General features: G+C 42.8%; 4 protein-coding genes and 1 long non-coding RNA gene across 8 annotated transcripts; 2 read left to right on the forward strand and 3 right to left on the reverse strand.

Annotated features, from left to right (window-relative positions):
• The first annotated feature begins 18,368 nt into the window (after positions 1 to 18,368).
• On the forward strand, positions 18,369 to 62,271 carry CRYBG3 (crystallin beta-gamma domain containing 3). The gene is made up of 19 exons (XM_034060060.1): positions 18,369 to 19,557; positions 20,437 to 20,484; positions 20,674 to 20,789; positions 21,828 to 21,975; positions 28,726 to 28,865; positions 30,141 to 30,255; positions 31,234 to 31,269; positions 32,354 to 32,487; positions 34,587 to 34,710; positions 40,099 to 40,241; positions 41,040 to 41,166; positions 42,133 to 42,165; positions 46,285 to 46,394; positions 46,911 to 47,037; positions 53,752 to 53,891; positions 56,571 to 56,694; positions 58,622 to 58,780; positions 59,387 to 59,546; positions 60,490 to 62,271. Exons 1-19 carry the CDS (start codon positions 18,739 to 18,741, stop codon positions 60,576 to 60,578), a joined length of 2,892 nt encoding a protein of 963 aa, XP_033915951.1. The 5' UTR covers positions 18,369 to 18,738; the 3' UTR covers positions 60,579 to 62,271.
• A 975-nt stretch (positions 62,272 to 63,246) lies between these two features.
• Positions 63,247 to 84,398, reverse strand: RIOX2 (ribosomal oxygenase 2). 4 transcript variants are annotated; one of them, XM_034060064.1, is made up of 10 exons: positions 84,016 to 84,397; positions 81,935 to 82,370; positions 79,497 to 79,616; positions 77,694 to 77,822; positions 74,688 to 74,791; positions 73,125 to 73,227; positions 72,312 to 72,474; positions 71,719 to 71,807; positions 64,627 to 64,737; positions 63,247 to 63,496 (listed from the first exon to the last, which is right to left on the reverse strand). In XM_034060064.1, the coding sequence occupies exons 2-10, from the start codon at positions 82,364 to 82,366 to the stop codon at positions 63,335 to 63,337; spliced, it is 1,413 nt and encodes a 470-aa protein (XP_033915955.1). In that variant the 5' UTR covers positions 82,367 to 82,370; positions 84,016 to 84,397; the 3' UTR covers positions 63,247 to 63,334. The 4 variants fall into 4 exon arrangements, with proteins under 4 accessions (XP_033915955.1, XP_033915954.1, XP_033915953.1 ...); XM_034060063.1 differs by having other exon boundaries at positions 63,247 to 63,493; positions 72,312 to 72,477; XM_034060062.1 differs by having other exon boundaries at positions 72,312 to 72,477; positions 84,016 to 84,396.
• Positions 83,969 to 96,230, reverse strand: LOC117435866 (uncharacterized). Its single transcript, XM_034059925.1, has 5 exons — positions 96,098 to 96,230; positions 95,240 to 95,473; positions 90,637 to 90,787; positions 86,383 to 86,438; positions 83,969 to 84,240 (listed from the first exon to the last, which is right to left on the reverse strand). Exons 1-5 carry the CDS (start codon positions 96,153 to 96,155, stop codon positions 83,969 to 83,971), a joined length of 771 nt encoding a protein of 256 aa, XP_033915816.1. The 5' UTR covers positions 96,156 to 96,230.
• A 3,133-nt stretch (positions 96,231 to 99,363) lies between these two features.
• LOC115945789 (uncharacterized) lies at positions 99,364 to 103,797 on the reverse strand. Its single transcript, XR_004549417.1, has 5 exons — positions 103,619 to 103,797; positions 103,279 to 103,382; positions 102,454 to 102,630; positions 101,057 to 101,137; positions 99,364 to 99,671 (listed from the first exon to the last, which is right to left on the reverse strand). It is a non-coding gene; the product is annotated as an uncharacterized lncRNA (long non-coding RNA).
• Positions 103,798 to 105,480: 1,683 nt separating this feature from the next.
• On the forward strand, positions 105,481 to 106,492 carry LOC101880629 (olfactory receptor 10AC1-like). The gene is given in 2 exon segments (XM_013127939.2): positions 105,481 to 105,993; positions 105,995 to 106,492. Coding segments are annotated over 2 exon segments (1,011 nt in total).
• The last annotated feature ends 402 nt before the right edge of the window (positions 106,493 to 106,894 follow it).

Raw genomic sequence — 106,894 nt, forward strand, 5'->3', positions numbered from 1 at the left:
CATAGATTGGTTTGGGTTAGAAAGGACCTGAATATCATCCAGTTCCAACCCCCATGCCATGGGCAGAGACAGCACATGCTAAACCATGTCACCCAAGACTCCGTCCAGCCTGGCCTTGAACACTGCCAGGGATGGAGCATTTATCACTTATTTGGGCAACCTGTTCTAGCATGTCACCACCATCACAGGGAGGAACTTCTTCCTTGTATCTAACTAGAACTTCCCCAGTTTAAGTTTGAACCCATCACCCCTTGTCCTATCACTACAGTCCCTGATGAAGAGTCCCTCCCCAGCATCCCTGTAGGCCCTCTTCAGATATTGGAAGCTGCTATGAGGTCTCCATGTAGCTTCTCTTCTCCAGGCTGAACAGCCCCAGCTTTCTCAGCCTGTCTTTGGGAGGTGCTTCAGCCCCTGATCATCCTTGTGACCTCCTCTGGACTTGCTCCAACAGCTCCGTGTCCTTATGTTGAGGACGTGAGGAGTGTACACAGTGCTGCAAGTGCTGCAACCCTTGTTTCTGTTTTGCATTTCCTTATGCAAAGTACTTAGTTCCTATGACATAAAGTTAATAGTTCAAAAGATTCATCCCAGGTTTGCATGTTACTTGCATAGTTTGCCTAATTCTGAAAATACCAGCTGGCACTGTGGTGCATCTGTGAGCTGCACTGTTGTCTTCATTTCTGGAGTGGGTTTGGGTAGAGGTGAGTTGTAAATCCTTGAATACTACAGGGATGCTTACATCCCTTTGCTGACCTATCCACTAGTGATTAGTGCAGTATGGGGGAAGCAGGTGGTATTAAAGAAAGGCTAGTGTTTGACTTGGCCTGCTTTAGAAAGCTTACTTAAAAGTTTAACATGGTTAAGTGTCTTGTTCATGTGAAGAAACCAGGTTGTATGGATTTCTTAAGGACCAAATAGTGCCATTCATTCAATTTCTACTCTCACATAAACAATTCCATTTTCAACACATACATCTGATCACTTCAGAAATTGTACCTGCCAGTTATGTTAAAAAGGTGAAAAAGTTATTTCTTGAAGATTAAAGAGCAATGCTCCAGCATCACTAAGTGTAACTTGCAAGGTTTTAAGAAATTGCTGTTCCCAAGGAATTATACTCTGTTCATTAAAACACTTCATCATTAACATGGTCCTGGATGGATTATTAACAAATGAAGTTGAAATAGGATTAATGACCTAATGAATATAGTAGCATTCTGCTGAGCTGAAATGGGTAAGTGTTACCCAGTTCAAACCAATTGCTCTTACCCAAAGATACTGCTAGAATTTGGACAGGACTTTTTGTTCATGTTCTCCTCCTGAGCAGAACAGATTTTATTTGAGAAAAGAAGGGGTAACTTTATTCTGCTTTAATAAACTGGGTTGAAACAGGGATTGAAATTACAGAGATTTTACTGGAGAGATAAAACAGGCAGCAATATGGCACCCACCAAAAAGGATGAGGATCAGGGGGAAGGTATTTCCCAGAACATCTTAGTCCAGGGAAAGAGCATTTGCAAATTGTGAAGCTGAAAACGTGGTTAAATGTGGTGTTTGTGAAGCCTACCAGTGAAGTTGCATCATCTTTAGGGGCAGATGGTGTTGCCAGAAGTTGGATGGGCTTAGGCAGTGGTTCTTGGATCTGTAAGAGCAGCTGAAGAGAATCAGGGGTGTAAATTGGTGAGGATCAGAGCTTGTGTTGTCTCTTGGGGTAGATGCTCAGCTGAATTGTGGGAAGAAATGATCAGATGATTTAAATGAGGTGAAGCCCTGCCCTAATTATTTGCAGTTAGCCTGTAGAGCTGATGGGTAGTTCAGAAGGTTCTGGGTGCAGGGGTAGTGGGGTAGGGCTTTGGCTGTATGGAAACTGCAGTTTGAGCACGGTAGTCTATGGACCTGTGTGAGACTACAAATACATTTGGAAATGAAGCTGTGCAGTTAATTGTCTATGGAGTTGAAGAAAATCTGGCTAAAGAGTGCAACATAACAGGTGAGGATCAGTCTTTGATGCACGAATTAAGTTTGGTTTATCCAAATTCTGTCCTTGATTCCCTTTGGTTTTTCTCAAGTGCAGGTTACCTTGTGTTTGAGGCTATGGTATGTTTGTGTTTTGCTGTTGTGTTCTTGCATGTATTTGCAAGCTGAAAACTGTTCATCTCACAAGCACATACAGATTTGTTTGTGAAACTGCATTTTGAGCAGATTAGAGTCTGAAGTGTGAAAATTTGTTCCTTCTCCCTCAATTTTCCTGCCAGTTGAAGCAATTGTTCTCCATCTGTCCTTCTGTGTTTTACTTCACAGCAGCTGCTTTGTGAATCTTCTAGCCTATGTCATCCTCTTGGCTTTTTGTAGAATAAGGACCTTTTTAGAACAAAAAGAGAGTACAGGGCTTTGTTCTGAAAATGAACCTTTAAAACAACAGATCTGAAAGAAATACAATGCATAGGAGAAAGTTAAAATTAGGGAATTTGGGAATGTGGGAAAATAACAGGGAACATCATCTTTACGTGCTGCTTGTATTTATCTTAGGTTCGTCAAAATGAAGAGAAGAACCATTCCACTGAAGAACTTAGCAAGTCTGAAATCCAGGAGGAGCTGAAAAAGGCTAATAGCCTTCCCAGTTTGATTCCTGGAATCAAAACAGCAGATAAAGAGAAGCAACCCAGAGAAGGTTTCTTTCATTTTCTTGGGAGCTTATTTAATATTGCCACAAGATCTTCTTTGGTAGAATCTAAACCCTCTGCCTTGCAAGATGAACCCAACAGGTGTGAAAAGGATTTACAGAGCACGAATACCCTTCTGGAGGACATACAGGCAAAGAGCCTGAAAATTGAAGAGCCTATCTGTTCCACAGCTACAATAAAAGAGGATGCTGTAAATAAAGATGGTGCTGTCTTAAATAATACTGGGAAAGATGGCTCACAGGATCTGCCAGGAGCCTGGAAACGATCTGCAGATGGACGAAAGTAAGTTTCCTAATCTTAAATATGTTGATGTTTGTTGTGCATGTGTGTGTGCACAGAGCTACCTTGACTAAGTTCTGCTGGCTATATAATGAATGGCTGTCATTTGTAATCATGGTTGGATTGTCCCTAGCTCAGCTTTGTGCAAAGCTCTAGTAGCAGCTACCTTAAATAAATGAGGAAAAGTAGACTGTATATATTATAACTTTAAAGACTGTTTTCTAGAAGTCTCCTGAGTACGGATAGATACCCTCTCTTAACTGACAGATCTACACTGTAAAGTTAGGAGTACATTTGGTATGGTAGCTCTACTTAAAAAAACCCAAAACAAACCAACTATAAAGAGCTTATTTCCATCCACATTGTGTGCTGAATAAAGATTTGAGTGTTTGTCCTTTTTATATCTAACGAGTTCAGTGGTTTTACTTCTACAAATGAGGTTTCCTCATTTCTAAACCATCTTTCCTGGTTTATTTGACTTGGTGATTTTTGTTTGTGTTTTGCTTCCCCCTTTTCTTTGGGGTTTCCCTGTAATGTAAAAAAGGTTCTATAAAATACTCCATTAGCTTAAATGTGGAAGATCCTTAACATTCCTGTAATATTTCCAAATAAGTTTAAAAGAAAAGAAAATGGTGCCAAAGGCACCAGTGTGTGTTTGAGAGTAGAAAAGCAAAAACATTGGCTGTGGTCCACACCATGTATTAAAAAAGTCTTTCTGACTGTGCCATAAACATAGGTAGTAGTATTTAAAAAACCATTTGTAGCTGTTATGTTGAGTATTTGACTATATGTGGGCTGTATGTTGAGTATTTGACTGTATATGCTGAATTCCAGTACAACATAGGTTTGGAGTTGGGTGTTTATGTACACTTATGATACCTGTCCAGTTTTTGGTAGGTGTGTAGATTATGGACTTGTTCACAAGCAGTGAATCTGTAAGTAGTGTTTACTCAGATTGTGATACTACACAGGATATTTTAAATTTAAGCCAAAAGTAATGATTTGGGGTAACTGTTAAGTCTATTGCAGGATGAGAGGATATACTGAGAAGAAATACCTCTTTTTCTCTTTAACTTCTAAAGCTAATTCAGGTTGTGCTCGGTATATTTATCTGTGGTATGTGGAGTGTTTAATCTCCATGTAGGAGGTCAGAGATTCCAAAACTAGCTGCGTAATGAATTTCATTTCCATGTTGGGGATGTCTGCAGTGCTGTGTCGTTGTTTATTGTTCAGTACACTAACAATTTGAGGCATTTTGTTGTTCACCTTTATATTATAAATGTAATGGGTGATCAGGATATGGATAGGGGTTGTGATACCTCTGTAGGTAAGACTGTTTCCACCACCAAAATACAGTACTGTTTGTAACTGATAATAGTAATGATTGTGTTCTCGTGATACTCTGGTTTGGTCTGTGATGTGTTGTTGCTTAGTTCTTATTGCAGGTTCTTATCATAGCAGCACACATCTGACAGAAGCTGTTTCCAAAGTGCATGCAGCAGCCCAGCACCACCACTTCACTGACTAATACAGAAGAGTATTCGGTAGCATACTCTGGAAATTGGCGTTTTCCTGCCTCAGAGACCTTAATCAAAAAAGACAGTAGACATGAATTGATCTTCTTCCCTTTTTACCCCATTCCATGTAGTTTCTTATGCCTTGTATCTCAGCATTATTTCCGCTGTACTTTCTTCGATGCTTGCTCCTTTTCTCACTCTTGCCAGCCACAGTTACTGATTGCATTATTCAGTTTGCAGTTGTAGTTTGTTCTCTATGCAGTTTCTTTTATTTCCTTACACTCTTTCCCAACAAAGTCAATCCTTTTATATCCTGTGCTCCTCTAACTTATGTAGAATTTCTCCTGTATTCAGACAAATATGAATCTTGGAGATTCAACTGAAGGCCCAGTATGTGATGAACTCAACATGGCAGTTGGATCCCCCAGTAAGTGGTTTGGTGGTAGTGATGGTCAACCCCTAAGAAATCAGGCTTTCTTCTTTTGGTTTTTATCTTCAGTCCCCTAGCTGATGCAATAAGGAGCTGGTGCACATTTTGCTTCCAGGTAGAAATCTCTGACTGCTGAAGGCTTTTCAAAGTGTATGCATAAGCTTTGTCTGACTTTCCCATTTTATACATACTTGCAGGCCTGTGGATAGGAGCTGTGGAAGTGCCAGAATGTTTGGGGATGTTTTTGCTGCTCTGTTCATTTGATATTGCTGCATTTGAGATCTTGACCAGGAAACTGATAAGGTGCTAGATAAACTGCACAGCTTAGAGGATCATACGGTCTCAGTCTTCATTTGCATCTTGTGAATTCTTTTTTAGAACGGTGTGCATTAATAAGTTTGGCTTACAGACTTTGGAAGGTGTGAGTGTTAACTTATATAACCTTGCTTGGTTAAAGCATTTTTGAGTTATTTTAGGGTTTTTTTTCAGAGTTACAGGTGGCATTTTCATATTGACTGTATTTTGACATTGTCCTATATTGTTAGATGACCTATATGAATCAGTGTAGATTTGTCTCAGTACAGATGACCTGTCCTATGGTCTGGCAAGCATTATAAAAATCCATGTTGGAGGTAAGGAGAAGTTGGTCTAGATACAGAAAAGAGGTTTTCAAGGGAAAATTCCTACTTTAAGAAAATCTGTGGGGTTTTCATTGTAGCTGTTGTGAAATTGGCCAAGCAGTAAACCAGTCATTTTCCTTTTAGGCTCATGGTCAAAAGTACAGTGTACATACTTCCCTGTCTGACTGAGGATACAAGCAAGTTAATCTCAGTGTAACTTTCATGTATGTTTTTCTCTGACTACACAATGCAAACTGTATTTCTGAAGCAGTCAGTAAAGAGAATAAAATGACAGTGCAGAAGCAGAGATTGTGCTGTTGGCCTTTCTAAATGTTTGAATAGAGGGTAACTTTTTGCCTGTTACGGAAATGATTATGCCATGTTCTTCTCTTTTCATGTTTCTTTCTTTCAATGGTTAAAGGATGTAGAGCAATTTTCTATCTTCAGTACTAGTGAGCTTCTTTACTAATTATTAACCAACTGGTATTCATTTAGAATAGTTAAACTGTAAAAGTACCCCGATTGCTTATGGTTGGCTAGGTGGTTTTGTAGGAAGGACTAAGAAGTAGTTGGAAGTGGGTGCTAAAGCCACACAAATCATTGGGGAGTGGAGTGTGCAAGCTGTAAAACAAAGGAACAGGAAGGTCCATGGATACCATGAAGGGAAGGGGTGATGTGAATATGGTCTTTCGCTAATCTCCTAAGGATTGGGTCCCAAAAGATAGAAGAGACATGCTAGTGATCTGTGTAAATTCAGAGGTACTATTGTTTTTACTTATTGTTATGTTAAACTACAATTTTAGCATTTAATGTAAAAGCAAATGGAAGCTGAGTTCTTTACAAATCCTTAAGACAACTGCATTATTAATCCTACAACTGTTGCCTTTGTCATGAAGAACATTTAAATTAATTGGTTCATTTAAACTACTGTCAAATATTCAATCGGAGGTTATCTGTGGTTAGGGAGGAGGTTGCAGCAGTAAGTGAAAAGTTGTTAGATGGCATAAGCTAACCCAAAACCAAACAACTTTCAGAGCTATAATACATAACAACTGGTCTCAGATGCCTCTACCCAGACAGCTTCATTAATCTCACATCCTTAAAGCAAAACTTTGCAAAATACAGGGAAATCAGACTGCTCTGACCTGTAGGCTGAGGTTAATTTTGCCCTCAGTGGGAGGTTTGGCACTTGCTAAAGGCTCAAGTTTCCAGGCCTTGAGCCAAAGTAAGTGGAATTCATGTTTGTAAGGGACAAAATGTGGAGGTCACATTATTGCTCCATCACCCTGGCTGGTTGGCTCAGAGGTGATTGTACCTTAAGGGCTTCTGCTCCTTAAATGCAGGCAGTGGAAAGTGGTAAAGAAAGAGCACAGAGGACAGAACCATGATAAATTTGGCTAAGTCTCTAGACAACAACTACTGTGGATATAATAATTGCAGCACTGAAGATGGCTGAGAGTTGGGTTGGCTAAGTCTTTGAGTTACTACATCCATTAGTCTTCCATTTGTTTGGGATGGTTGAAGATTTCCTTGCTCCTGGGAAGTGAAGCAAGCAATTGGGCTTGTGGTGTTCTATAAAGGTTAATGATGAAGAGATGAGGTTGGTAAGATACAAGATACCGTTTTGAAGTAATGCTTCAAAAGCTGGAAGTGGGAAAGAAGAATATGGAGTAAGGTATGTACTAAGCACAGAAAAATCTCTAGGGTAAGATGGCAATTTCTGAGTGTAACAGGCTGCTGCGCAGAGGGTTAACTGTAGAAATTAGAAGTTCATGTTTAGTTTTAGCCTTTGCATTGCTCCTTAATGATGTTAAAAGCCTGACTTCTCCCTTCTGTTCCGAGCCTTGTGGACTTGGAAGTGGGAGAGAACTCCCAACCCCACAACTGCAAGGGTTTTCTAACTGTAGGTAGAAGAGGTGAGGGGGTGATTTCAAAAACAAATGCTCCAAACAGAATGCTTTTACTCTGCACCCTCCCAGGAGCCAAGTCATAGAATCATAGAATCATTGTCCTCATAATAGTTAAATGAGATTATTGCAAAATGTTTAATTCAGGAAATTAAACAGAAAGCCTTGAGGAGAGACCAGTTTCTGACCATTTAAAGTTCTCCTCTGTTCCACGTTGTTGTTTTTTGTGAGGGGTTGTTTTGTTCTGACTTACTTCAAGTGTAGTAAGCCTGTTGCTATACCTATAATTGCATGGTCTTTCCCATCTTAGTACTGTCAAAAAACCTTACCCTTTATTTTGCTCTGCTGTAAATATGTCTAATAAAACCCTTCAGGTCTACATAATTCTGGTTAACATTTCTGTTTTGGAGGTTGTCATTCACCCTCGTGTTACTGGTCAGATGCAGGCTTGTGATACAGAAGCTATTTACCCCTCTAGTTTGTCTGATGGATTGTGTGTTGCGGTTTTGATTCAGTCAGTAGCAGCAGCATTCATCTTTCCCTACAGATGCCTTTGGCAGACAGTCAAGAGTAAATGAGTGGAAAATAAATCACTTAATTCCAAGCAATGGTCTCACCAGGTAATTCCTGAGGAATAATGCAGAAGTGTGGGGAAGCTGCTGCTTTTGTTGAATTCACATCTGTCTTGTGGTCAGAGCTATGTCCTCCTCTGTAATTGCCTTCCCAGATCCTATTTTACTTAGAGAACCTGAACATTTAAAACCATAAGTGTACACACAGCACAGCAGTGTCCATCCATCCATCTGTTGGGTGATGACAGTAAGAGGAAAACGAGCACTGTGTTGATTACTTCTGTTGTACTAATATAGCATAAAGATTCACATTGTGCAGGCAAATATACATGGTTATATAGTAATAAAAAGCCCATCACAAATAGGGGAGACAGCTGCTTCCCTCTGTAGTAACAGGTTGCCTTGGTTGTGGCTCTGGAGAACACCAGGACAGCTGTGGATGCCAGGGAGTTGTGCCTGTATGTGCCCTGCATGCCTTTTTGGACCTAGACTGGTTAGTTTTGGTCATAATTCCCTGATGCAGTTTGCCATGCAGACATGTGAAGCAGCACAAGGAGAAGTGGGAGGCAGAGCTATGTATCTTGGGTTGGGGAAAATGGTATAGTGGGAGGCATAGTAATTCATCTTCCGATAGCTTTCTGCTTCCTGCATTCAGAAACAGACCATGGATGTGCAGTGTTGTTCAGTTCGTGGTGCTCAGACTGACAGGGAGTCATTGCTGAGTGTGACCTGCTGCCACTTCAGAGAGGTATGAACTATGTGGATGGCTCTACCCTTCTAGGCCAGCCTGTTACGACCCAAAATGGATTTAGAAGGCTGTCCTTGGGACAGCATCAGGATCATCTTGGCCCTTATTGTCTTGGTGAGCTGTGGAGGAAGGCCTCCAGCAGTGATTGCAGGGTTATTACCCAAACTCTCATGGAAGGATTTAGTGTTAGGTCACTAAAGAAGAGGGTTTTGTTCTTAAATATTTCCTTCCAGGCACATCTCTATGCATATCTTAATTTGAGCAAGCTACCCTTTAACACTACTCACAGACATTCAGATTTAGGTGACAGCCCAAGCATATGTGGTTCAACTGAAAGATGCTGTGCTGAGGTTTTAGTGACCCGTTCCAACAGTGGGTTGGGTGAATTACAGGGCTCTGCTGTAGGAGAAATGCAGGTCTAAGCCTGCCTGCCAGAGGAGGATGCCTGCCCAGAGCTGGGACGTGGGCCAAAGGAAAGGTTCTTGTTGGCACCGAAGCAAGGATTTCTGTTTCTGAAGGATGAAAGGTTCAAGTTTAAGTAATTCATAACAGATGCATGATGGAAAATGAAGCTAAACTAATTAAGCTGAAAATTAATTTACAGGATGGTTTTTCCCCACTGAGCTTTTTATAAAAAGGTTGTTAAACTGCGCACTGTATTCAATTAATAGTGATTGTTTCTTGGAAACAGCATTTTCCAGTGTGATCTTGAAAGAAAGGAGCTACCTGTAATGTAGTTGTTCAGGTGTCCTAGGCCTTTAAATTGTCAATAAGGGCTTAATCCTCATCCTTCATGAGGATCATCTCATCCTTCATCATCACTGTTGTTCGGGTGGCAAGTAGTGCCAGAGAGAGGGTCTGAAGCTTCCTTTAGAGGGATTTCCTAGCTTTAATTCTTCATTACATATGAGAAGTCAAGAGTAGTGGTTTAGTCCCTTGAGAAGGCTACAGGGAAACCTTACTGCTGGCCTCAGTCCTCTTATGGAGGCCTTAGAGGAGAGGGAGGCAGACTCCTCTGAGAGATGTGCAGTTGGGACAAAAGACTGCAGGAATATGGGATATTGGGAAATGTGTTTTTGCCATGAGGGTGGTCAAACCCTATGGCATGTGCACAGGGCTCCTGTCCCAAAGGCCCATCCTCAGAGTTGCTTGGAAGTGGTAGGATGAGACCCTAAGCACTCCAAACTGGTTGGCATGGTTTGGAACAAGAGTTGAATTGAAAAGTGTGACGATATCCCATGGTCCTTTCCAGCCTGTATTACAGCTCCCTGCCCAAAGACATGGCCAGCTTTCACAAGGCAACATTGTGCCATCCAGCCTGTGAATGTGATTTGGGATAGGACCTGAATATCTGAGTGTGAACAGAGGGGAAGGGAGAGCTGAACTACATGGGGTGCAGGGGAGCAAAGTAGATGTGCAGGATACTTCCCATAGCTATGGGGCAGAAAGGTTGACTGCTGCTGGGCACTGGGGAAGATGACAATGAAGCACCAAGTCCTTAGTGCAGGTCATGATCTTGCAGGTGTTTTAGGTCTGCCTTGGTCTGTGCATTGTTCCTTGAGATTCAAAGAGTAGCATTGCTTTCCCAGACTTGGAAGATAATCAAGAAGTATTACCATGAAGGACAAAAGGAAGGAAAAGCATTCCTTCCAAGGATACAGAGACTACATTTGCTTTTATTAAAATTGTCATTGACTCTTAATTGTGTGTATGGAACATTAGCTTTGAAATTTCCTGCAGAATCAACTGTGTGCAAATCACTTTGTTCAACCAAACTTTTTGACCTTTTGAAATACACATTTTAAAGTCCCAGGACACAAAATGTTTCAGACCTCAGATTTAAATCACAACAGTATCCCCCCTCTGGCTAAAAAAAAATCATCATTTTCTTTCATCTGAGTTGTATATGGCAAGTTTTCGGTTTGGTTTTCATGAAGATCTAATGTGTGTAGAAACCAGCTGGCTAAGTTGGATTCCATCAGAAGGTTTTTTGCAGTGGCTTTAAGACGGTTATTTCCAGACAAAGGACCTTAAATAATTCAGGAAAGCTGCCAGTTAAATATGCAGTAAGAAGAAAGCTAAGTGGAAAAAATGAAAACAAACAATAGCATGATTTTGTAATAGTCAGGGAGGGATAGACTGGAACCAGAAGAGCCAGACCTATTTAGATCAGTGGTTTTCCTGTAGCCTGCAGATCTGTCTTCTCTGGGAGATGCTTCTGAGGAGTCAGCAAGGGGAGATTAGGGATGGTCACACATGTGCTTGATAAAGCAGAACACCGTTAGGCTAGGGAGAAAACCCCTGGGAAAGTGAGGAATGAGGGGAAAATGGCTATTGCATGTCCTTGGGCACTGCTAAGCCTGAGCTAGGGAGGTTGGACCTAAGCAGTGATGCTGATTCTAGGGGCTTTCTAGCATGGGTGCCATGCTGCGCAAATGGCTTGGGTGTCTGAGATGCTGTACCCATGTAGTGCTGTACCCTGCTGTATTGTCTTCATCCTTTTGAAAATAGGTCTAGAGATGTCTGCTTTCCATGTTATTGTATGGTACAAAATGGTACCGAGATTGGAGGGGTCACCATCTTGATGACATACACTTGAAAAAGATGCTTACAGTGTCTTTATGGATACACTGAAATAAGTCATTCAAGGTGTAGTAGGTTTCCTCCTGCTTCAGGGCTTCAAAACCAACAAGGTTGTTTTATAATGGTTGTTATGTGTCTATTATTAACTAATGCCACTTTTTGGACAAGTTAATAAAGATGTCTGCCATATGACATGTCAGAAGATGCTCACCTCTTCTTGAGTTATCCCCTCTTGAACTTTCTATTTTTCTTTAAAAATAGAAGAAAGCTCTACAAGCACCAACTTTTGACACATTTAATGTAACTCATGTTGACATCCTCTCTTGTTGCTGTCAAACAATCTTTTGTGAAACTGAATTAAGGCTTTATAGGGAATTGAATAGCTTCTTGTGAAGAATGGAAAGAAGGAATCTCCCAGTATTTGAAATATGTGACAGAATACGCAGTGGGTTCTGTGTATAATCAGGCTTTCATCTGTATCCTTGTATGAGTTGATAAAAAAGCTTTACAAAGGGTTTTTTAAGGTAGTTTCTGAACTGACATGTTCATTTGATGATCAGAAATTACTTTAAATGTCTATAAAATAAGTTTTTAGTGACACTTTCAGAAGATTTTGTGACACAGGCTCCTTCTAAATGTATTTCATAAGGCTTGCAGCTGAATTGCTGCTGCATGAGAATGTGGGTTTTCAGTTTTTGCATGTCTTGTGTTCAAATTGAACGTCCATCTCTGCTCTATAAATGCATTAGGACTAAAAGGTCTGTTGGCAAGAAGCAAGTTTTGGTATCAAATCAGTTGCAGTGTCTGTGAAGAAAAGGTTGGTTCCTTTTCAAACTGGCATCTGTTGAGTAATTCTTGGTAGAAGCAAGTCTGCAGGAAAACAGAGCTGTGTGTTAGGAGATCCTGGCAGAGTATGAGGTTCTGCAGCTGTAGAGGTGCTGTAGCCAGTGCAAGTCAGGATTGGGTTTGTGCACAGAGCTCCATAGGGCAGGTTGCTTTGGGTTGTGCTCAGACTTGGTCAGTTTTGAGCATAAGATTCCCTCAGAAGACAGCAAAAAGAATTGGGACAAATGATAAAGGGAGACACACAGGCAAAAAGAAAGTTCTGAGGGTGTTTTACCTAACCATGTGTGATAAATAGTATAATGGTTTGTTGGGATCTGATCAATGTAGATACAGTACCCCATCTTTCTGGCTTCTTCTTGTCATCCCCGTATATGCAGTCTTCTGTAAAGTTAACCTATTCAGTCTATTTCTGAATGCTTTGGATTTGAGAATTGCTGAGTTCATGGTAGAAATTTGAAGGCAAAGTTGGGTATGGGAGAGAAAATGAAGACTTTCCAGGTGTTTTGCTGGCGCACTAGTTCTCATGTTTATAGATAGATTCTGACTTCTTACCTCTGTGTATCAGACAAAATATCAACCATTAAATGAAAAATATGCAGGAAAAGTTAACTGTGTTCAAGTCATTTATTCAATGGTTTTGGTGGAAATGGCTTGGGAGACATGCTGTTGATGCATGACTTTCCTGTTTCCTTTATAACTTAATATACCTTGCTAATATACCCTATATTGAGATTCTGCTGAACCCTTCATCAGAGATTACAATGAATTTAACCTCAATACAAACTTAATTTTCATGTTCTCACAATATCTGAATTCCAATATGCATGTATTATGGCATCATCCTGAATATACCTACCAATGTTAAATATGTGTATAAATGACTTTATGTTTGAATGTTTATGGATATGAATAATTTCCCTTTTAGTTCACTTGTACTCTTTGCATGTCCAAATACTGCACAAAAAGGGAGTTCACTTGTGATTTTATATAATACTAAGCTTCCTCTTCAAAATAACATTGAAGTAAGAATCTGGGCCTCTAAAGCCTTATGCAAAAAGAGATTCTCTTTCAGATTGGAAAATCCATTCTATTTTTATATTCTTCTGTATGTGTTGAGAGAATACATGCTCCAAATCCATACTGATAATATTTGAAGTTACAGCTACTCAATGATACTCATTTAATTTGCTGTTCTGTTTTGCTTAGTTGAGTTTATCTTCTTTTTGTCACTTAAATTATTTATCCTCAAGAGCTGTACTAACTTCTCAATAAATGTGAACCAATAGTAACCTGCAAAGAGCTTTTAAAAATGCCATTAAGATACTTTTTACCTATTGCAGTGCTTTCATATAAGAAATCAGAATCCTACCTAATGTTTCTTTTAAGGAGACCCTTCTGAAAGGGGAAAGGCAGTTTCCCAGACAGGTGAATGGCTGCTTCCAGCCACCAGGTTAGCAGATATAGGGCACAGTGGATTAGAGTTTGAAAGGGTTTATTCTTAGCTTAGGTGGAAGCTGTGGCAGAATGGAGTTGAGGCACAGTCTCAGAGTCTGCTTTCTCCTAAGGTGAGGAATGGAAAAGCTGATAGTCCCATTCATATTTCACTGCCTGATTTACGTAAGAATCCTTTAACTGACAAAGGGGGGAAAGGAGAAGCATTAGAAAGAAAGGTATTTGTGATGTCTTTATTTTTACAAGAGAAGGAAAAAACTGCTCCTCCAGAAAACTGGAAGTGACAGGCTCTGAATTTATCCCTAGTATTATACAGAAAGAGCAGTGAAGGATCAGGATCACAGTTTTTCCATGCTGATTCTTCTTATTTGCTAGGTTTTGCATTCACCTTTTTTGCTGTTAAATTTATGACTAATGAATGTCCTAGATCTAGCAATCCCATGTCACATTTCTTACTTTGGTATTTCTTCCAGCACTGAAACAGTTCTCATTTTGACCTGATCTCCATTCAGTCTCTTTCCTTACCATCTTGTGGTTTAGAAAGCTTCACCTGTTGTATACTTTTATCCACATGTTTTGCTTCTCATCATCCTTTCCATAACAATATATTGAGAGCTTGGGTAAAAATCTTAAGTTTTGATTAAATATTTTAATCAACATTAGTACAGAGGTGTTTTTCCCGAATTTTAAAGAATAGGCCTGCTTTACCTGTTATATACCCTGCTATATACTAGGGTATATAACATCTTCACAAAAGTATGCTTATTTCTGTCACTGCATCACTTGCCTTCTGCTAGACCAGTCAGCATTTGGAAGTTAAGTTGACTTTTTCAGTAAATGGTAGTGTGTATGTATCATTTGTCACACAAACCCCTATTTAAGAAGAGCAGGAAAAGTAGGAAAACAGTGGTGTGCAGAGTTTGTGCTAACCAATGGAGGAAATTTGTACATCATCTACAGTTTGTATTAACCTTTATTATCCCACTGGTTATTTAGTCTTTCTTGTGCTGATAATGATGATTCTTGTTACAGGCAGATACAGCGGAAGCCAGAAGCCCCTGCAGTCACTTATGCAACATATCGAGGTTCTGCAAGGATTAGGCAGCTACTGAAGAATCAGTCAGAAACAGCTGAAAAAGGAGAAGAAAGTATTGAGAACACAGGTGCTTCGGTGGTCAGAGAGAATGGGGAAATCCATACAACTGTGCCTCTGAAATCAGAACACTTAATAAAGAAAATGGAGAAGATGAGGATAAAGGTCATGAAGTTGATGCCGTAGTAAATTCTTCTGCCATTAAAATGGGAAGGAAAAGGTCTGGTAAAGCTCAACACTGCATGGGTAGCAGTAAATATGAAATAACAGCAAATGCCACAACTTCTCATGAGATAGACCTCCGACCTACACCTGCTTTAACTGCAGCAAATGTTAAAAGGACATATTCACTAGACTCATTACTACCAACTAGTAGTAGAAATGGTGAGATCTTAACCAGTTCCACTTCCCAGATTACCAGTTCCCTTAAAACAGGTTCTGCAAATGATTTGTTCAGCAAAGAGGATGGGCTGCTGCGGGATGCAGAAGCTGTGTTTCAGACAGACAAAAATGCCTCTTCTAACTTTGATGAAGAAAATGATTGTAATAAAACAGCTAATAAGGTGGCCACACATGAAGTGCAGGATGGTTGTTTACATTCACCCAAATCAAAAAGTGAGACAGTTAATGAAGAACTGCAGGTGAAGAAGGGAGAATTTTGCTGTAATCATCAAATGGATCTTCACTCAGAGCTACCATTGGATGTCCATAGACTTCATTCCAGTACCCCTACATTTCAGCAGCGAGTGGGTCAGCATACAGGTAGTGCAAATAAAAACAGTGATCCAAGAAGTGATACACAGACAATCGTGGCAGCTGTAGAAGGAGAGCAAAATCCACAGAGCTTTATTGCTACTGTTCCTTTGCCTTTTAGTGAACAAGTACCTACTTTGCTTAGCATGGAGTCCAAAGGAGAAGAATGTGTAGCTGCAGGTAACCTAACTACTTCAGTGTCATCTGTTAAAAATGATGAAGATACTGTCGTGGACAGGGGGACTTGTAATGAAGAGCTGTTAGGGAAATCAGTACTTACACAAAGCGATCACCAGTTAACCCATGTGGAGAATTCTGAGGATACTGCTGCACAGCAGACTTTTTTACCTGGTCTGGAAATTGAGGGTGAGGAATCAGTGAAGGTTTTACCTCAAGTTGCAGTGGGAAACCTTGCCAATGTATCATCATGTGTAAATGGGTGTGAAAGTGTGAAATCTGACTTTGATGATCTGACAGCACCTCTCTCTGTAACTTATGAGCCTTCCTTTGAAACTGGAGCCTGTTGTTCAGCTCCTCTACATCCAAGTTGCAAGCTCAAAAATAGAACTGTAGAGAAAAGAGAAGCTAGTTTGAAAGGTGAGAGAGAGACTCTTCCTTGTTCTGATCTTGAACATGAGAAGAGCAAAGCCTTTGAGCCTACAGAGATGAGCATCTCTGAAAATCCTATTACTGTCCACAACCATGGTCCTGTTTCCCTTGAAAGTGTTCAAGATACTCCTGCAAAACCACTAGCTACGCTCACAGAAGGTAACACAGCAAAGCCTGCACCTTGCTCTTTAATCCCTGTTGACAAGACACATGATTGTACTGCTGCCACTTCTAAAATTGACAAGACTGGTAAGCCTGAGGTTGCTTCTGTTCCTCCTGAGTGTAAAGATTGCATCTTTGAACTCCCCTCTCATATTTCTGAGATGAAGGAGAAAAATCAGGATTCTCATTCTTACTTGAGAAACGGAGGAAGACCTTTGACAAATCATTCTGCTTTTGTCTGTGAAGATGATGTTGATGTAGACATCGTTCCTGAATCTCCACTCATTCCTGAAGATAGGTGTGTTAATTTTACAGGCAGTAGTAAGTTTTAGGCTGTCACCCACAGTACTTGATTCTTCAGCTGACAACCAAGGGAAACTGCCTTCTCCTGCCACTCACTCTGAAAATGGCCAGACTGCTAGATGGTCTGCTGCTTCTCAACAGGACAGCCTGATTTTTCCAGCTGCTAAGCCTAGGAGAATAATTCCAGAGGACAGAATGACCAAGGTGGCACCTTGCTCAGGATACCCAAGAGCTTCGTGCCCAGCTGGTTCCCTGGAACCTGAGCTTAGTCTAGCTACACTTGACAGCTCTGCTGTAGGAGTAGATGTGGGGCATGTTTGCATCCCCAGCCCCACTTCACCTGCTCTGGGATCCAGAGAAGCCTCCAACCTTTCTGCCGTGCAAATGTTGGGCATTGCTCAGGGGAGCAATAACTCTCCCAGTCACAGAACCAGTGATGCTGTAGAGGAGGCCTCCTGCACGCAACAGGCAGACAGAAGTGTCTTGGCAGAGGCAATGCCTTTGAAGTCTTTGGAAACAGCATCTGAGTCAGCCTGTACTGAGAGTGCGTGTGGAAGTGCAGTAGGACAGGTGATACTTGGTTACTGTCCTCCTATCTCAGAAGCCCCTGAAATAGGTGCTGCACCTACAGAGTTGAATGAGCTGTGTTCTGAGGAGGTAGGGGAAGATAATGATGTGAAGGGACAAGAACATGCTAAATTCCAAGATGCTGCTGTTTTGTTTAAAAAAAGCTGAGGAAATAGTGGACTCAGTTTTACACTTGGCTATAGAAGAAATAATAGCAAAAGAGGCCATTGGTGTTGGTCAGCTTTGTGGGAGCAAAGATAGTTTAATAAATATGGATGTTCTACATGATCAGAAAGCTGAAACTGTGCAGCTGAAAGCAGAAGTCCAGTCAACTGTGCAGTCATTAAAGCATTTTAATGAGAGCAGTAGAGAAGGCTCATCTTCAGTTAGAAGAAATGAAACAAATCATCAAGATGCAAAGATGCTGTCTTACACCCATGATAGAACTGACCTGCACAGTGCATTAATGCTAAAAGCAAAAGAAGCAGTTGATGAAGTCATTAACTCAGCCATACAGAAATGGGCATCCAGTCAGCAGCAAGGCAGTGAAAGGCCCTCTGAAAAGGTCGAGCCTCAACCGAAGGCTGAAACACCATCAGTTTTTAACCTGGATATCCATTTACCTACCAAAGCACAGAACCTAACAGAAAAGAAAGAAACCTGGAGTGTAACTGTAAACTGCGAAAAGGCAGATTGCCCAGATCCTCCTTTGCTTCCAAATAATATGGCAAATGGCATAGACTGGCCCCAGAGAGGTGAAAAGATACCAGATAATGTGTTTACATGTCAAGCAAATGGTTTTCTACCCACTGGAAGTTCAGCAAGGCCAGAATCAGATCTTATGACACCAGTAAAAGAGAAAGACAATAGAAAGGAGGGTGAATATGTGGCTGCAGCAGAGATGTGTAGCAAAGCTGGAGCATCAGCAACTAATAGAAAATGTGATGGATCTTTACATTTAATACATAAAGATGCTACTGTGACTGAAGAGATGCTTTTGTCATTGCAGTTAAAGGATTCCTGCAGTAATACAAATATGCCGGTGTGTTCATTGCAGCCAGTTATAAATGATAATTTGTCATCTTTTATGCCTGATGAAGAATGTATCAGCATGCAGAGTGAATCTAAAGACAGAAGCAGTGCTTGGGGGTCTCTGGAAAAAAGGGCAGAGGACAGACTTCCTGAACACTGCAGTAGAGAGACTGCAGAAGTACCTGCACAAGTAAAAGCAACCTTAGAAGATTTAAAGGCAGTGGAGAGTAAAGAGGAACTAGCAGAAGGGGCAAGTGAAATAGCAGAGGTTGATGCTGGGTTAAATACACAGTTCATTGTACCTGAGTTGTCTGTAACTGGAGAGGATGATGAAGAGGAAAACTGCTTCAGCACAGCTGTTGCCCAAAATAATGGGAATCTGCAGCAGGTACAGGTGAAAGATGAAGATATGAAGAGAAATGATCAGCTTCAAGAAAATGGTCTGTATTCTGATGATGTCCTGAAGGAATCCACAGATGTTTTGGCCTTTTCTCCACTAATGGAACAGTGGGAAAAACAGTTCTTTCACTATCATTTATGAAGGTGCTCTTCAAACTGAGAACAAATCTGTCTCAACTGATGACATGCAAACTTGTTTGCTTTCTTCTTCTGATTTGCGTTCAGATAGTATAGGTCATTTAATGTGTGAAAGAGCAAAGAATAAGCATGAGCCAACCTGCCTTTATGGGAAGGATAACAAGCTGAATGAAGCAACAGATAGCCGTAGCTCAGAGTCATTTCTGAGCGTGGAGGCCAAGCGCTATAGAGTATATCCTTTCTCTTTGTCTCCAATATATGAAGACGACAGCTCTCAAGAAGATTTACTTTCCACAGATGTGTCACCAGAAGGCCACCCAAGTGGAATATCTAAAGATAACACTGACCACGCTTCTGTGCTTTCTCTTCTCCAGTCAGTTTCTGAGCGCTTACAGTTTACTTCTCAGTTCAGTAAAGAGGAGGAGGAAGAGGAAGGAGTGGAGGAGGAGGATGAGGATGAATCATCATATGAAGAAAATACGCTTAATGTTGAGAGAGAAGAAAACTGTTTTTCCGGTCAGTGGAAGGGAAATTTAAAACCAACCCTTCAATCAAATGACCAAAATGGGTCTTTGTTTTCTGAACAATCACTTTCTCTTTCAAAAGAGCTTGACTCTAAAGAGCAGCCAGAACCGTTTCCAGATGCAGCTCCCCCCAGTCAAACACCTTGTAAGCCAGTTCCACAGAAAGCTAGTGCTGCTCTAGAGCATCCTCCTCCAAGTGTGTACTACCAGTACTTGAAATCTGCCAGCAGTTGCCCCTCTGAGAAGGGAACCAGGTTTGGAAGCCTTCTCCAGGATATGTTTCTGCCAAAGATTCATTGGTCTCAAGACAACACCATGCCAAAACTGGGAGAGTTGTCAGCGGTAAGATGTTGTGTCACCTACTATTAATAATCAAAGCGATTAGCCCCGATTCCAAATTACTCTCTCCCTGTTCTGCTTACTCCCTTTTTAAGGTTAATTCTTTTATCATAAACAAAAGTAATTAAGCTGTTTAAGATCAGAGGTTGTTTTGGGTTTATATGCATAAGAGCAAGTCTGTATATTAGAAAAACACATCTTTGTCCATGTTAAGGACATTTCAGCTTGAAGAAGATGGAATTTTGCATCAAAAGTGTTATTTTATTCCACTTCTGAGATTAGTAGAGCTCTATTGTCCAAAAAAAACAAACATCTGCTTACTGGGCTAATAAATACGATTTATTGTGGTCTTCTACAATTGTAGCTCGATTAACACGTAAGAAATGTAGCTGCTTCCAAAGATGAGCATTTTTATTTAGATAGTTATTTATAGCTTATATAAAGCAATGGCAAATGAGGGTATGGGAACAGTTCTTTCAATATTTAGAAACTGAAAATGACACATAGACAAATTGTGTAACTGAAGAAAATCTTTCCATGATGTTGAGAATATTTCAGCCTATGTTAGAGGTCTCTTTTGGTTTTGCCACTGTTAAGATACATAGTTTATTGTTTGCTGAGAAATGGTAATGCGTTTCCAGAAGTTATAACTTTTACAATAGTTCTTCCTTTCTAGCACTTACACTTTCTGCTTATTGTTTGATTGTTTTACATCAACTCTAGATGACAGTGAAACAAGTCTCTGTTTCTGCTCTGATGTTTTTGCAACTGTTTCTACAGATGCATATGTTTATAGAAATAGTGAACTCAGAATAATCTGTCTATGCTTCGTGCTACTGTTGTAGATGTTAATAGTTGTTTTCCATGTCCTTTTAATTTCAGAACCTCATTGACAGGGCAAGTCTCAAATATAATCCAAGACCAGGAAAGGTAAGTAAGCAGAATTTGTGTCACATAGATCAATATGATACATGCAGTCATTTGTCATATGTTTCCTAGTTGTTAATGATGCATATACTTGGGCAAAAAGTTGAATAGGTTTTGTTCCATGCAGAAAATAACTGTCTACACTGCATGTTGCAATGGAACCTTATTTGTATGCATTGTATTTTGTTTCAGATTATTATTTATGATATTTATGGTGACAAAAGTAAACAAGAAGTTCATTCTGATGTGCTAGATGCCACGTCCTGGATCTTTCCCATTGGAGCATTACTGAGGATAATTAGAGGATGGTAAGAAATCCAGGTCATATTTAAATAGTTTCTGAAAGACTGTGTATGTTTCTCTTGTACTTGCATTTATTTATGACACACATCTGATCTGCAAGAGTGTCTTTTTCTTTCTTTGTAATTAGACTGATACCAGTGAAAAAAAGCTGAAACAAGGCTTCAAATGCTGCAGTACAAAAAAAAAGTAAATTGTTTCTCCTGGGAACTAGCTTCAAACAGAGAGTTGCTAATAGAACCACAAGTAAGTTTAGACTTCCTGCCTGAAGTGCTAAGACAGTACAGCCATAAGCATCGCAAGAAGCATGTGTATGCCAAAGAAAATGTTTCTTTTACAGTTCAGTTCCATTACACAGTAGCTGTTGCAAAAGAACCATAAAGTGAACAATCTCAGCTGCTGTTTGTAATGTGGTGTTTAGAGGAATGTGGATGTGGAAGGATATATAAGTACCTTTAAGGTAGATTTTGCAAGTGTGTCTTGGTTTGCTTTGGGAAGCTGGGCCTGGGACCATGTCAGTTGTATTGGAATTTAAATGGTGAGGCTTACAGTGAATGTTTCTGATAATAAGCCATAGTAACAATGCATGTCACATTGATACAGTTTTGAAGCAGCCTTGTTTGGCTTTGCATACATTTATTTCATGTCCTAAGAAATACTGAATGCCATGATTGTATGTAAATGTTTTATGCCTTGCATAGTATCTGCCTGAACAGGGCATGTTTTGATGTGTCAATTAATGTATTTGTTCTGGTAAAACAAGGCTTTCTATTTACATTGTGGTTTAGCTTTTTTTCTTATGCAGTTGATGTTTTAAGTTGGGTTAGGCTATGTCCTGGAGGAGAACTATGTGTTTTACGTTGAAAGCGCGGAAGTACAAGCCCCATATTTATCTGAATTGAATGTGACTACTGAGGTATAGGATAAGAAAGGTGGGATAGTTGGCTTGATAAGAAGAGCTCATTACTGAACAGCACAAAGCATGTGCTGTATAAGAACAGTCTTACCTAACTGCAACAACTCAGTTCATGATATCATTGTTACAGTTGGATTTTTTATGAGAAACCAAAGTTCCAGGGTCGGAAGTGTGTACTAGAAGAAGGAGAGGTTGTGCTGGATCACCTTTGGGATCTCCCAGGCGTGAAACATCATCGAAGAAACCTCACAATTGGTTCAGTGAAGCACGTAACAAAGGTATAGACTTTGTTAATAATGTACTTGCGTATGTAAATACTTTGTTGGCCATGGTGGTATGCTGCTAACAATGGACAATGTGTATATGCTGTGTTTCTGATCTTAATGACATTTGCTATGAATCACTTCTTTCACTTTCAAGATAAATTCTAGGGATTTTGCTATGGTAAGTTTCCCTTTCTTTCTGAAGATAATGAGCATATGGATTATCTTTATTTGCCACCACCTTTACCTGACACAGTAAGTTAAACCCTTTTAGATATTTACCTGTCCAGTTAAATTCATTTAAATTGAATAAATTAATCTTTGTTTTGTTGCTCAGAGAAGTGTTTGGGTCCCGTTTAAGAAGTTAGTAGTTGAGTTTTCAATCCCATTTGTACAGTGTAGCCTCCCAGAATTACTGTCACTCCCTCTACAACCTTGTGCTGTCGGTAGGGTGTCTGTGTGGACAAGTGGTACACCTACAGCATCTGGCTCTGAGTACAGCCAGAAAAGCACTTTGTTGAAAAGATGGGAATCAGATGCCTGAAACTAACTATAATGCATCCATTGTTACTTCGGTGAATGAGGAATATATTTACCAGATCTTGTGATTTAAGAAGACTTAGTGCTCTTGTTTAGCGCAACATTCCAGTTATTCACAGGGTAATGGTCCTTTACTGCAAGTGAATTGTCATTTGTATCACAATGTGAAGAGTTTTTCAGAACAAGTAGGGTTTCTCTGTTCTCTGCTGGTATAGAGGTCATTTTAAAATGGAGATAGTCTTTTTGTCATCAATAGGGGGCATAATGTCAAACAGTTAGAAATGCTTTTTCATTCTCTTATAGACTTAAATAAATACAAAAGAGGGTGACTAAAGGCATCAGTAATGAACATTTATTTGAGCTACACAAATTAAAAGCATTTGACCAGTTGGAATCTGAATATTGATCAATAACATGGAAGGCAGCTAAATACTTAAAGAAATGCCACAATAACATGTGGAACTCTGGTCTGAAGCCAAGGGAAACCGGGTATCAAAGAAAACCCTTGCGTAGAAAAGACACTGGTGAGCTTTGTCATGCTTACTAAAGCCTTTGTAATACAGCTGAGTAGGTTTGAGCATTGTTTATCTTCCAGTATGGGGTTCATTTGTATGGAACACAGATGGAAAGCTTTGTTACAGTGCACTAGTTCAGTAATCAACATTGTTTCTCATGTGACTTAAACCTCTATCGGGTATGGTTTGCTGGGAGGACTTCACTGTAGGCTTTTCCCCTGCCTGCTTGGGTCATACTGGTTGTGTGTCTGTCTGACTTCTGATTCCTCAAGTGGCTTTTTATGGTGCTTGTTTAATGGCTGCTCAGATGCCTTGAATTAGCAGATTTGCAAACTGGCTAAGTATTTGAGAAGAAAATGTCTTGCCAGGAAGAGGAACTCAGATGCTTACTAAAGAAACTGTAGGAGGTACATTTAGTGTTATTTTTACTTTTTACTGGTGGATGCTAGTGAGCTGAGAACCAGTCTGCCAGTAGCTTTATGCTCTGATTTGGCTTCAAGCCTCCACAAAAAGCAGAGATTCCGTTAGCTTTGCGGTTAGCTTGTGGCTTGACTTACTGTGGATACGCATTAGAGGTATGCACGTGTGTTTAATTTGAAGGAATTGGGAGAAGTAGGGGGGGAGATCTCAAAGGAACAGACTGTGCAACTTGTAAAGCGAAGACCTATTTGAAGTAGAGTCTGAACCTCTACTAAGGCAAGTCAGCATGAGCCTAGGCTAGCAAAATCTGCCTGCACACACAGATTCAATGCAGCTCCTGCAGCCTGGTCTGTTTAGCCAAGTCAGTTCTCTGGTCTATTGCAAATACAAATATTAGTCTCATGGAAATGGATGGTTTTATCTACCTGATTCTTGAAGACCAAAAAGAGTGTTTAATATTACTTTCCTGAAAACAAGGGCTGAGAAGAGTTGCTGATGTTTCCATTCTGTAGTAATCTTGTAAACCCCTATTTTGGAAGGTGACAAGAGATCTGAAACAGCAGTTTCTAACTGCTGTCTGCAAGATAGTTAGGCAGGGAATAACTGGATTCCTTGTGGACTCTCCTTAAGCAAAGTTCTTTTGTAATGGCAGTGTTCACAATATTACATAAAGGGTGTGTGTCATTTGTGTGGTTTGCTAGGTGGAAAGTTATTAATTGAAGCAGGGACTACTTTGTTACATGCAATAGGAAGACAGCCAGCAGCTTCAGATTGTATCATTTGCTAGCTGTAATTATAGGGAATAGAGAATTATAAGCCAGTAAGAATTCATTTCCTTAATATTCTTCTCAGCCCTGTGGTGTTTTGTAGTTTGGTTTGGTGGTGATGGGTGGTAGCAAGAGTGGTACAGAGCAGGAGCACTGGGGAGAAAGAATTATGAGTGAGTAAAAAAGGCTGGAGGACCAACAGAGTACGATTTAAAATAAAGAAATGCTGCAGAAGCTGACATATAGGGACAAGCTGTGCATCTGCCATGGTTTAAAACCATGTCCACACAGCTTGTTCACTCACTCCCGCCCTTGTTTCCCCAACTCCCAGAGAGTAAGGAAGGAGAATCCAAAGAATGTAGCCCCCATGGGTTGAGATAAGAACGGTTTAAAAACTAAGGTATAACATAAATCATTACTGCCACTACTACTACAAATACTAATGATTAAAACCAATAACAAGTGAAGAGAATACACCACCTCACCAGCCACCGACCCATAACTCACTCCACTCTGCCCCACCGAGCACTGAGTGATACCTCCTCCATCCCCCCAGAGTCCCAGCCCTTCTGAGTCTCTCCCGGTTACCTCCTGGGTATGACGTGCTATGGTATAGAATACCTCTTTGGCTAGCCTGGGTCACATGTCCTGTCTGTCCTTCCTCCCCTCCTCCCTGGCAGAGCATGAGCTCAGAAAAGGCCTTGGACAAACCAAACATTTGAGCAGTAACTCAAAACACACTTGCTATCAGCAACTGTTCTCAGCCTGAAAGTCAAAACACAGCACTGCACCAGCTACCAAGGAGAAAAAATGATTGCTACTGCTGAACCCAGGACAGTATCAGAAGTAAGATGCATGTCTAGACTGTATTAAAAAGCAATTATGTGGATACCAGAAGTAATTAGGCCAGTTTTTTAATAGACTCTTCTGTCATCATTGTTTTCATATTCAGCTTAAGCAACCATACTGCACTCATTCTTTGTCCGGTTGTTGACATAAAAGGCTACATCATGTAGGTAGCCCATTTTGATCATTTGTCACCACAGCTTTCAGGTCTAAGGAGAAGACCTAACAGTGATGAAATTATCTAGCCCTGCTACTCTGTTAGACCTGTGATCCTAGATCCAGAAGAAGGATAAACAGCCAAGACCACCTTGAGAGGGTTGAAGGCTTTAGGTTTGTTGCTTCTGATGGAACTCTTGGTTGCCCTAGAGGAATGTCATGCCACCAAAGAGTAATATTTCACATTAAGGTCTTGAGGGTCACCTTAACCCTCTTCTGAGGAAGCCTTAACCTTTCTGCTGGTCACCGTGTTACTGTTTTGCAAGTATTTGTTCTCTGTGAGCTAGTACAAATATTCCCCATGCTTTTGTAAGGACCTCTGCTCCCAAAAGACCATGAGGGAAGCAGAGGCACTGCTGATGACTCTGTGGGAGGTAGGAGGAGAGTACCACAGAGTGAAGGAAGACAGAGTGTGGTGCCTGGAGGCTGTGACCTACCTGAGCATCTGCTGGTTTTATATTAGCATTGGAAATGAGCACAGATAGTTAATCTGTTTGCTATGCTTTTTATTCTGTTTTTGCCTGACGTGTCAGCAGGATAATAAATATATGAGTTTTGACTGCATGTGATGGGGGTGGCAGGGCCAGGGCACTTAAAGGGAGAAAACTTGCCAGTTTGGGATATGGCCTAAAACACTGTGGTGATAGTTTTGCATGTGAGTATCTTATGTCAAAATCTTGACGCCTTGCAAATGAAAGGGCTTCAGACTGAAGGATCTCGTTCTCAGCCTGAACGCTATCATATTTGTGTGGTTGTCATTTGGTTTCTGAAGATGGTGGCTTTATTAGGAGAGCTAAAGAAGCCTCTGAAAGTAATGATGCCTATTAAATATGTTCAGACAAATAGGAACATGCTAGGGCAAATATTTACCAAGCTAAAGCTCACATACTTAAATTATATAAATTAATGGCATAGTACTTGAGTGTACATCTGCAGATGCATAGTGTTCACATCATAGAGAAATCCTAAATTTTACCTTTTTGTGCAGTCTGTGAATTAACATATGTAAATTTAACTCAGTATTTAAGTCAAAATATATATTTGTGACTTTATATTTTCTAAGCACATTTTTTTTAATGTGCTTCTTGCTGAAACATGTTATTACCTTTAAAAATATACATTTTAATAGCTTTTGATGACAGCCTCAGCTTACTGTGTAGCACTTCATGAAAAGATATTGTGGTCTTAATCTAGTGCACGTAAAAATACCATAAAATGAGTCTTCTTTTTCATGACTGTCAAAATCTGGCTTGAGAGAGATGTTGGTAAACAGGAGAGATCTTAACATGAGTGCCTGTGCTTTACCTACCCTTTGGAGAACTTACACATTCCTCATCTCTTGAGGTGGAGCCTACGTCGTAAGCTTCCAAGTCAAGAGAGCAGACTTGAAAAGGAGAACACAGACTGGCTTTTCTGCAGACTTCAAATAAGGGGGGAAAACCCAACCCACAAACCAACCAAAACAAAAGAAATAAATCCAACCTGCTACTGAAGTAAAATTAAACATACTCTGTCTCATATTCTGTCTGAGCCCACAGGCAAAGATGCTTTATTTTGCTGCTTGTCTAGGCTTGTAGGTACTTTGCTTCAGAATTTATCTGAAACTATTGGAGTCTAGAGTCATAACTTGTGGAATTCTTATAGGTGCAACTTCTAGTTTTCTGTATCAGGCTTTATCATTGGATTGATGGGTTTCAGCCGTATTACATATCAGGTGTTATTAGAAAGAACCCACAAACTTTATGTCTTTGTAGCTTCTTAAATCACAGTTAATATGTGAAAACTATGAAAAGATTTTCTGTTTTAAACTGGTCTAGCATTATACTTAGAATTGAGGAATGTTGTTCCTTAGCACTTTGCATAAAATAACATTGTACTAGAAAGTCTTTTTTTCCTAGTTTTTCTGGGTTTGCTCATCTGAATCTGGTATTGCAGTTTTTGTTCTAAAAACAAATGATGTGCATTGTTTGCAAGGTACAATACAGGGGAAACACAATTGTGCGTAAGGGAGGGTTGCCAAAACAGTATACTGTGTTACTTCAGGTCTCATGGAAAGTGAAGTAATATCCTGAAGTCCATCTATTATAATTGCCATATTTATTACTGGCAGTTAAATAATTACTGAAAGAAACTTTGCTGACCAAAGAGGTGTATTTCTAGGTGGGATGTTACTCCATCATTTGAAAGCTCCACCCAATGCCTATGTGAAGAAGGAGAGCATGAAGGTGGTGTCATGAGATGAGGTGCTCTAACTGTAAGAGCTTTTGTGCCTTGTTATCTGGTTTCTATGCAAGCTCTTGTGTTCTGCCCTTCAGGGTCTGGAAGAAGCCTCAGGCCATGTAGGATCTCAATCATGGACCATGCCTGGGTCCTCAACAAATTCAGTAACCATGTGTTTCTCTGAGTGTACCCTCAGGGACAGCTTCTTGTCCCTCTTCTCTAATGTACACGCAAGGGGCATCTTCCTCAAGACACATTTAGCACCTCTATGTTGTCCAAGCCCTTTGGCCTAATGCAAATGTGCCTGTGTGTTGGAAGAGTAAGGGGAATGGTGCTTTGAAGTTATCACTGAGATCTGAAGGGCTCCAGTTACAGCTGAGTAAACTATAAGCACATGAGCTGCCTTTCACTGTAACAGGAGGGCTTTTCTGTAACACACCACTGAAGCAGAACCGTATAGAAGGTCCTCATTGATTCATGATGTGTTTGAATGAAGTGTTGGTAATGCATTCTATATAAATTTTATTAAATCAGTTTGGTTCAATACAACCCCTGCAAATCATGCATTCAACAAGTTGTTCTCCAACATGGTATCTATCAGTAGAAAACCCTTGCTAAGATAACAGGGGTTTCTCCATAGTAACAGGAAAATTGCTCAAGTGTCTACTTAACAAAACAAACATTTTCTGTTACTGATCTTTTTCTTTCTTTGTCTAAAATCCTGTAGATTTATTTGGCATGACAGAAAATTGGACTCATATGGCTTGAAACCATAGTTGGATGCATACAAAACTTAATTAGCACTGGGGGAGGGAGGTGAGATTGTAGTAGACATTTCTAGGAAGTTTTAGTTATGCATGCACGTGGTACGTGTATTATGGAAGCACTGTCTTTAAAAAGCTTGGTATATTATATGCATGATTCGTTTGTCATTGAATATTGTCATATCCTTTATTTGGAGAGCATTTAAACTGAGCTTTTTGAAGGTAGCCCAGCAGGCATAAATGCACAGTTCTTTGAAAGTTCATGGGAGCTGCAGATTTGCTTCCCTTTGCTTTACTAAAAGTTCAAGTCTTCACTTAAAAGAAGACTAAAACCCATACAATGTGTGAAGCCTGGAGTTAAATTAGAAGGTGAGAAAATGGAAAAAAAAGAAGGAAACATTACTGGTTATTCTCCCATTGCAATGGGGCAGATTCTGTAAGTGTGGATAAGACTTACCCTTTGATTTGTCTCCGCAGGACTGTGGCGTTCCAGAGGTAGAGTTCTGCCTGGCAGCTGGTAGTACAGAGGGACTTCCTATCTGCATACAGGGTGCAGTTGCCAATTTAGAAGACCTGGATGTTGAGAAAAACCCTTATATAAAAGTCAAATCAGGAGTGTGAGTACTGGACGTTTTTAGTAGCATTTTGGCAGCAACATCATGGGATGAAACAGTATTTGGGGGATCTTACTACAAATCAGTTAACATACGCTATATATTCTCAGCAATGTGCTTAAGCATTGTGCTGTGTGGGCTTCTAGGAGTGAAACCAAGTTTTTGGAAGCATTTGTACTCTAGTTGCTGGCAGTTTTCTGTAATTCCATCTTTGAGTGGCTTTATAAATAGAAGAAGCAGCTCGGCTATAATTAGCTTTTAGTTCATTGGCAAATAGATACTGTTTCCCTACTCACTCTAACACTACGGCTGAATACCAGAAAACTAATACTACATCATCCAAGCATTTCTCAAGCTACAGCCATATCCTGACTTTCTGGAGAGGGGTGATGCAGTATGATACAGGCCCCTTGGTAACCCAGCATTTCCTGTATTGAGCAGAATAATCTGTTTCCTGGGTAAATGGCCAACACTTCACAGTTCCTGAAGTTTGGGAGTTCTGTGCCTCTTCTCATAAATGGTTTCAGAATGACATTATCTGTTAGGAGCGTGTCAAGTTTGCTTTTCACACGAGACAAGCCTTCCTTTCCACAGTCTCACAATGCTTGTGAAGCTTGAGGTGGTGAGGGAAATAAAAGCACTCTTAGTTTCAGTAGAACTTAGTGTAACTTAACTGCTTGTGTCTGTGTGTTAAGTTTTAAGAAAATAGTTTTCTATATGGATCAATGCCTTTTCCTCCATTCCTTATGTGGTTGACTTAACCACGTGCCCAACTTTCACATTCAGCTTGCTTTTTGATTTAAAACACTCTGAAGGAATCTCAGCATTTTAAATCATAATGTCAAAATTACAATAGTCTGCTTTCCAAAGCAGGCGTTCTAAATCCTCATATTTAATAACTGAAATAACTAAGTGGAATTGATGTCAGAAACCTTTTAATTCCTAAAGTGACAATCCTAGGTAAAATCTGATGCGTTTCATCTTTAGTACTGACATTGGTTTTATATGCTCACACTGTACCAAACTGGCTTCTTCAAGTAAGTGAACAGATTGGTAATTCTCTTTCATTTATGTTTAGCTTGGAGTGAGGAAAAACAATTTGAGATCTTCTTAGCATTGATGTTGCCAATGTGTTTAAATAGAGCTTTGTTTTGATGTACTGTCAGTATCTAGAACACGTTATCTAGGTCTTATGAGGACAGAAAGGAAAATTATTTTAATAAGATCTTTGTAATTTATCTAATGAGATTAATAAGTCCTTTGTCCTTATTGTTGTAGATGGCTTGCTTACTCAGACTTTAATTACAAGGGAGAGATGAAGGTCTTGGAAGAATGTGATTCACCATCTGAAATCCCTTCAGCAGATGTAAAATCTCTGCGTCCCTTAAAAATGGTGAGGCGTGCATGATTCCTAATAATTTGTGTGCCTTCCTTTTCCTATAGGAGCTCTCCTGAAGGCTTTGACCGAAATACAACTTGGGTTCTAATGTCCTTTCAAGGTTAATCTTTATACATATAACTAACAGTTGTCTCATGCCAAGGTGCATTTGCAGTATTGTTATGGCATGGCAGTCACTACGGGCAGCTGGGCTTCTGCGTCTGCCCAAGTAGAACCATGTAGTCAGAGGGAATGACTGATTAACTAGGTTGTATTCCTGGGAAACTGCTCTTGATGAGTGGAAATCAAATGATACAGAACTGAGAGGGATAATAAAATATGAGAGAGGTGTGGAAGGGTATAATAGTTCTACTGTATACATAACAAGCCTAAAGAAAGAGAGTTTAAAAGCCATGAAGGAGTAAGACTGAACAGCTATCTCTTTAGTCAGTCATAGGAGGTAGGTGTCTTGTTCCTTCACAGAACATCATTCACTAACATTTCCAGAGGAAATCCATTTGTTATACTTGCTCTTTGACCACAGATATGCATATGTCTGCCCATATTTTCTCTCTCTTCTGGTGCTTTTAGTTTCTTAGTATTCTACCATCTTTTCTTAAGAAATTGAAATATATACAACAAAGCTTTATATTTTAATTTAAAAATTTGGCCAATATGAATTAGTTTAAAGTAGTAAATACTTGCTTTAGATTGCTAAGACAGTAAAGGAGTATTTTTAAGTTGCTTTCACCACTGCAGGCTTGTCAATGCACTGATTTGTTTGCAGGACAGGTTTGTAGTGTCCTTGGTCTTTATGAATTATCAGTGCATTTGAACTAGTGTTTCATTCAGGCAACACTGAAAGCAGTGAGTATAATTACAAAGACTTTGTGGTGTGAAAGTACTATAAGTGCTATAAAATACATGTCAAAGTATAATTTCAAGTTTTATATAAATGCATTTATTTCCCCCTTTTCCCTGTCTCTTTTTTAGGGTGGACTAAAGGTACAAATGCCAATGAATGTCAAGGTAAGCACTGAAGATGTTGATAAAATGTGAGCACGCTGGGAATACAAAACCTTTATTTAAGCTGTTTTCTTCTTGTTGGGTGTATGATGTTTGATTTTAAGTATTCAGTGTTTGCTGCTGAAGAAAAAAAACCACTGATGCTGTGTCAAGCCTGCTTTCTTACTAGTGTTTCATGAGTTGCAAAAGTGGCAATAGTCTGATTTTCACAAAATAGAACATGAATTTGCTGAAGAATTGTAAAACTTACACAAAATATGGTGAATTTTCCTGACTTGATACATCAGTCACTAATGGATGGGGATCAGGAGAGTTCTTCCCATTGAACATACCAGCTTTAAAAAAAGGGAGGGGGGAGGACAGGAAGGGACAGGAATAGGACCCTTCCTTCCTATACCCTGTCCCAGTACAAGAGTTGTGAGAGGGATCGTGATCCTTTTGTGATTTGAGCAGCAGAAAGCTAATCCAGAGTTACTGCTCCTTTTCCCTTCTTTTTCTTGGTCTCCACAAGAATACTAACGCTTTAGGTTAGTTTTATGATGCAAATACATGCAAGACAGAGGCATTTTTCTAATAAATATTGCAATAAATATTAATACTGTTAATACCTGGTATGTGTGCTCAGCAGATGAGCAACCTTAAGAAGGTGTTAACTGCAGTCACCGAAACCATTTCAGCAAAGTACAGGGAAAGACCTTTTGTCTGCTTGTGAAGGATTACACTCTGTGTGTCTAGCTGTGACCATGTAGGATTCACTGAAGGCTAATAAACACTGTCCAGGCACAGGATTACAGGATAAATTACAGTTGTATAGCTGCAGAGTACGTTTATGTATGTAGAATTGCATGGATAAGTATCCTTCTGTGGAAATGTCTGCAAATAGCCTGACAGGACTATCTAAATCCAAACAGTGTCTCTTCAGCTTCTAGGGCACTCAAGAATCAGAAGGACTGAGGAATGCAACCCTGAATTTTCTTCCATAGTGATGGATAAGATGTCTTCCACACCCTGTAGCAGTGCACCCATCTAAAGTGCAAATTACTGCTCACAGCATACTCAAGCCATTGTTCAATATTGTGTTTTCTAGATAATAATATATGAGAAAACCCACTTTGGAGGATGGTCCAAAGAGTTTTCAGAAAACATCAGTTCTGTCCCAGCTCTGTTTGGTAATGAAGAGGAATTTAAGGAAATTGGATCAATACGTGTAGTTGGTGGAGTGTAAGTATATTTCACTTTTATATTGACTTACTTTCAAGTGGGAAATCATAACTAAATGCTAAGTGCAAAGTGGTGATTAGAATCACTAGTAAAATATTTCTAAAAGAATATGTTTTTCTTTTGTCTGTTAGCATCCTTGGGTAAAACTGCTTCTCCACAGCCTCAGTATTATGGTATCATGAGGGTTACGGTTCAAAGAGCCACAAAGCCTACAGGTCCAGAGATACTGGGGCTGTAAAATGCCTGCTGAGTATGGCACTGCACCAGCATTGTTTCCTGCACACCTTTCTCATGTGGGACACCCATGGTGCTGGAGAAGTGAGCCTCAGTTCCATGATGCTGTTCAGGTTGGGGGTCAGGGAGCCAGAAAGTTGAAAGGTGCAGAGATGTTGAGGCTGCAAATTTTATGCATAGGGTAGTATGACACTGCACCAGTATTGGGCTTTGGACACCTTTCTCATTGGCCACCTGTAGTGCTGGGGATCTCAGCCTGAGCACCAAGATGCCATTCAGATGGGGTTAGTTCAGAGAGCCACAAAGCCTACAGATATAGATATGGTTTATCTGTCTAAGGGAATATAGGAAGATAAAACTGAATGTGTGAGGTGTGAAGTGAGTGTTTACTACTTGGATGCTGATAAATTAGGCCACTTTGTTCCTTAATGACAGACCTTTAATTTATATTGCTTTATACTTCTGATAGTCTGTACTTAAGCTGCCAAAAGGACCTTGGGTAGGTGTGGTCGCTCTTCAATTTGACATTTTAATGCCTCTGAAGTCTATAAACTGTTTTATTGTCTTAATGGTTTTCCTCTGCCACCTGTTATATGTTATCTGGAATTAAGAATCTACCTTATTTTCCTGCATTGAGGCCTGAGATTGATTCTCTGTTGCCCTACAAGACACTCACAGAAAGGATTGTGCAACACTGTCTGGTCACAAGGTAGACTCAGAGCCAGCTATTGCCAGCTATTCTAGCAAGCTACCAACCCCACACGTTATTCTTTCAGCCTTTCCTGAGACCCAGCAGGATAAGACTCCTTAAAGTGTGCAGGATGCTCACTCCTGCCAAACAGCTTAGCAACAGAATAGTTTTCAGATTCATTTTACTTAGAGGATTTCAGTGTAAAGATTGGATAACATACATCCTTTCAGGCTGCTGTCAGAATCTTGCAAGCACGAAATTCAAACTAAGTTTAACTATGAATGTTCAGATAATCTATTCATAAATACATGATGTATTTGCTATCTGGAAAGCCTCAGATTATTAAAACTCATCCTTCTGTCTGTTGTGGCAGCTTTTATTTTCAATACTGTGGTAACTTAAACAGCTGAATTAATGTAAACCAGATGGTATTAAAAGTAAAGCAATCCCTGCCTGCCAAATTCCAGTGCCAACAGAATTTGTACAGCAGTTCTAATACTTACAAGGGAACTTTCTTGCAAGCATTTCTTTCATTAAAGCACTTTTTCAGAACAGAGTTTTCAAATGTGATGTGGAAATATCTTCTTTTCATTGAGCCTGATCTGTTTGTTCAAAATACTTTAAAAACTTGTGTTCCCTCAGTGCTAAAACATATTCCATACACAATATATTGTATATATTCAGTTCACTTTTCTATTCATATATATATGTTTAGATTAGAATGAGAAACAGTATTAGCACATGACATTTTTTTCTGTTGAAACCATTAATTTTGTTGCCAGCTGCAGCAAGTGTAGAATCTCACCATTTGTTAATACACTGAAGGGATCTGTTTGGTTTTTATCATTCATATTTGGTGGCTTACAGTGTTTTGGTCAGCCTCTGCGTAGCAAATACTGTTACTGGGAACGTGGTTGACCAAGAGGAGGTACGTAAAGGAGCATTGCACATATAAAACTGTTGTAGGAGAAAGAATCACATGGTGGGATTTTGATTCACAAAGAACAGTTCATGGGTGCTGTTGTGATTTCAAACAAGCATTGCTTTGTTTCCTGAGTCTGTGATACCCATTTCAGTGTTCTTAGGATGTTGTCTTCCCCTTTTGTTACAGAAAATCATGTGTGTAGTTGTTTTGCTTTTGGTTATTTCTCTTTTGTTGTGTGCTTTGCTGTAGATGGGTTGCCTATGATAAGGAGCGTTACAAAGGCCATCAGTACTTGCTGGAGGAGGGAAATTACGAAGACAGGCACTCATGGGGGGGAACTGACAACATCCTGTCTTTCCGGTTCCTTCAGGCTGTAAGTACTTCTATGAATTTCACACAAATTGTGCACAGCTCTACACATAAAGAGGATGGTTATTCTTTGTATACGGTATGGCTGTCATGGGTTTAAGTCATTTCATCTTTTGCCCTAGTTCATTCTCATTCTTTTCCTACTTCATGAAATCCAGACTGCACTACATACATTGCAAAGCAGAAGCAGGTTCTAAACAGCCTTTATAAAGTTCATACAAAGAAGATACCATGCAAAATTCCTTGTCTACCTGCCAGACTTTCCAGGTATCTCACTTCTGCCCTTCAAGATACTTGTATCTCTAGAACAGAATTCTCTTAAAAGTCGAATGTACAGAAGTGTACAGTATAGCTCCTTATTTAAAGTAAAAATAGCTTTTCAACACAGCAGCTGTTGCAGGCCTTAGAACAGCATTACTCTGTCTCTGTGATTTTTGTGCCAGGGAATTTTGGCAGCAGAAACAATCATGGTGACAAAATCCCTGCTACTCAAATGTGCTTAGTGGGGACAAAGCTGAAATAATAAAAACTGTATCAAATCCAGTATAGGAAACAAAATTAGATTTGATGAAACAAAGTTAGATACAATGTGAAACATTGGATTAGGACTTTATAATTTCCTTTGATTTGGGTTTTTCTTGTTTGTTTGGGGGGGGGTAGGTTCATTATAATTGAAACTCTGAAAGCTTTAAATACAACTGATATTTATATTCACTCTGAGATTATTCAGTCTTTTACACTGAAATTACTCATCTCCTCATCTGAGCAGATGTGATATACCTGAGCCAGGAATTTTGTGAAGTTTGGATACAGGCGTTTAGAGCAAACTTACTGTCTCAACAGTCATTATTAGAAAGGGCCATGGGGTATTTACTGTGAACCCAGAAAGGCCATGCTTAAATTCACAATTTGCCATTTTTTTTTGTGAAAGGTCCATTTCTAATCAAAATCTATCATGTAACTTTCTGGGAGAAACTGGCAGAAGTTTTCTCTAATTCCTCATTTTAAATGTGCAGAATCCTATTAAACTCTTGAGTAACCTTACTCTTTCTTTCTTTTCAAGCTATACATAGGATACTTGAACAACTTAAATTGATCTTTTTAGATCTTTCTCTTGGTGGAGTACATAATTACAAGCTTAGAATTGTGCACCAGCCTAGTAGGGTGACCTATGCATGCATTTAATTTGTCTTGTGCCTAGAAGAGTCAAGAATCTCAAGTTTTTAACATTTTAAAACCCTGTATCATTCACACTTGTGTATCATCATGTGTCATTGAAATTGGCATATAAATATACATCAATATGTACATATTGATAATAACAGTCTTAAGTAATACTTCTTCTTAAACTGTACCATAACTAAAGATAATGAGCTATTTGCCAATAACATTACTAATGGCACTGGCATTTTGCTGTTCGGCTTGACCATGTCAACCTCTCTGACATGCAGTACATAGGTCAGTGTTCAGGCTTGCCATATGCTGCCTTAGTGGCTTTGTACATGATACTTGAGGTCAGGATATTGAAAATACTTTAGTAACAAACCTGTTTTCAAGAGGGTCTGGCCAGAAATCCAAAACTAGTGCTGTGTGCTTAAGGCCCCTGGGTGCCCAGCTAATCATAGAATCACAGAATGGTCAGGGCTGGAAAGGACCTTTACATGGTCCTGTTCCAACCCCCCTGCCATGGGATTGGATGGCAACCAGAGACCATGTCACCCAAGGCTCCCTCCAGCCTTGCCTGGAACACTGCTAGGGATGTCGTGTACAGTACAAGTGTTACTGTAGTGACAGGACAAGGGGTAATGGGCTCAAACTTAAACAGAGGAAGTTTAGATAGGATATAAGGAAGAAGTTCTTTACTGTGAAGGTGGTAAGGCACTGGAATGGGTTGCCCAGGGAGGTTGTGAATGCTCCATCCCTGGTGGTGCTCAAGACCAGATTGGATGAAGCCTTGGGTGATATGGTTTAGTGTGAGGTGTCCCTGCCCATGGCAGGGGGGTTGGAACTGGATGATCTTAAGGTCCTTTCCAACCCTAACTATTCTATGATTCTATGGAGTATTTACCACTTATTTGGTCAGCCTGTGCCAGCACCTCACCACCCTTCTGTGTTACCTCAAATTCTGTCAGGAGAAATGCAGTAAAGGTTGTGATGGTCTCAGACTCCATAGAGGTATTCCCAGATACCAGATCTTTATTGTTCTTCCCTAGAACTTCTGTTTTAATCAGATGAACTCAAGACTTTCTATAGAAGAGTAAGGATTTGGGGGAATGTAGCCAAGTTGCATTATTCATGGTCAGCTCAGGTAAGGAATAGGGCTAGTTCTTTGGTACTCACTGATGTGGTGTCATATGGAGGCCTATCTAGGCAGGCTTTTTTCTTTCTTTTTCAGGCATGACACTACATGACCTTGATTGTGTTGGCTTTAAGGCCAGCCCAGACCTGAAAACAATTTAACCTGGCTTGCATGGCATGAAGCTGAAAGTAATGAGCCTGTGTACCTGAGTCAGCTCTAAGCAGAGTCAGGTCAAATGTTTCTGTGCTGTGCTCCCAAAGCAGGGAGTGTGGTACAGAAGTATGTAAATGGCTTTGCAGAGAGCCAGGCTGGCTGCGACGTGCCTCATTAGCCTGTGTCAGTACCAGCTCTGTTAATCTGGCTTAGTACTATGCAAAGCTATTCAGATGTTTCTGCACCACCATGTTCAACGTGACAGGTTCCACCAGAGCTTATTAGTGCTAGGAAAGTCCAACCCATGTTTCTGTGCACATACAGTGACTGCAGTTGAGCATGAATGTAATTTCTTGACGAATCAGAAGGGTTAGGCATCACACACAGCAGAGGGGATTGTCGCAAGGCATCCCTTCCCATCTACTGGTGAAGGTGTACACACATGTAGGCATATACTGCAGGAGCTTGCAGTTTTTGTCTGTCTTCAATATTTCTGCTGTGAATCATCTAGGTTGGAAAAAACCTTTAAGGTAATAGAGTCCAACTGTAAACCTAACACTGTCAAGTCCACCACTAAACCATGTCCCTAAGCACCACATCTACACATCTTTTAGATACCTTCAGTGTTGGTGACTCCACCACTTCCCTTGGGCAGCCTGTTCCAATGCTTGATAACCCTTTCAGGGAAGAAATCTTTCCAAATATCCAGTCTAAACCTCCCCTGGCACAACTTGAGGCCATTTCCTCCTGTCCTATTGCTTGTTACTTGGGAGAAGATAAACCCTTTGCTACAACCTCCTCTCAGGCAGTTGTAGAGAGCGATGAGGTTCCCCCTGAGCCTCCTCTTCTCCAGACTAAGAAACTCCAGTTCCCTCAGCTGCATCTCATAAGACTTGTGTTCTAAACCCTTCCACTGGCTTTGTTGCTCTTCTTTGGACACACTCCAGCACCTCAATGCCTTTACTGTCTCTAATGTGGTAATTTGGGGAGTGTTTTGAAAGCAGAGATAGAAAGTACTTGCAGAATTGTTTTCTCCAAAGTACTTCCAACTCTGCTATCTGTGTCTATATTGGACATGCTGGAGTCAAATGCAGGGCTTGTTCCTGATGGCAGACAGCAGTTTGTGTTGTTTTGGGGGACAGTTGTATTTGCTTCTCTTCTGCAGTGTCACATGAGAGAATCTGTGAGGCTGGGGTTTGCCTGTGGCTGTCATGATCAGGGAAAGAGCAACATCTGAGTTTCTTTCAGTGGAGCACAGTAGATTGCCTTTGGAGCTTTCCCACTAATGTTTTCAAGTGTAAAATGAATTGCCTTGCTCTGAAAGTCTATTTTTAAGTTTTTCTCCTATTGCTTATTGTAAGAGAAAATTTAGGGAGAGAATTTGAAACATGTATTAAATGTAATTACAATTGTGGGTTTATTTCAGTATTTTAAGTTTAGTCAAAGAAATTATGTGTAGATTTGATCTAAATGGCTTTTCAGGAATTCATAAAGTCCCTTGCTTTACAACTGAAGAGTAGCTGGTTTTCTTTCTTCCCTACTCCTCCCCTCCTCCTTTTTGTATCTAAAAAGTGGCCTGAAGCTGCAGTGGTTCATGATGATTCTGCTTGAGCTGTCACTGGAATTTCTAGTGTATACATGAAGTAGTTGCAGCTTTTTAAATAAGTGAAAGGAGGAAATGGTCAATGTAGTAGGAAGACCATGTTTAGTAAAGAATTTGTTTTGTCACTCTTTACTGTCCTGTAAGCAATGCAGAGAAGTTGAGTCACATCAAATGTTGATTCTGAAATAGGTTTTCATTATTAATAGTGATTGAATGCTGTACAAAGGCACAGTATCCTCTAAAGAGCTTGTTTGATGAACTGACCAGATTAATCTGGCTGCATGCTTGGCACCCAGTCTAAATTTCTAAGTGTTTTATTATCGTTGTAAGTCTTTGCTTTCTCAGTGTACCCTTCAGTTTCCTGCTCTCTGGTTGGTGTCTAGTGCTACAGCAGCAAGTATTTAGTGTAATAAATCCTATGATGGTGTCCTCATACATTTGTGAATCTGTGTCAGTTTCTTTATTGGCTTAACCCTTTTCTCTTGCTTGCAAGACCTACTTATTTTCAACTTAATACAACATTGCTGAGTATGTCAGAAACACTGACATTGATTTGGGTTCATGCTTTTTGGTCAAAGTTAAAGGACTAAAGTGAATGGATTGCTGTGTTCTGTTCTCCCAAGCAGTGACTGAACTTTGTGCCTAAAATTGCTAAGCAGTTAAAAAGCTGGAGATTGGAAACCCAAATTCAAATAAGCTGGAGCTGTGCAAGTAACCTGATTAAGTAGCTATGCAAGCTGAAAGTACAAAGAGGTGTCGCATGGTTATATAAAAGAGAATGTGACAGTGTCATGTGGGATTTATTTTATAGCTGCAGCGATTAATCATGCAGTGGATGTATCCAGAAACTGCAAATCTCTTGTGCTGGAAAGGTGATCTTTCCCAGTCTTTCCTCTTTATGATTGTTGCCTTATTGCTGGAAAATGATGAGGAAGGAGAGCTTAAAATAATAGACTATAGTCATACTGATGCTTGGAGTTGTCATTTGTGAAGCTGTTGAAGATCAGTGCTAAATCCCCAGCCCTGAGTCTTGTGTTTCTCACAAAGGCATCATTGCACTCTCAGTCATCCTCGTAGAGGAAAGGGTGGTGCTCATGAGCAGTAGGCTCTTCTTCTCTTCAATGGAAACTACTGAAGGCCATATCAGATCACCAGGCTTCCAGCTAGACACTTCAGTGCCAAAATATCCCATAAAGATCCCCACAGGGGACCTAAGTCCCCCCACTGTTTTATAGAATGCTGTCTTTCAGGCAACAGCTCTTTTCCAAAATGTTTTGTGTTATGAAGTGTCAATGAGCTATGACAGCCTGTCTTTTAACTCCTGTTCTGCCTCTTAGGATTTCATAGAGTCCTCAGTGGCACTTTTTCAGTCTGATGATGAAGATGGGAAAGCATTAGATATCGTCAATGAAGAAATCCCTGATTTGGAGCGGGCTGGATTTGGTTCAGAGACGAGGTCAATTCTTGTGAGAAGTGGAGTGTAAGTCTGCTCAAATACATAGGTTGAGCTTTTAAGTATTTTTGTGTACAGTTGTGTTTGGGCTCATAAATATGTTTCACATGATGCAGGTGGTAAACCTCTAGGGGAGAGCAATGTTTCTTTCTGTTTCCTTGGTAAATGGAAGAAAGAAATAATAATCTTAGGTTTTGTCTAACTCTCATGCTAACACCTTTGTTTGGATCCCAGCATTCTTGTTACTATAGGAAGGTTGTGATGTCCCTTCAGTGGTCTCACAGAAATTCACAGGAAGGATAAGCAGAGGAGCTACGAACTCTTTAGCAATGATGGAGTAGGCTATTACAGGCAAGGAAGTGGTATTGTACATGAAGAATGGTATCAAGGGCTAAAACATAAAATACATTATGGGAAAAAGCACTATGGGAATCATGGGTGGAAATTTCAGACTTTACTATTAATGTTAAAAGTGCAGTATTAAGATTGTCATACCTACCCTAATGATGATGGTTACAGGGATCAGCAACTGTTAAGTGGTGTTATAAAAGATTCAAACTCTAGGACAAGTAGCAATAGTGGGTGTCATGGTTTAAGCCCAGCCAGTAACTATGTTTGTCAAAGCAGTGTTTGCAAAGCAAAAGTAGGAAATCAAGTGTGTGTGATAGTTACATGCTTCTCTTTGGGTTTACCCGTGCATTGTCTGTCAGATGGGCTTGCCAAGGAAACTCCAAAGAAAATTGTTCTATGTAACTTGTTAGTAGTTCCATCAAACTATGTGGAAAAATGTGATGTTTTCAGTGTAATTTTTGTCTCATTCTCCAGGTGGGTCGCCTATCAGCAGAAATACTTCTGTGGAGAACAGTATGTGTTGGAGAAAGGAAAATACAAATGTTTCTTTGACTGGGGAGGATCTAGTAAAATCATCATGTCGATTCGACCCATTAAGTTGGTGAGTTACTGGAACTTAAGGGGGAAACTTAAAAGCAATAAGACCTTTGGAGTGTACAGTAATGTTATAATGTGGCCTGTGCTGTTTAATCAGTTTGTCTGTTTACATGGAAACAATTTATATGTGAATGATATACAGCATCTGTTCAGGATGGAGACTGGAACAGACACTCTGGATCTTTCCATCTGCTGAGAAGAATTATCAGGGAAACTTTGTAAGAACTTCCCTTTGTCAGAATTCACTCATGGAAAGAACCATGTGGCCTGAAAGGCTTAATTTGCCTTAAAACATAGTAATTTATAATGTCTTCATATCCACTATCAATGGATATAAAAATACTTGAGAACTTACCTGGCCCACATGTTGCTGTATAGTAGAGGTCTGACTTTTTTTTTCAGTGTTTATGCTAAATTATTTGTGATACATATAGGAAATAAGGACAGGAGGTATTTTTAATCCATTACTAAATCTAAGGTAGTAGAACCCAAATAGAGTAGTGCCAGAACTTCAAAACCATGATGCAAACCATACCCAATTCTCAACAATAAGTACCTAAGAAGTGATACAACTACACTGAAAATAGGGAAGGAACATTTAACCTTATTTTGAAGAGCACATGTTGAAAAAGTTGTCAGTTTTCTGTTGTTTTTTACTCTTTTTTCAATAAATAGACTCGAAAATAAATGCAGAGATATTTACATGGACTCTAATCCACATTATGTGAACTAATCAATGCTGATGCAAGTTCTTTGTGTGAATGGCACTGAACAGTCAGGCAGGTAGTCATGGGTTTACAGGCAGCTGATGGCCAGGACCAGGGAGGAGAACTGTGCTGAGAGCCTGGGAAGTGTTTTGCTCTGTACTTGACTTGGTAACTAACAAATTTCAGGAGCTTGACTTGGTTTCTAGGAAATGAATTGCAATTAATTGAATTTATTTATATGTGTGTGTGTATATTTATTGCAGGAACCACTTGGAATGAACGAGCCTCCGCATTTGGTATGTTGATGCTATATTACAGTCTCTAGTACTAAACTATAGTTAATAATTAAATACAGGTAATCTTGAATGTCTTGCTTCATTACTTCAAATGGTATCTTAGTATAACCATTTTCATACAGCAGACCATTGATGGAGGAAATGGGTAGATGTGTAACAGTTAAGTTTGCTAACGTTCTGCCCTTGCTGTATTCTAAATCATACCCTTTAGTATTATGTGCTCAAAAATACAAGCAGTTCAGTAGGTTTTGAGTGACTCTGGATGGGTCTCTAGCTTTTTATTCTTTCCTTCCTGTTCTTGTTAACTTGCTATCACATGCATTTATCCTTCTCTGTGGCATATTTTCTTTCCATTATTTTGCACTGTATCTGCTTGTCACTGTCTTGTTCATGTATGAAGTGAAGTAGAAAGTATAAACTGCAGAAAATCAAACTGCACTCTTCATACCTGCATATGCATCAACAGGGGAAGTTGTGGGTTTTAGTCTCATTTGCTGGTCGCTCTGCTTCTCGTAGTCTCTCGAGCATGTATAGCTGCTCCTTAAGGAATGAGCACCACTTACTCCATGCTTCCTTTCTCCTCACAGTACCATGTAACCTTAATTGAGCACATCCTGGTTATAATAAATTTGTGATAAATCTCTTTTGTGATAGGTTCTGACAATTTCCCTGCAAGTTGTATGTACTTTGCTGACAACTTACAAAAAGAAAACAGTCTCTATAATTCACTTTTAGTCTCAAGAACAAGTTAGTTGAAGGTTTTACACTTTTGGTCCTTATCTTACAAGGTTAGATTCCAAAAACGAACCTTTGTGATGCCTTTCTATAACAAAAACCTGCTCTAAGTGTTTGTGCTCATCATCAAGTGTGGTCTGGGTCTCCTGCAACATGCTGTCCCAACAGAGCTCTCCTCCATTCCTGCTTTAGTTGTTTGGTTTCTCTTTCCTATCTGGGAGTGTGCTGCTAGCCTGGGTGATGATCTGTAGTTATATTGCTCTCTCTATGACATGCTTTTGATTAAGCAAATTTGAACAACTTCTTTTGAAGAAACAGGACATTTCAGACAAAATAGACTTTAGAGCTCAGTGATTATCTCATAGAAAACTCAAGTGTTTTGCCATCTGAGCACAGTTCTGCTCTTTCTTGCTTGGATAGGTATAATAGCCCTAAGTGCATGGGAAATACATGCATTGTGTTGCTTAGCAGGTGGACCGCACCCCGCTTTCTTCTTCAAGTATTCTACAGTTTTATGATTAACCCAGGACTACAGGAAATGTTTCCTGTCTGAAGACATAATTGGGGTATTATTTTAGTCTTAAACACTTACTTCCTGCCCGACCTATTCATATGGCAGTTTGTGGCCAAATCCAAAGACTTGCAAACACGTTCCCAGTAAGGCCTTGGTAAATGGTATCAAATGAAGTGAGCGACTCAGAGGAGACTGGTGGGACCCAAACAGTTGAAGATGGTTTTCTCTCCATCTTCAAGGATTCTGGTTTTCGAGGATCTTCCAAAAACTGTTATTTGAGTGTTTTAGGCCAGTTGTGCAGACCTTTAATATAAACTCAAACGTTTGAAGTTTCAGTAAATTGTGCTTTACCATCTTAATTTCCAGTAATGCATAAGACACAAAAAAAACCCAAGCCTGGGTGTGTATATGCACAGGCACCTTTAAATAGTGACATGTACTAGATAGTCTTTAGTGTCTTCTAACAGCAGTCTTACCACCATGTGGAAAGGATATTATTCTGTTTTATCACAATCCTGGTTTTCCCAGGGTTCTGCCCCAAAGCTAGAGAAGGAGGAACATCATTCATCTTGCTACAGTTCTTTTAGGAGGGGAGTTATTTTGAGGAAGTTCTAATGGGGAAAGCATTTAATAACACAGGATAAGTAAAGGGCAGTCTTTTGGCTAAATATGAAGAGTTTCCTATTCAATGAAAGTCTCTTCAGGTTGGAACTTCAAATCAGGGTGTGTATGATCTGGCAAATCCTTAAGCATCCGAATGCTTGACCTTTGTATAAGCTACATGCTAGTTATTTTGAAGGATATAGGTGTTCCCACCTTTAATAAAAGTAGTTCTGAGCTAAGGGAGCTGTTGTCACTGTCTGCAAGATTGTCTTTTTGCACTTCACCTTTCAGAAACTGAAAAGCAGCTAAATTCTCTTAAATCTCTTGGTAAGTCCCCGACCTTTTCCTCCTGCCATATAAACAAAGTATGTACCATATAAGAATGCTTGAAATCACCAATTCTATAAAGCCATTCATTTTATGTATTAAAAGTAAAACTTGGTTTTGCCCAGTAAGAACAAAGCCTCTTTCAATAGGAGCTGACTTGTACAGATAATTCAGGAAGCAGGGGTAATTGCTCTGATAAGTTGCATTTGTATTTAACGTGCTGTCCATTGACTTTTTAGGAAGCAAAACCTCATATAGTCATGTAAAATCCAGACAAAGTGGAGGTAGCTGCAGTTTGAGACTAGTTCCCTGGATGTGTTTAGGAAACATGTAAACATGGTGCTTTAGGGACATGGTTTAGGTGTGGACTCGGCATTGTTAGGTTTACAGTTGGAATAGATCTCAAGTGTCTTTTCCAATGTAAATGTTTTTATGATGCAGTGTTTTCACTGAAGGATCAGAACTTCGCCCCAGCTTTTGTTTAAGACCATCATTCATGGTTATACATGCTCTGTATAAAAATGAGTTGCAGAGCTTTTTAGAAGCCTTCCATAGCACATGGCTATGAAGACAGAGGGTATGCATGTGTGCATGTATATACACACACACCTTTATAGAGTTTTTGAGATAACTGGGCAGAAAACACTATGTAATTACAGCTTAAATAGCTGCTTTCTGACACGGCAGTGCAGTTATAGTTACAGAAAACCCAGACTTTATTCATTACATTGTAGCTGATTTGTGCTCTCTAAATGGCAGTTACAGCAAGTGAGGCCAGGTTAAGCCTTTCTTGTTCTTTCTAACAGGAAACATATTTATTTAGTTTAAAAACACAGTCTGAGCTTTTCCATAAAACCATTTGCTGATATTTGTGTTTGGTCTTCTTGCTCTGTACTGGCAAAAGCATTTGATTTCTTTGGCAGGAAGCTAGGCCAATTTGGGGCATGAAGAGGGAAGTAGCTCTTGCAACAGCCATCGTGTTTTTTTCTTCCATTACAGACTATGAGCTGTTCTTTTGATGCAGTTAAATTTGTCATTCTTTTCCAGCCTTTCTTTTAGGCTTTAAAGTGAAGTTCCCTTCAGTTACACAGGGGCAGCCCAAGGGTACAGAATTCTAGGCAACTTTGCTATAGATTGTAGGTTATATCATAAGATTATTGTTTTTCTCCTTTTTTTCCTTTATTCTTTTACTACAATGCTTTCAATCTTGCTGCTGTTTCAGGCTGCATTGATCACATCTTACCAGCAGGATATGCTTCTGTGTGGCTTGAAGCTCTTCACTGCAACATGTAAAAGCATCTTAGCATAACTTCTGAAGTTCATAGTGCATCTAGAAGGCTGCACCCAGTTACCCCAGAAATTCCCCTGCTAGTCTTAAATGAGAAGCTACCTGTGATCACTGCTGTCACAGAAGATGTCAAGGCACTTCGTCAACAGGAGCCCTTTATCTTTTGGCCAACACTTCCCCATCCTTTTCTGAACACTAGATTGTTGAGCTGTAGCAAGAGTTAACTGCACTGCAGTTCAGGGGTACTTTGGATGGAACATAACATCATTCAGTCCTAGACTTCTTTTTCTCTGGGCCCTCTCCTGCTGCAGTTGAACTTATGCTTGATACCAGCTGCCTTAGTATCACTGGGAAGCATCCTGTACTGGGCCCAGGGATCATAAAACACTTTATCTTTCTCAAAATGAAGCAGCTGTAGAAACGTAGAAGATGCCTTTAATAAGAATTCATTCTATTTATTGTATCTTTGTGAATTGAATGGGTACTTCTCATTGTCCCTGCTCATTGCAGGAGGGTTGGACTTAGATGATCCCTTCCAATCCAAACTGTTCTATGATTGATTCTCTAAGAGCACAGCTATCTCTGTTTACATTAATGATAATGCATTTGTTTTCCTTCTAGTCATTGGTTTTGTTTTGTTTTGTTCTTGTAGCTCAAAGCTTTCAGTAATACACATTTCCAAGGAGCATGTATAGATTTCACAGCAGAAGTTTCTGATTTTACATCATTCATACCATGTTCTTTTAAGGTTCTTCGGGGATGGTAAGTCTCGTTTTACATGCCACCATTTTAAGTAATAGGAAAATTGGGGTTTTTTTGACCATTACTAAATTTCAGACAGCTGGAAGTGCATAACACATGCCCATCATATTCCATCATGTATTAGACCCTTTGTCTTGCAGTGCATCTCAGTAACTGTTGTCCTGTCATTGCTTTGGGTAGTGCGCATTTTCCTTTCCCTGTGGGAAGTTTGCACAGTTACTGTAATTCTTGTTTTTCCTCCAGTTAGAATTTATTCCAGCTTTTGGGAACTTGGTGCAGAAGAAGTGTCTGCATTCCACTTGCGCCGCTTGACTCTGGAACTGAGATTTCTGTACCACATGATCTGATTTTCCTCTTGTGGTTGCTTTGTCCCGTAGCCTTTCGAGTCACGTTACCTTTAAGCTTAACAAGAACAAACAGTTTTTTATCCCTTATTTCCTTAGCAAACATTAAGTCTTGAATGAAGCTTCATAAGCAGCTGGGCAGCTAATCTCTTCTGGTATATTATTCTTGCAGTTGGCTCCTGTATTACCAAGGGGAAACCACTGACAATCACTGTGTGCTGGAAGAAGGCCTCTACGTTGACCTCAGTTCCTGTGGCTGCCCGACTGCTACAATCAAATCCCTCAAGCCTATTCAATACGTAAGGACTTTATAGCAGAAAAACAAGTAACCTTTTGGAACTCTTTTCCTAGTCAGATGTCTGAAGCAAGTGCTTGTGCTAAACAAACTCTCGCTCAGGGAACAGAGTGAAGTTTGGTTTCTTGGCTTACATATTTGGGGCTGGGAACAAGCCAGGCTGTATGTATGTGTGTACGTGGTCACTTGTAGGGACATGCTTTTGGGTGGTCTGGCCTCAGAGTTGCTCTGTTTTGTCCAAGTTGCATTGGTTGGCATTTTCCTGACTGGTCTTGTGGCCAGTTGACTCTGGCTGGGTGCCATGTGCCCACCAAAGCCAATCTATATCACTACACTTTCTCAGCTGGACAGGGGAGAGAAAACATACAACAGGCTCATGGACTGTGATAAAGAAAGGGAGAAATCACTCACTGGTTATCATCATTGCATGGTTACAGGGGTGCTGGGGAGGGACTATTGATTAGGGACTGTAGTGATAGGACAAGGAGTAATGGGTTGAAACTTAAACAGCAGAGGTTTAGACTGGATATAAGGAAGAAATTCTTTACTGTGAGGGTGGTGAGGTACTGGAATGGGTTGCCCAGGGAGGTAGTGAATGCTCTGTCCTTGGCAGTGTTCAAGACCAGGTTGAATGAAGCCTTGAGTGCCATGGTTTAGTGTGAGGTGTCTGTGCCCATGGCAGGGGGGTTGGAACTGGATGATCTTAAGGTCCTTTCCAATCCTAACTATTCAATGATTCTATGCTCATGGGCAAAACGGGCTTGACTTGGTGAGAGCTGGTCTTCTCTGTAGTTACGTAGATACAGTGACTTCAGTTGAGCTATAGCTTCCCACCTGCTGAGAGCCTGGTTTTCAGATTGAAGATCTCCTTTTCACATTAGGCTTTTGGACCCTGTTAAATCAGAGGGAAGTTTTGACACGCAGTGATATGTTTCATTCTAATCCCCCAGCCTGTCACCTCACAGGGAAGTTACTATGCAGTTTGGCATAGTAAGAAGCTACTGGCAGCCCTTACCAAAGGCCAAGCCCTGGGAGAAGTGTGTTTGGCTGGCCAAGTGTGGGAAGCTTACACACATCTTCCTGTACTTCGTAAGTGCCTCGCACCTCATAGTTCAGTTCTCTCTTGCCAATAGCTCTTGTATTTTAAAAAAGCAAGATACTAAACAGCATAAAACACTATTGAACCACACCTGTTTCACAAATAGAAATGCCCTCATCGGCTCCTAAGACATTGTGTGTGCTGATAGCCCGGGACAGCACTCAGAGGCGTTGTGTAGTACAGACGTGATGTTAAGCACGCAGCCCTAAGTTTCGTCAGTGGTCAGAAACAGCCACAGTTAATTCTGTGCATTGTCCACAGTGCACTGTTCTTGGAACAGAGCCCTTCTTGTTACAAGATATTTTTGTTAGCTCATTCAAGAGAGCAGCAGACATATTCCCAAGTGGAATTGTTGTACAGCTTTATTGAATTCAGTTATGACATTGGGTTCATTATTGAGTTTTAAATACCAGCCCAAGCTCAGACCCAAGGTGTGTATCTCAATAGCTTATGTGTGAGAGGAAGAATGTTTAACCCTGACACCAAGCCCTGAATGTGCATTGTCTCCTGCTTTCCTTTAAGTGAGATGTATTTACTCTAAGTGTGACTGTTGGAAGGACTCTCACGCTGGGGGGGAGCCATGTATTGCTTCAGTGTGTGAGGTTTCTGCTTCCCAGATGCTGACTTCAAGTAGAGGCCCATGTGTGGCACTGGCAGAGGGGAAACTGCTTTTAGCAGTACAAAGGACTCATAAAGCTTGCTCATTCCCAGCCTTTGAAGGCAGTCCAAGTCTGTTGTCTGGTGTAGGTGTGGTCCAGTTGTATCTTTAAGAAGTAGATTGTTCCAGCCAGTCCTTTGGGATAGGAGAACAAATCTGTTGGAGGAAACAGGGACCTGGGATCTGGGTATTGCCTTCCTAATTTGCCAGATTGTAGTGATAACTAACGATGTGTTACATTGATACTGTACAGCCCAGTGCAGTCCCAGCTCTGGGCCTCTTCAGGATATATGTAAGCATACAGATGATTTGTGTGGGACTAACTCCAGAGTAGCTGTGGAACAGAGCAGTCAGCACAGGCCACTGACACGTGTGGGGTGTGCAGCTTGGCCACACCGAGTTCTGCATCTTACTCTGAATCAAGATGTACTTTCTATTCCAGTAACTAAAAGGAACTTCCAGCTTTTGCTATTGCATGCAGCAGTACCTTCAGTGTAGCTTAATGAGTTTTCATTGCAAATATATACCAGTTCTGAGGGGTTTTTTGGATGTTGTCAGCTGCCACTGGGCTCTGCATTTTGGAATGAGAATCTGGGGATTAAAGGTACATAGTTGTAGTACTCCATGGCATGGGTGTGCTTCTGTTGGCAGAGTTTGGCAGGTTTGTAAGGAGAGTGGGAAAGGTGTTCCCTTATTCCTAGGAACCTCTTTCCTATCTTATCTTATTATCTGAGGTGTGTAATACTTCAGCTAAATCTTTAGGAGGCCTTACCTGTATTTTTTCCCCTGCTGTTCCATTTCACTCAGAAATGGACTGTTTTTTGCTTCTGGGAGTGTTCAGGAAAAGCTTCAGGTTAATCAGAGGATACAAAGAGGAAACAAAGTGTATTTGTATCTAGATAATGAGAAAATCATGTACTTTGTTGTTGGTATTCTGGGAGGGAAAAGTGTTGTAATATCCATGTATTAATCAAGATTGCATATTGAATAGCATTGTGTTACAAGGCACTTTCCCTTCTGAAAGGGGAATGCTTCTGAAAAAACCAATGAGTCTTTTTCATGTACAATTTTGTGTGGAGAATGTGCTAAAAAGTGTCACAGGAATGTCTGTCTTTATGTGAACAGGTAGTGACACACTTTGGAAGCCCACTTAACATTACTTCCCCCTACATGTGTATTAGTAGTGGTAGGAGGAGCACTGGAATGAATGTAAGCTGCTTCTTACTGTTAATAGCAGTGCTGCAGGCAGGCAAAAGCAGAGCACAGGTTAAGAGTTGCTGCATTTGCTACAGAGGTGCAGGTTTCCTTGCCTGCATTATCAAGGACTTAACATCTGTTTGGCCATGGAAGGGAAAGTGTGGCCCCTCACCTGGTGGCAAGAGAGCAGGTAAAGGCAGCTGCACCTCTCAGAGGGCCATGGTTGCTTATGGGGGCTGTTGTCCGGTGTTTGTTGCTTGAAGAGGTTAATCTTTTGGGATAGAAACCCTTACAGGATGTTCTTTCAATGGGCAGTTCAGCTCTAGTGCTCCCTTTTCTCAATCATGTTGTTTTGCCAAACTCCCTGTTATGCTTGGTGTGACTTAGGTGGATAAGAGCATCCAGGGCTGTTGCAGTGAGCGATTACTTTTCCTTCTACAATGTTGTTTAATTTTAGGGTTGAAGTCAAGTCTTAGAGTTTCTAAAAACAAAAATGAGATCTGGGTTGTAGGTTGCACAACACCTTTGGTTTTAATTCCTTTTTGTTTGCTTTATTTTTTCTGTTGAGGCATTCCTTATTCTTGCTGTAATCAGTTGTGATAGTTTGTGTATTTCTGCATTGATTATCTTTTCTTAGTTAAATACAGGTGTTAACTAATCTCCCCAGCATTCCTGTGAGGCAAGTAATGAAATCAGATACAAAACTGAATCTGTGTTTCCCAGGGCCAGTGAATGAGTCATTCTGTGGAGGTGGGACTGGACTGTGGGTGTTCCTGTCATCCAGCACCGTGTTCTCTTCCTCAGCCAGGCATCCTTCCCACACTGAAGGGAGTAGCCAGGCGAGTGCAGCTTCAGTAAAGGCAGTTGTAAATGAGGAGTTAGCCAAGACTAAAGGTTTTTCCAGGGATGGTGTAACACAGCTCTGAAGGCTCCTCCAATTAAGGCTCTGGTAAATGCTGTTTGCAGAGCAGCAGGGATGCAAAGTGTGGCTAGCCCAACTAGGGAAGTAATAATACCCCTGTACTGGGCACTGGTGAGGCTGCACCTGGAATGCTGTGTTCAGTTCTGGGTCTCTCACTACAACAGAGACATGGAGGTGGTGGAGTGGGGCCAGAGAAGGGGTGGTCCTGTGGATTTCTTTCTTTAGCTTTATTAAGCTTTCCCTTCAAAGTCTGCAAAATCTAAGCTTGCCAAAAGAGGTATGAGGAGAAATATGTTTTGAGTTGAGCCCTTCTAAAAAGAGTTTATTCAGTTATAATTTGCACAAACTTCATAATGAGAAATGACCCTGGTGTTATCCATAGCTTAAATTCTACTTGTTTTGATTATAAGCCTGTGTGCAAATTCAATGAGAAAATGAACATGAGCCAGCTTCAGTGTGAGCTCACAGCCCAGAAAGCGACCTTATTCTGGGCTGCATCAAAAGGAGCATGACCAGCAGGTCAAAGGAGCCGATCCTGCCCCTCTGCTCTGCTCTTGTGGGACTTCACCTGGAGCACTGTGTGCAGTTCTGGTGTCCTCAACATAAAAAGGGACATGGAACTGTTGGAACAAGTCCAGAGGAGGCCACGAGGATGATCAGGGGCTGGAGCACCTCCTGTATGAAGACAGGCTGAGAAAGTTGGGGCTGTTCAGCCTGGAGAAGAGAAGGCTGCGTGGAGACCTCATAGCAGCCTTCCAGTATCTGAAGGGAGCCTACAGGGATGCTCAAGAGGGACTATTGATTAGGGGCTGTAGTGATAGGACAAGGGGTAATGGGTTCAAACTTAAACAGGGGAAGTTTAGATTGGATATAAGGAAGAAATTCTTTACTGTGAGGGTGCTGAGGCACTGGAATGGGTTGCCCAGGGAGGCTGTGAATGCTCCATCCCTGGCAGTGTTCAAGGCCAGGCTGGACAGAGCCTTGGGTGATATGGTTTAGTGTGAGGTGTCCCTGCCCATGGCAGGGGGGTTGGAACTGGATGATCTTAAGGTCCTTTCTAACCCTAACTATTCTATTATATTCATCCATGCACTTGGTTTTCAGTTCTGGCACCTCTTGGTGAGCATCTTTGTATCTGTTTGCTACTGCTTTACCATGGGTCAAGCACTTAAGCCTTGTACTGCAAACAAAAGGCATTTGAAGGAAGCTCCTCTTGCACTGATCTTTGTTTAATGTCAAACACTTGAGGCTTGCATTGTTTCTGTTTCTGAACTGGTAAAGCATACAATTCTCTTCTGACTTGTAAAACATCAGTGGTTCCTGGCTTCCCTGTTTCAAAAAGGTAGAAGTCATTGGGGGAAGGTCTGAGTTGAGCTGTGCAGGAGAGTTTTTAGTACTTTGCTTTCCTTGGATTGCTTTGCAGCCTCTGAAACCACATGGTGGAGAGGGAAAGAATCAAGCTGTGCCACTTTCATTGCATGGCGTGCTGCATTAGCCATAGACTAATGCATTAGCCATAGACTACCACACCTGCTAAGTAAAGAGTATCACTGTGTTTAACAGTTTACAAGGCTGCTTGTGTCTTGAAATGCTATGTAAATACAGTCTTCCTTAATCACTGGCCTCTTGAATGTATTCAATCTCTTCAAGCTTCTCCCTGGACACTGCCATTCAAAACCAGGGCAAGTAAAACCTATTGAAACTTAATTGGTGCTGGTTTAAGCAAGACAGTCCCTTAATGCACAATGATCAGGTAAAGTGATTCTTTGGTGCTTTGTCATTGTTGCAATTGTCAAGCTTTCCCCAAAGGATGGCGTTTCTAGTGTTTTCCTTGAAATAACTACAAAAGGAAGCAACGGTAATCCTGACCCAGACATGGGAATGACTTGCCAGTTGTGGGTAAATGTAGATGTCTTTGGCTCACCTTTCAAACCTGGGACTAAAGCAGCTGTTGTATTCTCTGCCCAGTTGCCCTGTGCCTCCTTGGCCTGTCAGGATAGGAGGAAGGGTGGGAGCAAGAAGCTTAATGGCATATCCTCAGAACCTTGGGGTTTGCTGTTGGTAGTTTCCATGGAGCTATGAAAACAGAATCAGACAAAAAAGCCAGGCCAAGTCTTTGCTGCCAGCTGTTGGTGTAAAAGGGTATATATAAACTGAGTAATCAGCTTGTTGCTCTGTGTTCGGTTATGGAAATACAAGAGCTTCAGTGCTTGAGGCAGCAGCTTGTTTTATTTGTTCTGTGCTTCACATCCAAGCCAAGGTCAGTGGAGTCCTGAGGTCCCGCTGGAAAAGTGGTCTGTGTCCTGGTGATGGGTTGTGTGTGTGTGGCATAGGTGCAGTGTCTGCTGTGTACCTATAGACTGGGAGCCTTAGCAAGCAGATGGGGCTTTCTCAGATCTAGTAAGTTCAACCTGCTTCCAACACAGAAGAGCTAAAGTCACTTTAATTGACTCCACCAATTTGCTGTTCTGATTCTTGGTGTATATATAAATGGATGTGCTGGATCAGATGACTTGTCCATCTTTTATGGCATTCCTTGTCCCTTACCGTATTGAATATTGCAACAGCAATATGAATTTTAGGTTTTGGGTAACAACTTCCAGCAATAAGGGTGTCAGATAGTGTTTCACATGATTGCTAATGCACTAGTGAAAATTGGACCTGTTCTGGACATGGCTTTTGGTCTCCACTTTCCCTATGTTACTGCTGAGGGAGTGTGATCCAACCCAGAAGCATGTGGAAATTAAGCTGAAATGGGCACATGTGTGTGCATCACACACTTGACACCTGAAGTTAGACTATTCCTAGTTAAGCTTTGCTTGCTTTCTTTCTTCCCTCCCAGGTTTTTGCTGAGCCCTCCATCAGTCTGTTCGCTCTGGAATGCTGCAAGGGTAGAGAGCTGCACTTCAGCGAACCCATCAATTCTGTTTTGAATGAGGACCTTCATTTTTACACTCAGTCTGTGTGGGTGAGAAGTGGATTGTAAGTATGGACAAAACATCCTCATCAGTTGTGCACTATGGCAGATAATAACTGAGCATGCATTTTGTCCCTATTGCTGCCTTTTTTTCCCTAGGACGTGTTTTACATTCTATCTTCTATGTTGTGACAATATAAAATCCTAAAATGTGGTTGAATGTTAGACCTACTTTTTGTATCAGGACTCAAAATGAACAACAACTGGACAGAGGGTGTATTTCCCTGTGTACGAATCATCCTTTTATCCCTGTACGGTAAGGAACAACAGAGCCCATTCAAGTCATGAGCCAGAAGTAAGTTTTGATTGCTGACTTCCAAAGACAGGTGGATAAACTCAGAGTGCTGTTATTAACTGGCTGTAAAACACCAGCTATAGACTGCAGCTATTTAACTTGAAGCACTGCAGTGGTTCAGTGGAGCTTGACATGCTCATCGGCTGCCAAAGAGAAGCTCAGGGTGGATGTGACAGCTGGAGCAGTAATTTGCTCTGTTATTGGTCTGACCCCCTCCAAACACACCCAGGGTCTTCTGTGAAAGCCATTTTCTATCTACAGAAGCCACCTTCTAACCTCTTCTGCCTTTCTCCCTTTCACCTTTTGGAGAAGCTCCCATGTATTCTCTCTGGGCCAGGTTTTCAGCCTCCACACCCTCAGCAGCAACAAACAACTTGCAGAACCTCATCCTGTGACTGAGACTGACTGGAAACTGGTGTTCTTCCAGTGTGACTCGTTTCCTGTTTGTTTAACCTTTTCCCCACGTTTCCCACATAGACAAGGATGTAATTTTCTTGAGAGATCCTGTGGGATGACACAAAACCAGGCAGAATTTGAACTAATTGGGCATAGATTTAGTACAGATGCTCATGGCTTAGGAGTATCTCTGTGATTCTGATAGTGAGTTTTTCAAATGCATCTAGTCTGTTACCCCTTATAAGTCAAAACCCTGCTAGGAATACCAGTGATAACACTGCTGAGCTCTGAGCCCTTGCTGGAAATACAGGGAATGAGGGATCATCTGCTGCTGTTGTCTTGAGGTGCGTCAGGCTGAGGACAGGATAAACACATTCCCCCTTGATCTGTGATCCTTTGGAGAAGGAAGGGCTTTCTGCTGGAAGAACACCTATTTCTGATGGGAGCATGTATCGTGGGAGCTCTGGGGAATGTCTGTATGGGGTTTGTTTGCCTTATCTGTGATGAAGTGTTCAGGAAGGTGGATTTAGAGGGGTTTTGGCTCCTTGCCCCAGAGCCCACTGTCAGCTTCAGACAAATGACAAAGGTTTAAGTAAATATACCTATACTGGCATGTTGCTGCCAGGCCTAGGTTTGAGGATCCTTGATCTCCTCAGTGAGGAATAGCCCAGGTCTGGACTGGGGCTTGGCAAAGGGGGCCTAGGGGCTGATGTACTCCAAGGTGTGGGAAAGGTGTCACAGGGGAGCCTGCTGGTCAGCATCAGAGCCAAGATGAGCTCTGTCTGTGTCACTGAATACCTTAAGCCCAACCTGGCTTCACGTGGTTATTACTGTAACAGTTTCTGTACTGTTTTCTACATATGTCAGCTTTGAAACTGCATTTCAAATGAGGCGCTCCAAGGTGCCCCAAGAACATGAGCAGTGAATTCTCATTGACCTGACAATTGGTGAGAAAGGAAGTCAGGAATGTGTTAAGGGTATAAGGAGCACACAGTGATGGTTAGGCTGCTCTGAATACCTGGTAGGCAGGAGGTATGTGGCTTAAATTGAAGAGACAGTGATACAGGCTTCTTTATGAGGCAGTTCATGGTTGGCAGGCTCAGCCTCCCTGGACTCCTGAGCAGGGCTGGCTGGCAGTTTCTCCATATTAGCAATGGGAAAAAGTAAATTACAGGTGTTGTGAGGGCTGTGGATGCTTAAAGAGTGCAGGCATCCCTCGTGTGCTTGGCAGCTGACCTGTAAAACAGGTAACGTGGGGAAACCAGTGTTTTCCTTGTGTATGGATGAGTTAATGAGTCAGGCATTTAGGATTCACTGCCTGCACAACAATGTCCTATTGATACAAACAAAACCAATCTGTGATCCAGAGGCTGCCTTTGTAAGCAGCTACACAGTACTTACTGAGCTGATGCTTGGGTAACAAGAGAGCTGTATCTGAGTGTGCTTTAACTCTGTGCTAAAGGATGTAGTCATGTCTGTGACTCAGGTATATTTACTACAGAAAAGTCTGTTAGAGCATTGTGTATGTTTTGGAGTATTTTATATGTGTTTTCAGACAATAGCTATAGAAAGAGCTATAAAAAGCTTTATTTATAACAAAAGGAAGCATCACACAAGACTCTCTCATAACTAAGATGTACCACCAGGTGAAGATGGAAGTGGTCCATTCTGGTATGTGACTTTCTAGGTTCCAAATGCATCCCAGAGAAGCCTCCCTTAATTGTATGTGGGTTCATGCAGGGGTTATTTTATTTGTGGGGAAAAAGTGGAGGAAGTGGAGGTTGCAAGTTTCAGGCAGACAAACAGAAAACAGGTCTGAATTTAGACTGAAAATGGTTATATCACTGAAATGGATGGTGTTTTGCGGTGTGGCAACAGAGGTTTGATAGGAGCACTGCTGCAGGGAGGTTTGCTGGCTTTCATGAACCCAAGCCTGCAGTTCAGTTCTGCTGTGGCTAATGTGTATTCTTCCATGTTCTGTTCCTGTGTCCAGGTGGATTGCATATGAGGGATGTAATTTCTTAGGAAAGCAGATTCTGCTGGAGCCCAGCGAGATTTCCAACTGGAATGAGCACAGTGGCTGGAAAGTGATCGGGTCCCTTCGTCCTGTGAAGCAGGTACTGTAGGACTATATGAGAACAGGTCTGGTTTTGGGCGCACAAGTATCAGCACTACAACTAAGTATAATGGGGTGCGTTGTGCTTCTTAAATCAGGTCAAATGATGACAGCCCAAAGGACCCACTGGAAGATAAGCGAAGCAGAAAATTCTTCTAGTGGCAGTTAGAGATCTATATTAGGCTCCAAAAGGGAAATAATTCCTGGTTCCTTTGGAGCCAAGCTTTGTTTTTCCTGAATAGTTCATTAGCATGTTCTGTAGCTGCTCTATTTTTATGGTTTTGCCATATAATGAGAAAACCAATTTTGCATTGGCTTGATTCATAATGAACATAAATGGAAGTGATTTTATTGTGCTGTAGCCTGGATTCCCAAAAGAAGCAAAGCTTACACATTCCCACCAGGATTTCCCTCTCTGCCCCCACAAGCTATGCCAGTTTCAGTCTCATTGAGAGATTCAGGCCTCAAACCCACACAGTGCTCAGGAGCTTTGGGAAAGATGGGTGGAGAAGCAAGACTTGAGCTATAAGCCCCTCACTGAAGGGTATAATTCTGCCCCTTGGCCTAGCCAAGATGCCTCAGGATGCATCCAGACTAGGCAAAGCAAGTGTTGGTGTGTGCCCTGCACGTAGCTGTGGGAGGACAGCATCCAGGTGGATAGGAAAAGGACAGGGAAGCACAACAGGGAATGTGAGCAGTCGCTCCACTGGGAAGGTTTGTTTCTGCTCTGTTTCTCACAGGCAGCTTGTCCTCACTTAGTGGCAAATTCTGCTTTATTTTTAAACACAAGATTCAACTGGGAAACACTGCAGTGAAGTAGCAGTCACGAGCACTAGTTATGCATTATCCATTACATCTCCCCTCCCTGCAAGGAGTTCTTAGTCTAAGAAGTTGATGGCTCCCTGGAATTCTTTGGAAGTGGTAACTTAGAGAAGGATGTCATTTTGGCAAATGACAATGAAAATAACCTGTACTGATCTTAAAACCAGAATCCTCTCTTCAGCCAGCACTCTGAAGAGCTTTTGTATTTGGTAGCATCCTGTTTTACACTGCAGCAGTTACCCAGCCTGCTGCAGCCACTTTGCTGGGTTTCTGTGATCATTGCTTTGGCTTTGTTTTGGGTTTGGGTTTGTGCAGTCAGTTGCCAGTGCCTGGTGCTTCTGTGGGTGTGTGGTGCTTGGAGACTGGGGGGATACTGCAGACCTGCACTGCTTTGTTTCTTCCTTCCATCTCCATTTCATATTACAAAACTGGCCAAGTCAAGAGGTAGTACAAGGAAAAAACCTCTTGAAAGTCATGCAAAATGAGACAGGTTTTGCTCAGTGACTTCATAAACTTCCAAACTATGCTTGAGCTGGGGTTCTAGCAGAGCTGTCCTTTATAACTCACTGTTCTTTGTGCCAGAATCAGTAACAGAGCAGAAGCTTGAACCCTACAAAACGTCCTTATTCTTTGATTAAACCCAGTAGACATGGATGCCAAGGCAGCACCCTGTTTTCTGTGCATATTCAGAACCAGTGGTGTAACCTTCTGCTGTATATTGCAGTTAGTAGGGGTTGAAGTTGTTGGGTATGTGACTCAGTTCTGTGTCCTGAGAACGGAAAGCTGGTGGAGTACAGCCCATTTACTGGCCTTGGAAGGAGTGAAATGTGCTGAACTAGGTATTTTCATGCTGCAGGAATTAGTTCTGTAGACATAAATACATCATTTTAAAACAGCTTATCTGCTATTGCTGCTTACAGCTGTCTGTCTGCATGTGGAGAACACTGATTGCAGCTTTACCATGCACATTTGTTTCCAACAAGAAAAATACTTTATGAAACTGGAAATTACAAACTTTAGAACTGGTGTAAGATGGAGGGGAACCAATGTCACATCAACATCATTAATCCCTGTGTTACTAACTACCTACCTTCACACTATTTCAGCCAGCAGTGTACCTCAGAGTGAAGAACCGAGCCCAAGGCAAATACCTGACAGTGGCTGGAAGCCTGGCTGATGTAAGAGCAACATCAGTGTGTGCATCCCCATACAATGGCAAGAACACCCAGATCTGGCACTACTGTCGTGGACTCTTCAAATCCAAGGTGAGTCTGCAGATGCTGAAGTGGGTGGGTTGTATCACTGGTGGTACTTTCTCCTTCGCTTCTTGCTTTTGCCCTAGGTTAGCATTAACACCAGGATAGCTTTTGGCCTGTCTCAGGTGTCGTAGACCAAACCTCTTATAACCTACATCCTCCTGCTACATAGAGACAGATTTGATCTGTCTGCTTTGGCAAGGTGGGCTGCTTTTCGCATCTGTGTAATGGGACTGGTGTTCCTGGAAGTAGAAACCTGTTGTTTTGTGTAAAGTTGCAAGTTTAAGTAAGTTTATTACCTCTAAAGTTAAGAATTTCTGTAGAAAGTAATATGTGTAGAAAGTAATGATTTTTGTATTGATGCTGCTCTTGCTAGCCTGTTATTAATATAAAAAGATGATGATTTGACATAAAGCAAGGTCTGACTTAACAGAGACCACCCCTTTGACCAAGCTGCTGGTCAGATGCTGAATAATCAGTCCCTAGCTTGCTTGCCAGGCTTGGTACCAGCTGTAACAGCATCATTGCAGTGTGCTCAGAGCCTGAACAGAAACAAGTCAGACACAAACACAAGGCTTTTGTGGCCTGGGTCTCATTTCTTTTCTCATGTCTTAGGCTAACAACGCCTGCCTGGATGTCATTGGGGGCAGAGACGTGCCTGGGGCCAAAGTGGCACTCTGGGCAGAACATGGGAAGGACCGGCAAAGGTGGAGACTGAATGAGGATGGAACCATCAGTTCATACCTTAGTGAACAGCTGGTGCTTGACATTAAAGGTATTTAAAGAACAAGCAAACACACAACTAAACCTCACACCTTCCAAGAGCATTTTGTGATGGTTGTTAATTGTTGTATTTCAGCTCTTTTTGCACTTAAGGTTAAATACTTAATCCTGTTGTTCCTGTTGGGTTTATGTCCAGTTGCTTGGCAATGGGACAAGAAACAACAGGGCAGGGGGCAACCTTACTCTTTAGATCCCAGAGGTTTATTTTGATCAGATTGACTGTTCTACTTGAGGGAGATCAGTAGTGCTCACAGCAAGAAATGCAAGTTATAGAAAGACAAAATGGTGAAGGAAAAGCACCCACAGGAGTTTAAGCACCATTACTAATTCATAGTTACAACAAAGCCATTAAATGCAATCAGGTGATAGTGGTGGCGGCTCTTACAGTATCTCCAAGCTGTATCTGCTTGATAGCTTTTCAGAACTTGTTTCTTTTAGTCAATTGTTATGCATGGTATAATGATAAAGAAGTCAGTGTCATTTCTATGCTGTGTGTATTCAAAGGAGAGAAATCTTATTTTAAGACCTCTAAGTTTGTGATTTAAATGGATGTGCTACACCCCATCATTACACATCTACTTGTGACTTTGTGTATTCCTTGTAGAGCAACATGTGCCCTGAACATCCATATAGCAGGAGCTCAGTATCTGCTGAAAGTGGAACGTCTGTAGGGGTGCTATTTCTGTGCACCAAGGTACATTTGTGGTTATGTTCTGCTTCCTGACCAATGGAGCCTCTCAGGGCTGAAGCTGACAAGTGATTATCTGAAGGAGGCAAACATAACAGAGGCAGAGGGGCAGAAACAGTTCCCCATCTCATAGAATTTCTGGTTTCCACCTGATTTTCTTACTTAGTCACACTTGTTAAAGATCATATATAGGCTTCTCTGAGCTTTCTTTTTACAACTTTGGTTTCATGATTTTGTTGTTTTTTAGGAGGAAGCTACTATGACAAGAATCACATCATTATGAATCAGCTGATAGACAACAAACAGTCACAAAAATGGGATATTGAAATATTGTGAGTAAAACTCACCACACAGATGGACCTTGTGTGTGTTATTAACACCTAGAGGGGAAAACCACCCAAACAACTACTGAAGTCACACACCACTGGAGCATTAAACAGCAACTCCTCTGCTTTCCTTCCTACCAAGCACCAGCTCCTAAAAACAACTGAATTTTGCACAAATACAGAAGATGGGAGGTTGATATCATGTCTTTCTGCAGGGAAGCTGTACTTTAGAGGCCACTCCTGTGAAGGTAACTTACTTTTCATCTGGAGTATTAGAAGGAAAAGAGACTTCGTGTAAGTTTTGCAGGACGTGAACTACAAGGGATAAGATGGGAAGGCCTCTTCAGAAATGTTGTCTTTACTTTTCCCTCAAACTGATGGAAGCTCACTGAAGAATGAACGCAGCATGAAAGAGGTTGTGTTGGACTGCTATGTCTCGATGTTAGTGGTAGGACTTTGTTTTCATTTGTTTTAGCAGTACCAAATTTCCAGGTTCAGGAACTGGTTTTGCTGACCCATGGCCTGTTTCCAACCAATGAACTTGTGAGTTATCACTGAAGATCACCTTCAACATGGATCCATACCTACCCGTATCAGAAGAAACGGTCCTGGGTCAGGCTAGACTTCTACAAGGGCTAAGCTGCATTTAGAGCAGTGATGATTTTAAAGTCTAGCCATATTTTGGTTTGCTGTATATAGATTAATTTAATGTAATGTAATTTGGTCTTGAAACCACATCTTCCTTCAGAAGAGAATTCCTGGTAGGTATTTTCAAAGGTGCTAGCAGGCTATTTCCAAACTTATTTAATGTAAAAAGAACAGCATAACTACATGTTCACATACTGTGGCCGATCAACACCTCAGGCATCTTATCCCAAAGGATAAGGACATGCTGGCCCTTCCCTCAATTTCAGCACTGTGCAGTCAGCTTACAAGCTATCACTTGAGATAGGCAGCACCAAATACCTGACTGGAGTGCAGCTGTTGCAGGCTTGAAAAGCAAACAGGGGCAGAACTGCAGACAGCTGCTGAAAACCTGATGTGAAGTCCCCTTGGTTTACTGGGAACTTCATTTGGTTTCTGTATCACTAAATTAATCTATTTCATTTTAAAAGTATTTGTTTTTCCTTATTTGTATATTCAGGGTATGTATTTCTGTAACTATTTAAAGAGTTCAGGTTAGCTACAGATGGATATTATGTTTTCCAAAAGCTGTAACTCTTCCAGTTGTTCATTCAAACACAATTCATCCCCAAACAAATAATATAACCACATAACCCTAAGTTTGCCACAGAAATAAAATGGATGTCTATTTTTGTATGAAATGAAGTTCTATATAGTACTATTTAAAAATAAATCTACTTGCACTTACTATTTTACATTCTAAACTTATCCTAAATCTGCTGTTTAAGTAACAGATTTTTCCACTGTCTGTGTATATTCTACCAGCTACAGCACTTGTTTAGCCTTTTTTATGTAAGTAAGTCAGCGTGTCAAGTGTTCTACACGGGACTTACTGTCCATATGAAATTTTAAAAGCCTGTATAAAAAGGTCTAGCCTTTTAGACCAAGGATGATTAAATTCTCTTTGATGTGTCAGTGTTAAATAGCAAAGTAAAAGCAGGGTTTTGTAAGGAAGAGATCTTGAATGTAAAATGCCAAGTGTGTATATTTTAATTGTATAAAACTTTTTTTAGGAGGAACATTTTGCATGTTGGTTTCTTTTTAAACAAACCAAATATAACTCTTGTTTTTAGCAGGTGTCAAAGCTCTTTCCTGTAAAAAACTTCCTTTCAAATGGAGAGAAAAGGGATGAGGATATTGAATACATGACCGTGACATTACAGTTGGGGGGGTTGGAAATAGATAATGTTAAGGTGCCTTCTAACCCTTACTCGTCTATGATATTAAATGTTGATGTTCAATATCTCCAGTACCTGTCCTGCTCCCATCAAACTCCACTCAGTGAGCATTGAAGATGCATATTCCATTTGCAGGTTTGGGTTACTTTCATGTTAAATGGAGGCAGACCTTAAGTAGTATACTTTGATTATTCCAGTGGTTTCCTGTGGTTATAGGTTGATTATAAGCTATACAACCATATAGTTTGATTACAAACTATAAGCAGTAGTTATAATAGTTTGATTATTTCAGTGGTTTCCTGTGGTTATAGGTTGATTACAAACTATACACCCATGTAGTCTGATTACAAACTATAGCCAGTGGTTACAATAGTTTGATTATTCCAGTGGTTTCCTCTCATCTGAGAGGAAAGGGGTTTTCTTTCCTCACCCCTTTGGGAAAGAACAGACACAGCCTTTCCTGAGCAGCTTGTTCTCTTTGGGGGCAAACAAACAGAACAAATGGGTTTTCTTGCTATTGATCTTTACACATTAACAACTAAGCTTCTGTTCTTAGCCCAAGGTCCTCGAACATGCTCCATCTTTTAGATGTCCTCCACATGAAGGCATACAGAGAGGGGAAAGGGGATATCCCAGCACTATGGTGTTACTGTGAGTAAATTCATCCAGTCACAGACCCAGAGTTGCAGTCACTGGACATTAAAAGCAGCTTACCTGTTTTTTCCTAGTGCCTGTTTTCCCAAAGCTAAGGGAAGTATTTGGCATTAAAATATGTATATGTATATTGCAATGACTTGTCAGACAGGACTACAACACTAGATGTATGAAAAGGTATTTAATAACAAGAATCAAGATTCTTAATGGCTAGAAATACTACCTGTAGTAGTAGCTTTTTACAAAAGCATCAAATAACTTCAATTAGACATTCAGTCCATAGTGACAAGGCAAGGTTTTCCTTCTGTTCATCTGAAGCAAGGTTAAGCTCTTTAACGCTAACAGTGCTGTTACACCAAATCTGCTTCAGTGCATCCAAGTATGACAAAGGAAACCGCAGTCCACGAGGGTGCTGGAGGGGAAAGAGGAAAGAAAAAAGATCTTTTAGCAAAACACAGTGTCCCTTATTACGCAGAATGTGTTAGGGTCTAGTTACTGACCAGCAGGTACGTGCTCCTTTCCCACAGCACACTGGTATTTCTAAGTTTATCTTCCAGATGATGTAGTATTATCCTACGACCTCTCAACAGAGAAAAATCCCTCATGTTTCTTACATGTTCTAGTAGCCTTTATCCAGGAGCCTGGCTTCTACAGTGAAGAATGATATACCATGTTTAATTTTATACTATTCCCTATTATCTTTGGATAGAAAGAAGCTTCTGCGTGCCACACACAGCCTTTGGCCACAGTATGCCAGCACCACCGAGGACTGCTGTTACTATTGCTGGAGTCTTTAAGCCAGGAAGGTATGGTCTAGGATTTGCACAGGGTGTACAGGAACCAGCATACAACATCATCTTTTTCTGCACAGGAGGACTGCGAGATTTACCTTAAACGCAAAGCAACTGCCAGCCAAAAAGCCTTGCTGTGATCACTGGGACAAGAACAGGCTGTGTTATGTTTTGCCTCTGCAGCATATTTGTGCAGACCTGTAGGCAAGTGGTTCAGGGCACAGACCAGAGATAGATCTTTTTAGTATCATGAAGTGGAACAAAATGTGGCTCACAGCCACTCTTCAGGAGTGCTTATGTTTCTAGTAAAAGCACATTCTTACTCAGCAGGTACAACAGAGATGAACCACCTGCAGTCTTTATTAACAATATTAAAGTTTCTTCCTTATATTTCAGTAAAAGGAACACTCATCTTGCAGGATGGTTCAGTTAACACAGAACCTATCAGGTTTGATGTGGCATAAACATGTGCATGAGGCACACTGTTTCCTGCTATGAGTGACTACGCATTTAGTAGCTGTAATCAGGGATGTACTGAAGGGGACAGCAGAAAGAAACGCTTTTGGCCCCTGCAGCAGCTTTGTTAGCTAGGAAATTCTGTTAACCTATCTAACATTTAAAGCATGAGATTACATTCCTTAGTTTTACTGATCTAAGTGCCTGTGTGTTGCAATGCAGCACCCTGTTACCATTTAGTGAAGATCATCTAACACAGCAAACCTTCTTTAGGTGGATGTTTGTGGGCACAAACCTGGGGCGTGCCTTCCTCACTGGCTGTATCCTCTTCCGTCCCCATCATGTGAGTTTCTCTTTTGTTCTTTAAAGAATGATACACGTAAACCATCTCTCTGCGAATATCATCCTAAAAGACAAGAAGAGAACAGTTACATATGAGCTACAGTCTCAAACTGAGCTCACTGAAGTGACATCAGCCCCTTAATTCTGGTCTCCACTGCTGCATTACTGAAAGCAGTAAAATTGATATACAACCTCTAACCTTCTGCCTTAACTCTGCCTTCTGCAGACTCACAGGAGTGATGCTCTAGAGAAAGCATAGCGTTTAAGCTGTGTTTGCCACAAGGTTTTACTGAACATGTGGGCATCAGTAAATTTCCATTCTGATCCTGATCTGTCCCTTGAAGAGTCAATGCGTGTTTCCACTTCTTGGTCAAAGCTGTGCAAACCAATTCAGAGCAATGGGGGCAGATCTCACACCAAATCTTTGTCCAAAAGGCCTGTATGTGACCTGTAAATCTTTTTGATCTTCCGTTCTTCCAATGTGGAATCCTCTTTAAAATCACAGAAAGACAGATAGGTAGGCAGATAGATGATAAGTAGATATAGATGATAGATAGATCATAGGTAGAGAGGTACGTAGATGATAGATGATATATATGGAGACAGGTAGACAGATGATAGGTAGATAAATGATAGATATGGAGACAGGTAGGACAGATAAATAGGCAATAGGGAGGCAGAGAGATGATAGGTAGAGAGATGATAGATGGATAGATAGGTAGACAGATAAATGATAGGTAGATAGATGATTGGTAGACAGATGGTAGATGATAGATGATAGGTAGACAGACGATAGATGGTAGATAGATAGGTCGACAGGTAGATAGTTGATAGATATGGAGACAGGTAGACAGATGATAGGTAGATAAATGCTAGGGAGATAGGTAGACAGATGACAGATGATAGGTAGACATAGAGCTAGATGATAAGTAGAAAGGTAGGTAGAGAAATAGATGATAGGTAGACAGATGATAGAACAGATGTTAGATAGATAGATGATAAGTAGATGATAGGTAGATCAATAGATGAAAGGTAGATGATAGATAGGTGGACAGATAGGTAATAGATGACAGGTAGATAGATAGGTAGACAGATAGATGATAGGTAGACAGGGTAGGTAGATGATAGATGGATAGATAGATGAGAGGTAGAGAGACAGACAGGTAAACAGATAGATAGGTGATAGGTACATAGGTAGACAGGTGGATGATAGGTAGATAGATGATAGGTAGATGACTGATGATAGAATTATTGATAGGTAGACAGATGATAAGTAGATGATAGAGTGATAGGTAGACAGATGATAGGTAGATAGATGGTAGATGACACATGATAGGTAGACAGGAGAGATTATAGATGTGGAGACAGGTAGATAGATAAGAAGGTAGATAGATGATAGATAAATGAAAGGTAGACAAATGACAGATGATAGATGATAGACAGGTAGACAGACAATAGATGATAGGTAGATAGAGATAGGTACACAGATGATGGAGAGGATGAGTGTAGATAGGTACATAATGTGCACATGTACATGCACTTACTTGGACTCGCGTCCCTAAAGAGAGCGCGCGAGCAGCTGGAAGCGCGGAAACGCTGGAACAGCTGGCGCTCTTGGACTCGCGTCCCTAAAGAGAAGGCGCGCGAGCACTGGAACGCGCGGAAACGCTGGGCGCTCTTGGACTCGTCGTCCCTAAAGAGTAGAGGCGCGACGAGCAGCTGGACGCGCGGAGGGGAAAGGAAAAGCTGGCGCCTCTTGGACTCGCGTCCCTAAAGAGAGGCGCGCGAGCAGCCTGGACGCAGCGGAGGGAGGAAACAGCTGGCGCTGCTTGGACTTCGCGTCCCTAAAGAGAGGCGCGCGAGCAGCTGGACGCGCGGAAACCAGCCTGGCGCTTCTTGGACTCCGCGTCCCTAAAGAGAGGCGCGCCGAGCAGCTGGGACCGCGCGGAAACAGCTGGGGCGCATCTTGGAACGCGCGTCCCTAAAGAAGAGGCGCGCCGAGCAGCTGGACGCGCGGAAAACAGCTGGGCAGCTCTTGGACTCTCTCAGTCGGCTCCCTAAAGAGGGGCGGCGCTAGCAGCTGTGACGTCGGCGGGAAAACAGCTGGCCGCTCTTGGACTCGCGTCCCCTAAAGAGAGGCGCGCGAGCAGCTGGACGCGCGGAAACCAGCTGGCGGCTCTTGGACTCGCGTCCCCTAAAGAGAGGCGCGCGAGCAGCTGGACGCGCGGAAACAGCTGGCGCTCTTGGACTCGCGTCCCTAAAGAGAGGCGCGCGAGCAGCTGGACGCGCGGAAACAGCTGGCGCTCTTGGACTCGCGTCCCTAAAGAGAGGCGCGCGAGCAGCTGGACGAGCGGAAACAGCTGGCGCTCTTGGACTCGCGTCCCTAAAGAGAGGCGCGCGAGCAGCTGGACGCGCGGAAACAGCTGGCGCTCTTGGACTCGCGTCCCTAAAGAGAGGCGCGCGAGCAGCTTGGACCGCGCGGAAAACAGCTGGCGCTCTGGACTCGCGTCCCTAAAGAGAGGCGCGCGAGCAGCTGGACGCGCGGAAACAGCTGGCGCTCTTGGACTCGCGTCCCTAAAGAGAGGCGCGCGAGCAGCTGGACGCGCGGGAAACAGCTGGCGCTCTTGGACTCGCGTCCCTAAAGAGAGGCGCGCGAGCAGCTGGAGCGCGCGGAAACAGCTGGCGCTCTTGGACTCGCGTCCCTAAAGAGAGGCGCGCGAGCAGCTGGACGCGCGGGAAAACAGCTGGCGCTCTTGGACTCGCGTCCCTAAAGAGAGGCGCGCGAGCAGCTGGACGCGCGGAAACAGCTGGCGCTCTTGGACTCGCGTCCCTAAAGAGAGGCGCGCGAGCAGCTGGACGCGCGGGAAACAGCTGGCGCTCTTGGACTCGCGTCCCTAAAGAGAGGCGCGCGAGCAGCTGGACGCGCGGGAAACAAGCTGGCGCTCTTGGACTCGCGTCCCTAAAGAGGAGGCGCGCGAGCAGCTGGACGCGCGGAAACAGCTGGCGCTCTTGGACTCGCGTCCCTAAAGAGAGGCGCGCGAGCAGCTGGACGCGCGGAAAACAGCTGGCGCTCTTGGACTCGCGTCCCTAAAGAGAGGCGCGCGAGCAGCTGGACGCGCGGAAACATGCTGGCGCTCTTGGACTCGCGTCCCTAAAGAGAGGCGCGCGAGCAGCTGGACGCGCGGAAACAGCTGGCGCTCTTGGACTCGCGTCCCTAAAGAGAGGCGCTGCGAGCAGCTGGACGCGCGGAAACCAGCTGGCGCTCTTGGACTCGCGTCCTAAAGAGAGGCGCGCGAGCAGCTGGACGCGCGGGAAGACAGCTGGCGCTCTTGGACTCGCGTCCCTAAAGAGAGGCGCGCGAGCAGCTGGACGCGCGGAGAGGAAACAGCTGGCGCTCTTGGACTCGCGTCCCTAAAGAGAGGCGCGCGAGCAGCTGGACGCGCGGAAACAGCTGGCGCTCTTGGACTCGCGTCCCTAAAGAGAGGCGGCGCGAGCAGCTGGACGCGCGGAAACAGCTGGCGCTCTTGGACTCGCGTCCCTAAAGAGAGGCGCGGCGAGCAGCTGGACGCGCGGAAACAGCTGGCGCTCTGGACTCGCGTCCCTCTAAAGAGAGGCGCAGCGAGCAGCTGGACGCGCCGGAAACAGCTGGCGCTCTTGGACTCGCGTCCCTAAAAGAGAGGCGGCGCGAGCAGCTGGACGCGCGGAAAACAGCTGGCGCTCTTGGACTCGCGTCCCTAAAGAGAGGCGCGCGAGCAGCTGGACGCGCGGAAACAGCTGGCGCTCTTGGACTCGCGTCCCTAAAGAGAGGCGCGCGAGCAGCTGGACGCGCGGAAACAGCTGGCGCTCTGGACTCGCGTCCCTAAAGAGAGGCGCGCGAGCAGCTGGACGCGCGGAAACGCTGGCGCTCTTGGACTCGCGTCCCTAAAGAGAGGCGCGCGAGCAGCTGGACGCGCGGGAAACAGCTGGCGCTCTTGGACTCGCGTCCCTAAAGAGAGGCGCGCGAGCAGCTGGACGCGCGGAGAACAGCTGGCGCTCTTGGACTCGCGTCCCTAAAGAGAGGCGCGCGAGCAGCTGGACGCGCGGAAACAGCTGGCGCTCTTGGACTCGCGTCCCTAAAGAGAGGCGCGCGAGCAGCTGGACGCGCGGAACAGCTGGCGCTCTTTGGACTCACGCGTCCCTAAAAGAGAGGCGCGCGAGCACTGGACGCGCGTAAACAGCTGGCGCTCTGGACTCGCGTCCTAAGAGAGGCGCCGCGAGCAGCTGGACGAGCGGAAACAGCTGGAGCTCTTGTGACTCGACTGTCCCTAAAGAGAGGCGCGCGAGCAGCTGGACGCGCGGAAACAGCTGGCGCTCTTGGACTCGCGTCCCTAAAGAGAGTCGCGCGAGCAGCTGACGCGCGGAAACAGCTGGCCTCTTGGACTCGCGTCACTAAAGAGAAGGGCGCGCGAGCAGCTGGGACGCGCGGAAACAGCTGGCGCTCTTGGACTCGCGTCCCTAAAGAGAGGCGCGCGAGCAGCTGGACGCGCGGAAACAGCTGGCGCTCTTGGACTCGCGTCCCTAAGAGAGGCGCGCGAGCAGCTGCCGCGCGGAAACAGCTGGCGCTCTTGGACTCGCGTCCCTAAAAGAGAGGCGCGCGAGCAGCTGGACGCGCGGAAACAGCTGGCGCTCTTGGACTCGCGTCCCTAAAGAGAGGCGCGCGAGCAGCTGGACGCGCGGAAACAGCTGGCGCTCTTGGACTCGCGTCCCTAAAGAGAGGCGCGCGAGCAGCTGGACGCGCGGAAACAGCTGGCGCTCTTGGGACTCGCGTCCCTAAAGAGAGGCGCGCGAGCAGCTGGACGCGCGGAAACAGCTGGCGCTCTTGGGACTCGCGTCCCTAAAGAGAGGCGCGCGAGCAGCTGGACGCGCGGAAACAGCTGGCGCTCTTGGACTCGCGTCCCTAAAGAGAGGCGCGCGAGCAGCTGGACGCGCGGAAACAGCTGGCGCTCTTGGACTCGCGTCCCTAAAGAGAGGCGCGCGAGCAGCTGGACGCGCGGAAACAGCTGGCGCTCTTGGACTCGCGTCCCTAAAGAGAGGCGCGCGAGCAGCTGGACGCGCGGAAACAGCTGGCGCTCTTGGACTCGCGTCCCTAAAGAGAGGCGCGCGAGCAGCTGGACGCGCGGAAAACAGCTGGCGCTCTTGGACCTCGGCGTCCCTAAAGAGAGGCGCGCGAGCAGCTGGACGCGCGGAAACAGCTGGCGCTCTTGGACTCGCGTCCCTAAAGAGAGGCGCGCGAGCAGCTGGACGCGCGGAAACAGCTGGCGCTCTTGGACTCGCGTCCCTAAAGAGGAGGCGCGCGAGCAGCTGGACGCGCGGAAACAGCTGGCGCTCTTGGACTCGCGTCCCTAAAGAGAGGCGCGCGAGCAGCTGGAACGCGCGGAAAACAGCTGGCGGCTCTTGGACTCGCGTCCCTAAAGAGAGGCGCGCGAGCAGCTGGACGCGCGGAAACAGCTGGCGCTCTTGGACTCGCGTCCCTAAAGAGAGGCGCGCGAGCAGCTGGACGCGCGGAAACAGCTGGCGCTCTTGGACTCGCGTCCCTAAAGAGAGGCGCGCGAGCAGCTGGACGCGCGGAAACAGCTGGCGCTCTTGGACTCGCGTCCCTAAAGAGAGGCGCGCGAGCAGCTGGACGCGCGGAAACAGCTGGCGCTCTTGGACTCGCGTCCCTAAAGAGAGGCGCGCGAGCAGCTGGACGCGCGGGAAAACAGCTGGCGCTCTTGGACTCGCGTCCCTAAAGAGAGGCGCGCGAGCAGCTGGACGCGCGGAAACAGCTGGCGCTCTTGGAACTCGCGTCCCTAAAGAGAGGCGCGCGAGCAGCTGGACGCGCGGAAACAGCTGGCGCTCTTGGACTCGCGTCCCTAAAGAGAGGCGCGCGAGCAGCTGGACGCGCGGAAACAGCTGGCGCTCTTGGACTCGCGTCCCTAAAGAGAAAGTATATACACTATATACTTGCCTCATCTGTCTACCTACGTCTTTCATCTATCATCTCTACCTCTTTCCATATCTGTCATCTATCATCTACCTGTCTGTCTCCGTATCTATCATCCATCTATCATGTACCTATCTATCATCTAGCTGTGAATCATGTACCCATCTGTCATCTAGAAATCCCAATACCCTCAGTCTTGTTACTGTAAAGTTAGAAGATTTTTGGCAGACATAACCAAGGTCAATTGTCTTCTTAGGCCTCTGTAATTTCCCATGTTTTCCTGCAGAGAATTACCTTTACCAAGGTTGTAGTTCCCCACTATTTTTACAAATACAATATTACACCATATACAAATACAATTTTACAAATACAATAACAAACAAGTTATAAACATTATCTTTGTAAACGGTACTAACCTCCAGACTAACCAATTACAGCTCAATATCCACTGCTGTTCCATAAGGGTGTAAGGATATAAGAACAGCACTGTATCTAATAAAGTTTGGCAATCGCTTCATCACATTGATCATCTCCGCGTCGTCCAGGACTCCTGCATATACACATCCTTATAAAACTCCATAACTAAAAATTACTCTGAACACAGCATACTACAAGATACCAGCACCTATGTTGTATAACAACTCTGTAGTGCAACTAGTCCCTGTTTAGGGACAAAGCTAACCGTGTAGTGAAGACTAAATGCAACCACAGTCAGAAGCACCTGCAATCAAGAAACTTCCCTCTTGAAGGAAACTATTTTTGTGACTTATTCATGCTCTCAAATACAAAGAATAAAAACCAAAATACATTACCAAGAGCTATAGAGGCCATTTAGCAGCTGTAATGATCTCTGTAATGATGTAGCCTCAGATAAAAGCCTGTAGCTCTCCAGGAAGGCCTGTTGTCTCTGCTGAGCAACAACCCCACTGTCTCCTACCAAACCCTAATGGGATGCAGAATCTAACTAAGCATTAACTGCACAACCCTTTCAGACCAGTACAGAGCAACAGTTCACATACCTTCTGCTCCCCCACTGCACACCCCTAAGCACAGGCATAGCAAGCTGGGCTTCAATGTACTTACAGAGCTCTCTTGGTCTGGTTCCACTGTAATGATTGCATGATCTCTGAACTGCAGTCGGATTTTGCTCTCAATTTTGGGAAATTTCCCACCTATGTAAAATAAATTCTTCATTAGAAAGAAAGGAAACCAGATGGACAGCACAAACTGAGTCCTCTGTGTGCTGCCCACTCTCTTGTGGTGGGATTGCTTTGCTAACCTGCTTAAATACCCACATTGTCAAACCCAGAGAGCAAAAACAAAGAGTGATTTTTTAATTCTCTCATCTTTATAGTCTACAGATAGCTGTAACAGCAAACTAGAACCTAAGGTCAAACTCTACCAGTTAAACAGTCTCAGTACACAGCAGTTTAAAGCTGCTAGTCTAGTACAACCTTTATTTCACTGAGAGAGATGTGTCATCTCTTCCTTTAGGTATAGGGAATTAACCAGCTAGAATGTACAAATGCACACATAGAGCCTATCACAGCATGAGGCTGATGCTACACCATGATCTAAGCCTGCCACAAAATATCACAGTTTTAAGAGTTCTAATATCACAGTTCTAAGCAACAGCTGTACCATCACATCACCCAGTTTGGTAACTTCAAATCTACCTGGAGTCAAAGCATCAGAGTCACATCCCAAGCAAGGTGGCAGCCGGTTCATAATGAAATCCTTCTTCATGTCAGATGACTTCAGTTCTTTGGTGTTTTCCAGATGGTCTGCAAGCCCCCTTAAAAGGCTGCTCAGCTTTTTTGTTGAGTCAGCTACATCCACCTGCTAAACATGCACATAGTTACTCACATGAATTCAAGCTAAACAGATTAGCCTAAAGAGAAAGTGGTTCAGTATCGCAGCAAAAACCTGAACATTCCTCAGCTTTGCAGAGGTCAACATTTACTCCCAACACAACCCTTTCTTCTACCCATTCCCCACGAGCTGTTCACGCACCAAAGCCGATGTTCATTTTCTCCCACGCCACAGCTACCTGCTGTGCTAAAAGACTTGATAGTATAGCTGAAAAAGGGACCTGCTATTTCTGGGTGCTGATCAGCAGCACAACCAGACTACCACAGTGAGATCACAGAACAATTTACAGCTTAGCTGACTTCTAAAGATTCAAAAGCTTAGCCCAACAGGAGCTAAGCTTGTCTGACTGTTCCAAACCAAACACCACTACATTTATAAGGAAGCAAGCTATCCAAGGACACTGTGATACAAAAGAAAGGCAGTGCAAAAAAACAGACAATGCTTCAGATGGAGCAAACCTCTCAAGAGCCAATGACTTCAAAAGAAGTGATTGTGCTGCTGGACAAGGTAGTGCCTTTGCCCTGAGCTTTCAAAGCAGATCAACAAGATACATGGTTGCCTCAGCGCAGAAGTTCCAGCTGGATGCATTGTTATTCCCTTTAGTTCCACCTACTTACCATAAGCAGCTTCCTCGGTATGCTGGTCCGCAGTGCCACATCTTCTCTTGCTGTATCAAACACAAGACCAGGAAGTGCATCCAGTAAGAAATCTCCCCAAGAGCTGAAAGACAGGAATAAAAATAATAATTACTAAAATAGTTGCACTGAAATAAAACAGACAACTGATGTCAAAGCTGAAAACACAGTGCTCCAATTCCGTATCTGCTTCATGCTTCTAGCCCTTCCATTACCACTCTGTAGTCCCATGCAGTAGCTGACTCTAAACTGTATGTTTAGACCTAGTTCCAGGTCAGTGGCACAGAGGGAACGGACTGCCTTGACAAGGGTCCAGTTTGTTCTCATTCAGGCACTTGCCATCCACCGGTGGGTTCAGCTTAAAGCCGACCTCCGTGAATGAAGAAATCATTACTATTATCCAACTGCACACGCATACAGCATCACTGCACACAATGAAGTGTGTGGGGTTTTGTCATTTACCATGCTTTCGACACACTCCTATTGAAGGAAGTAAGTACTCAGGGTTATCAAATCCTTAAATCAGCTTTTATATTTACTACAGACTTGTGACCCCAGGAACAAGACCCCTAACATACTTCTACAGCTATTTCAATGATCCTTAACAGGCACCCTGTAGGTGCCTTGCATTAAATCCCTACTGTTAACCAACTACATACTTTAAACAACACCAGTAAAATGCAGCCTTTTGATATCTTGTGCTTCTGTCCTCCAATTACAAGAACAAACAAGAGGAGGGGAGGGAAAACTACTGTCTGCACTCTCTGCCCAGCCTGAGTCAAGCTCATCAGGAATAGGTGTACCACTCATGCAAAAGTGCTCCCCTGGCCACATGTGGCCTCTCTCCCCACCACATCCTCAGAGGCTGGTTTAACATGCAAACAACTGGGGCAAATCCCTAGTATCCACAGCTGTCAGCAGGCTCCACACAACTAGGACAAGGAGCCGAGCAGGGCACGTACTTCACTCTCTGCTCTTGCCCTCTCTCAGCACTCTCCATTTCCAGCACTGATCTCTGGATGCTACTTTAGAGAGATGCTTGGTTTTTAAACACACCAGTTGAGTTTGCAGGTGTAACATCACCTGCCACATTAAAGTCTGCCTCTGGTAAATCATCAAATATCAAATTAAAAAGCCATCCAGCTTGTGGCACAAAAAACCTGGTAAACAGGTGGCTTCAAACAAACCCTTCCTTCTCCCAAACACCAAACCTTCAATTACTGCTACCTGACCACTAGCTTAGCTTCTGGAACTAACACCAGGGCACATATGTAATAGTGGGGTACCAACATATATTTGTATCATTACATCTCTGGGGCAAAGGCAACATGCCCTATCCCCGTGTTACAGAAAAACAAACCCCACAAGGGCTAAATAGAATGAACACAAGGAACTGCTAAGCAGAGCTCATTATAAGGGGGTTTTCATTTTAAGAAACAGGACATTTCAGAAACACTGATTTCAGGTCTGTACTACTCACACACATTACCTGGCAGAAAACCATTTCAGAAAAGCCACACTAAAAAAAGGCTAAAGAATACTTACTTGTTTTGGTAGGTACTGATGGTCACATGTGTAGAATAGGAGATCCCAGGAGGAGTGTCAGCTTGGTGAATAGTCCCTCTTGGGAAGTACAGCAAGTCACCTGGCTGCAAGAAAATGAACTGATTCAGGGCACTTGGTCAAACCTAAATGTGGCCAAAATAGATAAAATACTCACTGAGCAAACAGACTGACACCACCTGTTCTTTAAAGTCACAAAGTAAGAGATCTGCCACTGTACTCTTCAATAACACAGAAACTAATAGAAACTAATAACATAGAAACACACTCAAGCCAGAAGTCCAATACCTTAAACTGTCCAATTTACTGTCAACATTTACTATACACCAGTCTGAAAATAGGAAGCAAGCTTTTACCATGATTGAACAAGCACACCCCAACTCAGCTGCATAAAGGAGACAAGCAGCTGAGATGAACATGCTGACAATACAATGGGTTAGCAGAGGAGAAATAAAGTAAATTTGGTAAAATCACATTAAAAGGTCGATATCCCACAAGAAAAGACAAATATTCTATTAAGATGTTAATCTATTACAATCTTTTGTCTGAAACTTCCAGTTAAAGCACTTGAACAGGTATAACCTCCTCCCACCCATCTTTCTTCTCACCTATCTCAATTAAATCTCCACACTGATAAAAATTTAGACTCCGGGAAGTCAACATAAGAGAAAAGCACAAAGAACTCAAAATTGCCTCCAAGAAGCAAAAATCAGTTTACTTTTGGCTTCTCCTATAAGCATTTATATAGTTAGATAGCACAGTCAAAATTCATAAAGCAGAGGTGAAATCTGATTCCATTTTCATTTTACCATTCCTTAAATTCAGTCCCATCACCTACTTAGAGCCCAGGGAACTGTAACACAAATACATTACAAGTGAATGCTACCTGAATTTTCACTGAAAGGTCTCTTTAGATTATGAGGCTTCATAGCACTTGGCAAGATCAAGTTTCCTCATCCGTTTCTCACAAGCATCACAGATCAGCTTTGTATGATCTACTTGCTCTGAAGCAAGCCTGTCTCTCATTAATAAACTGCCTTCCTTACCAGTGCAGGGACTACACTACCCAACTAACAGTATTTTTAATTCTCTTCATTTGCTATGTTGCACATCCTCAGCAAGAAAGTAAAACAAAGGAAGGGTCACACAGGGGAACAGCAACAGCCATGAACATCTACCAGAATGGTGACAAACTAGTCTGCAAAAGAAGTTATTTCATGCTGCAGCTCCCTATGCCTACCACTAAGAAGCAGAGATCACAACTTTACCAAGCAGTCTTCACTGCAAAGTCCAGCTCTTATTGATCTTATTGTCTGCTGGACAGTCTCATCACCACCATTCACATGAGCCAGTAATCACAACACTGCCATTAAAATAACCTGGATCTTCAGATTCCAGGTGGCAAGAGCCAGGCTGGGGGAGGACAGAGCATGTGACAAGAGACAATGCAGATCTGATCACTTTGCTGTCTTATTACTTAACTGGAGGAAGAAAGGGAGAACAAGGGAGAAGTACCAGGAAATCAAAATGGAAAACCATACAGAAAAAGGAGAGATCACCTCCTGCCAAGTAAGCTGTCCTTGACATCAGTTAACAAACCAGTCACTGCCACAGCCTGCTGGGACCTTATACACAAAGCAGCATGTTTTGCTCTCAATCGCATACCAGGTTTTGGTGGGATGGGAGAACACCAGCAGTACACTCTCTAAATGGTCTATTTGTTCTACACTACCCGAGGAATGCAGACTGCAGGCAGGAACACAAAAATAGAAGAAAAGAAATATTCTAGCAAGATGCTTGGGCAGGGAATCTGAGAGCATCCCTGTCAGAGACACCTCCAGACAAACAATGAGAACATGACAGCAGAAATGGGTCATGAGAACTCCACAGCAAACACAAGAAAAATAACCATAAAAAAACACCTTATATCATACATAAGCCCTTTCCAGAAGCAAGCACTGTCACCCCATTAATGCCACCAAAATGGCTTGTGAGAAACATCATTACTCCATAAAAAAATCAAAGGCATTGAAGTCCAGCCCAAAATGTTCCCAAAATTAAAAAGGAACTTGTAATTTACTAGGTTTTGCATCACTCAATAGATCAGGACAATTGCAAACATTCCCAGCTGTCAAACTACACAGCTCATGCTGTCAGTATCACATCAAATGTATCATACAGGAACTACCTACAGCCAAAGGCAGGACTGAACAATGGGAAGAGCAGAGACCTTGCAGAGAGAGGTCCTACACACAGGCCACAAGGCACAGAAACTAATGAAGCTTCCAAGTGACTGGTGCTGTCTGCAGGATCAACACCATGCTTCAAAAGCCAAGCACATAGAGCAGAATGGGACAAGGATCAGACACCTTGCTGTCTAATGGGCTGCATTCATTAATCTTCATTAAATGCTCTTTTTATTCCAAATAACAAAAACAGTCATAGTGGTTTGGGGTTTAGGACTGAGAAAAGAAAAAAACCAAACCCAACTAACACATAACACATGGGGTTTAGTTCATGCTTTTGTTTAACAGCCAAGAGTAAATATTTAAAACTCATTCACCAGAACAGTGACAACTCTTGGTAAAGCAGCAAGTCTCAGTGCATAGAAGGATTAGCCTGATGGATTACAGACAGCATGTAAAAGCATTAACATGTTTCATAACCATATACAAGGCTAGGGTTTTCCATGCACACAACTCCACAAACGTGATCCAGGAGTCAGGACACCCAACTTGGACAATTCCCAGAAATAACCAAGAAGTCCATTGTTTAAATACTACAGCAAATGAAGCCTTTGAAAAAGGATAGGTCAGACAACTAGCACCCAAATCTCTTGCGCTCATGGCGTTTTCTGCACTAACCCTCCCCTCATCTTCACAACCACCATCATTCAGAATACTGCCTTCAACAAACAGACCATTTTACATGTGCCTACTTTTCTGGCAACCACAACCCAGGCCATATAAAATAATCCAATTATAATACCTTTAAAATGAATTCATGCGTGGGATTCCCAATCCTGTCTTCTGATTCAACATTGTATTCCCGAGCTAAAGACACCGTTGGTTTATAGAGCCGCCAGTGTTTCTGGCCTTCCAGCTGAAGGATAAACACCTGCAAAAGACCATCAATACCAATGCATAAGGAGGCATTGCTGCCCCTCACACATCCAACTGATCAGAAATTCTGAGTCACCCAACTTGGAAAGCCTGTGGAACCATGCCAGAAATAAGGGATGGAGATTGCTTTTCTGACAACAGAAGAAACAGATTTTATCTTCCCTGCTCTCAGCACCTCCACAGCACAGCAGGATTGCCTTCACATTACTTTTTAGATGTCTACAATGCAGAAATTTACATTTGAACTACTTCTTTAGGCTTCAATTAGAGAGCAACAGAGAGAAGAGTTGTGAAATGTCATCTGTTTCATCCTAAGGTAGGCATTTGCAAATCACTGTTTCTCTCCAGTCCCTTAAACAAGTGCCAGACAACTAACTCCAAACTAATGCCTACCATACAGATACTCAAAATCTCAGCTGAGAGAGGTCTTATCACCATTTACTGACAAGCAAAGCATCAGAAACCTGCTGTGACCATCTAGGGTTGATGACATACAGCAGAACATGCACACTGTGGGGCTGGCTGCTGAACAGCAAGCATAAGGAGAACAAAACTGGAGCTGTATTTAAGGGAAATTCAAATAACAAAGAGTAAAAAAAGAAATGTAAGGGTCTGGGGCTTTTTGGTTGGTTTAAGTGGAACAGGCCAACTTCTTTTTTTCAAATGAAGTGCCTCTTAGAATGCTTCTTTTATAAGCCGATTTAAAATGCATTTGGATCACACAACTTCTTCATACCAGCAAATTCTTAAGAACAGTAGGACAGCAAATAGGAACCAGCACAACCTGTCTGCTTTAACTACCCACCTGAAGAAAGGACACACGCTTAGGAAAGGAAAAAGCTTCTAGAGGCTCAGGGGTCTGAATTAAGTGAAACTAAAGGTGCTAGAAAGCTTCTGCAGGGGAAGAAAACTAATTATCTTATCATCTAATGGAAATGCCAGGTCTGGAAAGCACAGTTCACATGACATTGCCATTAGATATCCTATCTTCAGTAAAATTATATGTGGATGGTTTTTTTTAGCAAAGAATGGCCACGTTCCCAAGTCAACAAGTGCCAACATGGAGCTGACATGAACTGAGGATGAGGAAAGCCATGGGTGAAGAAGCAAAAGTAACAGTGCAAGCAAGATAAGAAACTGGAATGTGCCAACACACAACAGTGAACTGTTAGCAACTTTTAAAGGCTAGGTCCCCTTAGGCTTAATTTAACCAATTGTATACTAGTTGCTGTGTGCTACATTGTATATGTATCCAATCTTAACACAGCAATCCAATATGTATCCAATCTTAACACAGCAATCCAATATGTATCCAATCTTAACACAGCAATCAAATATGTATCCAATCTTAACACAGCTAGGTGTTGTCTTCATGAAGAAAGTTATTGTGGATGTATACAACTATAGTACACCAAGCTATTGTAAGCAGATGCAGACAACAGTATAAAAAGGATAGATGCTTTCTAATAAATGGCTTTTGTCTGATCACATTGATCTCTGAGTACATTTCTCTGTAGCAAATGAAGAAAAATTACTATATGTATTTGCAAAAAACTACTGTTTTCAGTGGGAAAACAAGACATTGGGGGGGAGGCAAAAAACAGCACACATCCACTATCACTAGCAAAAGCCCATGCAGAGTCTGACAGCCACCACTGTGCAGCCCTACCTCAACATCATCGTAGTGAGGTGGAAGGCCCTGGGACCCCTGGGGAGTCATGTAAACATTGGATCCAACCAGAGACCCGAAGTAGCACTCCAGCTTCTCCTGAATCTTCCACAGCTCCTCCTTCAAAGAGAAAGGATGTTGTTACTGCTGAAGAGCTCAGCCAAGACAGGCTGCCACCCAGCCCACAGCCTCCCCATCACTGGAGAAGCTGCTCTTAGAGGATGATCACATCCCCACAGAGAAACAGAGGCTGCCAAGGCAGATACTGTGTAAAAGAGATTCTCCTGCAGTGAAGGTAATTGTAAGCCAAGAAGTCTGGTGCCCCAGCATAGCATTGATGACTCCAATTGTTTGGGTATACATAATATTATATATATATATAATACATACAATTTAATATTTGAGAACAAATATTCATCTACATCTCACATTTGAGAGACAATGCTCCAATAGGATGAGAGTCATCAGAAAACTCCCAGACCTGCACAAGTGCAACTTCAACCAGAATTTCACTAGGTTCAACTCAAGCTGAGTGATTTCAGCATAAGCCATGCAACATTTCAACTTCACCTGCAGATGCCCCTGCAGCTACACTCAAACTGAGATCAGCCAGCGACACTATGCTTCAAACTCAGAAGCCAATTTAGGTCTTTATGGACCACTTCACAATTACATTGTATTGCCACTGAGGGACGGTCATGGTTTAAAACAAAATCCGCACAGTTCACTCACTCACTCCCCCCCTTGCTCCCCCAACTACCAGAGTTAGGAATGAGAATCCAAAGCATCTAGCCCCCACAGATTGAGATAAGAACAGTTTAATAGCTAAGGCACAACACAAATCACTGCTGCCATTACTACTACAAATAATAATGATACAGCCAATAACAAGTGAAGAGAATACAACACCTCACCAGCCACCAACCCATAACTCACTCCACCCTGCCCCACCGAGCACCAACCGATACCTCCTCCATCCCCCCAGAGCTCCAACCCTTCCAGGTCTCTCCTGGTTACATCCTGGGTATGACATGCTATGGTATGGAATACCTCTTTGGCTAGCCTGGGTCAGGTGTCCTGTCTCTCCTTCCTCCCGGCCTCCCCTCGTCCCTGGCAGAGCATGAGCTCAGAAAAGGCCTTGGACAAACCAAACATTTGAACAGTAACTCAAAACATACTTGCTATCAGCAACCGTTCTCAGCCTGAAAGTCAAAACACAACACTGCACCAGCTACCAAGAAGGAGAAAAATGACTGCTACTGCTCAAACCAGGACATTATCTACCCCTTATTCCATACCATTCACATCATGCCCAGATCCCACATTTTCATTACACCATCACTCTTAAGTCCACCCCTCGATCATGAGTCAAACTCTAAGTTGCATCTCTGGACTGATAGCCTGAAGTATCTGGGCCCACCAGGCTCAAAATCATTCACTGTCCCCTTCAGCACTTCTACAGCTTGCTGCTGGGGACTCCATACAGCTGCCTTCCACTTCCAATGCTTCCAAAGCATTGGAGGGGTCCAGTGAACCAGATACTTGGCCATACTGTCCCACATGCCATGCCACTCATGACTGTCCAGCCTTGGGGACAGTCTCCTGGTGCTCCTATATACTTGTCTAGCCTTAGACAAGACCCAAGCATGAGCTCAGAAAAGGCCTTGGACAAAACCAAACATTTGAGCAGTAATTCAAAACACACTTGCTATCAGCAACCGTTCTCAGCCTGAAACTCAAACCACAGCACTGCACCAGCTACCAAGAAGGAGAAAAATGACTGCTACTGCTCAAACCAGGACAGGGACAAAAAAAAAAGACTACCTAAATCCAAGTACTTTATAAGCATGGAAATCCTTCACACAACTGTGCAGACAACACTGCCTCATTCTCATACATGAAGACTGCAAAAACATCTAAAAGAACAAGAGAGGACACTCAGCCAAAAAAGGGTGGGATATTTCTATGGTACAATTCAGGGCGAATCATTGTCAAGAATGATGGAGTGTCCTGGAAACATTTTACATGGTTTCACACCTTCCCTCCATTAAAGGAAAGCAATACAAAAGCCTCTGTTTGCACAAGGAAACAGTGGGGCAGAAATGATAATTTAAGACACAGATACATAATCAAATCTGTGCAGTTCTTTTTCTAAACTTCTACATGACAAAGCAAAAAATTCCTTTGACACCTAAACTTTAGTTTTTTAGAATACTTAGTTTTATAGCACAGATCAGATTTTGTTCTTAGTAAAGAGCACTGAAACATGATGGGCTGTGCAAAACCATAAGTTTAAATTACTACAGTTCATGTATGGATTTCAGCAGGTCACCGCTGTCCCCCCCCCACATTTACTGGAGCAGATATGAAGCTCTATCTGGTATGACAAAGCATATTACATTATAAAGCATGTATTGATTATATTCAATTCAACTAACCTTAAATCTCTGAGGCTGATGAAATTGTATTGTTGCCTTTTTCTGGTCAAAATCCTTCTTCAGCTGCATGTAGTTCACTTTGCCTTCTTTGTTTAAAACTTTCTTTTTTCCATTCACACATCTGCAGATGTTTAGATCTCGCCCATAGTACAGACCCCGGCCACACAGTTCCTTCAGATCCGACAACTGGAAAAGGGACTGGTAGTAGGCAGCCAGCAGGGGATTGTTCCTCTGAAGCAGCAAAGGCTTTTGCTCCCAATACTCCCTGAAGAACACCTCTTGTTTGATGGGAGAGATCAAGCTTCCAAAGAGGCTGTCTGGGTTCTCAAAACTCAGGGCTGATGGAGAACAAGCTGCTTCCACCTTTGCTCGTTTACACTGTACAGGCCCATCTTTTCCAATGTCAGAATGCCTCCCTCCTTTCTTGGGCATGTTCCTGTTGAAGAGGAGAGAGAACAAAAGCAGTCAACCAGTAACAATCTCAAGAGAGCTCATGGGCCCAGAGCAGCTCCTCTTACCTTATCCAGTGGGATAATCACAGTAAGCTGGGAATAGCTCTGCTTTCTGATGCTCACTATGTGCTCCTAGCAGTGGAACAAGGAAAGCTCACGACAGGCCCCAAATAGTTACCAGCCTAAATATTTAACAGGACCAGCAGAGAAGGCAGCTACTGCAGCGAGGGGACACAGACACTGGTACAACAGCATGCACTAACAGGGAACAGAGAACACCACAGAAAGATGGAGGCCAAGTGACACAGTAGAACACTGTGAGGGAAGGAGCATTAAGTAACCAGGTTCAGTGGGTGTGGATGATTCAATTGGCAGGAGGGTTACAGCAGCTTCGAAAGAAACAGAAAAACTCAGAGCAAAACTCCCTGCAGGTGAAGCAGACTTCAATAACATGAAGTAAAGGCACCTGCTTGAGCTCTCAGGCCCGGGGAACAATTCTACACTACATTATGTGGCAGTGCCAGGCATGTAGCCATGCTCACCACACAGTGGCAGTGCCCCACACCTCAGCCTCTTGAAGCAGTCTCCATACTCTAGCTTGAATGACCATGCTTAGCAAAACTAAGTTTGCAGAAGAGAGGGAACATTGTTAGGCCTTTCTGTTGATGCTATGCAATTACACAAAAAACTGAAATCATAACCATTCTGCTTTCATTTCTGCCAAGCTGCCAAACTTTATGGCTTGTGTAGCATAAAAATAACTTTCATTCATTTAATTTTAAAGTTGGAAGTGATTTAATTTCTTTTCCCAGACAGACAATATGTTTGGTCCATCATGTAGAAATCAAGTTAATTCACAAAGGGTTTAGTGGCCAAGTTCTCAAGAAAGGTACAAATCAAGTAACCATAGATCCAATAACATAGTATATGCAGACATATTTACCATAACTTTAAGCCTGCACCAATCCTCCTCTGGACTTGCCTGAGCAGGTCCATGTCCCTCTTAGAGCCCAGACCTGAATGCAGTGCTCCAGGTGGGGTTTTGCCAGAGCAGAGGGGGAGAATCACCTCCCTCGACTTACTGGCCACACTCCCTTTGATGCAGCCCAGCACAGACCTGGCTTTCTGGGCTATAAATGCACATTGGGACTCATGTCCAGCTTTTTATCTACCAGTACCTTCAAGTCCTTCCCTACGGCCCTAGAGGAAAAACACATCAACAGAACGAACCTGCTCCACACCGGAGTTATTTCACATCAGTGTTTTCAACTCGCACACCACATGCACCCATTCATAACCACAGGCCTCAGAACTGGCCTCGCACCTGCAGGGCTCTCAGCTCCCTCCTAAGCGGTTGATGGGAAGGAGGATAACCACAGGGACTCGGAGGCCACGCTGCTGCCCCACACCACGCTCTATCCAGCTTTTCCAAGAGGGAAAACCGCATTAACCGGAGCAGCCAGCTCCTCTCCCGCAGCCACCTCACGGCCACGCTGCCTGCAGCCGCACTGGCCGCTGTAACCCCCTCAGAGCCCCACCATGCCAGCCACAGAGCACCATGGAAGCTTCCCCCCCGCCGCCATTATCCCCCCTTCACCACAGCACCTCCGGCCCCCGGCGCACACTCACCGGCCGGAGGAGATGGCGGCGGAAGTGGGCTGGAAGCGTCGGTGTGACGTGAGGCGGTGCTTCCGGGTGTGACGCGAACACCGGTCCGACACTCCCGTTGTGAGCCGGGGTGTCCTCCGATAGTTCCGGCCTCCTTCCGAGCCCCTCGGCGGTCCCTGACCCCGCTGTGGAAGGGGTACACGCGGTGCCCGTGGTGCTGAGCTGCGGCTCGGAGCAGGAACGGTGCTGACCGGTAACGGGAGCCCGTGTTCCGCACCGCCTAACCTCGCGGATTGCGAGATCGCGATGCTTCGGCTCGCAGGTGATGGGGTTTTAAAGCGATCGCCACCTGAAAGCAGTCAGTGCAATCAGTTTTCTTCGTCCGCCCATGTTATTTGGCCGCTATGTGCGAGAGAGGAAGGACCTCCTGTAGTTCCTGCAAAATACGAATTCATTTCTCTAAACAAGATAAGGTTTTATGGAGGGACAAAGTCAATAAAGCAGAACCAAACAGCTCTGAGCACATGACCGTAGCCACAGGCGCAAGTGATTAGTGTTTGTCACAGGTTTATATACTTTCACTATTGTATTATTCTCATACATATTCATAATTCCCACGTATAGGCGGGGAATATTATAACGAGCTCCAGTAACTTATTATCATAAGTCTCCTCTTGGCGTCTGTGCACTGCTCTCTGATAACTGGATCTTGAGGATGCAGTAAGCAGTGTTGTGAGGAGGGGTCCCCAAGATGAAGTAAGCAGTCTTCCTCAGTGTGCTTTTCACCTTTGGCACAGTTGGACGCCCCAGTAATCACACAACGAGCTGAAACCAGCCAGATCTGTACTTATTCTGATAACTAGCAAAGATGTAAACCAGTGTGACCTTTCTGCACAGTTTATAGCAGGATGGGCAGACAAGGAGTATCCCAAGCGAGCAGATGTTTGGGAGGCTCTGTCTCTAAACTAACTGATAAATAGAAGAATGGTGTGAAATAACTCGTTCATGTTTAGTGGGGTCACTAAATCCTGTTATCTCACCCCAGACTTACAACACAAACATGGTTCTTTAAAGCTAAAGATACTTTGGAAGACTAGTGTGAAACAACTCATGGTTAGTGGGGCCACTAAATTCCAGACTTAGAACATAAACATTGCTCTCTTTCTAAAACCTGAGTTAAGCTAAAAAGTACTTTAACTCTGTATTTTCCAGGCACTAGCTTTTGTTATATCAAGCCCCCCCTTTCCTTTACCTTCATAGAGTCTTTTACTGTGTGACTCCGTTTTGCTCACGAGTTCTGGCCATTTTTAACTTGTCTAGTCTTGTGTATTTAGAGAGCTTTGTTTCTGTTCTTGTAAACTCATACACTTATATCCACATAACCATACCTATGATTTGCAAAAGCCAGTACATTTATGTGTTTATCACATTTCCCAATATTACACACCTGTATCTCCACTGAAGTTGGACATAACATGGATGAGATGGGATATACAACATAAAACCTTGTGGTTATTTGCATAACGTTTGACTTCATGCACACAAAACTGCCAGGTTTTTAGCTGTATTACGGTTTCCTGGACCAAAATCTTGCTCCAGAGCCCGACTGAGCCTCCCTCAAAGAAATCTGGAATCCTCACTGAGCACATGAAAACCTCTAGATATATTCTTAGTTACCCTCATTAAAGATGTCTCTCAGTTCTTGGATTTACATGGGCTGAAAGATGTCAGGAAAATTGTTAGGTAGGCTTTGCTAAAGGTTTGATCTCGTGTACTGACAACTTGAAGCATGCAAAGCAGAAATACAGCATGCAGAATGCACCAGGAGAAGGTGCGTTTTGGGAACCTTAGCAGTCTTACATTACATTGCTAATGTAAGTACAAAGTGAGATGGGGCATAAGTTAGTTACTAGAATGACCTTCCAATAACAGGTAAGAGAGGGGACTGTGTCCTTTCAGCTCCTTATGGAAGGAAATAATCACAGAATAGTTAGGGTTGGAAAGGACCTTTAGATCATCCAGGTCCAGCTTTGCTGCCATGGGCAGGGACACCTCACACTAAACATATCACCCAAGGCTCTGTCCAACCTGGCCTTGAACACTGCCAGGGATGGAGCATTCCCAACTTCCTTAGGCAACCCATTCCAGTGCCTCAGCACCCTCACAGTAAAGAATTTCTTCCTTATATCCAATCTAAACGTCATCTGTTTAAGTTTGAACCCATTACCCCTTGTCCTATCATTACAGTCCCTAATGAATAGTCCCTCCCGAACATCCCTATAGCCCACCTTCAGATACTGGAAGGTTGCTCTGGGGTCTCCACGCAGCCTTCTGTTCTCCAGGCTGAACAGCCCCAACTTTCTCAGCCTGTCTTCATACAGAAGGTACTCCAGCCTCTGATCATCCTTATGGCCTCTCTGGACTTATTCCAACAGTTCCATGTCCTTTTTAATAGAATCATAATATATATAAATGCATAAATATATCATATAAATTAATGGAGCCTTTCACATTTAAACTACCGTAAAATTCCTCCCTTTATGAGAAATGGCTCCCCCTTGTGGTATAGTTGTTACTCGCACAGCAGTCACTCCTGCTTCCTGGCACTAGGTGGTACTTTGGGAACAAACGAAGCGTGATTCCCGAGGCTTCCGCGTTCATGGATGCAGGTAGCAAACTCCCCCGTGCTGAACACAGAGACCGGCACAATGCAAGAAACGGGAAAAGGGGATGGGAGGGATGGGAAAGCACACAGTGCTCAGCCTGTTCAGTCCTTGCTCCTCTACCACCTGGACCACTGTGCTCACCAGCTAACCTCAAATACAGGTTAATCAGCATGTGGGTGGGTTACCAGGGGAGAGGTTTTGCCAGTGGTGACCCTAAAGTCATCCTAATTGCACAAATGTGCACAAGTTCGTAAGATTTGTCGATAAAGCATTTTTCTTTTGGTGAGCTGTGACTTCCAATAAAAAGAAGACATTCTCTGCTTTATAATTCTGGCTTCATCACAATGTTATTCAACATTTAAGAGACTGCAAAATGTATTAAATTGTGACTATTTTAGTGTAAAGACTCTGCAACAGTTGGGACAGTCAAAGGTATATCTTTGTGTAGCTCTCTGAAAAACAGGTTGCTGGCATGAAATTCTGCTTACTTCTTTTACTGCTTTCTTCTTTACTACTTCCTTTACTTTCTTTACTACTTAAAGCTTTGAAGAATAAAGTAGTTCTCCAGACTCAAAAGTCTGCATCACCTACATCAAGACTTACAGGATGTTTTCTTACTACAGATGGGTGTAGCAGCAGATGCTAAAAATAGGGAGGCCACATCCTGCACCTCAGCTGCTCATGGAAACCATTACAAGCTCTTATTTCTGTTCCAGAAAATCCACAAAGTATTCTCAGCATAACTGCTTGAATACCACTAGGATGAATGGTCAAACAAGTATGTCTTTCTGTAATGGCCAAGATGGTTTTTGCTACCATGAATTACCATTTTGACCTGACTTGGTAAATATAAACTCACTCCATTAAATGACAGATGAACCCAAGGAATGTAAGTGAAAAATGCCCCTAATTTGGTAAAGTCACAAAAATAATTTTGATTCTCTTCTGGAGCCATGAGCACTTTTTGTGTGTGTTCCTGAACATTCTTAATTCAACCTCCTTAGCTTGAACCTAAGGATATTTCCATGCAGAATTCATCTGGGACCAACAGGATTCCCGTAGAGGGTACAGCTGCTTCCTTTTATTTCCCATATGTCTCAGTGTGGTATCTTGAACTGTGCTGTGGATCACTGCTGCAAGCAGGTGTATGTAGCTCCTCCTCACTGTAACATCTGGTCTCAAAAGCCAAAGGGAGGGGGAATGGGATAGAACCCCAAGCTCACACACACAACATAAATCAGAAGAACCAGGTTCTGCTGAACATGTGGTTGGTTTGTTTTCTTGACCAAGTTTCCTACAATCTCTGCCTGGATAACACCTCAAGTGGGAGATGCTGTCTGTCCAGGTGTGCGGCAAAGCGCTCCCTTAGTGAGCAAAACTGCATCTACGCTACTGCAGTAGTAACTTATATATTGGATTGCTCCAATGAAGCATTGCAACAGTCCAGTTGAAAAAGAAACCAGACTCCTGGGTTAGCTTTGTTGCTAACCAAACCAGCCTTGGTATGAGACACAAGTCAGTTTTGGAAGCTTTTAACCCTTCCCTCTACTGCTGTTGCATTGTTTTTAAAGCACGATGCTACCCTCATACACAAATAACTGTCTAGCTTATAATCGCCTTTGTTCATATGTACAAGCCCCAGTAAAAAAAACTTTAACACAATATACACACTGGGAAAGACAGTCCTGGAATATGTATCAATAAGATGATTTTTCCATATTATAATCCTGCTCACACTTCCCTTCAGAGATCTCTTCCTCTTTTATGTGAGTTGTGTTCACATTGGAGACACTGTCTGCATGTGCCCGTGTCTCATTCTCTTCACAGCAGTCTGGGAAAGCAGTCAGGTCCATGTCCACATCTGTGTTGTGAAGGAAGCCGTTTAAAGCCATTGCTTGCACTGCATCAATACTACATATACCTGAAGCCTGACAACAAAGAATACTTATTCGGTATCTAGCAGGAGCCATGTTAGTAAATCAGAAATAAATAAACCAGAAAATAAAGCAAGCTTTCTCTTCAGTGTTGTTCCTTCTGTGGAAAGTATATGGAGAACAGGGCTCCCTCACAGTATGCCTATCTGTAGAGTATGCCCCACAGATAACAAAAACCTTGTGGTTTTAACCCTATGATATTTCAACAAAGGAGTTCCCATAAGGGGATATTCTTGAATCAAAGGTTTTAAGTGAGTGCTTCACAGAAAGCAAACGTTTTAACTTGTGCACATTTCCGCTTCAGGCACTCTTTGCTAAGAATGACCTTGTCATTCTTCTGGTCTTGGGACAAAAAGGCGTCATTAAACTCATCGTCATAATGGAACATGGCAAAGCAGAAGGAAAAATGCACTCTGCTCCACAGGAAATGGGAAGGAAAATCCCATGACTGCATTCAGTGGTGTACTCCAGAGAGAAGAAAACCACTTTGATCAATAGGTATTTGAGAAGAGAATGAAGATCATCTCATTTTGTTTTGCCCTGTCTCAGAAAAATATCCAAGACCAACAACCAAACAAGGCCCTGCTTTTAAAGAGATGAATGTAGCACTGGAAGTGGAGACATCTCAGTAGTACCAGTGAGACAGCACTGCCTGATAGCATGGCCTTTCAGCTGGGCTCACTGCAGACTTTCTCCAGTTATATGCCAGTTCAGGACCATTGTAACACACAGGAGTTCTCCCTCTCCCTCTCTGCAAGTTGCTTAGGTTGAAGGATGGTATTTGGAGTACACTACATAAGAGGAAATCAATTTACTTGAAATATGTATACTGTAGGCTAGGGAGCTAAGCTTTTTAAACTTTGCTGTTAACATTGCCTATAAATTATGTATGCTTATGCTAATGAAATGTGCATTATTCATAGAACTCCTGATGCACAACCGTCTGCAGAAATCCGTATATAAATTAAAGAACATGATTAGCAAAACCATCTTGACAACATTACAAATGACCTACTGAGAATTAAAACTTTCTTTTTAAAGATGAAGTTAACATTCCTTATAAACAAAAGGAGTTGCCGGATGCATTAATAAGAGGAGGTAGGAGGTACCGTAATTTGTTTTTCAACTAACAAATAAAAAGCTAAATAAGTGTAAATAAGAAGATAAGGTAATTTCAAAACCTCTCCCTTGTCCATTCTGTACTTCCCAAAAGTCAAAGGTTTGTTAAAGGTTTGTTAAAGGTTAACCTATGTTAAAGGTTTACCAAGTGATACCCTGGCAGGAATGTCTCTTCTGTCAATCCAAAATGAAACCCAAGACATCATAGAATCATAGAATCATAGAACAGTTAGGGTTGGAAAGGACCTTAAGATCATCCAGCATTCCAGTGCCTCAGCACCCTCACAGTAAAGAATTTCTTCCTTATATCCAATCTAATTTTCCCCTGTTTAAGTTTTAACCCGTTACCCCTTGTCCTGTCACTGCAGTCCCTAATGAAGAGTCCCTCCCCAACATCCCCATAGGCCCCCTTCAGATACTGGAAGGCTGCTATGAGGTCTCCACGCAGCCTTCTCTTCTCCAGGCTGAACAGCCCCAACTTTCTCAGCCTGTCTTCATCACCATCAGTATGGCAGGGAAATAGGATTGTAACACAAAAAAGTTTATAAAAAGTCGATTATACCAACCTATTGAAAACCTATTTTGGGGGGAGCTGTATTATTAGTGAGCTCTGTTCACTGGCCTTCTCCTTTCAGCTGGAATGGTGTATTCTCATCAGTAATAGTAAACACCTAAGAAATATTGCTGCCACCTTGGTTTTATATAGTGCTTTATTATCTGTCCTTCATCCCTCATTAAAACACTGCTGCCTTGGGAGCAAAGCATGACTGCAGAAATAAAATACTATATTATAGCTGAAGTTAGGAAATTGAAAAAGGAATAGACTGCAGGTGAAACTGCCGGGAGAACACAGACAGAAGGTGACTGTCCAGTCCTGCTAGGACAGCAAAGCCAGCACCCCGCTCCCCCCAAAACCAGCTTACCTTAGGTCATGTTGCAAACACCTCGCAGTAAGCAGCGCTTCTACCCCCGGATAGGTTTGCATGCTGAGCGTTGACTGTAGCCAAAGGGTGCCATCTAGTGGACTTCGGTGGTACTGTCGGTCTGTGCGGCAAGGCATGTGTGCTGCTCCTCCTGCCCTGAGAGGGAAATCAGTGTGGTGAAGGGAAGGCAGAAGTGCCTGGCTGCACAGCGTCTGCTGACCAGTACAAATAGAGACATGAGCGAGCGTGTGTTGGAGCAGTCGTGCCATCACAAAGAGGGGCTTTATAGAACATAATCTGTCAACGAACACCCCATCTAATATTAAACACACTGGTTGGTTTAAGCCCAGCTGTAACACAGAATCACAGAATCCCAAGGGTTGGAAGGGACTCAAAAGATCATCTAGTCCAAACCCCCTGCAAGAGCAGGGTAACCTAGGACACATCACACAGGAACTTGTCCAGGTGGGCCTTGAATATCTCCAATGTAGGAGGCTCCACAACCCCCCTGGGCAACCTGTTCCAGTGCTCTGTCACTCTCACAGTAAAGAAGTTCTTCCTGATGTTAACGTGGAACCTCATATGCTCCAGTTTACACCCATTGCCCCTTCTCCTACCACTGGACATCACTGAAAAAAGCCTAGCTCCATCATCCTGACACCCACCCTTTACATATCTGTAATCACTGATGAGGTCACCCCTCAGTCTCCTCCAAGCTAAAGAGACCCAGCTCCCTCAGCCTCTCCTCATAAGGGAGGTGTTCCACTCCCTTCATCATCTTTGTGGCTCTGTGCTGGACTCTTTCAAGCAATTCCCTGTCCTTCTTGAACTGAGGGGCCCAGAACTGGACGCAATACCAAGCAGCTGCCCTCTCACTCCCCTCCTTCTTCCCCCAGGCTCCCAGAGGGCTGGGGAGGAGAATCAAGAGAATGTAACTCCCACGGGTTGAGATAAGAACAGTCCAATAAATCAGGTATAACACAAACCTACTGCTGCTACCGCCAATAAAAATAATGATAAGGGAAATAACAAGGGAAGAGAATACAGTGGCTTACCCTCCTCCCTAGCAGAGCATGAGACTCACAAAGTCCTTGGTCAGAGTAAACATTACTGAGCAACAACTAAAAACATTGATGTTATCAGTGCTGTTCCCAGGCCAAAAGTCAAAAAACAGCACTGCACCAGTTACTAAGAAGCAGAAAAATGACTGCTACTGCTGAACCCAGGACACACACTTTTTGTGTTTTGCCTTGTGGAGAAGGTTTAAGGGTTTAAAAATTGTTGTCTCAAAAATGGATTTGAATTGTTGCTCCTTTGGAGGTCAGGGAACTCCAAAAGCCGAAATGCCATGAATGTGTAGTTCTCTGAGGTGCACAGGAAATAATATGCAGAACCTAAAATGCAGAAGGCTGCTCTGTGAGCAGCATTTTTGTCCATTTTTTGCCCAAGACTTCAGGGGAAGATGGCTCCCATTAGAGTTGCACTGATTGTTCCCCACTAATCCTTACTTCAGGGGCAGGGTTTGTGTGTAATCAGTTTCATCCAACAAGAAACAAAATAAAAGAACAAGAGAAAGTGGAGGCTCCTGTGAGAAAGAAAACCTGTAAGCCAAAGAAAAGTATGTGCTTACAAAGAGCAGTGTTCTTTCTAATGAACAAATGCGGTACACACATTGTTTAGGTGACTTAGAAAAAGGTTTTTCTTTCCACCTTTACCCTGTTGAATAAGCTCATTGTCAAAAAATCTACGTGTAAGTGTTCAGCAGTTACACTGCTAAAAGTCAAAGGTGCAGTGAAGGTGCTGCAAAGGGCTGGGTACCGCAGTGGTGTGAGGTTCCACTGTTGTACTCAAGGCCATATTTGCTTGCCTAAGTATTTTCTGATGAGAATAGCAAGGCAGAAAGAAGCCAGCTGAGTTCCCAGAACCCAGTTCTAACACTCAGTGGTAGCAGCTGGTTGGAAAACATCTCAGTCTCCTTGTGACAAGGACAAATTTGACTTAGCTCTCAGCAAGGCACAGTTATGATAGTAAGGTATCACTCGCCCTCTGCTCACAATGGCTCTGGAGCTCTGTTTGTAGCTCATATACGAGTAAGAGATAAGGATGGAGAACCTGATCATACTGTGAATTCCTTACTGCTTCGGCTGCATCATAATTTAAACTGATATTACTGTGTTCAATATCAGCCATAGCAGACCTGAATGGATCTCTTTTAAATGCAAAAAGAAGCTGTCCTATGAATAAAAGACAGTAAATAAATCTATTTTCTGCCTTCCTGTATGTCTTCAAGGTTTTACCCAAAGTATTGAGTATTTCATCATATTATATGGAATAATTTCTATTTACTTAATCTGCCTCAGACGGTAGGAATCCCTTTTTAAACAGTGCTCTAATTAATTAATGGAACTATTAACCAAGAGAATTATGGTTTCTCAATGTCTCTTAAAATATATACTTCAGTGAAACACTTGTTTATCTGTAAAAGCAATGGTGAGGCTTGAAATCTTACAGCCTCTGACAAAATGACAATCTGATGAATTATTCCTGCTGGTCATACATAATTTACTGATATTCTAATAGTTACAGTATTAAAGGTGAGGATTGGGAGTACTGATGATCTTGTAATTCACAGTGCTACGTGAGATGTTCCAATTATCCTCATCCTTAAAAATCACTATTAAAGTGGCCAGGTAGGCTTGCAAATTGTATGGTTACATATACACATAAGTTACGCTGTTTCTGTTTCATAGCAAATCCAAATAACTGGGAACTACAGTGAGGAGCATTTGCATTTCTGTACTAGGCATTTGTTGTCATCTTTTGTAAAATGTAGTTCTTGGCTTTTAGATAACTTCATTATATGAAATGCAGAACTAAATGCAGAACTGAGTATCACCATATATCACCATGATGCACAGGTATAGGTGATCGGCTCCTTATGTCTTCGCTTTAGTCAGAGCTGGAGGAGATCGTCATCTTGGTGAGACTTACTGCACTGAGTGTGAGGGTGCAGTTGTCTTTCTCCTACAGCTCAGACCTGCTATAGAGGTTAACCAAGCTTCCCTCCCTCCCACAGGCCACCTTCAATTCATTGCATTAGGCATTAGAGGTCAGTGCAGACTTGGATATGGGCAAGGTATTCCCAGGAAGAACTGGAAGAGCAGGGGAAGCAGAAGAAAGCAGAAGGTTCAGAAGAAGCAGGAGCAGACCCAGAGCAGAAGCAGCAGCAGAGAAAGAAGCATAAGAACAAGGTAGAGAGGCCGAAGGACAAGGACCGATCTTTGGATTTGAATATTTGATACTTTAACATCTGTGGTGCTATAAAGTCCTACTAGATAATTGTAAGATATGCATTAAGCAAAGTACTTTGACCTTGACTACTCAGACCTCAATCGTTCAGCCCTTCCAGTTATTATAAAAGGGGTCAGGTCCTCTGATGTCTGTTCATTAAGATTAAAGATGAAAATGTTCCAAATCTGTCTGAAACCTCCAAACATATTTAGTACACCAGAAGAGAGATGAAAACTGTGGTGGGGAGGGGAGAAGGAAATGAAGGGCCCAACACATCAGAATACTGTTGATTTTGACACTGAGATGTTGGAGGCCATGTCAATGTTTCAAACAACACATCAATCCCTGTGATCAGTCTTCTGCATTGGCATTGGAAGAGACTTGGAAGCAATGTGTCTGTAGCCCACCAAGTAACCTTGCCTTCCTGTGTTTTTGTGTTCTGCCCTGAATAACACTGACAAAAACCTTATGGCCTTCCAAACCAACACTTGCTATTTTATGCCAGCACAACACACTGAATTAGCTTGTGGAAGGATCAAACAAGGACCAGATATTATGATTCTGTCTAAAATGAAGCTACAGAGGCTAGGTAACCAGTGAGTGCTTCCTATTGGATGTGACCAATATGACTTTCACCTCAGAAACACAGGACTAAAAACTTCATTCCAAGTGAGGTTCAGACTGGGGTCCTGCACCTCCTGGTTGCATGTCCCATGCAACTGCAAATTGTGCCCTAAACACTACATACCTTGTTCCACAAGTTACCTTACCATGATTATCACCTCAGTACACCAGTACTATTCAAGCAATGAACAGCAGAGAACATTGCTACTTTTTACAACCAGTTGAATCACAGCTAAAGCAGCAACCTTTATCCAGATTTATCATTTAAAAAATGAAGCCTTTCCTGGAGCTGACTAAGCCCTGAGACTGGGCAGAATACAGTGATTTGTGCCATGAAGAAGTACAGAGCAAATGGCCATGCTCCCAATGGGGTTACTGCATTAAAGATGTGTATCTCAATCAGTGGCAGTCAGGTGAAGTTCCTAACAATTGGAACAAAGGACCCCAGGAACATCCCTGTTCTCCCCAGAAGGGCAGGCAAGAGCCAGGTTCTGGCTGCAAGCCCTCTGGCCCTATATGGCAACAGCAGCACAGAGCAACCACGGTAACCCCAAACAGGGGCTGGTACCCACTGGGCTGCACTCTGCCAGTGCCTCTCCCACCTCCCCACATGCTCCTGTACATGCTCACCAGGGTGTCCTCGCCCCAGTGGATACCAGTTTCCCCCAACAGCATCTCACACACTCACCGGTCTGAGCTCTCCCTGGCTCCAACAGGGCCAGCACCAGGCTGGAGGGGTCTGTCCTTATGGCAGTTGCTCCGAGGAAGAGCTGGGGAGCAGAAAGAAGCCACGGTCTGCACCAGGAGGAGGGAGCCCACAGGCACAGATGGGAACCAGAGGCAGCTGTAGATAAAGCCAGCAGCAGAAGGCAGGTGGAGGCAGTTGAGTGCAATTGGCTACTCATCAGCATTAAGGCACTACCTAAACCACAGAAATGCACCAAAAAGAGCATTAATTGCATTACAGGGGACCCCAGAAAAAGCTCCCTACTGGTCTGCCAGCCCTGAGGGCACAGTACCAACCCCAAGCTGTCAGGGCACAATGGAGGAGGGCTGTAGAGAAAACAGCTCTGGGAGCTTGAAGGAATTCCTTGCTCCATGGAATTCTAAACTCCAGTTCTACAAAGCCATCACTTCTTCATTGCCTCAGTGTTGTATGTGGTCATTCCCTTCCCAGCCACAGTCAGTAAAGCATCTTGAGAAACAGAGTGAGGAATTAAGGCAGGAATGAACACACACCCCAAACCCATTCCAGATGGATTTCCTGCAGCATTAACCCTCACCTTCATACCAAACCAGACCTCACCTGAACCCTTTCAGAGCTATAAGAGGTGTTGCTGCTGGAAATCATCTGGAGTGGGATTTGGGCCCCTGCCCTGCCTTCCCAGACTGGATCCTGCCTGTTTTTTTTTTTGTCTTCATGCTGTGTGTCATGATGGCACATGTACCTGTGACACTGTGCTGGAGCAGTGCAGAGAGCAGGCAAGCTGCAACTCACACATGCACACACACACTTGTTATTAAAAAGAAACCCCAAAGCACTCACCCTGAGGTGGATGTATGTTGGGAAGGATTGCTCCAGGATACACAGCAGAGGGGACCATTGTCCTCTGAGGGATCACAAGCACCTACAGTAATGTTCCACATGACAGCAATGTCACAGGCCCTGCAAGAACAAAACCAAGTCTGTAACTGCAAGCATAACTCACCTCCTGCACACCAATTCCCCTCTAAGCACAAAAGACTTTCATATTAGGAGAAGCAATCAGAGCAGGAGACAGCCTTGCAATGCATCAACACTTTGTGAGCCGTTTTGGGGGAAGAAAGCAAATATTCACCCCATCACACCCACAGGCAACTCACCCAGGACACAAATCTGTGCCCTGCTCTGCTGCCTGCAGGTTCTGTCCCAGCAGCAGCAGCACTTGATGCACAAACAGCTGGCACTCTGAGGCTGAGGTACTCCATTGTTTGTTGCCCCAATTCTCTCTTCCCACATCTCTGAAGCCCCTGAAACTCAAGGTAGGGACTGGGGAGTGAAGTCCCTCCCATCATAGGAGAAAATCAGGGTAAAGACCACTTGAAGAACCTAAGCATACACAAAGTCCATGGGACCTGAGGAGATGCATCTCAGGATCCCAAGGAAACTGGCCAATGGAGTTGCCAAACCACACTCCATCGTGTTTGAGAAGTTATGGCAGTCAGGCAAAGTCCCCAGTGACTGCAGGAAAGGGAGTATCACCCCATTGCTGAAAAGGGTAATGAGGACCCTGCAAACTACAGACCAGTCAGCCCCACCTCAGCCTGGCAAGATCTGTGGAGCAAATGCTCCTGGAAGACATGGCAAAACATACGGAAGACAGGGGTGTGCTGAGAGGCACCAACATGGCTTCACCAAGGTAATGACTAATTGAGTGGCCTTATGCAACGGAGTAACTGCATCAGAGGGCAAGGGAAATGGTATTGATGTCATCTACCTGAGCTGCTGTAAGGCCTTTGACACAACATTCTTGCTGCTAAGTTAGAATGAGATGGGTTTGATGGGTGGGCTGTCAGATGAATAAGGAACTAGCTGGATGGCCACTTCCAATGGCTCAAAGTCCGAGTGGAAATGAGTAACAAATAATGTCCCTCAGGGGACCAGTACTATTCAATATATTCATAACTGCCACAAGTGGTGGGATCGAGTGCACTCTCAGCAAGTTTGCTGCAGTGCTATGCTTGAGAGAAGAGATGCCATCCAAAAGGGCCTTAACAAGCTTGAGGAGTCATGCAAACCCCATGAAGTTCAGCAAGCCCAAGTGCAAGGTTCTGCAACCACCAGGGTCAGTACAAGCTGGGGCATGAATGGCTTGAGAGGAGAAGGAATTTGGGATCTGATGGAGGTGGTGGGTTTTTCTTGCTATCCAGTTCAACAAGCATATATGGCTTCTAAAATATAGGTTCTGCTCACCATTAGTGACAGATTGCTCTTTTCTTTCACCTCCAACTAACCTGCTTGGAACAGCTTGAAACAAACTCAAGGGTTGAGTGCTAGAATGGGTTCTGCAGCCCACCTGCTTTCTCCGAACACACATATACTGTCTACCGCAGTTCCTCTGTCTAAATGAGCTCCAGTTCATCTGGAGTCTCTTCTTTCAGTCTGGGATGCTACTCAACAGAGTTTCCTTTCCAAAATAAGCTTCTTTGGAAATAGTTACTTGCCAAAAACTCTTTTTTGTTCATAGGGACATAGGTGCAAAATGTTAACCTAGATGGTTAAATGTGAGATGGGTAGATGAGGAAATGAGCTGTAGCCTTGGAACACTGGGGATGGAGTGTGTGCAGCGTCAACTTGGGATGGTGTCTCTGTGGAAAACTGTGTTAGAGAATGAGCTTTTCTGCCATTCCTCCCAGGAGCTGAAGTTGCACCAGGTCAAATTAAGAAAGAAATAGAGATGTCCCCAGATGGGATGTCTGAGTCCCTGCCTCTCCAAGGAAGAACTGAGGTGGGACCATTGCACAGGGAACAAAAGGAGGTAATAAGTACATGATTTTCATCTGTCAGCACCAGTGGTTCTTAGCAAGGCCCCAGAGTGCTGCGATCCCAGTCCCAAGAGGGGCTGAGCGCTGCTGAGCTCCTTCAAGGATTATGAGAGATGCAGTTATTCTGTTCCTTTCCAGATGAGCCCCTCTGGCTGCAGTTTGTAAGCCTGCAGTGGAAAACACCAAACTTTTAATTAGATCCACAGAGACATCCACAAAGTTGTCCAAATAAATCTGAAACTAACTTTCAATAACATCTACAGTTGTATTCTCCAGGTGTCTGCTCCGGTCTGTGGCTCATTTTGAACAACTCTGAAAGGCTTTCAGGGTAGACATAAAGAGAACCATTAACATCACCTAGTGTCATGTTTATACTCCTTTCACATGACCAGGGTGGACTTTCTCATTGCTTGGTTTCACAGTGGTCCAGCTCCACCTTCCTCTTCCCCATCCCAATATTTCTAAGTCCTTGATATTCCACTGGCATTTTTTCACTCTTTTATGGTTTTAGGTACTTATATGCAACTGTGATGCTTCTATGATGCTATGATTCTTCTCTGCCTTACAGCAATATGAGGTCATGTCCTTTTGTGTTGAGTCCTGCCATGGGATTATCTTGTTGAGAACTTGACTGATGATGTGGATAAGGAGGAGTGGTCACAGAGTGAGACCTAATGTGATGGGCTATCACATGGCAAGAGGAAGAGTTGAAAAGGGCAGCTAACAGGAACCTCAAGTTTTCAGAACGAATGAAGGGTGATGCCCCTAATGGCTGTGAAGAGGCTGAAGACATCTGTACTGATCACTTCACAGAAGACATCAGATGCCCAGGAAAGCTGAAATCCCAGAATAACCATGAAGCAAGTTCTCAATCAGATAAAACCCCTTTAGATCTGTTTTCAGAATGTCACTCTTCCTTCCTGCCTTCATCTTTCCTTAACAAGAGGAGTTCAAGTTAGCCTTTTCCAGGACCTGTAGCTTCATTATCAGTCTTTTTCATTTTCACTTCCTGTTTTCAGTTTAAATCTTTTAGTCCTCTCTTTCATTACTTCCCATTTTAAATTTGGGCTTTCTCTCTATAGTTCTAAACAAGTATTCTTCCAATAACTTATTTTTTTTCCATACAGGTAAAGCTTGCATGTTTACGACAGCATTCACCATTTTCTTAGCAGAGATGCAAGACAATGCCTTTGGCTGGGTTAAAGTATGAGTAAGTATAATGAGGTGAAAGAAACGCCCCATCTTTAACAAACCATCAGGAGTCAAGTGCCAGGCTGCCTACCTTTTATTTTCTTTTTTGGCAAAACTCTGTTTTGGCTGTCTTCAGGCTCAGCATCTTTCCTGGAGTGAGTTCCCAGACAGTGCTTATCAACCCAAACAACAGAAACTCAGCGAGAGCAGAGTGATGCTTGTTCTCACCAAGGCGAATGGATGCCAGTCATCCTGCTGGTACCACCTCAGCCAGTTTCAGTTCCTGGTTCCCAGAAAGCTCTGAACATTATAGGAATAAGGAAACACTGCTTCTCCTGAAGGCTATGCACAGTTGTTCCAGTGTCTTGTCTCTGTGGGAGGCAGCATTTCTTGACTCCTGTTAACTACAAAATAGGGATCAAGCACCTGTTAAAAAAAGTCTTTTTCAGGATGCAGCAATTTCCAGCCCCTGGCCCAGATACATCCTGAGCATTATCAGCCTCACTGGAGTCACAAATACATTTCCTCACAAGTGATAGTAACATTGATTTTCATATTGCCACTACTACATTTTCATTAGGGTGAACCTTAGATTTTGCCAGTCACCAAAACCAATTCAAGCAATTTACCTTAAATCTGCCTTGATTTCTCTCACCAAATAAGTCACCATAATGTTTCTGAATAACGAAGTAGCTTCTGCAGCTGCTTTTAAAGCCAGACTCTTTGCTTTCTACAACAGAATGATACCGCCAGAGGATCAACATTGCCATGCTTTTGCATTCAAAGATCTGTGATCTTTCTTATCCTCTTTATTCCCTTTTAGCACTGGCTAGTTAGTTCATGTTGCTTGAGCATTACTTTTGGCCTGCTGAGCAGCTTTGTGTCTCTGGGTTAAGTCAGAGCCTAAGGGCTGTCTGGGCTGAAAGCGCTGCTTCCTGGGCTGTCACTGGAACTGGCCATCCCTCTGCTCCAGGCTTCCTGGTAGTGCTTCAGCTCTATCCATTTCTGCCCAGATTTCCCCCTGATTACACTAAGACTCCCAGAAGTGCTTCCCAGCAATTTCATAGTCTCTCTTGCCTTCTTTGGAGCAGGCTGGTAGTTCCTGGGTGTGGATAAGCAAGCGCAGAACAGGTCCTTTTTCTGAAGACCAAGGGGAACATCCTCCAAAGCATGTTGCAATTGCAGATAGAAACTGATATGATGTGATTCATTAACTGTAGATGGATTCCAAGAAGCTCTTTATACAAATTTGGGCCAAGGCAGGCCAGTCCCAAAGCCTTGCAGGTGTGTACTGGGAAAATAACCACACAGGTACAGTGCGGGGGAGAAGAGGAGGGCTGAACTCTGCAGCAAGGAGTAATGTACATCTCTAACACGCTGCAGACTCGAGACATGCAAACACTAATGCTAACGTGCAGCTTTTATTAATCTATTATGAATTTGGCTGTGAGCTGATGCAATGAAAATGCTGGGAACCTGAAAGGTGTGGTCTAAAGGAGGAAGTATGGAGTCACTTTGACATGCATATTCTCATCCTCTCCTGCTCATTGTTTGTCTGGTTGCTGGCACTGGGATGCATACCTCACTCCAGCTAACGCTCCCCTGTTTGGTGAGCCATGTTTTGGAGGTAATGTGTAGGCGTGTGTTGAAATGTTGCTGGGAGGGGTAAGCTGCATGTTAATAAACGGCAGCTTATCTAAACACACACAAACTGAAACAGTAATTTGCCTTACTTATCCAGTGTAAGGCTGGGCAGTGTTGTAGAAGAAAATAAATCAGTGCATCTTACTGCTGACTCTGCAGTATTGGTTACTGGGTACATGCTGATTCACCTAGGTTCACCTCCAGTCCAGCAGCAGAAAATGGCCATCTGAAGATGGAAAAGTTGGAACTGACGTATCAAAACAGTTCCTTGCAATCCTTTATGCATTGTTACCAATGTAGCAGATTTTCTCCTGCGGTTCAGGTTAAAGATGAGGGTAAATATAAATTAAAGTAAGAAATAGAATCAGTTAGGATTGGAAAGGACCTCAAGATCATCTAGTTCCAACCCCCCTGCCATGGTCAGGGACACCTCACACTAAACTATATCACCCAAGGCTTCATCCAACCTGGTCTTGAACACCATATAGTAGCACCTAAGTCCCTGAATTTTATTTCATAACAGAGAGAGAAACTATATGTAAGTTAATCAGCTGCTGTTCTGAAATCCTCAGAATTTGCTAGAGGGAGAAATCTTACTCTGCAAAGCATATGACTAAAATAGATTCATCACTGTAAAGATTTACTTCCACTTATAATCTTCCCAATTTGCTAGGTGGAATTATAAAATCACCAGCTCCTCAGTTTTACTCCTGGTACAGCTGCAGAGACAACATGCTACAGAGAGAGAGGCTTTAGGGCTGTTGTTTTATTCATTACTATACAACGTCACCTACAAATTCCAACCAGATTCAGAATTCAGCTTTCTAAATGCTTTTAGAGACATTCTGTGCCCTAAATTGTTTGCAGCATCTTAAACAATAAAAAAAGTGTAGGGAAAAAAGTTGAAAGTTAAGGAAGTGAACTGGGAGACTAAAGAGGATAGACTCCACCTCCACCATATCTTTAATTCCAAGAACTGACATGACAGGATTAAGAATAGGGTAAGAACATTTAAATACAACTTTGGATTCTGAGTTCGGCATGATTTCATAATTGTGGCACTACAGCATCTCAGTTAGTGGCCTTGGAGGAGCCAAATCTCTGCAAGTAGTTCAGTTTGTGGCAGCAAAACTCTTCAGGTACACACAGGTCTGCTCCTGTCCATACTGGATATCGGACCAAGGCTGAACAGTATTGTAGACTTAAAGAAAGACTTAGGTGGAAGGGGACCATGGAGATCTTTACCCCTGCTCTGAGCACAGCTAGCACCAGAGCTAGATCAGGATGCTCATGGCCTTGTCAACTTAATCTTTTGCAGGGCCTGTAGCTTAATTCTCAACATGTGAACATCCCCCCAGTAGCTAGCTAAAGCCATCAGATCTCTCTTTGGCCTCCTCTTCTAACTTCCTAACTTCCTCAGCCTCTCCATGCTCCTCTTGAGCTCATTATCATTTCTCCTATGGGGAACTGCAACAGTGAACATAGTATTCCAGATGTGGCTTCACGTGTGACAGACAAAGGTGAATAATCACTTCCCTTTACCTGTTGGCGACATACTTGCTATTGTAGCACAGTATGTGGTTGGTCTTTATTGCCTCTTCCTGGCTCATGTTCATCTTGCTGTCCACTGGAAGCCCAAGGTGTTTTCTGCAGAGCTGCTCCCAACACAATTAGTCCCCTCACTGGTCTGATGCATGGGGTAGTTTTGTCCCTAGATGACTATGCAATATAGAAAAAATATTATAGAAGGCTATTTTGAAAGGCAAACTTCCACTAAACAGTGTTCTGGGGAAAATCCTAAGGTACCATATTTATGTATTTCTGCCAAGCTCAGTTAAAGGAAAGCAGTTACATTTTATGGTCCAAAACTTTGACTTTGCCTCTCTCTTCTATCTACATAAGCTTACAGATGTCATTAATGATTCCAGTGTAAGCGGGCAGGAATGAACCTAACAATGGGAATAAAAAGAAATCTGGTCTGAGTAATTTCAGTCCTATCCACCACTGAACAGTGATTTCATTTGAGTCAATAAGAAATCATGGATCATCTGAACTGCTGAAACCTCCACACACAGTTTTACAGATGGCTTTGATGTTTTTATATCTGCTTTAGTTTGCCTTTAAGTGTGAGCTTGGTTTAAGCTTACTTGAAGACCTCCTGATTTATTTCTATTTAAGAAGAGCAGCAATGCATCCTGACAATTAAATCATTGTCTTTCCAGGTACAAGCCAGCCCAAGGAACAATCAGCTCCTATCAACTGCTTCAGTGGAAGGAGCAAGAGCCCTCTAGGAGGGTGCCACAACACTGCCTTCCAATGAAGGTGCAATTGCTTGTTGCTTGATTTAGAGGAAAACTGCAAACTTACTTTTCTTGGGAGGAATGGAACTGCCTGTCATTCATGCAAGGAGGGAAGAGGCATCAGGGAAGAGGAACAACCTCTGTGTCACGTTATATATAAGGAACTGGATCCTGCAGAAAAGAAGAGAGGATGATTATGAAATGCTGAAAGAAAACATTGCCTCTAAGGACACTCACAGCCAGAGGGACCCCAGTCTGGGTGCAAGGCAGAATCTCAGCCTGGACGGAGCTGCACACATCAGCAGCAGGAAGAAGTCTCTATTTCCTTATCTTCTATCCCAGAAACGGTATGTTCTCACCAAAGAGATCAATTTCAAATGAAAAGAAGGGAACCCCCTTTTTCTTACCCACTCTTTAGCTTTGTTGTATTTAGTAGAATCCTCCTGAAGTCTTGGTACTTGGAGTAAGGGGAGCCACAGTGATTCCAGTCAGCAGTCATCATGTACCAATCCATCACAGTTTTCTGTGAAGACTGACTACTTGCATGCAGTCTTAAGAAAGCTTTATAGCCAGACTGTTTAGAAGAGCTGTCCGGGAGGTTCTGCAGGAGCAAAATGTGGATGTATGAGTTAGCCATGGCTTTATAAACACTGAAAACTGTGTCTAGAAGTAGTCCTTGTTGCTTTTTCAGGACCACTGCTCCCTCTGCACTCTCTAAAGAGCTCCTTCTCAATCACTGTCCATGTTTTTTTGTCTTGAGGCTTATGGTAAAGTTTCTTCCTGAGTTAGTGCTTTTGCTGACTTATGCTCTGAAGCACAGAGATTTAATCCCTAGTTTTGCATCTGAGGTAATATAATTGTGGATGTTTTCATTATTCACCTGAGTCCCCAGATGTTTTGAATCCTGCTGAGATGCTGGATCACAAGGAAACCAGCACGTTCTAGTGACTGCAGTAGCAAAAATAGAGGCAAAGGTGTATAGGCTTATCAGATTCACTTCCTCAACTTTATTCATTAATTCTTTCTGTACCTTTTTAAAGATGTTTTCTTTCCTGGCAAAATCCCTGTCTTCACTAACAATTTTTTCTATCAGCTTCCCATTTCCTCTATTTTTTTTTATGGCATTGGAATATTTAATGTGATTTTCCAGCTTCTTTCATACTTAAATATTGCTGGATTTTTTTTCTTATGAGCAGAAGTCTTCAAGGTATTTCTGCTTTTATTCCTGTTTTACAGAAAGCGTAGAAAGAGTTGGAATTATTCCTTACAGCAAATATTGCATTACATGATGAACACAGCAATCAGCACTGCTCACCTGTGACCAGTATATGTAATTTATTATTAGAAGGCTCTCTACATCCTTGTCTTTTCTAGATCTTTACAACTTAAACAGCTTTGCATCACTTCACATTCCTAGGAACTTTTCATTCTTCCTGTGATAAGCAAGGCCTCGTTCTAAGTCCAAACTATTAGCCACAGGGCTGAGCCAGGCATAAAGATGTGAGCAGCCAAAATGCCAGCTCTAATTTTAGAATCCTCACGTCTAACCACTGACCCATTCCATTTGAAACCCTGTTTCCAAATGAACCTTGAGGCAGATCTGTTGTAGGGAAGGGAGAAGGCAGGCAGCGAACACCTCAAATTCCCATTAATTGGACTCAGATTGTAGAGCAGAAGCTCCAGCTCACTGTCTGGTTGTTCCTGTGTGTCTCTGGCACAGATGTACAGAACTGCAGTATTGGTGTGAATTGAGAACAAACAGGTCTGCCAAGGAGTGGAAACACCAGAAAGAGCAATAGCAGAATGTCTGCAAGACCTAAGTGCTGATGCTCATCAAGATCCTAACACATCCATCTACAGCTTCTTTTGACACTCAGATTAGGAGGGAGCATCCAATTATGCTTTCAAAAGCAGGGCAGGATGGAGTGTCTACATCAGTGTCAGCTCCTAATGCATGTTCAAAACCTTCACGTGATCACTAACCTAAGAACAACTCAGAAGATGTGATGAAGACACAACAGATGACATTGCTTGTCATCAATGTCATGGCAAAGAATCCTAGGCAGATCATTTGGGCACAGGAACCTTGGTAGCTGTGGGAATACGGATCTGAGAGTGTGTTAAGTGAGGCAAAGTGAAATCAGTTTTGGTTTTAAATGAAATCACCTTCCTCCCGACACAGTGAGCTTTAATATTATTTCCTATGTGGAACTGATTGTCAGGCACTGGGTCAAATTCAACTGTCTTCCTTCTGTTTCTCTCCCTTTAGATGCCATGTGAAGGCTGCCTGGAGAGGGACAATAAGAGCACTGATGCAACCATGGAGTTCCTCCTGCTCGGCTTCTCTGAGCTGCTCTGTCTGCGAGTCCTCCTCTTCCTTATCTTTCTCATTGTCCATTTGGTCACACTGGCAGGGAATCTGATGATCTTCACGGCAGTAGTTATGCAGACTTCCCGTCCTCCCATGCTTTCCTTCCTCTGTCTGCTCTCTGCCATTGAGCTCTGCTATACCTTAGTCATTGTCCCAAAGACACTCCTCGGCCTGATAGTGGTGGAGGGCAGCACCATTTCTTTCATAGGCTGTGCTGCACAAATGCACCTTTTTGTGGCACTCGGTGGGGCTGAATGCTTCCTCCTAGTAGCCATGTCGTACGACCGGTACATTGCCATCTGCCAACCACTTCACTACGTGGCTGTGATGAGTGAGGGCTTCTGCCTCAGGCTGGCTGTGGCATGCTGTCTGGGAAGCTTTGCCATCGCCCTGGGGTTGACAGTGGCTATTTTTCCGCTTACCTTTCTGTCGGTCTCATCGTATCAACCACTTCTTCTGCGATGTCTCTGCTGTGCTGCACCTCACCTGTACGCAGGGTTACTCCCCTGAGCTGCCCTTGCTGGCTGCCTGTGTGCTCCTCCTGCTGTTCCCCTTTCTCCTTATCCTGACCTCTTATGTTTGTATTGCTTCTGCTTTGTTACACATCACCTCCTCCATGGGAAGGGGCAAGGCCTTTTCCACTTGCATTACGCACTTGGCCATCACCTTGCTACACTATGGATCTGCCACCTTCATGTATATTCGTCCTAAGTCCAGTTACTCACCAGCTCAAGACAAGATGGTGTCTCTGGTCTACACCAACATCACTCCATTACTGTATCCCCTCATTTACAGCCTAAGGAACAAAGAAATCAAGAGGGTCCTCAGGAAAATGTTCAGGAGGAAGAAAATAGCTCAGCTGAACTCTGATTCTATCACAGCTGTTATATGCATATGTGGTGAATTTTAGTACAACAAATGTGCTTATTGGAAAATAGCTCCATAAACATGTTAGGACAAAATAGCCAGCAAATATCCAGGCAGAATTCAACATACATCAACATATGAATGACAAAAAGACACCTCTGCTAAAAAAAAAAGCTACCCAGACCAAACAAACAAATAAAGGTCTCTAACACAGCACCTTACCTAAAAGGAAATGCTGCAATGACTTCTGAGGATGAAGAGCTTTGATCCATTCATGGTCTCACTTCTGTGATCACAGACATGCTTGAAATCATGGTCATCTCAGCACAAAAGATCAACACAGAATTATTTAAAGCTGCTGCATTGGTTTCCTTATATTTCCATCAAGATGAAAGTAGAAACTGGGAAGTAAATAAAAGAGTTTAGACTGGTAAGTTCATCAGAA

Source organism: Melopsittacus undulatus, chromosome 2, assembly GCF_012275295.1.
Source record: "Melopsittacus undulatus isolate bMelUnd1 chromosome 2, bMelUnd1.mat.Z, whole genome shotgun sequence".
In the NCBI taxonomy this organism is placed as follows: domain Eukaryota; kingdom Metazoa; phylum Chordata; class Aves; order Psittaciformes; family Psittaculidae; genus Melopsittacus; species Melopsittacus undulatus.

Excerpts from the sequence above, each read along its gene's own strand:
- CRYBG3 (XM_034060060.1), top strand. The coding sequence starts at position 18,739 with ATGCAAACTTGTTTGCTTTCTTCTTCTGATTTGCGTTCAGATAGTATA. Across the intron at positions 19,558-20,436 it reads AACTGGGAGAGTTGTCAGCG|AACCTCATTGACAGGGCAAG; the intron begins GTAAGATGTTGT and ends TTTTAATTTCAG. Across the intron at positions 31,270-32,353 it reads AAATGCCAATGAATGTCAAG|ATAATAATATATGAGAAAAC; the intron begins GTAAGCACTGAA and ends TGTGTTTTCTAG.
- RIOX2 (XM_034060062.1), bottom strand. The coding sequence starts at position 82,366 with ATGCCCAAGAAAGGAGGGAGGCATTCTGACATTGGAAAAGATGGGCCT. Across the intron at positions 71,808-72,311 it reads CTCTGATGCTTTGACTCCAG|GTGGGAAATTTCCCAAAATT; the intron begins GTAGATTTGAAG and ends TATTTTACATAG. Across the intron at positions 63,497-64,626 it reads GTGAGGAAGGCACGCCCCAG|CACCCTCGTGGACTGCGGTT; the intron begins GTTTGTGCCCAC and ends TTTCCCCTCCAG.
- LOC117435866 (XM_034059925.1), bottom strand. The coding sequence starts at position 96,155 with ATGGTCCCCTCTGCTGTGTATCCTGGAGCAATCCTTCCCAACATACAT. Across the intron at positions 86,439-90,636 it reads TGTTTGCAACATGACCTAAG|GACATGGAACTGTTGGAATA; the intron begins GTAAGCTGGTTT and ends TCTATTAAAAAG. Across the intron at positions 84,241-86,382 it reads AAGGATGATCAGAGGCTGGA|CACCGTTCCTGCTCCGAGCC; the intron begins GTACCTTCTGTA and ends GTTACCGGTCAG.